The 144,179-nt window shown below is 29.4% G+C and overlaps 1 protein-coding gene across 3 annotated transcripts; it reads left to right on the forward strand.

Moving 5' to 3' along the window:
• The first annotated feature begins 1,488 nt into the window (after window positions 1-1,488).
• Window positions 1,489-92,954, forward strand: Vrp1 (Verprolin 1). Of its 3 annotated transcripts, none has more exons than XM_075381363.1 (10): window positions 1,489-1,657; window positions 55,915-56,109; window positions 70,437-70,625; window positions 74,274-74,344; window positions 75,569-75,667; window positions 79,431-79,788; window positions 83,349-83,662; window positions 84,932-85,007; window positions 87,954-88,055; window positions 90,850-92,953. In XM_075381363.1, exons 2-10 carry the CDS (start codon window positions 55,923-55,925, stop codon window positions 90,942-90,944), a joined length of 1,491 nt encoding a protein of 496 aa, XP_075237478.1. In that variant the 5' UTR covers window positions 1,489-1,657; window positions 55,915-55,922; the 3' UTR covers window positions 90,945-92,953. The 3 variants fall into 3 exon arrangements, with proteins under 3 accessions (XP_075237478.1, XP_075237479.1, XP_075237480.1); XM_075381364.1 differs by lacking the exon at window positions 1,489-1,657 and adding an exon at window positions 1,681-1,845 and having other exon boundaries at window positions 90,850-92,954; XM_075381365.1 differs by lacking the exon at window positions 1,489-1,657 and adding an exon at window positions 45,024-45,053 and having other exon boundaries at window positions 90,850-92,954.
• The last annotated feature ends 51,225 nt before the right edge of the window (window positions 92,955-144,179 follow it).

The raw sequence follows: 144,179 nt of genomic DNA on the forward strand, positions 1-144,179 counted from the left end.
AGTATAAATGGAATTAAATGTTGATTCCTATTAACCCATTGACAAAACTGCAGCCGGCTGGTGTAATCACCAGGCTGGAGATGTTGCACTTTCTGAATATGAAAAGGATGCAATCCATTATTATTTAATGTCCTCCATTCTCTGCTTTGTGAAATATTAATATACAGTTCTGGGACCTATTTTTTTTTATTTCCCAGCTCAAAAATCATAAGAAACAATTGAATTTCCCACTTTATTGACCCTCCCAGAATTTCAGAAAGCCTTAATTTACCGGGAGGAACTGAAACTTGGACAAAATCTTTCACTCTGTATAACTCGCTAATGAAGCGTTTTCAGACCTATGTTTATGTGAACCTTTTTTCTTATGTTTAGCCTCTAGAATGAGTTGTCAAAGAATTGCCATATCCTCCTGAATCACTCTGTATATGTACAATCCTGCTATAAAGTATGTAGAATATTTAACAGTCAGGTTAGTTATGCTAAGAATGAATCTTGGTAGTATGAAAGTTATTTTCAGAAATTTGTAAAAATCTATCTCTCCCTAAAAATATTTTTGTTTCTTTTATAATATAAATAAGTGATTGGTCATCATTCATATTTTCAAATTTTGTTGAAAAATATATTTAAACAAATAATTGATGGTGAGATATTACTAGATGAAAATCCATAGTAATAAAAAAAAATTCAATAAAATTTATGCCGTTTGAAAAACTAAGAAAAATCAATAGTTTTTATTGAATTCTTTTATTTGTTTATAATTTTCTTTGTTTCATAATGATATCAATGTTTTTTAACCTTGACTGTATTAACTGATAACTTATATCACAAAATTACATTTATTTCGAAATGAGATATTCAGGCAATTAAGACCCTCCTTTAAATGATGTCATGTTTTCTTTACATAAGTTTGTATCATGCTGTGTTCTGGTTTGGGTCTGTTAAGATCAAATACCCAAACTCAAACCGAAACGCAGAGGTTTAATATTTTCGCAGTAATTAGAATCTTATTTTATAGAGGAGCAATGTTACTTCGAACACAATAATAAAGGCAATTAAAAACATTTGAATGATAGTACTAACATGTTTGTATGCGCAAAATAACAGCTGATTTCTACAAAAGTAGTATAGTATTTAAAAATTCGTTTGATTTCATTTATAAAATTATTTTACATAGTTTTTCAAAATACGTAAATCATCGCTGGCAATTAAGCCCATAAGTAATTTGTGTGATATTATTTTTTCGATTGATAATCACGTAAATGTTTTTATAAATTGCAGCTTGTTACCTTACAGTTGTTTTATTTTAAAGTAAATTAATGTAAACTTCTGGATAATTACAAAGTTTTATAGTTTTTTGTTCTTAAAACAAAAAAGAAAAGCTACATTAGTCATCCTGATGATGTAATTTTTATGTATCATGCTTGATTACAAAATTTCCCTAAATGTTGGTAACTCGTTTTTATTTATTTCATATTTTCTAACCTGTTCTTGTTAAGAGCCATATTTAGAAAGTCGTATGTTGGTGAATATTGTATCGGGGTTGTTTGTGCGTAAATGTCTTTTATATTTAAACGTTTGTAATTTTAGTGTTTAAAAATATAAACAAAGCTGGAGAACAAAATGATAAAATACCACCTTGAAGAACCCACCCACTAAGGTAAGTCTAGTGTCGAACGGTGGCCATATTGGTAGATCTCCCAAGGTGGAGCTGCTATAGAAAGCGGAAATATTACTTAAGTGACTTTTTCTAATAACAATAATGTATTTAATTTTATTTGTTAATTTTTTTATTAGATAGTATTTATTTTACCAAATGTTAACCTCTTATGCTTCGTATTTATAGTTGTAAGTATTTATTCTGTAATAAATTTAATAAAACGTAGCCACATAAGTCTTTTTCTTTTTAGGAACAGGTACAAATTTATTCCTTGTTGGTTAGAAATAGTTCAAAGAACTTTATTGTTCGAATTTGATATATCAATTGTTATATCGTTGAGCATTTTGAAACTTGATTTGTAAACGTGTGTAACAGATCTGTAAATTGTCATTCAGCTTCTTCGTATTTTATAACCTATTAGTGCAATTTTGACAGTTAAATGTATCGTTAAAACGCATAAAAGTGCATCGAAACATATCGTTAATTTACTGCAAAGAAAGTGTGAACAAAATGTTGAATTATGTATTGCAATTTATTTCTGTTTGTTAAAATTTAATTTCTGGTCTACGTGTTGAAAAAAAATTTTGATTTAGTAATTTAGTCACGTAAAGTAGTCAGATGCCCGTTTTTAGTTCTTGTATTCAGGTATATATTTGCAAGAAGATTTATAATCTGTATTAAACAATAAAGATAAAAACAAAGTTAATCTAATCAAAGAAAAAATATATATATTTTTAAAAACATGAATTTGATTGATAAATATCTTTAAATTTTAAGTGGTATCGAATAAAGAGGGTGACTCGTTCATTAAAATAAAAAAATTAAACATTTATAAAAGTTGTTTTAACGTTAATTTTATTCAACCTAATTTTTCTATAACATATGAACTTCTTTTTTTGAAAAAATAAATTCATAAAGTAATACATAGGAAAATAAATTTGTTTTTTTAAAAACTGTAAACAAAAGAAAACGTTTATGGATCTAAAAAAACGTTTTTTGAAGTTGCATCTTTTTTTTATACGTTTTTTAGCACCTGTGTCATTGTTATTATGAGATTTAAATACATTTTTAAATGAGGTTTATCATATCTTATTTATTTTCATTGAATAAATATGAGAATTAACAATTCCAAAAAAATATGTACGCACATTGGTATATTTAAAAAAAAATTGGTTAAGAAACATAATGTGGTTTTTTTTGTTAAAGTTTGGTTACTTGAGGATATATTTAATAATATTCAACCTAAATATGCTATGTATGTTGGAGTTATGTTTCTTTTTGGTTTTTTTTTGTTCATGATAGTTGATGATTAGAGATTTTTTTAAAGATCTATTCAATGTTAGGATTTGTGAAAATTTGGGAATTAATAAAGTTGATTCAGTTTATATTAAAAGAGAAAAAAAAATAGTGTGATAACATGTTTGGTTGAAAACTTTATAGTTTTACAAATGTACCTCATCATTCATGGTTGTTCGATTGATTACTTATACATAGATATAAATAGTCATGTTTTAACAATTTTATTTGGAATACAATAGACAAATTTGTTTTTTTGTCTTTATTAGAAGACATGTAATAATTTGACGCAGTGTAGATATCTGAAAAATGGTTTAGAATACTATTAATGTAGCATTATGAATATTTTACTTTCCTAATAGTATCTTATCCTTAACTTAAATTTGCAACATTTAACAATTAAAATTTTATTGCATATATTTTTAACATTGCTCAGCTTAAGAGTAATGCAGTTGAAACAAAATAATCAGCCGCAGCATTTCTATGACCATGTTAATCTTACAGAATTTTTTAAAAGAGTAATTGTTTTTAATTAAATTCACTATATTTTCGTTTATGTAAAATAAATATTCATCATAACTGTTTAGTTTATAGGCATGTACACTAGTTTTTTTTATATTATTGTTTATTCTTTTGAATATTAATTAATATATTGATTAAATATAACAAGATATATTACGTAAAATATATTTTTTACGTGATTGTTCTTAAATTTGATATCTTTTTGTGGTCAACCTAATAGCGCGGTTTTTTATTTTGAAAGATGTTATGTATTTTTAGAATGCCAAAAGTTTTTTAATTTGCAATTTTGTGTATCATGATGCCCTAAAAACAGATTTTAATTGTGATCAGTAAAGTGAAGTTGTTTTATATCATCTGATTTTGTTATCTTATTAAAGACGTGTAATAAGTACTTAATAGAATCATTATGTTTTACGGTTATGTTTTTACTTGAAACAAAAAAGAATGAATTGGATAACAGTATTCATTTTTTTTTCTAATGAAAAATAATGTAATTCATTTATAGATGATGCAAATTGTAAAAACAAGAAAACATTCAAAAACAATTTACAAAAAATTTATATAAAATTTAAAATTAATTGGCCATTTTTATTGTTAAAAATGGTATTTATGTGAAATAAATAAGTTTAGTATCAGTAATTGGTATAGTAAACAAGAAAAAATTATTTTATTACTATTGATAATATAATAGGCCAAACTTTGCAGGTTTCAGTAGTTCAGATGTTAGCTAAATTTACAGTTTCTATTGGCTGGGATTGTCTGAAATGACAACAGTTGTTTTTTCTTTTTTTAATCCTTTTTGTAAAAACATTGTTAAAATACTTACTTTATAGAATTTTGTAAATATGTTTATTTGTTAATTAATATTTTTTATTACTCTTTTTTCATCTGTTTAATTAATATATATTTGTATAAGCATAAATACTCTATTGCTTTGATTGTTTAATGGTCAAAATAGCCTTTATTTTTAGCTGTGAAGTAAAATTAAAATCATGTTTACACATTTATTTCAACATCTTGTTAGCAGAGATGTTTACTTTTATATTTGAAGCAACCAATGATTTGTTCTTTTATTTTTGATAACGTTTAACAGTTATTGAAAAATGAAAAACAATTTGATGACCAGCTTGATCATTGTTTTCACACCATAATTTTCTGTAGTAGATTTAAATGCATCACATCAGTTCCATATTGTTTCTAATTAGCTATTGGGTGAAATTTCTATATTTTTATCCTTGTACATTTAATAAGATATAGTTAAAGGTGCGCTAAATCTGGTGCAGGGTGGATGCGGAGAAATTTTGTAGCATAATTCAAACAATTTTGCTGTCATGTGTGTTAAAAAGTAAGCTAATGTATTGTCTTTCAATAGGCATAAATTTTTAAGGTTTATGTTTTCTTAGTGGTAATTTTTTCCTTATTTTCTCAATTAGATGGTCCAACAAAGTTAGATAATATTGCTCAGTTATTGTTTTTCTAGAAAGTCAATGAAGATTACCATGAACATCCCAAAAGACAGTAATCATTACATTCTTGCTGATGGAACAGTTTTCACTTTCTTTGGAACAAGTTATCTGATCACAACCATTTTTAGTTTGAAATTTCATCAGTTTTTCTCAATTACGTTGAAACGTTCCCTTAACTGTATAAAAAAAGGTTTAATCAATTGTGCTTTTCGTAGATTGTTATCAAATATTCCACCACCTACTTCGGCAGACAGTTTTCGCGTGTGTAAATGTTGATGTAAAATGTAATGTATCTGTTCATTTCAATTATCATTTATCATCGTATAATTTCAATCTTCCACCCTCTATTATCGAACAAATTTTTTCATTATTCTCTGCAGTTGTAATATCAACAGGCTGTCAAGAATGTTCAATCTTTGTGCTCACATGATCATTGAAAATTATCAAATGCTTGTAAGCTGTTTTAACTGATCAAGTTAATTCACTGTATTTATGAATGTGTGTGAAGCTTTTATTATGAATGCGTCTGACTGAAAGTTGAATATGCCGCTAGCAGAGATATGCGAAACAAAAATGATTTTAACAGTTTTCTATAAGCGCCATTTCTTAACTTTGCACAGACTTATCAAATACTGTGGTTGGTGGTTAACACACACACACACACACACACACACATTACATGTATGTACATTTGCATATGTGTGTTAGTGGTTGGTGTACTAAATTAGAATTTGTGCTTTGATAATGGTAATAAATGAAAACAGTTTGGTAAGTTAATAAATATGTCTCAAATAAAAAATAATAATTAAAATTATGAAAAATGTGGCAAAACGTTTTTACAGATTGCTTAAAATTGCGTATAAATAATTTTTTACTTGGAATAAAGAAAGAGTGATGCGTTAATAAAGATTAAAAACTATTTTAAGTAATATTTTTATTTGTCTATTACTTCCTTCGAAGATTCTACATGGGAATATGGAAATGGGAATTTTTTAGCATATGAAAAACTGTTGTTGGGATTCGAACTTGGAACCCCCTGGATAAAAGTCCTAGACAACATCACTTCGCATTGAAATCATTTTTCTCGTCATGCAGAAGCATCCCAGTCGTCTGTTTGGCTTGGTATTTTTCTTACGGTGTAAAATTTCTTATAAAAAAAAAAAATAAATGTACGCAAATTGTAATTTGACATCATCTTGTAATTGGAAGTATCGATAAAATTGAATATAAATAATGCAGAAATGTTTTGAATAAATGAATTTTTTTCCATACGGGTTAATTTGTTTTGTATAGTTCAATCTGTTAATAATATTTTATTAATATTGTTGCAGTATTATTTATTTATGAAAGTAAATGAGTATGATAAGAAATTTATTGTTTTGAAACTTACTTTTTATGACGTATAAAAAGTTATTTGTTACTTTCTATTAAGTTATTTATTTTATTTTATTTATGTTATCTTAAATTATGATACAAAACTTACTATTATTTATTTGTGATCTTTTATTTTACATTTATTATTTTGGAAATTGATTTTAGTAAATACATTATTACGTGTAATATTAGTATCTTTTAGTTAGTGATTTATTGTGTGTATGTTTGTTTGTTTGTGTGTGTGTGTGTGTGTGTGTGTGTGTGTGTGTGTGTGTGTGTGTGTTTGTGTTTGGTAATGATTGTGTTGGCTACAGTATGAGAGATGTGATAGCGGGAGGGAAATTCTGTACGATGGGAGAATAGAGGAATTTTATTATCTTCATTATTATTTTTTTTTTTTTATGTACTTTGTTTTACTTGTAATCGTTTTGTATATGATCGTTTATATGCAGCTGTTTAATTACCCATATTTCTTGTTTTATGTTCTTAGTGGTCCATATCGCACATTTTTGAGTTATTTTGAATTTTTCCATTTCCAGGTTTATAGATATGTATAATTTATTATACAGAGTTATAATAAAATAATGCGGTTTTGATTTTGAGTTTTTTATTTTTCAAATTTGTCGTCTCAAACATTTTTTTACATAATTAATAAATTTCAATATGTGTGCCCTTAGTCGCTCGACAAATGTCCAAACTATACTTAACTTCTCTCCAAACATGATTAACATTTCTTCGTTGATGGTTGTCATCGCTTCATTAATCCTGTTTTTTAAGCGGTTTAGGTCGCAAATTTTTTGTGTATAAACAACGCTTTTGATGAAAACAAGAAAAAATCGCAAGGTGTCAGGTCTGGACTCCTTGGAGGCCAAAGTACGGGTCCTTGTCGGCCTATCCATCGATCTCCAAATTCTTCGTTGCAAGCGTCCGTGACCAATGCATTGAAGTGCGGGGGAACACCATCTTGTTGGAAATGAAGTCGATGAATGTTTTCGAGTTCATCCGGCTGAGGAAAGCAATAATCGGTTAACATGTCAAGATACACAACTCCATTAATTGTTTTTTCAGCAAAGAAGAAAGGCCCTATTACACGATTTTTCATCGCACCACAGCAAACAATAACTTTAGGCGAATCGCGTTGTTTCTCAATAATTGCGTGTGGGTTTTCAGAGCCCCATATTCGTGAATTGTATCAACACATTCGTTCACATGGAATGTAGCTTCGTCTGTAAAAATTATATCATCTAAAAAGGATTCGTTTTCACTTATTCTGTCCGACATTTCAACAGCGAAATTGTAACGTTTTACACCATCATCGGGTCTCAATTCCTGCAGTATCTGGATTTTATAAACGTGTAATTTTAGTTTTTACGTAAAACTTTGTGAACCGTTGATTTTGGAATACCTAATTCGACGCTTAGACGGGGGATGGACTTCCCAGGACTTCTAATTGCCGATTGTCTAATTAGTTCAACCGTCTGGTACATTTGGTCTGCCGGTTGATTTCTGTTTCTTAAACGATCCGGTTTCTTCGAATCGTTTGAACCGACGTGTTATGTTATTTTTGTGCGGTGGATCTCTTCCGAATTCACGTCGAACTAAAATTACGGATTTTAATTTGGCCATCAATAAAATACACTTTGCTTTATCTTTATCCGAGAACATAGTAACTCGCTAAACTCACAGCAACAACAATACAAGAACTGACGTTGTGGTACAACTGCTGATAAAACAAACTTTTGGGTTGGAGTCTTTCAGGGATACCAATATAACATCTAGAAATTTCCCTACAATCTTACTATGAATTACTGAAACCGCACCATTCTTTTATGATAACCCTGTACAGTACATTACACATACGCTAAGATCAGATTTCCCACATCTGGGTTTTTCCAGATGTGAATGTTTCATTATCACCCTCCATTTCAGCCAAAAAATACAATTTAACTGTGAAAAGCTCGGATAGAAAGATTGAGAATGGAGACGCAGAGTGATATCTATATAAAATTAAACTAATATCTACCGGTCTGAAATGTGCCGAAGGCAACTGCCACATTTTCGGCTAGAGCTTGCATCGGCCACATCATTACTAGACATTATCTCTGTCGATTCCACTTTAGGGATTCCTTGACCTGCAGGGGCTGCGACGAGAATGAATCAGTAGAGCACATTCTGGTCAGGTGCTCTGCAGCAAATTACACAAGAACCTCTCGGAGATGAGATTACCGAGTAGGAGATATCATCCTTAACATCTGAAAAATAAACAATGAGCACTTGCTGCTGTGGCATTCCATGGACATTGAGCAATCAGCGTTACGTGATACTGGATGCTTGCTCAAAGCAGTAAAACCTTCGAAAACGTTTGGAAGGTTGTGCGTAAAAATATGTATGTACATAGACCTGTTTATGGATTGATATTCTCCACATTGGATGGATAATTTAGATAAAGTTTGGCGATATGGTTTCTACACATACAGGATTTATATGGGTCTTTTTGAAAATGTTGAAATTTTACTTGGGGGGTAGTTTTTTCTTCGATAAATAATTTTTTTCATATAATTTAATGCTCATCAGATACAGATTTCTGGTAGTCTCTAATCTATTTCACACTTTCATAAAGGGGTGGAATGAAAAAACCTCTATTTATATTTTGTTTTTTCTATACTCAGTCAAATTCTTGAATGAGTGTTTCCATTACATTATGTTACTTTAATTGTACAGGGTGATTCAAAGAAACGGGAAATTTAAAAAATTAAATGTTAATGAAACATTTTTTTTAGAAAATGAATTTTATTTCATGTAATTGTACAAATGTTGCCATTTTAGGATATATACATTTTAGTTTATTTTTTAAAGATGACATCTTGCAGGTGACCTCCTCTTATACGTAAACACTCACGAAGTCTCTTCGTTAAATTGTTCACGGTTTGACGTAACATCTCGACTGGAATTTCCGCAATTGCTTGTCGGATCTTTGCCTTCAGTTCTTCCGTTGTAGCAGTTCTACTGCGGAACACTTTGCTTTTAAGGTGACCCCTACAAAAAGTAATCGCAAGGTGAGAGATCAGGCGATCTGGGAGGCCATCTAATGTCACCGTTTCGTGAAATGACACGTTGTCCAAACGATCGGCGTACAGCTGCCATCGATATTCGTACAGTATGTGACGTTGCTCCGTCTTGTTGAAACCAGGCTGTGTTAAGAATCGGTGGAAATCTTTTGTTGTTCCACAACACAGATTTCAAGCACGGCTACGTAACGAGCCGACGTCACTGTAATCGCAAGACCGTTGTCATCCTCAAAAAAATAAGGGCCAATAACACCGTAAGATGACGTAGCACACTACACGGTCACTTTCTGGCTGTGCAACGGACGCCGGTGTAGCCGCGTAGGATTTTCTTGTGCCCGGTATCTGAAATTTGGCTCGTTAACAAATCCACTGAGGTGGAAATGCCCTTCGTCTGACATCCACAGTTCGTGAACAAACTCTTCGTTATCGTTTATCTTCTGAAGCATTACGTTACAGAATTGTGCTCACACAACTGCATCGTTCGGTTTCAGTTCCTGGACGATCTGCAACTTGTACGGATGGAATTGCAAGTCCTTCACTAACTTTCATAGAATACTTGAACTATGCAGATGTAAAGATGCTGAGAGACGACGGATTAATCGATGTGGACTTCGTGTGATAGCATCTTGTAAAGCTTTGATATTCTGTGGTGTACGGACGGTTCGCTCACGGCCGGGAGGTTTCTTTTTCATTGCCGAACCGGTTTTCTCAAAATTAGATATCCACGTTTTAATTGCACGTGCTGATGGAACACGGTCGTGCCGTTACAGATTAAAACGACGGCGAAATTCTGTACGCGCTCCCTCCACACTGTCATTGTTTTTGTAAAACGCTTTGATAGCAAATGCACGTCGCGCACTACTCCAAGGATCCACGACAACTAAATGGCAGGTTAGGTTAGAGAGGCTGGCGCCACTTATCAAGTGGTACCAATCGCCCACGGCTACCAACACAACTTTCAAAATTTCCCGTTTCTTTGAATCATTCTGTATATGTAGGTATTTTCATTTAGAGGTGGAAGATATAACCTAATTACTTTTTTCTTTGTTTTGTCTGTTATCATTTTGCTTCATGTCTTCAAATTGGATTAAATGATTTTTATGAAATTTTGTATGATGATTTCTGAGTACTGGTCTTTGATGCCATTTAATTCTGGTTACAATTTGTCAATGGGTTGGGGAGGTACGGGTCATTTTCGAATTTTGGGGAAATATTAGTGTTTTGGTCATAAAATTAATTTTTTCAATCGAAAATTTGTATTTTCTTTTATATCTGGGAAACATTGGATTTAAGTTTGTATTTTGTGATTTTTAAAAACTTTTTCTTTCTTTGTTAGTCAATACTGTGAACATTATGCTACAACGCAAATATTTCATGATGATAGATTGGCCGATGTTCCAAAAAGTCGTCGAATACGTTGATGATGTGTTTACGTCGTCATCATCAGATGAGGAATTGCTGATAATCCTTCATGTTTTCGGTCTGAAGATGTATTGGTAATCGTAGTATACCTTGTTGTTCTTTTTATTATAATAATTCTGACACGTCTAGTTTTAATTTACGTGCATATATCCTCGCCTGATTCAAAACTACATTAAAAAAATCCAGACTGCCTCAGTTCGTCGGTATATACCAAAGTGTCATGGATAACGATGAGTGGAAAGTCATGTACATGAAAAACGTTTCTGCCGACGAAAAGACCTTTTTTATGGACTAGCAAATATTATGTTTTCACGGAACAGATTGTAGCGACATTTTCTACGCCCAGCATTATTTTACAAGGCCATTGCGTGTTTTATCAATTCCAAAAACCAATAAATCTGTTTTGAAGAAGCAATATGTTATTGCCGTATCTTTTTTTTATAGATTATTTATGAATTTTTTGTTATTTAATATTGTATTATTTTTTTCTCATTTGTCTGAAAATGTATTCAAAAAACTTCTGTCAATGTATTTTGAAGCTTAGTATGCATGCTAATTTAATTATCTAGTTAATTGTTCGGATGAGAATAAACAAGAACAAAACAAAAGTAATGAAATTTAGTAGAAATAACAAAGATGGATCACTGAATGTGAAAATAGGAGGAGAAAAGATTATGGAGGTAGAAGAATTTTGTTATTTGGGAAGTAGAATTACTAAAGATGGACGAAGCAGGAGCGATATAAAATACCGAATAGCACAGGCGAAACGAGCCTTCAGTAGAAATATAATTTGTTTGCATCACAAATTAATTTAAACGTCAGGAAAAGATTTTTGAAATTATATGTTTGGAGTGTCGCTTTATATGGAAGTGAAACTTGGACAATCGGAGTATCTGAGAAGAAAAGATTAGAAGCTTTTCAAAAATCGGTGCTATAGGAGAATGTTAAAAATCAGATGGGTGGATAAAGTGACAAATGAAGAGGTATTGCGGCAAATAGATGAAGAAAGAAGCTTTTGGAAAATATAGATAAAAGAAGAGACAGACTTATATTATAGGCCACATACTAAGGCATCCTGGAATAGTCGCTTTAATATTGGAGGAACAGATAGAAGGAAAAAATTGTGTAGGCAGGCCACATTTGGAATATGTAAAACAAATTATTAGGATGTAAGGGGTATACCGAAATGAACAGAAGACAAAAAAAAGAAGATAAAAAAGTTAATTGTTTTATTGATTTTTTTTTTTTTTAGGTAGATTTTTTAGAAAGCTACCTATTATAATGGGTTCCATGATTTGACTTCGGCAAAATTTCGACATATCTTCGCGTTTCACCTCCCCCAGATCCTAAAACTACCGTCAGTGAAAAGATTGTATATAATATACATTTATATATACACAGTCCATCCCACAAGAAATGTGACTTGATTTTATATTCGCGTAACTATTAATGCGATCTGTGAACGGATGCATGAATTAACTAGCGTGGTATTCCGACTACCTTCAGTTTTAAATTTAACAGCGCTGGCTCGTGAAAGGTGCAATGGAGCGACGTGTAAACATTAAGTTTTGTTTTAAATTGGGTAAAAGTTTTAAAATTATACAAATCGTTTACGGTAGGGAAGAAGTGAATCGTAAAAACGTTTTTAAGTGGTATTCAAGTTTTCGTGATGGTAGAGAGAGCATTAAAGATGATTCACGTCCAGGAGCATCATCGAGTAGAAGAAAATGTTCTAAAAGCGGCTGAAATTCTTGGAAATGATCGTAGTGCATCTACCAGGTTAATTGAGGAAGAAATCACTGGAATTCCTAAAACAACTTGCATCGCATTCTAATCGAAAATTTGGGCAAAAAGAAGATCTGTTCTGCCACTCGCTCACTGACGATCAAAAAGATTGCAGAGACATGAAAAGGTCGGCGCTAGGGACCCAGACTTTCTGTCTTGTATTGTAACAGGTGATGAAACACAGTATTTTCAGTATTTCGAGTGTTTTCATTGCTTAGACACGATTTCAGATATCCAGAGGGCTACGATCATGGTACTGCAGGCAATTTCAAAGGTTGAATATCAGAATTGTTTCTGAAGCAATTTTTCCAACGCTTCCAGTTGTGTATTGACTCACATTGAGCCTATTTTGAACAAGTCATATAAAATAAAAATGAACAATGTCTTTATTTAATTTAACATGAGTCACCTTTCGTGTGGGACGGATTTATATATATACGAGGTGTGATCAAAAAATACGGTGAATGAATTTTTATAGCGGCAACTGCCGACGCTACATCCATATGCTGTAATTTGTCCAATAGCGTGATACACTGAGACAGGCAGGGACAAGTTGTTACACGTTCGAGCTTGCCAGTCAGCTGCCAGAGCCCCTAGAGTGAGGTTGTGTTTATCGTGTCTGTCGCGCAACATGGATTTTGAAAATCATGTGTCAATTTGCATGGAGTTGAAGGATCGTCTTCATGCAGATCCGGACTTCATGGCCAAAATTGTAACTGGAGATTAAAGTTGGGTCTATGGCTATGACCCTGAGACCAAAATGCAGAGTTCCCAATGGAAAACTCCTCAACCTAAAAATGCACGTCAGTCAAAATCCAACATCAAGGTCATGCTCGTTGTTTTTTCGATAGCGAGGGCATAGTGCGATCAGAATTCGTTCCAAGGGGAACAACTGTAAACTCTGAATTTTATAAGGGTGTACTGCAACGTTTGCGAAACGACGTACGAAGAAAGCGACCAGAAAAATGGACCGATGGCTTCATTCTTCACCACGACAACGCGCCGTGTCACACCTCGCTTCTCATTCGCGAGTTTTTGGCCGAAAAAAGTGTTCCTATCTGTTCACATCCGCCATACTCACCGGATTTAGCACCGTGCGACTTTTGGCTCTTCCCAAAAATTAAAACTGTGCTTAAAGGAAAACGTTTTGACACCATTGCTGACATTGAGAGGGCCACGACCGAGCAGCTGAAAGCCCTTCCGAAAGACGCCTTCCAGAAATGCCTCCAGTCATGGAATCAATGTTGGGATGTGCATTGCTAGCCAAGGACAGTACTTTGAAGGAGATTAAATCGAATTTTATGTAACCTTATTAGTTTTTTTAATAAAGAATTATTCACTGTATTTTTTGATCACACCTGTGTATATATATATATATATTTCACTTTCTTGTAGAAACGATAACTGCCGCAATTTTGCGCCAATCACTTTCAAATTGATACATAAAATATAATGAATTAAAATTTCGGTTGAGTTCGCTATTGGGCAGAGTTGGACCGTAGGGGTGGAAGTGGGGAGGGGCTTTTTTGAAAAAATAAAATATCTATAACATTATTTTCGTGTAAAGTTGGTACTGTTCTTTGGATAAGGGCGTAAAACTTATCTAAGTACAGTTTTTTGATATCACCAACTATTGGCCCAGGGGATGAAAAAAATGCGGTTTCGAAGACAAAAAAAAAACATACCTTCCTTAATAGGCACAGTATCAAATCTGTTTGTAGTGGTTGTTAGTCCTTTAAACGTTACCTAAAACTTTTGTTTGAAACAATTTTTGATATGACCAACTCTTACGGCAAGGGATGACCAAAATGTTGCTGGAATTGCAAGGGGCTTGTCGTATACTAAACATTTGAAACGTTTTTCACATGCAACCATTGTCGTATTGAGTAAATTTGAAGTTTTCTTAACTTTTAAGCTGGACATTTTTTTTTATTCCCTACTTAGCACCGGTGAAATCTATCTCCACCTTCCGGCGTGCTGAAAGGGATATATTTTTTTATTTAACTGAAATATTTATTTAAATTTACAAAAAATATTGTAATGCCATACTTATTAATATTTCCTTAAAAAAAAGTGCTCTTTTTTTAATCGATTTCTCTGTGTCAGAATTGTGATGAACATCTTTTAAAAAACTTATTTATGTTTTTTTGACTGATAAAGATTTCTTGTACTCTTTATTCGAATTAGTATCTTTATTCGTATCAATATCTTTTCAACCCTCTTCCTGTTTCTTGCAATCTCACTACCCAAATATGAGAATTTTACCAGTTGCAGAATGTTGTTCTTTTCATTTTGAGGTGGATTACAATTGAATTGCAACCTTAGAATTTTTATATTTCTTTTTTTTTGGTTTAAGGATGTTTGAGGTAGTGTAGATCATTAAATATAATAAATGTAGATAGTGTGTGATCCAAATCCATTTTATAAACAAATTAGTGTATGTTTCAATGACAATTGTGAGTTTTTTTTATATATGTATGTCTGTTAAGTGACATAACAATACAAGATATATTGGTTTTAAAAATTGCAAAGCTATTAAGAATAACAGACATTCCAGACCAGGATTGCTAGCAAGAATGAGGTGTGAAGTGGTTTTCTGTTGTATTCTCCACTGAAATGAATGTACTATTATACATTAGATTAACTGATTCCTATGGTTAAATTATAATAATACTAAAGTATGTAATTTATTTATTTTATTTGAAATAAAAAATTTAAGGAATTTTCTCTTTGTAAGTAAGTAAAAAGATTTTACGGTAGATCGAATGCTATATGCTACGTTTTGTTCATAATGCAGTAACAGTGATAAATTGGTAGTTTGCGTGTAGAGTGTGACCACATACGTTGCTAAATTGCTAAAGCAGTTTTAACCTATTTGTAAGATACTTATACATATATACGGATAAAATAGTTCTCTTGGATAGATTACTAGTATCAGTAGTCATTAGAGAAGGAGATAGTGGAAATCCTTTTTTTAACATGCAATTATTGTTTAACAAACCGATGTTTTCAAGTGGTGTTATTATAATCTATTAAACTTTACTTATATAACTATTTTAAAGCCAATATCTAGTTGGTTAAAAGCACATTAATATAGTATATATAAATGCATGGATGTTTTCTTATTTTTTATTTATTTATTGAGCCCAAAAAATATATTTTTGTGTAATAGGTTACAAAAGGAAAAAATATACGTAGGTATGTACACAAAACAATAGAAACTACTGACTGTTTATTAAACTATAAATTTTCTAAAGTAGTTTTTTTGAAATAACAATATTTGGTGATTTAAAGCTTTCAGGGATTTAGCATTTAATTTATTAAATATCAGTCTGTTTGATTTACTTTTATGGGTACCAAACAGTGTTGTGATTCCCAATATATGATTTATGTTGGATGGGAAAATTACATAGGCATAATATTTTATTGAAATATAAAATATTATTTTTTAAAATATAATATTCTGAAGCATCTTTACGAAGATGCTTTGGAATCTATTGGGAAAGGATGAATGTATGTGTCGCGTAGTTAATTTTAATCGTATTGACTCTTTAAAAAAGTCTAGTTGATTCATGCCAATGGTCCATTAAATTATGAAAATTATTTTGTTGTTAGTTTTATTGCGTCATCGTATTTGTTTCTGTTCTGTAAAATTATTAATTTTTTCTCTATCGTGTATTGTATTACTATCTATTTTAGTTGTTATTAATTGTTTGTTTTGTTATTTGATATTTTATTTACTGTTTATCAAACATTCAATAATTTTATGCTTTTCTATGCCGATTTAAATATCGTAGGTTAAATTAATACTCAAATAAAGTTATTATTGCTGAGGTAATATAATGATGTAATAAATAAAATTATCTGCTGATATTCAAGTTTCGCGTTGTTTAACTATAATTATAAATAAAACCAGAATATAATGCATACATAGCAATCATCAAATTGTGTAAACTGGTTGGAGTATTATGATTTTAATGATCAGCTGTTTATTGAAATCTTACATGTTATTGAATTGTATTGTTTTTCGACATAGAGTTGTAATTTTACTTAAGTGGAGTAATTTATATTAATGATTAATATTTAAAAAATTTTTTGTTACCTCCTCATATCAGTTGGTCTTCCTGATTTGTTCTAACCTTCGGAGGTCTTTGTATGATTTTGAGTAGAAAACAAACTGGACTTTTTTCTAGTAGCCTGTTAATTTTAGCTGATATACATCTTTAGTGTTATCTAGGCTTTATATAATAGTTTTTAATGTTATTTAAAAAAGTTATATCACCTCATATATTTATGATATATGAGAGGTGATAAGAGTTAATTTTTAATACACTTCTATAAGGATTTACTTCTGTATTAATATTGTCTCCTTCAAAGTAATCATCCAGGTATATGACACACTTATGTTCGAATTTTGTTTTTATCCTCAAAACATTTGTGGAAATTGTTTTTTGGTATAACTGTATTTTCAGTTAGTGAATTTTTCTTTATTTCATCTATCGTTGCTAATTGTAGTCTTTTTTAACGTTCTCTTAATTTGAAAGAATAATATAAAGTCGCAGGTTTCCATGTCTGGAGAATACAAAAACTATGGTATCAGTGTATTGTTGCTTTTTGGCTAAATAATAACGAATTAATATGAAGTATGAGCTAGGTTTATCGTGGTACAAAATAAAGTAATTGTTTGCTCACATTTGTGGTTGTTTTTTCAGTTTGCTTCGTGTAAACTGCATATAATTTCTACTTAATGTCTTGTGATAAGAATTCATAATGGGTGACTGCATTGTATTAAAAAAAAGTAAGGAGAACCTTATGAATAGATTAAACTTGATTTTTTTTTCAGCCGTAGTTCTTCAGTAAGCTTCCATTGGGATGATTGGATCCTTGTTTCAATATCATAACAATGCACCTACCACGTTTTGTCGCCTCTTATGACACATACGAAATATTCTGAGTTACCAGTGATGTCAGCTAACAATTTTTCTTTGATATGCTTTTTTGAAAATTCAACAATTTTGGAATAAATTTGCTATTTGTTTCATACATAAAATGTCAAAGTTGTTTCACATGAACCGTAACCGATTCCTACCTCTTCGCAACTTCTCACATAGTGATTCAATAATTATTGAATACAATATCCTTTATTTTTGAGGTGTTGTATGCTGATATGTTTTATTATATATTATGTTGATTTGTTTGGATGTTCAGTTCTTTGGTCCTGTTTATGGCCTTCTTGAAACCAATCGTACCATTCATAAATCCTTAATGTTTACATAAAAACCTTACCAAAAACCTTTTCGTATATCTTCACCAGTTTACTTCATTTAATTAAAAATTTAATGCAAATCCTTTGGTCCATCATTTTCAAATAAAACAAATTGACACCTGTAATAAGATATATCTGTATTACTCTACTCCCATATTTGATGTCTAATATTGCTAAAAAATATTGATATACATTATAGAGAATGCTACTGCTTGAGAAAAAATGATCTCAGTTGAAAAGATGTAGCATGTAAAATTGAAAATTCCCATAATTATTTTTTTTATCACATTTTGTAAATGCATGTTTTCTCCTTGCAAAAACTGTATTCAAGCTGTGTGAGTAGAAACTGGTCTCGTGTTTTAATTTGACCCATTTTTGATTTTTTTTTGTCTTCAGTCATTTGACTGGTTTGATGCGGCTCTCCAAGATTCCCTATCTAGTGCTAGTCTTTTCATTTCAGTATACCCCCTACATCCCCAACAATTTGTTTTAAATATTCCAAACGTTGCTTGCATGCACAATTTTTTCTTTCTACCTGTCCCTCCAATATTAAAGCTACTATTCCAGGATGCCTTAGTATGTGGTCTATAAGTCTGTCTCTTCTTTAACTATATTTCCCCAAATGCCTCTTTCTTCATCTATTTGCTGCAACACCTCTTCATTTCTCACTTTATCCACCCGTCTGATTATTAACATTCTCCTATAGCACCGCGTTTCAAAAGCTTCTAATCTTTTCTTTTCAGGTACTCCGATTGTCCAAATTTCATTTCCATATAAAGCGACGCTCCAAACATATACTTTCAAAAATCTTTTCCTGAAAATTAAATTTATTTTTGATGTAAACAAATTATATTTCTGACTGAAGGCTCGTTTCTCCTGTGCTATTCGGCATTTTATATTCGCCCCTGCTTTGTCATCCTCTTTAGTAATTCTAATTCCCAAATAACAAAATTCTTCTACCTCCATAATCTTTTCTCCTCCTATTTTCACATTCAGTGGTCCATCTTTGTTATTTCTACTACATTTCATTACTTTCATTTTGTTCTTATTCATTTTCATGCGGTAGTTCTTGCATAGGACTTCATCCATGCCATTCATTGTTTCTTCTAAATATTGTTTACTCTCGGCTAGAATTACTGTTATCAGCAAATTGTAGCATCATTATCTTTTCACCCTGTACTGTTACTCCAGATCTAAATTGTTCTTTAACATCATTAAATGGTAGTTCTATGTAAAGATTAAAAAGTAACGGGGATAGGGAACATCCTTGTCAGACTCCCTTTCTTATTACTGCTTCTTTCTTATGTTCTTCAGTTATTACTGTTGCTGTTTGGTTCCTGTAAATGTTAGAAATTGTTCTTCTAGTCTGCATTTGAACCCTAGTTTTTTTAAAATGCTGAACATTTTATTCCAGTCTACATTATCGAATGCCTTTTCTAGGTCTATTAATGCCAACTATGTTGGTTTGTTTTTCTTTAATTTTCCTTCTATTAATCTGAGTGATAAAATTGCATTTTTGCAAAATTACCATTAATTCAATTAGAATAACACAATTTAATGGGTTGGAGGCCAAACCATATTCTTATACCTGTGAAAGTTTGCCTGATTATTATATTTTATTTACTTTGTGAATGGGAATTCAAGGAATTTTTTATTGAAGTTATTCATTGTGACATCTAAAGTCTTCATTATTTAGAGCAGTTGTCTTGATTTTAAGCCCATAGGAAGCTTGAACCAGTACCTTATTGCATCTATGGATTGCCCAACCAGGATACTGTTAATTAGATTGTTCTGCCTTTCTCTATAAAATGCTTAAATTTTACTTGGGTTTTTATAAACTTTTTTTATTATTTTTCTTTCAAACACATTATAAAAAAAAAAAATTGTTATAGAATTCATGATATTCATCAGCCAGTGTTATATTTGGTATCCCTGGAAATACTCCTTTCAATACTGTGGATATGGTAAGTTTATTTTAATTCCAGTTTACCTTCCACAGAATTAATGATTGACGGTTTTTTTTGTCATTTCATTCGATTTATTCCGATTTTTATTTAGAGCGCAATTTGTTGTATTCAACATAAAATGAGGAAGGTCTGTTGACAAATCTACTAGTAAATAAACAATATTAAATCCTTTATTTTCTTCACGTATAAATAAAATTATAAAACCTTGAATATTAACTACAAATGTAATCTAAATATTACAGTTGTATCAACAAGAAAAAATTTTCTTCGTGCAAAAGTTTATTGTAAATTCAAAATCCACTTACAGGAGGTTCAACCTTCTATAATTCAATTCAATTTAAAGAAAAAATTGTAGAAATTAGTTTAAAAAAAGACAAATTACTTTTAAAATGCATAAGATATACCATAAAAACCCAAGAAAAAGAAATTATGATCCAAAAAATATATTTTATATACATCAGTGTTAGAATTATGTAATTGGTTCTGGGGACTGTTAGTAAGTTGGGTGATCATAAATTAAGCCCCCCTAGGATTGTATATTCATTGTTACATTGTTATAGAATCATTAGCAAAAAAGTGTGTGTGCATGTGTAAAAGCTGGCAATGTATTACATGACATTCCCAGCTATTAAAAATATAAGAGTTAAATAAAATAACAGAATATGCATTTTTTTAGAGGTGGAGAATAAATTTTAAGAAAAATTTTCTTAAATTATTCTTATATAGGTTAAACTTAAACAAATTTGCTTAGGTAAAGTTTCTCTAAATCTTACAACTTGATGAATAAAGGTTTAAAATAAGAAAAAACAATTTTTTTTACCTTTTCTGTATTTTAGGTTTGGGTAATCTAAAAAAAATTATAGACCTTTCTTGATAGTTTCTATATATGAAATAGAAACTTAAAAAAAATTGTTTTTAATATTTAAATTGAAGTGAGATAGAGCAAAGATCAAAACATATTTTAATTTTAATTGGTGGGGATTGATTTTTTGAAAAATTCTTTTTTTTCGATTTTTTTGTAAAGTATGCATTTTAGATTACAGATTTGCTTTAAAAAAGTTTTCTCTAAAACATCTCTGAAGAAAATCAATATTTTTTTGGGGAATTCCCCTGAACGAATTTTGTAAAAAAAAATTAATACAATCATTGCCTCTTATATAGAAATATTTGAACCAAATTTGAAGAGAATTTGTTAGATCATCTTTAGATATAAGACTAAAAGCGGTGCAATGATACATATGTACTTACTACATACAGTTGCTGCCATGCAATGTCGAGCTTGTAGTGGCAACAATTTAAAACTCAACGTAAGTTTGTATCATGTTTATGCTACTAAGAGTTTTATGCTACATATGTTTTATGTTTATGCTACATATGTTTTTTTTGGTCTAGATAAACTAGTTGTCCCTGAAATATAAAAATTCAAAAAAAATTGATATCTCATTTTTGACATGATCATCATTCTTTCCCCTTTAATATTATAGTTACATTCTTGTGTATATATATATATACAAATTTGTGATATATATATATATGTATATATATACACACCTCTATATATATATATATATATATATATATATATATATATATATAGAGAGAGAGAGAGAGAGAGAGAGAGAGATGTATCACAAATTTCTTCTATTCTACTCCTGAAAATAATGGAAAAAGTTCATATAAACATATGCCTAAAATGCTTCGTTTGCATTATGGTCAGTGAAAGATTTTGCTTGGATTTCAGCCACCCCGGTGAAATGAGTTTATATTGAAATGTTTACAACATTAATTAAGGGACAGAATTTGTAATTTCTTATGGTTTTTTACCTGAAAAATCAAATAATATATAAGTCCTGTTACCATATGTCTAGTAGTTTTTGGGAGGCCTACAGTAAAAACCAATAAATAGGGATAAAAAACCTGTTTTTTATGTTTGATGTACAATAATCTTGATAAATGGTTAATAAATGTAAAATTTTTTGAGAAATTAATTTGGAAGTGTGTATAAGTTGTTCTGTTTAAAATCGTATAGGTTTTCCAATTCAGTTTGTGTGTTTTGTTTCTAATTAAATTTGAACTTCTGAAATACGTGTTTATACACGTTATTTACATCAGTTTATTCAGAATTAAATTCTATACAAAAATAATCAGAAATTTTTATTTTTTTATTGGTAAATTTTATTCCAAACCCAAAATAGTGTATTTTTGGACCTAAATATTTTATCCAGTTTTTAAAACCTAATTGTGATAAAGGTCTATGACCACTTTTATTAAATTTTTTAGATAAAAGACCATAAGGAAACACTAAATTTACCACTCGATTTGTACACCAAGAATTTTAATATGATTTCACATAGGGCGCAGAAAACAGGTCTAAATGTTTTACAAGCCGAAACTTGTTAACGAACCATTTTCTGACCTATGTTTGTATGAAATTTTTTTCTTACTTGTGGGCATAGAATCATCTCCCAAGAGATTGCCGTGTAATTTGGAATCATTCTGTATATAAACCCATGATTTTAAATTTAGTTTCACCAAAAAAAGTTCATGGAAGAAGGATATTCCTGCTATTGATTCTATAAAAATCACTATAACATGGGTATTTCTGCAGTATCATATATATCTGTTAGAGGCTTTGCGTCATTGATACTTGAGTGTCGATTGAACCTAATATTTTGTCTTCCTTTATTACTTTAACGGTTTACAATTGTCATAAGTGCTGAAATGTGGAACTTGAAACAGCTTTACATAACATTATAATTTTGTATAATTTGATTTTTTTTTAATAGACTACAATCTTTTGTTGACACAGAGTATTTTGCTTAAGTTTCAGCTCATTGTATTAAAGTCAGAAATACTTATCACTTATCAGATAAATTTGTCTGATTAAAAGGTGTATGAGCGAATTGTGTGTGGTGGTTATTGATAATTCAGAGTAAAGATTGTAGATGGTACTGCTATATATTCTAGTTTTCGTTGATGAATCGGTTAAATATTACTTTGTTTGCTTGTTCTTGTGTTTTTATAATAGTATTTCTTATTTTTAATTGTGAAAATTGACATTTTGTTGCCATTTTCATTAAATTTCATATTTATTCTCTGTTTCAAAGCAGTGTTTATTTTTTCTCCTGAAAGTCAGTTTAATAACTTTAATGTTAATTTTTTTTTTCTGTTATTATTCCACTTAAATCTTTGCTTATAAAGGTACATAAATCATCCTAATTCATCATATCTTTACTTCCCTTTAATCCAAATTTCCTTGGGTTGGACGTTATACAAAATTTCTCCACCTGCCTTGATCCATGATCCATCTCTCTTCATTACTCTCATTGCCTTCCCTCTCTTGTGCACTTCCTTCATCACTGTATTCATCTGTTTCACTCTTGGTCATAATACCTTGGTATTTTACCTTTTTTCTTCATATGCAGCATTCTAATTATGCTGTTAATTTATTCTATAAACATTAATATAGCAGTTTCAAAATAATCTGTACTAATTAAAACTTGGAGATTTTCAGTAATAATTATTGAGAAATTCAGATTATCAGGAAGCTATATCCTATAATCCTAAAATCGTAAGTTCACTGCAAATATTTAAATTTTTCTTGTTATACTAAAAATCAATATGCTTATTCAGACAAGTTTTTGTAAATGTTTATTTTTATTTTTTATTCTCAACATAAGGTGTTGAAAAAGACATATTATTTATAGTAAAATTAGAAAATGTTTTTTTTCCAAAAATATAATTTATTTATTTTTATTTGTGTATGAATTACAATAAAACAGTTACGATGAATAATGTATATTATATTTATTTATTTATTTTTTTTTTTTTGTGAAATTTGTTAAATATTTGGTCTTGTTTATTTTTCAAAGACAAGATGTTTTCATTTGTTTCAATCTATTGTCATTTTTGAAACCAAAAAATTTTTAAATTTCTTTAAAAATACTGATTGCTGATCTCTGTGACAGAGTGGTCAGCCTTTCATCTAGAAGTCCCGGATTCAAACCCTAGTCAGGAATTTTTCATACGCTACAGTTTTCATTTTTACTCTTCAGTTTCCATTTTCATATTCCCTTATACAAGTTTCTTTGTAAGCTTCCATGGTGAATTTATTCATCTATCAAAAAAAAACAAAGAAAAAAGTTGATAATATAATCATTAAAATTTAGTATTTCCATGGATTAAAATTCTTTCATTCTCAGTTCAGATTACCCAGGAGTCACCTGTAATAATTAGGAATAGAAAGTAGATAAAAATGTAAATTTATAATCATAAAAAGGAATTTGATTAAAGTATTAAATATTAATATTTTGACATTCATTAAGCATCTTAGGAAGTACAAATAAACTGATATTTTAAAATCATAAATTCACATTATAAAATATAATCATATTTAAAAAAAGATGACAACACAGGTGTAGGACTTTCCCGTCACACGGCTATTCAGTGATTCCAACTGAAATGCGCGCGTAAACCGTATTTATTTTGCACAGATGTGGCGGAACTAGCGGTGATGGTCAGCACTAATTAAACTGATGTATTCACTACTTACATTATTTCTTGTACAATTGACAGTCTGGTGTATTGGTAAGGCTTAGCGCACCAAGTACCGGGTCAACCGGGCAATTGAGGTTCGAGACCCAACCAGACCTAAGTACTTTTGTACACTTTAAATAATATTCATTCATTTAATTCTACCGCTCACCTGTGATGTCACAACGTAGCAGTAGAGAGCATTTTTTGGGTTAGGGTGCAGTTATATACAAAACATTTTTTTTCTTCAAATATTGTTATCTTCTAATCATTAACAAATGTGTCTAAGAAAAGTAGTATGACCTTAATTAGGTGAAATCTTGAGATACTGAGGGTGATCTTGCTTTACAGCTCATCCCCTTGACCTTTTAAGTTGAAAATTTAATGGCGTCAGTCCCCCATATATAGTAGTAATCTGAACAAGTTTGGTCGGAATCGGTTCTGTATTTCTGGAGATATAAGGTGATTTAGAAGTCAACACCTAATACATATACAAACATTAACATCTGGAAAATTTCCATCTGTTTTTTTGGGTTCCTTAGGTGTCACAACATCAAGATCTGGTGAAAACTGCATATGCCCAAATGGGACTGATTACAATAATTTCCCTTCTACAGCTATAGCTTTGCTGTAGTGCTATCTTGATGGTAAAGTAAAATACTTCTGTCATACAAAAAATGTAATGAAAGAAAAACTGTTTGGATTATATATAAAAAACTTTCAGTCAGAAGGAAAGTGTTAGTTTAAAGCCAATGGATGTAATATAAATACTGTATTGTACTACAGTTGCAAAGACAATGCAAATATATAGCCATTAACATCACTTTTCTATGCGATACGTATCGAAAATAATCTTTTGTGTTAAGAAGTTGGTTTTGTAAGTTAGTTGTAAATTATGGGATCTACTGTATAAATTGTTTAGTAAAGAAATTCAATCAAACATAACAGTCTTAACATAAAACAGTAGTATCATTGTTTGAAATAAATTGTACAAAATAAAATTATGTACTCATTTGAGGTAGTATCTAAATACCTTTTGCATTTAAATATTTGCATCTAAAGCTTTTTTTTCGTAATCTAATTTTTATTTTTTTAGACCAAAATATTAATAAAAGAAATCTATTGTTATAAATAGTAATCACAGTAAAAAAAAATTATTAAAATTTGAAGTAGGTAAGTCTTATGTTGATGTTATTGTCTTTCAAATTAATTACCGTTGAATTCTATATGTCTTTACATGACTATTCTACCTCCGCTCTTTACGTACCTTGACAATATTCTTCATTGGATCAGATGTTATTTTAATTATCCATTATCCTGCAGATTCTTAGTTTAAATACAGATGTTATTATTACATTTATTAATTAAGTTACTTAATTGAGTTTTAATAAAAGAAATCCTGTTTGAGAAATGATCATATGAACTGCCTATACTATGTTATCCAGTATATAGAAATATCATCCAGTCTTTGAGATTTGTCATTTTAATTAAATATTATTTTTTTTATTTATAGATAATTTATAATTATAAGCCTGTCGTAATATGTTTTATTTTGTAGTAAAGTACTGAAAGATTTTTAGTAATTAATTGATTAAAAGAGTATTATTATATTATTATGTGGTACTTAAATATTTGTGATTAGATAATGTGGTGGTGATGATGATAAAAATAATGATTTTTTTTTATCTTTATGTACATATTTGGTGGTATATGAAGTTGTTTTTTTAATTCGTTCAATCATATTTCATTTTTATAAAGTATTTAAAGTTGATTTATTATGTTCAATTCTGTGCGCATGCTTATTTACTTCATGATAAACTTATTTACGGTTTATTTGATACATATGATGTTAAAAAAAATTGATAAATTCTGTAGTTTATTTATTTATTATATACATATTTAATTTGTTTAATCATTTAATGTCATATTTTACATGTTAGATTAACTTATTCGTTTTAAAATAAGCTGCATACAACATTAAAAAATAAACATTAACTGGGTCACTTTGTATATGTGAACCGCATCATTATTATAATAATGTGTTGTTTTTAAGGTCCCTGACACTGGTGATGTCACTGTATTGTATTTAGATGGTTATTGTTTATTTATGTTGTGTTTGATTATTTAATAGAAGAACTAAATAAAGACCATAAAAATGTAAAAGATTTTGTCGAATCTTTCCTTAATAGTAAAACTCGGTTGAAAAAGCCAGCAAAGGGTTATGCTGTCCGGCTATGAAGAGGCTTGTTCTTGGCAGACTACTAATTAGAAAAAGATTATTAATTAGTTCATGGATTTGCACTTTATATACTTTTGAACAATTGTATTATATGTATTCTTGTTTATGGAATGCCAATACTTGCCAGTTCTCTTAAGAAGAAAATTTATCCATGTCTGTGACTTTCCATAGCAGTTTTTTTAATGAGATCATAAATTTTCTACAGGTTTGTGATCCAGGATTTGTATTTGCCATTGTAAAATATTAAATTCCTTATCATCGGGTCAGTTCATAACAGATTTTGCTGTAAAATTTGTGTCTCAATCTTGTTGCAAAATTATATAAAGTGTGATATGTTTTATTGTTAACTGCATATAACAAGTTTGATTGTAAAATATGTATTATGATTCATAATCCCTTCGATAAAGTGCTTAGGTATATTCTTACAGGTCTATTGAATGACTTAATGACTCTTATCGTATGTGAGCAAATGTTCATTTTATTTCAAATGATTATTTACACTTTTGTCCAGATTTCGTTTTTGAATTCCTTTATATTATATATTTTTTTAATTCTTTGAATTTCAGTTTTTCCATTTAATTGTTTTTAAGGCTTTAGTAAGCCTTTAAGGCCTAGTAAGTTTTTTCACCTTATAATGTTAGGCTGTGTATATGCAGTTAAATTCATAACCTAAGTGGAATGTAAATGTAATTGAATCATCTAATGTGTCTGGAATGGAATCATCTATTGAAACAAGAATGTGTCTTTGAGAGAGAAATAATAGTAAAGAAAAATAGCTTTTACCCCATCCCTTTATCAGGTTTGAATAAAACAAAATCAGAAACCATCATAAATAGCTAAGTGGTATTAAGTTATGTGAAAAAATTTATCTACTCTGTGATAGATATCATGATATTTTGAGGACAGGACTCATAAGGCCTGTATATGCCTGCCCTTTAGCACATTGTAATTAAGATTAATTTATACCAATTCCCTATATATGATATCACTGTGCCTAGTTTTATCCCAATCGGTCCATTTAGTATGGAAATATCAAGCAAAAAATAGAAAATCCTTTTAGAATTGTCCCACTCTAAAATTGCTTTTTGATTAGGGAGTTATGAAACATAAAGATCCACAACAATTTCCGACGTAAAATTTTGACTGATTAGAATGCTTAACATTGTATAGTAAACTATAATTATATAATCTTTGTATAATTATGGTAAAGTAAAAAAAAAAGAAAAAGTTTCTTATATTGGGATTTTGTACCATATTAAAACTATTATCTTATTACAACACTATGAAAAAAGCAAAAATATTTTACATAGTCTTATCTTTCATTACAAATGATTTTGTTAAATGCTTTTGCCAGTCGTAAATAAATAAAGTTTCATATATTTAGTGTACTAACAACAACAAAAAGCTTCAAAATCCTAAACATTTTTAGCTGTTTCTTGAGTTGTGATTTTTTAACAAAGCTCTAACCCCAGTGTTTTCCTTTTTTATTCCCCCTTTTTTTTTTTAAACACCCCCGGCCTCCGCCGTTAGGCTATGCGCAGGAATGTCAGAGTGTCGTGGCAGTCGACTGCCCCCCTGTCTTGTCTTTTCTTTGGCGTCCCATCGGGGTCCTCTCAGTTTCATCAAGATGCAGTAGCCCTCCCTTCTGGAAGACCACTACATCCCTCCACTGAGAGGCTACCTTTCCCGTCCCTACACTAGGTTGCCGGCTACGCCTTGCGCAAAGCCGGCAAACCGCTGTGTCCCCCCTCTCACACCTGAGGGTCCCAAATGCATCATTGGAAGACCCCAACTGACTTTCATTCTTGCATATGAAGGAGCCAAAGCGTCCTCTGCACCCAGGCTGCCTCCCTGGCCCTGCACGGCGACCACGATTCGCCCCCTGTATCCTTTTTTATTCCCAAAACACATATAATTTTAGGTAAATTATTTGTATCAAGAAGTGTAAATCGTTGAACGAATAAATCATTTGTGCACTGCGTACAGCTGCCCAGTGCACCATCATTGATTCACTCTGTGCTAATAGTAGCTAAAATAAAAGTGAGAGCACATATAACAAAAAAAACCCATGCACCTTATCTTTTTATGGGAAAGATAAGTAATCTTTAAGTTTGTGAATCGACTATAAATTGTGTATTATACAATTTTTTTTACTTTTTATAATAGTTCGGCATTTTTGAAACTTATTTATTTTTTATAGGTATTCAAATTTTGTTTTATTTGAAATGATGGACATCATGTGCGTATACATATGCTTCCATTCTTAGAAAATTGTTCAAAAAGTTTCAATATATATATATATATATATATATGGAGAACTGATGGTGTTAAATTTTGTATAAAATTAAATAAAGGAATATGTGACTTCATTTTTTACCTTTTTATGGTCGTAAAAATTGAAATTGATGAAAGTACTTATTAAAGTTTTGTAAATTCGAAAGTTTTAAGTCAATCAGATTTAAGGATGGGTGGTATGTTTAACAGTTTTTGTCTTACAACTCGAAAAGTTTTTAATCCAAAAAATTTTAATTTGGCACAAATATTTTTCATATGTGTATATATATATATATATATATATATATATAATGGGTGTTTTTTTTTAGATTGATAGAACTTTGAATTGAAATAAAACACATAAAAATGTAAGTTTGAAGCCAATTTTGTTTTTATCTGTAAGATAACTTCCTGACATTTAATTTTTGAAAATGATTCCTGGCATATGTCCACCATGACTAGTTTTGATTAACCGGATTCGATCAGACCAATTTTGAACCACTTTTTCACGTAATTGGAATCTTATTTTGTTAATAACACGAGTTATGTTTGCTTCCAAAGTGTGAATTGTTGCTAGTTTATCAGCATAAACCAGACGCTACATATCTAAAGAAAATAATCCACTGGTGTTCGGTCACATGATCTTGGAGGCCAATTCACTGGACCATTTCGTGAAATAATTTTTTCATTAAATTGTTATTTCAATAAATCGATTGTTTCGGTAGCAGTATGAAGTGTGGCACCATCCTGTTGAAACCAGAACTGTTGCAGGTCGATGTCATGCAAATTTTTAAACAAATAATCACTGATCATTGATCTGTAACGATCACCATTGACAGTAACATGCGCTCCGGCCTCATTTTTAAAGAAATAAGGACTGACAATGCCTCCATGTAACTCACACCATACAGTGCATTTTTCAGGATGCAATATACTTGAAAATTTCCTGAGGTTACATAACCATTTAACCAGAAATGAGCTTCGTCTCTAAACATAATTTTTCAATAAAAAAGTAGATAAGTTTCCACTTGATTTAGGCACCATTCACCAAACAAACAATGCTTATTATGGTCTTGCGGCTTCAGTTCTTTCACCATTTGCATCTTGTATGGGTGTAGACCAAGATCTTTACATAAAATTTTCCATGTAGTGGATGGACAAAGTCAAAGTTGTTGAGAATGGTGACAAATAAACACATTTGGATCGTCTTCAACACTATCATTGACAGCACTGATATTTTCATCTGTACTTACAAATCTTTGTCTTTTTGTTGGTTTTTCAATGAGTAGAGTAAATGTTATTTTGAAATTTATCAATAGTTTGACAAATAAGTTTATCTGATGGGACGATTATGTGCATCAAAAAATTATGAAGTGCTCTATACATTTGGTGAACAGAACATTGGTTTTGGAAATATATTTCCACAATTTGTAAATGTTGTTGCGACGTCAGTTTTTCCATGATCATTTGCCAATGCACACTGATGTGAAATGACAAAAAAAAAAATGATATCAAAGCAAACAAATGTTCCCTATCCCCGTTACTTTTTAATCTTTACATGGAACTAGCAGTGAATGATGTTAAAGAACAAATTAGATTCGGAGTAACAGTACAAAGTGAAAAGATAAAGATGATATGATTTGCTGATGATATAGTAATTCTAGCCGACAGTATAAAGGATTTAGAAGAAACAATGAACGGCATGGATGAAGTTCTACGCAAGAACTAATGCATGAAAATAAACAAGAACAACACAAAAGTAATGAAATGTAGTAGAAATAACAAAGATGGACCACTGAATGTGAAAATAGGAGGAGAAAAGATTATGGAAGTAGAAGAATTTTGTTATTTGGGAATTAGAATTACTAAAGAGGACGACAAAGCAGGAGCGAATATAAAATGCCGAATAGCACAGGAGAAACGAGCCTTCAGTCAGAAATATAATTTGTTTACATCAAAACTTACTTTAAACGTCAGGAAAAGATTTTTGAAAGTATATGTTTGGAGTATCGGTTTATATGGAAGTGAAACTTGGACGATCGGAGTATCTGAGAAGAAAAGATTAGAAGCTTTTGAAATGCGGTGCTATAGGAGAATGTTAAAAATCAGATGGGTGGATAAAGTGACAAATGAAGAGGTGTTGCAGCAAATAGATGAAGAAAGAGGCATTTGGAAAAATATAGTTAAAGAAGAGACAGACTTATAGGCCACATACTAAGGCATCCTGGAATAGTCGCTTTAATATTGGAAGGACAGGTAGAAGTAAAAAATTGTGTAGGCAGGCCACGTTTGGAATATGTAAAACAAATTGTTAGGGATGTAGGATATAGGGGGTATACCGAAATGAACGACTAGCACTAGATAGGGAATCTTGGAGAGCTGCATCAAACCAGTCAAATGATTGAAGACAAAAAAAAAATTACAGTATTTATACTCTATTGAGTATAATTTTGATGATAAAAATGTCATTTGATCAAAAAGATCAAACGAGACTAAAATCTTTTTTCTAAGTCTCATAAAAACGCAGAATTTGTCACCTTCATGGCTAAAAGGTTGATAAAATGAGAGGTACGGAAGGGTAGCCCATCTGGGGCGGGGCTGCACAGCATCCAGAAGCAGAGGTCGTGCGGTTCCAATGAGCCAGCTGGGACCCCTATGGGACAGTCCAATGGGTGGACAATGCTGACAGGCAGTGGTTAGACATCACCATGACACATCAGGCTGACCAAGGCAGTGTCATTTAGGTGGCTACCGGTTGCCCTGATGTGATTAAAAAAGAGTTGTAAAAAAAAAGAAGAAAGAAAATTATGAATTACAGAATTCATGAATGTGTAACGTTTAAATAAATGTAACTGTTTACAATTATTCATCTAATTTATCAAATTTTGTATGATACAATAGTTGTCAGTAGTTCACATCATCAAAAGGTATTTGGAATTTGATAAATTTTTTTTTGTTGCTCTAATGATTAACATGTGAGTGTTGTTCTTTGTTAGAAGGTCGTTGGCTGTGTTGAAACAGTATATTATTCATCATTACTACTTTTGTGTGTGTGTCATTGTGTGTTCATTGACATTAAACTGGAAATTCATTTATTGTAATAATCTCATTAAAATTCAATCTTCATGATTATGACAAAATCATAAATGATTTCAATATATGTGACCAATTTAGTATTACAGGTTCATAAATATGTTAAAATGTAGTAGATGAATCATTGTTTTGTGTGTAAGATTACTTATAATAATTATTTCTGATTCACCATGTGTTATGCAATATTATTATTATTATTATTATTATTATTATTATTGTAACTGCTGTGATTGTTCCGTTTTTATTGCTTTTTTATTTATTATTATGTATAACTTATGGGTTACTATACACATGTTATTATATTATAAAAATAAATAAAAAATCATTGAGTGTTCTTCATTAAAAAACACAGATGGCTTACATATGAATCCGTCCATATAACTTAACACTCCAAAATTATTATTATTACTGTTGTGTGGGTTTTTGTATATGTATAAAAAAAGAAATTATAACTGAAAAGTTCAAGAAGATAATGTAATATCTGTAACTATTGTATTATCATTAAATTTAACCGTGTATTATAATGTTCCTCTAAATATTACATGTATTTCATAATTAAAATAATCTAAGATTGGTGATGAATAAATTTACTAAGTGAAAAAAATTGCTGCATTGTAGAAAAAAAATTATTTAATGAAATTATATGGGTTTTGATGAGGAGTAAATGTACTATATTGGGAAATTGATGAAGCATTGTTGAAGTTCATCAAATAGTACAAGAGATAAATAAAAAAAAAACCTGCACAGTTCTATACAGGAAGACCGACTTTTCATTATTTTACTTTGTTTGCCTATTACTTCAGATGTACTGTACAGCATATCTAAATTTGAATGAAATTGATCTAGTATTTCAGAGATTTTCAAGCTACAGTATTTTATATATAGGCCTATAAATAAATATATTATCTTTGTACTCATACCTCAAAACATGAAGAAAATTTCTTTTTACTTCTCCACTTCCTTCAAAAAGTCAATAAAAAATAAAGAGTTAATAAATTTATTAGTACTATATTATAAAAAAAAATTTCGAGCTTGACTATGGAAATAAAAGAATCTTTACAAAGCGAAAGAAAAAAAACTATTATTTGTTTTAATAATCGGAACAGTATTTGTAAATTTTCTTAGCTAATGAATGGAGATGATCCCTGACATCAAACTTTAATACCATCGCTGTTGAATTAATAGAAGTATTAACAATGCCTTATTTGAAGATAAGATTTTTGATTCTGCCAATCCAGAATTATAAAGCCAAATAAATGGAAATATATATGTCATTTAAATATGAACAAGCAGTAGCTGTAGCATTTACCCCTACTTTGTTTTTCATTTCTCATTGAGTGAGGAAAATCAAAAAAAATATATCTATATAAAAATGAGGAAGGTGATTTTTTTGCCTTATATTTTATTTATACTATTACTGCCCTCAAAGTAAAAGAATGCTGACAAAAGGATTTTATTAAATTTATATTGTTGTTTATATTTGTTATGCTAGTCATATATTTTTTTATTTTTTACATGTTTGCTAAGCGTTTATAGTTTGTAAAATTTTTTACATTATACATTTTTATTTATTCTTTAGTTGGAGGGGAGGGAATCACATAATTACTCATTTCTATATTAAGTTAAAAGTAGTTACATGATATTTTATTTTATTCAGTAATTAGCCTTGCATTATTAACTTTTTTCCTTTTTTTAACTCTTATGTTACATTATGAGTGAGTTCTATTGTAAAGAGATTCAAATTAGCCTGATGTAGGTTGTAATAAATATCTAACAATATAATTAATTAATACATTGGATTTACTGACTGATAAGTGCTAATCAATAATTTATGGTGATAAAAAATAAATCTTTATTGTTACAACCATTTTGTTTAATTTTTTGTATAGATTGCTAAATACAACATATTTAATGCAACATTTTAAAATGTTAGCGTGCTAAAATTTAATATAAGATGTATCCATTAAATAGAGAGATTGATACAGTAATTCTTCTTCATTTATTTGTATTATAATTCTGATGTTTGCCCTTTTCTGTACAATTCCCATTTGCACTTACACATCAATGTGAGCTTTGTTTTCCAGCCTTTCTTTTTTCCATTCTCTTAGTATCCATGTATCATATCCAAACAGTTATACACTTCAAACATAACATTTTAGATGAAGGTTCTTGTAACTCCCATCTTTCTATGAAATCACATCTTTCTGTTAAGTGCTTCTGTAGCTAGCTGTTTTTTTTGTTGTCTTCAGTCATTTGACTAGTTTGATGCAGCTCTCCAAGATTCCCTATCTAGTGCTAGTCGTTTCATTTCGGTATACCCCCTATCTCCTACATCCCTAACAATTTGTTTTACGTATTCCAAACGTGGCCTGCCTACTACGTGACCTGTTATTCCAATATTAAAGCAACTATTCCAGGATGCCTTAATATGTGGCCTATAAGTTTGTCTCTTCTTTTACCTATATTTTTCCAAATGCTTCTTTCTTCATCTATTTGTCGCAACACCTCTGTCACTTTATCCACCCATCTGATTTTTAACATTCTCCTATAGCACATTCTCCTATGGCAAAAGCTTAAAATTTTTTCTTCTCGGATACTCCGATCGTCCAAGTTTCACTTCCATATAAAGCAACACTCCAAACATATACTTTCATAATTTTTGATGTAAACAAATTATATTTCTGACTGAAGGCTCGTTTCACCTGTGCTGTTCGGCATTTTATATCGCTCCTGCTTCGTCCATCTTTAGTAATTCTACTACCCAAATAACAAAATTCTTCTACCTCCATAATCTTTTCTCTTCCTATTTTCACATTCAGTTATTTGTTATTTCTACTACATTTCATTACTTTCGTTTTGTTCTTATTAATTTTCATGCGATAGTTCTTGCGTAGGACTTCATCCGTGCCATTCATTGTTTCTTCTAAATCCTTTTTACTCTCAGCTAGAATTACTATATCATCAGCAAATGTAGCATCTTTATCCTTTCACCTTGTACTGTTACTCCAAATCTAAATTTTTCTTTAACATCATTAACTGCTAGTTCTATGTAAAGATTAAAAAGTAACGGGGATAGCGAACTTCCTTGTCTGACTCCCTTTATTATTATGGCTTCTTTCTTGTGTTCTTCAATTATTACTATTGCTGTTTGGTTCCTGTAAATGTTACCAAATTGTTCTTCTATCTCTGTATTTGAACCCTAATTTTTTTAAAATGCTGAACATTTTATTCCAGTGTACGTTATCGAATGCCTTTTCTAGGTCTATAAATGCCAAGTATGTCGGCTTGTTTTTCTTTAATCTTCCTTCTACTATTAATCTGAGGCGTAAAATTGCTTCCCTTGTCCCTATACTTTTCCTGAAACTGAATTGGTCGTCTCCTAACACTTCTTCCTCTTCTCAATTCTTCTGTATAGAATTCTAGTTAAGATGTTTGATTCATGAATAGTTAAACTAATTGTTCTGTATTCTTCACATTTATATTCCCCTGCTTTCTTTGGTATCATCACTATAACACTTTTTTTGAAGTCTTATGGAACTTCCCCTTTGTCATAAATATTACACGCCACTTTGTATAATCTATCAATCGCTTCCTCACCTCCACTGCGCAGTAATTCTACAGGTATTCCGTCTATTCCAGGAGCCTTTCTGTTTTGTTTATAATTTTTATTTTATTTTCTTTTTAACAATTGTTTTATCTACATTCCTGTTTGTGTTACTTCATTGTTTCTTAACGGTCATTTTTATCTCTTATTTTGTTATATCTTCTATTTTTAAAATTATTTGTTGACTACTCTGCGGTTCCTCTTCTAAAAGCATGATCATTTCATCTGTAAAATTTATACGGTTATTTTCGATCCTTCCAACACTGATCCCTTTATCATTTTGTTGGTAACATCAACGTCCATGTTAAACAAGGTTAGGAATAAGGATTTGTCTATTGTAGTTTCTACAGATTCATCCAGATTGTAGATAATACAAGTGAAAATATCATTCATTTAATTACAATAGACTCTGCTTGATAAAAAGATGGCTTAATATAATCATGGTTTTCATGATATAATAGGTATATATTTATATTTTTTATGTTGTGATTACTTGTTGAAAGGAATTGCTTTTTATTCTTCTCTCTCTTAGATATAAAATATGATCGCATATACAAGCATTTATTACAGTTTATTTGTCAGGAATACAGCATATGTCGGGATAAAAGTTAGCACTATGTTAATATATATCTGTGATATTCATTGAAGGTATTTTTATAGTTAATTGTTTTGAAACCATTCATTTATACAGACGTGATATTCAGTTAACAATAAAATATTTTTACATTTATCTTTATTATTATTTTTTTTATATATGTAATAATGTATATATAATTCATTGAAATAAAATTTAAAAAAAATCTGTTATAAAAAAAGAGATAAAAAATTTATAAATAAAGAGGAATTTGGATGAAGAATAAAAAAATAAAATAAGGTAACTGGTTTAACCTTGAGGACATTGAACATTTCCTCTCTTTATTAAAATTTAGCTCTCTTCATCTGTCTTCTTTCCCCTCCTTTCTGTTTTACCTCCCCTCTCTTTTAATCAAGGCCAATTTTAAACGTGTGTGTTTACGTATATGCATATAAATTTAGTGTACAGTTCATAAACATGTATTTATGTATATATTAGATATTTTGTAAGCGTTAATTTTTGAATGCATTATTTTTTTGTTAGATGTTAGGGTACATTAAATTGTTATTACACATGTGCAGTTGTGCATACATGCACACATGTATAGAGTATGGTTTAATATATTTTGTTTTAAAATTACATTTTTCCGCAAAGATCATTATCTCATTAAAGTACAAACATTGTATAATAATACAAATATGTTAATGAGAAATTAATGTTTGGTTATATAAATATTATTGACTAATTAAACCCGCTGTTGTTTATATACATCTAATTAGAATAAACGATTAGTTAATTGTAATTAATAAATATTATTATTAATGAATTAGTTGTTATATTTATTATAAAAATATTTTCTATTTGGCATATGAAAACCAAGAAAGTAAAATATCTGTTAATGTAAATAAAAAAGCTGTCAAATTGTTGTGTCTTTTACAGCTACTTCAGTCAAGTCATATAACCAAAATAAGATTTGAACATCAAAATTCCTAAATTTTGAATAAAAAAAATTTGATTGTAAGTGCTTCTGTATTTTGTGGGGAAAATTTAGGAAAAATTTATTTATAAAAAATATAAATTCTTATTATCTCATAGAAGTGAACCCCAACAAATTGTTTAAAAAATAATGTATAACTTTTATGAAAGTAATGTTGCTTCTTACTTTGGGTGATGAATATAATATAGTGCCAAAGGTACCTTAATTTTAGTAATCCTTTACTTGATGAAAAAAAAACAAAAATGTTTTTTAATAATAAAAATTAAAAAGAGTTGTTAGATCCAATAAAACAATATATATTTTTATAGGTGGGGAATAAATCTTAAAAAAGATTTAAAAAAAAAGTATTAGTATAAAGATTAAGCGTAACAAATTTGCTTAACCAAAGTTTTCTCTAAATCTAACACCCCTTCAATAGAGGCTAAAATAAGAAAAAGAAAATTAAAAAAAAAACATTTTTCTGCATTTTAGGTTTGAGGTCTATAATTTTTGAAAAATAAGTTGAAGGGAGATAGAATGAAAGGAAAAAAAAAATTTTTAATTTTAAGAGATGCGAGTTGATTTTTTTGAATTATTTATGTATATTTGTTGTGTAGGTATAACACATTTGCTTTAATAAAGTTTTCTCTAAAATGCCTCTGAAGAAAATTGAAATTGGGTTTTTTTGTGGTATCTCCCACTCTGTTAACGAATTTTGAAAAAAATTAATATGATCAATGTGCCCCAGATTGAAGAAAAATATTTTTTCTTCAGTGTCAAATTGAAGAAAATTAGTTTGATCAATCCTGAAAAGCAGTGTGATACACATATGTATATTCATACATACACAAGGGAACAGCAAGGTTAATAGCATGTAATTCCGATTACTGCCAAGTCTCGGAAATTGTAGGCCATAGAAGAACAAAGAGGTCATCTGAAGAAGAAAAAGAAGAAAGAAGACCCACTACGCGATCCGCCGTCACCGACTGGAGTCCGGTAAAAGAGCCCAGCGAAGAAGCAACGTGAAGGGTAGCCACTGAAGAAGTAGATGAAGATCTTTTCCTTCATCCACACTTTAAAAAATTTTAGTACTTACAATTAATTAAATTAAACCAACAATTGTGACTCCCTCCGGAGAAGGGGGCTCCCTCCAAACAATTAGGGCCCCGTTGTGGCGTATTCCAGCTAGCCTATGAAGCGTTAGCACCAAAAGGACTTCAGTGGATGATCTGAAGGGGAATTACATCGGGAGCACAGGTTTTAAAAGCCTAGTCTCCCGTGGTCGGACCCAGAAATGGGTTTGAGAACGCCGGTCCGAATGGATATAGAACGCTATTCACAAATCCGTCCATAAAATATAATCAAAACTTGAAACTTAGACCCGACATTAAAATAAACCCTTGAAACACACCCGATTAACAGAATCATACAGCAGCAAGGGACACTGTCCAGGCTCTGCGATTCGAAGGGAAGAATTTGTGAAACTTCTGCCACTTTTGCGTTCCATTCTGGATATACACGCATGTACATACATATGCTATTTTGGTTTAGATAAACTAGATGGGACTCTAAAGTGTTAAGATTTGCAAAAAATCTGATATGTGATTTTTGACGTGATCACTATAGTTTCTCCTTTAATATATTTACAGAGAAAGTAAAATTGATTTTGTATTTAATGGAAATAGATTGAAATGTGAAGGAAAAATTATTTTTATATTTACTAAATTGATTAATCCTGTAATCTCTTGTGAATAGATTTAAGCAACAGTCTTAAACTTCACAGCCAATTTGAATTAAATAATAGTTTAAGATACTGAAAGCTGTTGTGTTTAGCCATATTATCTGCAATCTAGTGGATATATATTTATATGTTAGTGGGTGGAAATTTGGTTCTCGGTTTATTACATATAACATTTCTGTTTACATTTTATTAAGGTGTCGTTCAGAATTTTGAGGAATAAATGAATATTTTTTTAAATATTGAATATGAGATTGATGAAATGGATGATTGGTGTGTGTATTTCAAATTAATGAATGTAGGAAAAAATATTGATATTTAAAGTTTATGAAACAGATTCTAGTTGGCTGTTGTGACAAATTTGTATGGAAATTAGATAATTCTGTAAAATTTTCCATTTGATGATTTAACACTATTATAAAATTTTAATGTTCATAAAAGAAATGGACACAGTTTCATTTATACAAGGGTGCTTCAATAATTAAGACAAGTTGCTCTGGAGCTAAAATAGTCTGTTTAATCAATGTGATTTTTTTTTTCACTTTTAAATATAATGTCCAGCGTGATTAATATACTTAATATTCTTTATTCCACTTCTATTAATATGCTTATCTTATTAATATACTTGTTCCACCTCTGAATCAGATTATTTATGCCAAAGAAATCTTCGTCTTGATGTCAGAGTCAGTTTAGCACATTTTCTTTGCCATTAAACTTCTTACCGTGCAATGCCTTCTTGATTGGACCAAACCAGCAGAAATCCGGACGAGTCAAAGTGTACCTTAATTAAATGACACATATCATAGAATCTGTTGTGTTATCTAAAACACAATAATTACAACATATTTTACTCAAAATTAGTAATATAAAGTTTAATTTTAATGGTTAAGTTTTGTTCTAGCTCACCGGGCTGGTCTAGTGGTAAACTGATTGTCGCAAATCTTGTTTAATTTTTCAAAATCGAAGGTTCTCAGGTTCAGATCCTAATAAAAGTTTTGGTTGCTTTTATACGGATTTGAATACTAAACTGTGCATGCTGGTGTTCTTTGGTGGTTTGGGGTTTAATTAACTACACATCTCAGGAATGGTGAGCCTGAGTATGTAGAAGATTACACCTCATTTACATGTCTTACAGATCGTCCACATCCATTGAGCCGTGGACGATTACTTATTGTGCACTAGTTGAACAGATTATAATGTGCATATTAGGAATAATAATAATAATAATAATAATAATAAATTTAATTATTTATTTTAATTAAAAAAAAAAAAACAAAAAAAAAACTGAGAGTAGCATAGCATGTATTTTTAATTAATTTTTTCATATTTTGAAATTTTTCATTGATGAATTGTTTTTGATCCATCTTGGATCCTAGATGAGATTCTTTGATTCTGAAGAAAACAACAAATAAATGAATTGGAACAGCCTGTTAAATTACATTTTTACTATAAATAAACATCAGTGATTTTATTGGTATTCACAGTGGTGGCTTGCAGAAAAAATTGTGGGGGTGCTGCCCGAGAAAATTTTTTCTGAGCCTTTTCAAGCCATGTTTTCTCTAAAATAAAAGATTTGAAAAAAAATTTATCAACTAGAATATCTGGAAGCAGGATAAAAATCTAATTCTATACTTATTCACATTCAAGAATATGATATACAGTTTTTAAGCACATTGTACCTAAAAACTGTATTCGGTTTAACCGAATAAATAATAAAATGTCCGCTTAAAACACTGTAGTTCAACAGTGCTTAATTTAAATTTCTATGTACACAGAAACAAATACATAATTAGTTTTTACTAATTACCTTCTCTATCGCTCTTCCAGTGTGTTTTTAGATGATCAAAGAGGCCTTGCTTTCTGCCATCTTCAGGTCATTACTAAAAAAAACAACTAAACTGCTTTCATATTTCTTCCACCGACTAAACTAGAAAAGGGAATGAACAAGGAACGTTCCCTTGTTCATTCCGTACACACGCAGAGTAAAAAAAAAACTACCTTCCACCAGCATACCAGGGTCAGCACTGCAGGAGCAACAGTGCTCTCTCTCCCGTGCAGCCTCTTATGTGCGTATGCACACAACAGCCAAACACTACACCGCTAGAACTGTGAAGCGCACAGTTCCGTACAAAGATTTCTGTATCTTTTTTATAAATTGTGGGATGGCTACCGACATTAAGCTTAAAGATGATATATTGTACAAGTATAAACAAAGAAAGAAAAAATGACTCATTATATTAAATGTTATCATTAATATTAAGTGGAAATAAGGGATGCTGCAGTTCCACAGTGCTTGTATGCCCCTGGGTATCTAGACCATTCTGTTACCATAAAGACTTATTTTGTGATTTTTTAACAAGTTTATGAAGTATAAACCCAAAGGCTTATTTTGAAAAAATATTACCAGCTTTGTTGTACAATATATATAATATGGCATTGTTTCTTATCATCAGTTATAATTTCCTCGATTGGTTAAAAGTTGTGAGCTGCTTTAAAAATAGGCTTGTTTGAATATCAGTCATGTAGAGTCATTGATTTTCATTTTTTTTTCCGAAAGACTTTTAGGTGGTATTTATTTGTTAGTGACATTTATGTCAATAAACCTGTTTACTGTTCAATTATTTTACAACTGTTGATTTCTGTTTTGATGGTTTGGAAAAGTAGATAAGTAACATTAAATATTTTTTAAAAATATATATATATAGAAAAATAAAGAAAGTTTTGTTGTAAATAAATCTTTTTTTTTATCTATTACATATTTTATTTTATCATAGCAAAAAAAAAAAAATATGAAAAGTTCTTTGAAGATTATTCTTATACAAATAACACAGAATAGATTAGTTCATGCATAACCCACTGGTTTAGTCTAGTGGTGAACGCAAATCAGCTGATTTTGAAGTCGAGAGTTCCAACGTTCAAATCATAGTAAAGGCAGTTAGTTACTTTTATACGGATTTGAATACTAGATCGTTGATACCGGTTGGTCTTTGGTGGTTGGCTCTCAGTCAACCATACGTCTCAGGAATGATCAACGTGAGACTGTACAAGACTACACTTCATTTACACTCATACATATCATCCTCATTCATCATCTGAAGTAATACCTGATGGTGATTCCTTGAGGCTAAACAGGAAAAAAAAGAATATGTTCATACATGAAAGAAAAAACTCGTTACAAAATAAAAAATTCTATATTTCATTGCATTTTAAATTTTATTTAATAGAATTGCTCAAGTAATGCTTTAGAACTATAAATCATAATAAACTATTTCATATTTATGTGTTTAGCAAATCTTAATTAAGTTGATTTTTATTATATATGTATAAATAATAAAAATCATTTTTATTTATATAATAAAAAATGTTTTTTTAATTTTTGATAACTAAACACATTTGAAATAGTATGAGTCGTATATAAAACTTATATTTAGTTGTAATTTAGATTTTAACTGGAATACAACTGCTTGGTAAGAATAAAAATATACTATTAATAATATATATGTTGGTAAAAGAACTCTTAGTGCTGTAATAAAAAAAAGTTTAATATTATTTTTACAAATATTGTTATATAAAACAACCCAAAGGTGAATTTAAATTTTATTTGCGTATTTTTTTAAGAAAAAAAAATCTATTTCGCCAAATTTAAAAAAATTATATTTTTTAATAATTTGATAAAATTAACATGTCTTCAATATTAAATATTGTTTATTACATATAATAAACAATGTGTTAAACTTTATAATATTGTGCTTTGTTATGGGCTTCCTTTAAAATTGTTTTTATATATTACCTTAAAGGGGGGTAAATCGTAAGATTTACTATTTTTATGATTGTAAATGTTTGAAGATCCTTGAAGATCCTTTTAAAATGTTTCCATTTTGGATTTTTACCTAAGTTTAGTTGTAAATGTCAAGATTTACTGCTGTTTTGTAAAAACTGCTCTCGGAGGTTTTCATCGATTTGACAATCTGTTCAAATATGTTTATTAGTTATATCCAAGTTATAGACCAGGCAAAGATAGATCCAAAATCAGTAATAGTTGTCATAGTGAATATTGAAAATGATGAATCTTATTAACTTGGTACCACAATCGGTAAACTTACATCTTCATACACAAGAAACCAGTTCACTCTATGTACGGACAATTTTATCAGCTTTTCAGAAGTAGGAAATGAAAACATTATTACTGTTCAAGAAGTGATTAAATAAATTGTCTTTAGTTATAGGGCAAGAATTCAATAAATGTAATTTTATTAAAATGTTTTTTACGATTACTGTAAGAATGTTTTACATTACAAAGAAGTGTTTTTCCTGTTTGTTGTGCAATTCTATATGTTGTAGGCATTCTTGCTGTAACGTCAATTGGTTTACAATGTCAAACATGATATCAGTTAATTATTGGACTAAAAAACCAGTAAAAAAGACTCATATTTGTTTTCATCAGTAAGATTTAAATTTTCACAAAATAAAAAGTTTTTAATTTTTTTTTTACAAAATGAATAAACATTTTTTAAAAATAACCTTCATAAATTTTATCAGTTTTTCTATTTTTTTTTCACGTGTTTTTATGGAATTATTTAAAAAAAATTACTAATTATAAATTTTGTTAAAATTGAATTATTTTACCACAATGCAGCGGTAAATCTTGAAATTTACTATTAAATGTTAGTAAAAGTGTGAAATGGAAAAACATTTTTAGGTTCTTCAAATATTTACAATCATAAAATGGTAAATCTTAGAATTTACTTTAATTCAATCCTTACTCTTAACACACTTATATATCCACCTCTTACAAATAAGAGAATGCAAAATTTTATAATGAATCGTTTTATGAGAATGGTTGTATTATACTTTTATTATCATTTTTAAATAATTAGTAATAGTTTTAAACAATTTTCCAAAAAAAGTGATATTTATTATACTTTGTCAATGAATTTGTTTTTAGTAGTACTTAATGAATTTCCAAATATTTTATTTTATACTGATATCATTTATTTATCTTTAATATATTTGAGGAAATAAAAGTCGTGTATTGTTTTAACCTTTTGCAGGCGGCAATAACCTTTTAACCTTTTGTGTGGGCGGAAGTATTTTCAAAAAAAAAAGTTTGTGCAAAAAGTAAAACATGTTCATAAAACAAACATTCAACAGTAAAAACATCATATAACTTATGTTTTTTTCTGAATTCTGCCATTAATCTCATTAAGGAAATCTGTTTAATTATCTCGCAAGACAAAGTTTACGTGAAAACAGCACAAGTCTCGCTGAGCGCACTAGAATTTGCAAACTATAGGTGATGATTTTGGTTATGTTTTACACTGAGTTCTTTTCATGTAAAATACACTGAATAATAATAATAACAATAGCAATTTTGAAGAAGCTAATACACCTAGGCAGGGTGTATTATATAATATGGTTTTATTATAATATAAATATTTTTATTCATTTCTTTCTGAATATTTGTCTTAAAGAATATACAAAGATTTAGTCATTGTCAGATTAAAGAAATAGTAGTAGTTAAGTTAATTTGGTACTGACTTCAAAAAGAGTTAAATTTTAAAGAATAATCGAAAAGTTGTTACTACTTTTTTTTATATTAAAAAAATATTTATCTATATAAACTTGAAATAAAGGAAGTTACACTTAAGCCTTGAAGAAGATAAACATTTTATTGAAGATGGAGGTTGTTGTAAATTTTTTATTTATTTATAATTAAAACATCTTACTTTTGTGGTTTTATTAAGTATTTTGTGCGTAATACTGATAACATTAAGTTAAAAAATATGTTTTATTTTAAATGAGATAACATCTGTGGGTAAATTTGTGTAGTAAAAGAGTCATGAGTAAGATTTTTAAGTGTGTATGTGTGAGAGAGGGAGACAGATGGAGAGCAAGTGAGAGGAGTGAATGAGTACGTTAGAGAAACTCATTGAGGTTTAGTGACTTACAAAAGGAAGTTCAGGTACGTCATCTGTGGTTTTCTTTCTAGGAAAAAAATACAAAAAATAATAGCCATTAAACCACTGTTTCTCTCTCTCTTTCACCCTCTCTCTCTGTCTTTCTTTCTTTCTCTCACTCTCACCCTCTCTCTCTGTATATATATATATATATATATATGTAATAATTTGTTTGGATTTTTTCTTTATTAGTTACTGTACACTTAGTGGTTTGTAATGTGTTAATTGCAGATTGATGTAAAGTTAGTATATTTTCCTATTTATTTCATTGTTTTAATTCCTTTTTTCTGCTTGGTAAGTTATTTTTTTAACAGGTAATTTAGAAGGAAAAGTCTTTTTATTAGGTTGTTTATCCATTCTTATTTAAAAAGATAAATGATTAAATGGTAGTTTAATTGATTTGGTATTTTGTTATTTATTTTTTATTATTATTTTAATAACTGAAGTATTTTTTTTTTTTTGTTATCATTATTGTGTAAACGTAGGGAATTGTATAGCATAATTTCATTCATACTCCAACCAGATTACACTTAGAGAAAAAAAAATTGTTACCTGGACTTTTATAAGTGGAAATGGTAAAGGGGGTTATAATAAACTTAAAAAAAATAAACTCATGAGTGGTGTTGGTGGAGGGGTGATTTGGGGTGGTTGAGGGGTTGAAAAAAAAGCATTTCCAATACAAAAGTTTTAGATCATGCAAAAATTTACAACTTTTGTAGATGTCAATTTTTAACATAACCTCAAAATTCGTGAGAAAAAACTTGTTTTTTTTCATTTTTTATTTTTCATTTCTGAAAAATTAATTTAATTTTGACATAACTTGGTGAAAGTATTCCTTTCTGTGTCTTAAATAACCACAAATCCTTTTGACCTCAACTTTTGCCAGAAATCGCAATACCATTTTTCACCCCTTTTAAACCCTCTCCCCCCAAATCAATCCACCACCCTCACTCGCACATTTATTTTTTTTTTTTTACGTTTATTATAAGTCCATTTACCATTTCCAATTATAAAAGTCCAGGTAACTATTTTTCCCCCCTCTAAAAGAGTTATTTCGATCAGTGTATCAAAGTATTTTCATTTAAAAATTGAAGAGAGTTAGGATATTTGTCGGTTAGTTTGTCATGCTATTTGTTGTGTATTGTGGATTTAAGATTAAGTTTTTAGGTCACATATATGTTATAATTGCAGTTTTAACAATAAAGGGTGAAAAATAGGTGGTGTCCAGATAACTGACAAGTATCAAAATTAGTGTAAGTACTTAAGATATAATAATATTGTGAAGTACTATGACTCAAAAGTGTTTTTTTTGTTTTTGTTTTTAATTTAAATTGTTCATGAGATATTTAAAAAAATTGTTGTATCTTTTTTCCTAATTTTTTATTTAGAGAGTAAGAATAGCTGACAGTTGTTTCTGATGCACGGCTTACACACACACACGCGCGCGCGCGCACACTCACTCACTCAATATAATATTTTTTTGTTTATTTAATTTAATGATTCTAACTAAAACCTGCATGCATACCATATTTAATTTGCACGGGTGTGGCGGTACTAGCAGCAACAGTCGGCACTACTTCTTTCTTTTTGTTTAGCTTCCGGAACCACCGTAAGGTATTACTTCAGAAGATGAATGAGGATAATATATGTATGAAGTGTAGTCTTGTACAGTCTCAGGTCGACCATTTCTGAGATGTGTGGTTAATTGAAACCAAACTACCAAAGAAAACCGGTATCCACAAACTATACTCAAATTCATAAAAAAGTAACAGCCTTTACTAGAATTTGAACCTTAGAACTCTCGACTTCGAAATCAGCTAATTTGCGATGACGAGTTCACCACTAGACCAAACCGGTGGGTCACGGTAGGCACTAATTAAACTAATGTAATTTCACAACTTACATAGAACAAATTTTGATCATACGGTTAGGAAACTGGTATAGCCGCAAGGCTTAATGCACTAGTTACCGACCAAGTAGCCTGAGTGATCGAGCTGGAAAACCAGCTAGACCGCGTTACTTTTATGCTTATCTGTTAAGTCACAACATAGCAGTAGTTGAGATCATTTTTTGGGATGGGGATGCGATTTTGCAAACTTTATTTTTCTGAAATTTTTAACAGATGTGCCGAAGAAAAATATGACTTTAATTAAGCGAAATTTCAAGATACTGTGAGTGACCTTGCTGTACAGCCTCACCTCTTTAATTTTTTAAGTTGAAAATTTAATGGCATCAATGCCCCATATGTAGTTTTATTCTGATCAAATTTAGTCAAAATTGGTGCTGTAGTTCTGGAAATATAAGGTTAATTAGAGGCCAACACTAAACACACGTACATATGAACATTAACATCCAGAAAATTTCAATCTTGTTTTTTGGGTTCCTTAGGTGTCAAAACGTCAGGATCCAGTGAAAACCACATATGTCCATATTTATTTAATATTTATAAAAAAATAACATTTTTTTGCACATTTATTTATTTGCAGAGTTTTCGTTAATTTTTTTTTTTTAATTTAGAGTAACAGTCAAAGAATTTTTTCAATATTTTTTGTAAAATGCTAGTGGAATTAATTGCAAGGAATACAAACAAAATAATTGGGGGAAGGATAATTGAGGACAACCAGATTGTGTTTAAAAAGAAACTACTAAAATTAAAAAGTAATTTTTTCTTTTTTTGAAGTTGTAAAATTATGAATTGAAATGTTGTTTGTTTTTGTAATTTGGTGCTGAAAATCAAAAGTAAACATTTAAATAATTGAAGTAGTATTGGAATTTTGTTTTCTAGCTTGATTTTATTTTATACTTGTTTTTGTTTAATTTTTTTTACACCGGTCACTGTAGTACCACATAAAATAGTTAATCTCCAATACTTCTTCACTCTTTCACTGTGCCGCTTACTCCTTTCTTCTGACCACTTTAGGTTACCATATTCTTCCTTTGGATACTTTTAAATTCTAAGATTTTTTCCTAAGCATCCTTCTATCTTTTAAATCTGTCACATTTATGTTTGCTACCCTTAAAGTCCTTTTTAACTTGTTGAACCATTTAATGTTCATTTTGTCACAATTAACACTTGTCAAAAATTCTCTTCTTCAGATTGTTTGAATCCATTCTTGTCAGATATTCGTAGAATGGCAGTCTTTGCTTATGTATTGCTTCTATGATTCTGTCTAATTCTTGATAAAGTTCCTCATTCTTCCTTAATTTCCAGTTGTCATTAGCTTTTCTGGGCCCTAGGACTTTCTTTAGTTCTTTCAGCAAGTTCCAGTTTATCTATTAATTCTTAGTTCAGAGCTTTAATTAATCCTTTATTACTTTATATTTTATTTTTAATTTGATTATTAATTTATTTATAAATGAATGCATGATTATTCTTTTTTTTTTAATAAAAACATAACACCATTAAAAGGTAATATGTTAACACCATTATACAATTTTGTTTATCTATGTATAACATACATATACACATAATTATGTTATTACGAGGGACATTCAATAATTAACTTGACAAATTGATGTTGAGAAAAAACTATTTATTCAATGACAGTGAAACTTTCAGTTCTTTTCAGCATAGTCTCCAGCAACATTTAGACACTTGTCCCACCATTTCATGAGCTTTCTGATTCCCGCAACATAGAAGTCTTTACCTTGCTGTTTAAACCATTTATGTACTGTTTTTTTTTACCGCTTTGTTGTCAAACTTTTGAGCGGACTGAACAAATAAAAATGGAACAGGGTAAGATTTGGGCTGTAAGGAGGATGTGGCAACACCTCCCGACCCAACTTCTGCAGCGTTTCTCCAGGCGTCTTTATGGGCTTGAGTCAGATGTCTTGGAACCGATCGAACACATTTTATGATAATTCAACCCCATGAATGATTGAATGCACGGTTCCAACACTATATTACGTAAACTAGCAATTTTGGTTAATTTTGGCTTGTCTGTTTTCGTGAATAAGATCATTTAATGCGATTTTGCCGTAGTCGAAACTTCAACCAGAGTAATGGAGATCAATCACACTTGTTCTGCCAGAATTAAACTACTTGTACACATTACTGCGGTTTAAACACTTTTCACCATACTGTTGCAACATTCTTGACTAAATGTCCACTGGTTTTCACACCTTATAGCAAAGATCTTATCATTGAACGTTACTCTTCCAGCATATGTGTTTAAAACAGAGCTGATGTTCTGAAATCAACAAAAGAGGTTATGTTGAGATTAATTATGATCAAGCAGTTGATTAAATGTGTTTCCAACATTGCCATCTTGACCCTTAAAAAGTTTCATTGTGATTCAATGAACCTTTTCTTCTCGACATCAATTTGTCTCATTAATTACTGAATGTCTCTCGTATAAACAGTACGTGTTAATCTTTTTTTTAAATATTTCAATGAATTATCTATAGATATTAAAATCAATTTGTTTTTGTTATGATTTTATTTTTAGTTGGTTTAATTTTTTTTTATTTACATAATTCGATATGATTCAGTTTTTTTTTTAATTGTGTAAATAACTTTTCTAAATTATAATTACATTATACTTTCGATTTATATTTTAAATAAATTTAAAATTGTATATTGATCTGTAAAATAAATGAAATGCAATTTAACAAGAAAAAATACATCCTGTTTATCCAGATGTCCGAATAATCTAGGATTAGTTTGTTGTCAAAATATTTTTAAAACATACTGCATTACTTGTGACATAAAACAACCTATGTTGATTATAAATAAGTGATGTATGTTATACAAAAACAGATGTTAGTTAAGGGCAAGGTTGAGAGGTTTATAAAAAAAAAAAAAATGAAAGTATGTTACTATTAAGAGAACTCTAGGAAATAAAGTGAAGAAAAAAATAATGAAATTATATAAATCCATAGTAGTTTCTACAAATAATATTATGGCTTAGGTTTTGATAGCTACTGTTTAAAAATCATCTTCAGGAAATAGAGATAATTTTTTCAATCTGATATCAGTATGATATAACGAAGTGCACTTGTGGCTGTATCATTTAATTTAAATGGAAACATTACTCAGTATAAAAATAATTGGGAACACAAAAAGATTATGATTCATAGAATTACTATGATTACAACCTTTAAGTTAAGTTTTTTTTTTTTTTACAAAAATTCAGTATCCAGTTTATTATCTTGGTCTGATTTTTTACTTACATGTTAACAGTATTATGTTGTACAGCTGAATGAATTTAATTAATTTTTTTCAAATCGGAATGTTTATATTTTTCTTAATTTCTCATCAGAAAATTACAAATCGTACATTATTGACCTGTAAGTACAATGTTTGTGTATTTGTATATAAGCAAATGCTGTTGCAGCTACAACAGCATTCTGAATCTAAGAAATTTAAGGAATATAATGATACTGTAATGTAGGTTTTTTTTTAATGTAAGTTTTGTTGGCCAAAGTTAAAGGACTGATTCAAGAAATCAAAATAAAAAAAAATTGACTAGACACATGTCATATCTCGCTTCATTTTCCTTCTGTTTGCCATCTTGTGTTGTTTTTTTATTAAATAAAATTTTTTCGTAAGAATGGATTGAGGTATGTAGATTAAATTGGGTATGCATTTACCCAACAATATCTTCTACAAAATAAGTTTGAATATTTTGCCTTTTTTTTTATTGACATTTAAATTTTGTAATTATTACTTGCTCTATGTATATTAGTTTTGTCTAACGGTTTAAGATCTATCTAAAGGTTTATGTTTTATTAGATTATATGTTAAGCCTTTTTATTGTAAACAAAATGATATCTCATTTGCTCAAACTAAGAAAGTTCTAAGTTCAAATCCTAGTAAAGGCATTTACTTTTATATGGATTTAAATACTAAATCGTGGATACCAGTGTTCTTTAGTGGTTGGGTTTCAATTAACCGCACATCTCAAGAATGGTTGAGATGAGATTGTACAAAACTTACAATTACATTCATACGTCTATCATCCTTATTCATCCTCTGAAGTGATACCTTACGGCAGGAGAGCAGAAAATGTTCAGACACTTGAAATTTCTCCCAAAAACAGTTTTTTTGGTCAGAAATATGCCCAAAACTAAGGCAAGAGTTTATTATGTTTTACCAAACAATTTATTGTATGTAATGAGCTATAAAAAGAGAAGTAAAAAAAATACATGGGTTGCAGATAATTAATTTGTTCAAAAATATCTTATGAACAAGAAATACATAAAATAATCAACAAAAACTCAAAACACAATAGTCTAATATTGACTGTATTGACGGCTTCAATGGAAGATGATCATTGAATAGGGTACTGAAGTAAAATGAATGGATTAGGCTTAATCTAAGAGACATGTTAAAAAAGACTACTTACTAAGCCAATTATTAGATTTCAAATCAACTGTTTACCTGAGAGGTAAACAGTTGTAAATCCAATGGAGATCCGATACATCTTATCAGTAATTTGCCTCTTGCTTGTCACGATTTGAATCTATAAGTTGTCACTCACCAAGAATGACATTGCTACCTTTGTTTTCTCAGTTTGCCTAATACTCAATACAATGAATGTTTCTTTTCAAAACTTGTTAAAAGATCAGTTATTCTAGATAATAATTGTAAAAATGATGTTAATACAACCTCAGTTGATACTTACGTGTCGTGATTTCTATTTTTCATGATTGGTAAAAATTTCCTTGAAATTTCCCCTGAACCATGTTCGCAGGTTCGAACATATTCTGCTCCCCAGCCTTACAGTGGTTCCGGAGGCTAAACAGAAAAAGAAAGAGTCAAAATTTGACTGAAATTGTTAGAATTGAGTGTAAAAATTATCCCTTTTTTTGACAATTTTTTGCCTGTTTTTACTTCCTTCATGAATTAATAAAGCAGGGGCTAAAATTTTCCAACTGCATAATTTTGGTGTTCCCCTTTTAACAATTACAACCATATCTCAGTTTTTTATCAAAACCGATTTATACACAATAAAAGGTTAACATTTTATTGAATAAAACATAATTTGATAAAACAAATATTTATAGTACTGTTACTGATTAAAGAATTTAAATGCCTACCATTTTCATTGTTTTCAAACTTATTTTGTAAAAACTGTTGTTGGGTATATGTGCACCACTTTAAAATAAAATTTATATCTCAATCTGTTCTTTAGATATAGATTTTTGTTGAAAAACAGAATTGTGAACTTAGAAAAAATGAAATGGGTAAGGGCATTTGGTTACTTGAAAACTGCGTTGTTTATTTTAAGTCCAGAATTAGTTATTAAATTTTATTAACATCTCGTGGATTACTCTGTACACATTAATTTTATGTGTGGTGGTTTTTATTGTTAAAAAACCGCTTTATTGTATTAAATTATTTTTTTTTAAATAGAACTTATAAAAAATTGAAAAAATGTAAAATTTTCAAATTTTTCCTACGTTTTTCTTTTCCTTTTTTATAGTAATTTTTGTTATGTAATTTTACAGAGATCGCTTTCAGTACAGATTTTAAAAAAAATTTGTTTAATTGTAGAAGATTTATTTGTATTTAAAACTTTGCTGATCTCCATGGCAGATCAAAAGGTCCTGTGTTTGGATGCCGGTCAGGCTTGACATTTTTTCATATGCTACATACGAGGTCTGTAAATAATAAAGTAATGAGACTGGTTCAAAAACTTTTTATTTACAATCCAATTATACATGGACTCTTATCACCTTTGAAGTAGTTCCCTTGGGAAGCCATGCAAAGCTTCAAATGGTTTTCCCACTCCTCATAGCAATGTTGGAACTCAGAAACCGTAATATCCTTCAGGTGGTTGGTTACATTTTTTTTAAATGTTTTCTACTGTTCCAAATTGGTGTCTTTTGAGGTGTTATTTTAAAGTCACAACTGGAACAACGTGAACAGGAAAAAGTCTTACGGACTAAAGTCAGGTGAATAAGATGCTTGGGGAACTACAGGAATGCTTTTCTTTGACAAAAATTAATTGAGAGTGCAATGTGACAAGGTGCATTGTTATGATGCAGCATTCAGTTGTCTTTGATGGCTGGTCTCACACGAGCGACTTTTCCAGTCTTTAAGAATTTCTCGGTAAAACATATTTATTTACAGTCTGTCCTGTTCACAAAAACGGCAAAAGACTCTGATTCGCTCAACATTGTCGTCACTTTTTAACGTTAACTGTCTTCCAGAGTGTGGATCGTCTGCAACTGATTCCTGACCGTCTGAAAATGTTTTAAACCATCTAAAAACTTGTGCTCGTGGCAGAGCATCATTTCCATGTGCTCTTTTCAATTTTGATAAAGTTTCAGTATTATTCTCACAAAGTTCAACACAAAACTTGATTGCATATCATTGCTCATAATTAGTATCATTCATTTTTGTAACGCACAACAAAAAGTAATTTCATGAAAAGTTTGTTTACGTCTCATATGGCAACAGTAGACTAAAAATATTAATATCTAATATAAATCAGGTGTTCACATAACCATATCTTTACTAGTAACTTTACAGTGTTGCCAATTTGACTGCCAAAAAAAAAAAAATAGTCTACTTTATTTACAGACCTCGTATTTTTATATTCATTTCGAAAAGCTTCTTTGTAAGCATCTCTAATGAATTAATTTTTCAAAAGACTTCAAATAAAAGAGATAGATGTTTGCTAGCTAGTTTATTTGAATACAATTAATGTTTTTGTAATAATGTTTTGGTGAACAATGTAACTATTATTTTTTTGTACCATATTTAATTAATTATGTTTTTAATGTAAATTTTGAATCTTTAAATGATTTCAATAAAGTTTTTTATTGTTTTGTATTAGTTGTTCTGTTTAAATTTTACTTGCATGGCATCTTGTTACAACAAAATTCTTTTAAGTATGAAAATATTTTTAGCAGAAATGTTGTGATTTTTGTTTAAATTTTTTACCATTTTTTAATGGCAATCCATATCTCATATCCTCAAAATGACTATTAATACTATTACAAAATGATATTGAATCTTAGATTCTATTTTCTGACATTTGTTTTTATTAGAAAAGTCGTATGTAAATTTGTAGTATTAACACAATAATAAAAATAATTATGATTACATGCATGATTTTTCTACACTTATATGTGGTTAATAAATCTTTTTAAAATGCTTATTAATAGTCTTAAGATAAGTAATTGTCAATTAGTTTGATCAAAGAAACTAATTTATTATTATTATTATTACATAACTATTTCTTATGTGATATAAACATTTACTCTATTTTTTAAAGTATTATTTTCAAACTGTTTTTACAGACAGATAGATAAATATTTATGTAACAGTCTGTTTCATTAAAATAATTGCTATTGATAACAGTAAAATTTCCTGGAAATAAATCTTCCTGCTCACAATTCTTTTTTTTTATATATTAGTTATAATGATTAATTTTTAGTATGATATATGTTGGTATTTTCCTCTACTTTATGATGGACTGGTACTTTTAATTACCTTGAGCTTTCGTATTCTGAAGAATGATAGTTAAAAAGTTAACCATATTTATATTTTAGTGTTATTTGGTACTTGGCACTATCCTCACCCATCTCTTTGCTGTTCCATTTTAATTAACAAGAAGAAATATTAGCCTGGTCTATATATAACCAGTTACCTCTACATCCATAACATGAAGCTGTCCATGTACCATGAATTAAGAAATATGCAATTATTGTCACGTTGGCTGCAATATTTTTTTAATGCATGTAATTTTCGTGTTACAAATCCCCCCATTGTCCGGTATTCGCATTTTCACTAGTGAGTTACAGGACACCTGTACCTTATAAGCTTTCGCCTTTTCTAACACTATCTGTGAGTTGTTGATAGAAAGAACTGTTTATTGATTTTATGTTCAAATAGAGCAGTATCAGTCACCTAGGTTTGGTATGAATTTAATCCTTCTAACGTCTGAATGTAATGTTTAAAATTACTAATGACAAAAATAAACGAGGAAGATGGACAAAAATATGATTGCTGCACAGAAGAGAAATTTAGATGAAAATAGGACAATAAATGCCCGTACAGAATGAACATAACTGGTACCACAGCGAACGTCTTAATGTTTGGAAGTGTCAGGAATATGATAAAAATCAGTCAATGAAGTCCCTTTTGGTTCTTGAACCAAATGAAGATAGCAGATTATTTCTTGTTGCTTTCATCAGTTTGCTTATAGTTTTTTTTTTGTGACTTGTGAAGCATTCAAAGTAAAACTGGTATTAGTTTACCGGTTTTCTCTGAAAATAGTGTTGTTATCATGCAGGTAGTACATGATAATACCACTATTAATTTTACCACTATAATTTTCGAAACAAATGGTAATCAGAAGGAGCTATGTCCAACTGTATGGTGGATTATTGTAAATTTCCCATCCAAATGTTCTCAGTAAATCACGAGTTGGACCCGCAACATGTGGACATGGTATTATCATGCAGCAGGACAACACACCACCCATGTCACCAATTTTGAATGGTGCACCGTAACTTAGGTAGAGTTTTGCAGTACACTTTCTGCATTTACAGTTGTTACATGTAATGTGAAATCAACCAGCAGTATGCCAAACTGATCCCAAAAGACTTTCGCCATCAGTTTTTCGGTCTGGTTAGTGATTGAAGATGACGCTATTTACTTGATTGTCGTTTCTCTCTGACATGTAATATGAAATTTGTTTTTCACTGCTGGTAACAATCAAATTAAAGATGAACAGAGTAATGAGAAGTATTATTTATCGAGCTGAATATCATTTGTGTCAGACATCGATAGGAAAGCAGGGAATTATTTTATTCTTAGGAATTGTAATGTAATTTTTGCCGTGGTCTACAATACCATGTATGTTATTGCAACAGAGTAAACTGCAATCTCATTTCTTTTTCACCTTAACTTTGCTAAATTTCTACTGTTAATTTGTGAAAAAGATTTATTTGTAATTGTCATTTTTACTATTTTGGTTATTAAATTGATTAAATTATTTTTATCTTTGTTCCACATAAGTATTTATTGCTGTAATTGTTAAGTTTTTATAATTTGCTAAGAATATATTCTTATATCATTGTTTTATTCAAAGACGGTTTTTTTTTGTATGTAATACAAATTGGATTTTTTTTCCTTTTTTTGGCTAGGTTAAGCGATGCCATTTCCGCCTCCGCCACCACCTCCAGGGCCACCTCTGCCTCCTCCTAGTTTTCCCTCTGGTTCACCGACCGGAAGCGTGGGAAGTGTGGATCCAAATGGAAGGAATCTATTACTTCAGTCAATCAGAAAAGGAACGGCACTTAAAAAGACTGTTACAAATGATAGGAGTGCTCCAGCGGTTGGTAAGTTTTCGAATTATAATACACTTTTGATAATATTACATGGCAGTAAAATGTGAATGTGGATAATAATTATTTTTCAAATGGCTTTTTATGAAAATTTTATTGTTTTTTGTAAGTAATAGTGGCAGTTGGATCAGTATTTTTTTACACTGTAATTTTGTGTCTATTCGTCAGATTTTCTTTCAGGTGGGATTGTTTGTTTTTTCTTTCTTTATCTATTTTTTTATATGTTCTGCGGTTGAAGTTTTGATCCTGTTTGGTCCTCCGTCATTTAAAGGAATTCAGGACTTAGAGAGCCAGTTTATCGTTGATGTTTTCTGGCAGGGTGAACTACCTGTGGACTAATTTGAGAAATCTATTACCTGACAATGGCTGGACAGTGAGGCTGTTGGCTTACTGCCACCACTCGACAAAGCATCACATTTGAATCATGTTTGGTTTATATACAAATTACTCCATACATTTAAAGCAAAACTCTTCCATCCTCTGCCTGGATCCAGTTGTTTCATGACGTGCAATGGACCTGGCCAATCTCAAATTAACTATGATGTGATAAAATTTGTGTTGTACTGTTATTTTTATGTATTTTTGTTGGCTTTCTATGTATAAACTAATTTCATACAAATTTTACTCAAAAGTAAAGAAAGTTTCATTGTAAAAATTTTATTCTGAAAACTATAAATATTTTTTTATTTCTCTTAAACTGCATATCTTATACTACTTCTCTATATAATCTCCGCATGAATTAAGGCATTTATCATAGCAATAAGCCAGCTTCAATATACCCTCGTCGTATTCTTCTGCAGCCAGTCCAATTAGCTACAAATTAACAGCATTTTTAAGTTCATCGTCACCCGCCAATTGCTTACCAAATTCTTTCAATTTTCCAAACAAATGGTAATCAGAAGGAACTAAGTTCAACTATATGGTGGATTATCGTAAATTTCCAATCCAAATGTTCTCAAAATCACGAGTTGGACCCGCAACATGTGGATGTGTATTATCATGCTGCTGGACAACGCCGCCCGTGTCACCAATTTTGAATGGTGCGCCATAACTTAGGTAGAGTTTTGCAGTACACTTCTACATTTACAGTTGTTCCACGTAACGTGAAATCAACCAGCAGTATGCCAAATTGATCCCAAAAGACTGTGGCCATCAGTTTGCGTCCAAATGGCTGTGGCTTCATCTTGTCGGTCTGGTTAGTGATTGAGGATGACGCTATTTACTTGACTGTCATTTTCTCTCCAGACATGTAATATGAAATCGTGTTTCACTGCTGGTAACAATCAAATTAAGGAACGCATCACCTTTTTTTTGTATAGCGCATCAAAAATTACAAAGCAGATCAGATCCCATTCAGATTTTTTTGTGATGTTTCATTAAGTCGTGTGGCACCCTACAAGCACAAACCTTTCTGAAGCCTAGATGGTCATGAAGAGTGTGACCAGTTACAGCTCTTGAAACATCTGGAAAAAGAAGGGCCAGGTTGGAAATCGGTGAGCGATGATCTTTTCTGATTTCATCATTGACGCTTTGTGATTATTGAGCGCCTCTCTGAGCATTCTTCATTGTGCACATTAATTGTGTTATTTCTAAACCTTTCACACCATTTTCAGACGTTTCTTTTGTTCATTACATTATCACAGTACACAGCAACCGACTACCTATGAATTTCTGGTGGCTTAATGTTTTAATGGTTTAAAAAGTGTATGCCCCATATATTTCACAGTCGTGGTAAAATCGTTTTTCGTATTCATTTTATAATGTAATAACTTGACATGAAATCAATGATACTACAATGCGACAACTTAACAGACAACAATGCAGTATGTAGATTACTAGAATGGCCATGAATGACATAGGTTCGCCAACCTTAAGGAGAGAAATTTCCCAGCGGTTTTTACTTTAGAGACACTAGTCATAAAAGTTATTAAAAATATAAATTTAAAAAAACTTTAATTCTTAAAAAAAATTAAATTCTTGTATGCAAGGTCTAATTTCTTCCACCAGTTCAATAAAAAATTTCATTGTTAATCTGTAAAAAGATTAAAATTTTTGCTAATGAAAGAATCAATCCAATGTTTTTTTCATTTTTTAACTCTTCTTTTGTCTTCACCAATATGCAACTGCAACCATGTTATTCGACATGCAGTGCAAACTGAAATAGTTGAATAACAGTACAATTGCATTGATGGACGAGAACAGGACTGGAATCTGTTCATGACAGTTATATGAGATTTTGGTAATAAACGTTTTGTATTGTGTTGTTGCAGTGGATGAAAAGCCTAAGTTTTATGAATTGTCTTATCACATAAAACTGGATTTCTAATACTTCTCTAGTACAAAATACAATATGATGTTACTACATTCTTATTTGTTAAATGGTAGAAAAACTAAGGGAAATTCTGTATGGTACTTATACTTTACTTCTAGCAAGTAGCAATTAATAATACAGAAGAATACTTTGAAGTTGGTAATCTAAAATGATATGTAAGATTCAGAATATATCAAATAAGCTTTTTTGTTAACAAATAATATTAATGGAAAAAGATGGATAAGCAGTTGGTATATAATTAGCCGAATGATTTAACCTTATTATAATAACTATAATAACGCTGTCATTTATTTGTTTTATAGTTTTGCTTAATAAGTCTTTCTTATCTATAATTTTTCTAATTATATATATATATGTAAAAATGTGAACAATTTTTTTTCATTTGTGCAATAAATGATGTCATGATATACTATATATGCTGGCGTCAAGGTTTATAATTTATAACCTATTTTATCATTATAATTATTCAATACTTAACATAGAAATAACAGTTAAAATGTGTGGAAAAAATTTTATAAACAAGTTAGTTCTTAGTTATTTACTCAGTTCTGTTTAAGATAGACTTATCCTAATTAAATTTCTTAATGCAAAAGTAAAACTTGTAAAAATGAAATCTAAGATATTCTGAATATTATCCTGCAAATTGTGATAAAATTTTTTCTTTTAAATCGTGCATATTTTTTAAAGTTTATTTACATGTCACATTCCATTCCTTATGTAGATTCTTATTTGTGATATGTATGTGTGCACACATGCACACACACACACACACACACACAAGGTGATATAAAAACATTTCTGGATAAGGTATATTTAAGAAAAATGACTTTATTTATCTAAACTTAAGCATCATCTTTAAAGTAGTCACCCGGTGTAATAATAAATAAATAAATAGTGCACTGGTCGCAGCATTCTGGTAACTTCTAGAATGCGGTCTGTTAAAAATGGGATGTAACTTCTGAAATGTAATTGGAGAATAAAAACATTTTGATAAAATGTTTTATTCCAGTGTACATTAAATTTCAAATTTTCATATGTTACAAATGCTTAATTGCCCTTTTATCTTGTTTCGATAATGTGTGGTGACTAGACGTAGGGGTTTACTGTTATTTCTCCCAAATGAAAACAAATTGTTTGTTGAAAAAAAAAACTGTTTGGAAAAAACAGTGTTAATTATTAATTTGTTAAGGTACATACATGACCCATTTTTCAATTTTGCTAAACTGCTTGTTTTTTGTATTTAAAAACAACAGTTTTATTTTAATATTTTTCTCAACGCATTGGCTGCAGGATGTTTCAGTTGACACCATTGAATACCAAGATTTGACAGTTTTTTTCTGTATTTAAATATTACCGTATTTTCATGAATAAGAGTTATTTGGTTTTTGAAAGTGTTCAGTCTTAGCAATTAGCTTACAGCCTATTTAATATCGATAAAACAACAGTTTGCTGGGCAAATGACCTGTTATCAGTAAACAGTTTATTCACTTGGTTTTCGTTAGTGAGCTAACTGGACTAGCTAACTAGACAGCTCTGTTTGGTAATTCAGCATATCTTATGCAGTATTATGATCGGGTGGAAAAAACTGTTTGTATCGAAGTGAAAAAAAACAACTTTTCTTCTGAAAAACAACTTAGACTGTTTGATATTTTCTGATATATCACTATTGCTGATTATATAATTGAGCAACATGGTTCAACACATCATGAATTTCTTCGACCATAGTGGAATATTACTTCAATTTAGTATTTAACTAGTTTTTAAAGCAACGTCTTGACTTTGTGGTTATGATGGGAATTCAATTCTAAGGACAAATTAATCAAATTTCTCAAGTTGAAAGGGATTATACGTAATTATAATTTGTGTAAAAATGGACATGAAATGACATAACATCTGTTGATAAACGTGATGATTGTTAAATTTCATCTAAGGGGCTGTAGGTTCGAGGTCAGTTTAAGAAGAGGTCATAACCTCAAAATAAACTTTTAATCAGATGCATTGGACAAATTATGCTCTTTGTATTTTGTTTATATTATTCAATTCTAAAAAATAAGTATTCCAGTTTCACTAAGTACTTGTTATTAATAATTTATTATTAATAAATGAATTTATTTACGTTAAGTTGTGCAAAACTGCTGGCCAGATATCATTAAAAATTTTAAATAAATATTATATAGTTTGTATGCTAATTTCAGTAGAGTTCTTCAATAAATATAAAAAATTATACCTTATATCCTTGTTCTTTTTGGTTTTTTTTTATACATATCCTATGTATAAAAAAGTTGTTCCAGAAATTTATTTAAATTTAAAAAAAAATTAAGTAATACAATACTGTATGGAGAGTGTACATATTAGAATCTTGAGAATGTAATTTACAGTTTCAAAATTTGTTATGTGTTTTACATTTTTCAAATCCCCCTAAAAAAATTCCTCAAAGCTTGGTACTCCAGAAACCATAGCCTTCTATGAACAGAATTAAAATAGTTGGTATAAATTGAATAATTAAAAAGCAATTTTTAAATATTTTTTGTCATTTGTCACATAATAGATTTGAGCAATTTATGCTATTTGTGGCTAAAGTGGCGCTCACGGAAAGTTCTACAACTGTGGGTTGTTTCTGATGCGCAGCTTACACACACAATTAAAAATATTTTATCATTTTATTAAATATAATATTTTTTTGTTTATTTAATTCAATGATTCTATCTAAAGTGCACATGCATACCGTATTTAATTTGCGCTGGTGTGGCATTACTAACGATGATTGTCAGCACTAACTAAAGTAATGCGGTTTCTCAAGTTACATAGAACAAATTTCTCTTGTATAATTGGCAGATTGGTGTAGCCGTGAGGTTTAATGCACCAACTACCATCAACTGGTCAATTGAGTTTGAGACCCAGCCAGACAGAGTTAGTTTTTTACACTTTAAATATTATTTGCTTATTTAATTCTACTACTTACCTGTGACATCAGAACATAGTGGTAGTTTGGTGTAGCCGTGAGGTTTAATGCACCAACTTACCATCAACTGGTCAGTCGAGTTCAAGACCCAGCCAGACGGAGTTAGATTTTTACACCTTAAATAGAGGTAGTTTAGAGCATTTTTTTGAGGTGGGGGTGCAGTTTTGTAAAAGGTTTTTTCAAATATTGTTATTTCTTAATTGCTAACAAATATGCCTCACTCCTTGACCTTTTTAAGTTAAAACTTTAATGGCATCAGTTGCCTCACATATAAAAGTAATCTGATGCAAGTTTGATTAAAATCGGTCCAGTAGTTTTAAGGAGATTTAGAGTTCAACATCAAACACACACGTACATAGGAACATTAACATCCAGAAATTTTCCTTTTAGTTTTTGGGTTTCTTAGGTGTCAAATCGTCAAGATCCAGTGAAAAATGCAAATTTCCAAATTGGATCAATTACAGTACTTTCCCTTGTAGAATTATAGCCCTACTATATAGCTCTATCTAGACAGGAACGTTAATGCAGATTGCTTTTTTTTCTTTGTCTGGAATATATCAGTTGAGTTTTGCTACAGGTTAGTATGCATGGTTGAAAGTCACCAATAGTAGAAAATTGTTAGAGATTTCTGCGAGTATAAAAAACTGTTTGTAAACATATATACAGGTGATTCATGAAGAATGTAACAAACTTTCAGGATATATTCTACAGGTAAAAATAAAGAAGAAAGTTTGTATAAACTAAGTTCAGAAATGCTTCGTTAGAGAATATTGGCTGGTGAAAAATTTCACCCTGATTTCCACAACTTCAGTAAAATAAAGCCAGACTATAATTCTTGTGACCCAAATTAAGGAGTAACATTTTTTTTCTAGTGGTTTCATATGAAAGGATATTTTTAGAAATATGTGGTAAAAGACAAAAAGTTTGGGTTAAAAATATGCTGATTCTTGCTTGCCATAAAATAACTTTGTTAAATGGGTGATGAACACATAAAACAAAACTTATAGAGAAGCTGATTCTGACTAAAATGGTATGAATGAGTCACTAAATACAAACATAAGAGTTTCAAAGTTTATTAAAAATAAAACTAAAAATTTGTTAGATCTTCCTAAAGATGCAGAAATGTTTGGACTATTTATTTTTCTAAAATATTTAATTCTTTTGTCTTGTAGTAATGAATATATTGTATTGTTTAATACTTAATTAAATTTTACCACATTTTGATTTGTTTTATTTTTAACAAACTTCTGTGAATTTTATTCATATCGTTTTTTTCAGAATCAAATTCTCTACAGTTTTATTAGAAACTTTTATGTGTTTATTTTGCCTTTTTATTAAAGTTATTTTTGCCAAACATAAAAAGTGAATTTTTTGACTCTCATCTTTTGTTTTTTCCCCAGATTTCTTGAAAACTACTAAAAATAAAGTTTTTTTTCCACTTTTTCTAATCTGATTTCATATGAAACTACTAAATTTATCCCTTAATTTATGTTTCAAGAATTACAGTCGCTTGATTTTAACAGAGGGCAGGAATCTGGGCGAAATCTTTCACCAACCGACACTCCGTTAATAAAGCATTTCCGAATCTGTGTTTATATGAAGTTTCTTCTTTATTATTTTCACTAGTAGAACATGTCCTGAAAGTTTGTTTTATTCTTTGTGAATCACTCTGTACGAAATTAAATGTAAATAAACTATGGTAATCAATGAAAATTCATTTACTTGATGAGTGACCCTTCTTCGTACCAGCAGTTACTTTTAGTTTATACATATATATATATACACACACACACATACACAGGGGTTGTCTGAAAGGTTTTGAGCCTAACATACTGTCAAATATAGTTTTATTTTTCAACAAAGTCTCTTTTCAGGTTGATACACCTTTTCCAGCGATGCTCTAACCTCTTTAACCCTTCAAATAGTAGCTGGAATCTTTCTCCACAAAATAGGAGTTTACATATGCGATAACCTCCTCGTCTGATGAAAAATTCCTTTCCTCCAAGCCAAACTTTAAGGTTAGGAAAAGTCACTTGTGGCCAGATCTGATGAAAATGGTCAATGGTTAATCAATTCAAAGTGCAATTCATGAATTTTAGCTATGGTGACCATCTGCTTTTAGCCGTGGTGAGCAGGCACATTGTCCTGATGGAAAAGCACTTTTTTTCTTCTTTAAATGTGGTTGTTTTTTTGCAATTTCTGTCTTGTCAAGTAATGATGCATAATACTGCCCTGTTATTGTTTTATCTTTTTCAGATAATCGATAAATAAAATTCTGTTACTATCCCAAAAAACAGTTGATCACCTTCTTGGCTGATGGAACCCTCTTCGCCTTTTTTTGGAGCAGGTTCAATCTTTGCAGCCCATTGTTGTGACTGTTGTTTCATCTCTGGAGTGTAGTGGTGGATCCATGTTTCATCTACAGTTATGAGTTGACGCAAAAGATCTGGGTTTGTTTTGTTTAAACTGCTCCAGCAGGACCTTGGAAATATTCATTCGAATGTGTTTATGATCCAAAGTGAGCAAACACGGCACCCAATGCACAGATAGCTTACATGTATTCAATTCTTCAGTTAATATATGATAAACGTGTTCTTTCGATATGCTCATAGCCTGTGCTATTTCTCTAACCAAAATTTGTTGGTCGTCCAGTACTGTTTGGTGAACTTTTTCGATGATATCGGTGGTGGTTGCAGTTTTTGGTCGTCCTGAACACTCATCATCGATCAAGCTGGTACGACTATGTTTAAATTCAGTTACTCATCTTTTCATGGTGGCAGATGTTGGCACAAAGTCCCTGTAAACAGCATCCAACACGGTTTTAATATTTGAAAGGTGTACTGCCTGCCTTTCAAATTCAAGTATTTAATCGCAACAAGATATTTGATTTTTTCCATTTTCACAAAAACACTCACAGCGACTTACCCAAACGATTATCAAACAACAACTTAGGCAAAAATGGCTGAAATTTTTGTGAGTACCTTTTAACGCATGCGTGAATACATTCCCTAACTTTTGTTGACAAGTGCTGCCATCTTCATGTTGAGGCACAAAATGTTTTCAGACATCCCTCATATAAATTAAAATTTTTCCAAACTTTTAGTTTTTCCAAAAACTACTGATCCTTTCCTGTTACTTTACAAAATTAAGTTGTATGTTAATTATGTAATGATTTTTTTTCGTTGAAGTTTTAATGTCTTCTTTGGACCACAATGAATCTTGGCTTGATGAATTTCATCTTTCTTGCTTCACAGATTTTCTTCATTCACTCGCGCTACTAGCCTTCTTCTGTTCATCAGTCCACTTTAAATCTACCCTGCATATCTGTTTTTGTTCTTTAAATTGCTTCCAGTTATATATCTTTTTCCTGAAAACATCCCTGTCAGCTGTGCAATGATATGGACATTCTTTTAACTTTTTTTTTGTATTGCTTATTGATATGATTGATTATTTACCTTTAATTTTTATTTTATATCAGTTGGATGGGTTTTTTTTTTGTTGTAAATTTATGATTTCTTGATCAGTAGGAAGTGGTTTCATACATGAGGATGTAGTTGTAAAAACATTTCCTTTATATTTTATGATAAAAAAAATGTACTTCTACATGTTTGTGTGTTTCCTGCCTTCCTCTTTTTTGTTTACTGTTCCTAAAATACATTATCTTTTGTATTGTCTCTTTTCCGCCACCCTTCATTGATATTTTTAAAAATCAGTTGTAATAATTTTAATTTATATTTATTATTATTTTCTTAAATAAAAATCACACAATTACTCTTTAATGAACTATTTTTTAAAGATGTTATGTAGTAGTTGGGGTTCTAGATATTTAAATAACATATGTATTGTTTTGGAAGCTGTTGATACGTATTATTTTGTATGTGCTTAATAAGCTTAGTTTCCCATGGTCAGGCCCTTTTTCTAAGCCACCAGATGTAAATCGCTATCACTGAATAGATTTATCAGCATAGGCCTTCCTACATCATATCAGATAAATATTAAGGGTGTCTTTAAAGTTCTTATATTCTTAACAACTATTAACGGGCATCTAGCCCAAAACCCATGGAAAACTGCAAGGAAATATTAAGGATATGATAAACAATAATAAGATAAACAACCTCTACTTGAAGGAGTGACTCTCCCCCTATAAACAAGGTTCCCTATAAACAATATATTAATTTTTAACACAATTTGATCAAGGAAGTAAAATAAGACCAAAACTTTTTTTGTAGATTGTACTCTAAATATTGTTTAAGTCATTAATATTTCAAAACCTTGTGGTGTATTTGAAATGAAAATCTGTCAAAGGCAAATTCAGGAAAATATTCTTTCCTTGTTTTTTTTTTCCTTTCCTGGGCATATTCATCCCTTCTAAAAATGTAGAATATGGGAATCATTTCATTCGCAGGGGAGCAGATAATTATTTATCATTGGTTTTTTTATTTTGATATACTGCAGTTAATTACTTTTTCTCTTTATACGAAATAAAACAACTGCATCAAGAAGGCCTCTGGTAAATTTCACCTTCCCAAAAAGTTCCTGCCAGAATCTCTCTGGAGGAGATTGTAACTTAAAATGTAACTTAACTATAGATGTTACTTTTTCATTTTCTTAATTTTAAAAGATCAGTATTTTTTTTTATCTAATAAAATAAAAAATACATTTCTTTCTATTTGATTAAGAAATCAATAAATCAATTAATTAATATAGTGGACTTTTACAAACTATTTACTATTAATTTGACACAAACTTCAAAAAAATTAAAATTTTTTAATTTTTATTTTTTTGTAGTTTTTTAATTTTTTTTTTTTTTTGTCTTCAGTCATTTGACTGGTTTGATGCAGCTGTCCAAGATTCCCTATCTAGTGCTAGTCGTTTCATTTCAGTATACCCTCTACATCCTACATTCCTAACAATTTGTTTTACATATTCCAAAGCCTACACAATTTTTCCTTCTATCTGTCCTTCCAATATTAAAGCGACTATTCCAGGATGCCTTAGTATGTTGGCTATAAGTCTGTCTCTTCTTTTAACTATATTTTTCCAAATGCTTCTTTCTTCATCTATTTGCCACAATACCTCTTCATTTCTCACTTTATCCACCAGTCTCATTTTTAACATTCTCCTATAGCACCAATTTCAAAAGCTTCTAATCTTTTCTTCTCAGATACTCCGATTGTCCAAGCTTCACTTCCATATAAAGCGACACTCCAAACATATACTTTCAAAAATTTTTTCCTGACAGTTAAAATAATTTTTGATGTAAACAAATTATATTTCTTACTGAAGGCTCGTTTCGCTTGTGCTATTCGGCATTTTATATCGCTCCTGCTTCGTCCATCTTTAGTAATTTTACTTCCCAAATAACAAAATTCTTCTACCTCCATAATCTTTTCTCCTCCTATTTTTACATTCAGTGGTCCATGTTTGTTATTTCTCCTACATTTCATTACTTTTGTTTTGTTCTTGTTTATTTTCATGCGATAGTTCTTGTGTAGGACTTCATCTATGCCATTCATTGTTTCTTCTAAATCATTTTTACTCTCAGCTAGAATTACTATACCATCAGCAAATCGTAGCATCTTTATCTTTTCACCTTGTACTGTTACTCCGAATCTAAATTGTTCTTTAACATCATTAACTGCTAGTTCGATGTAAAGATTAAAAAGTAACGGGGATAGGGAACATCCTTGTCGGACTCCCTTTTTTATTACGGCTTCTTTCTTATGTTTTTCGATTATTACTGTTGCTGTTTGGTTCCTGTACATGTTAGCAATTGTTCTTCTATCTCTGTATTTGAACCCTAATTTTTTTAAAATGCTGAACATTTTATTCCAGTCTACGTTATCGAATGCCTTTTCTAGGTCTATAAACGCCAAGTATGTCGGTTTGTTTTTCTTTAATCTTCCTTCTACTATTAATCTGAGGTCTAAAATTGCTTCCCTTGTCCCTATACTTTTCCTGAAAAAAAAATTGTCTTCTCCTAACACTTCCTCCACTCTCCTCTCAATTCTTCTGTATAGAATTCTAGTTAAGATTTTTGATGCATGACTAGTTAAACTAATTGTTCTGTATTCTTCACATTTATCTGCCCCTGCTTTCTTTGGTAACATGACTATAATATTCTTTTTGAAGTCTGATGGAACTTCCCCTTTTTCATAAATATTATACACCAGTTTGTATAATCTATCAATCGCTTCCTCACCTGCACTGCACAGTAATTCTACAGGTATTCTGTCTATTCCAGGAGCCTTTCTGCCATTCAAATATTTTAATGCCCTCTTAAATTCAGATCTCAGTATTGTTTCTCCCATTTCATCCTCCTCAACTTAAAATTTTTTTTTAGTTTTATTTGCAAAATACAAAATAGGCTGTTTACAGTAAATACAAAAGCGCAAAACCTTTGTTTTGATAAAAATAAGATGACTGCAGAGAAATGGTGTAGGCAGTCTATTACTAAGTGGTAAATTAAGCCTCTTTGTAATGTATTTTATTTTTAGTTAATTGAGTTAATATTTTTTTGAACTTTCAAAGAAAATATTAGAACATTAGCCGATATATCATCCCTTATAATCCATTACTAATTGCGAATGATAAAAATAAATTTTTAAAATGTTTGTTTAAATAATTTAATTGATTGTTTAGTTAATCTTCCATTTTTGTTATATGAAAAAACAATACAGGACCACTTGAGAAAATTTCTTTGTAAAATAAAAAAAAATCTGGGAAAGGTTACTTTCCTGGCTTTGCCATTGTAAGATTTTTCATTTCAAATACACCACGGGTTGGTTATAAACTTATAAAAAAATTCATTAAAAAACGTTCAGGCTGATTTTTACCTACTTGATAAAAATTATATAGCATTAAAAATATAATTGAGAAAAAAATCAAAGTTTTTAGTAAAAACATTTGGGTACCAGTTTTTGACCCCTTCTTGACCAGATGGTGTTGTCATCACAATTATACGATAGTTAAAGTAATTGCTAAAAAATCAAAGGTTTTAGTAAATGATTTATTTTCATTAGAGGCTTATTCAATTTGTGAATCTGTTTTTTTATTTTTAAGAAAATCAATAGGACTTGAGTAAATTAAATTGTTTAATGTTTTGTTGGTATGTGGATAGTATTTTTGGAATTTAAAGGCCTTAAAATTTGAAATTAGATATGGAATTCCACCCACGAATCTGTTAATTTGATAGTTGAAGGTAGTAAGTTACGGTAGTTGATCGTGGTTGGAAGAGGCCATATGAAAATGGTACTAGGTTGTGTATAAGAACATTGATGGATGCCGAGACATTTGCATCGGGCATCCTGATAGAAGCCAAACTGAGGGTTGTGTTGTGTTATCAAATTTAGAACGTCTAAAAGACGAGCTCCAGTAAAACCCATCATAGGTTATGAATGGAGGGGTGGTGTGACAGCCAGGATTGTCTTAAAGGGGGTGTCTTCCCGTACGTGGTCAGAACAGTGTTATTCAACAAGCTAAAAAATTATAGTTTACTAATATAAAAAACTACAGATACTCTAATGTCGCCTTGTTTAGTTGGATCGAATGTATATCTAAAGCTGGACTGTATTCATATATTGTTGAGAATCCCCCACACCTAAATTTGATTGACTTAAAACTACGGTATATTAAATAACTTAAGTTCTTTCATTGTACTAAAGAACAAATTTCTACGATTACTTTAAAAGCAAAAAATATGAAATGATGACTAGTGCTCCTCCGACTTTATGAAAATTTGTTTAAAATATTTGATGCCATTTTTAATGAATTTATGTTGAGCCAACCCAGTGATATTAATCAAAATACAGGTCCGCGCACAGATTGCATAAATACATCTTTCGGAAATTTCCATAACATTTCATTTGCGCTAAGGGGAGTCAGATAACGTCGTCGGACACATGCTCCAGAGTGAGAATGGATGGAGGGAGGTAGAGAGAGTGGCTCGTCTCGTACTAACAGCGAAGAGGCAGGAGGAATCCCCTTGACGTGCACACGGCCCTCGATGTCAAAAGAGGCATCGAAATGTGTTTACTTAGTTGTTGTTGGATTATGCTGCCGGATATACCGATGGACATGGAGTGGGGGATATTGTGTGCGATGCTCTACCGCTGACTGCGAAGGAGGCATGGCACAACAAGTAATGAGGGGTCATGGGAATGCGTGGGGGATCGAGGACAGGTACAAGTCCATCTTGATGCGTGTAGGGGCCAGGGAGGCAGCCTCTATGCCTAGGGTGTTCGGGCCTACTCACGCGCATGAGTGGGTGGGTCGGAGCTCCCCGATGATAGCATGGAGGACCCTCGAGGTGTGCATGGGGGGACGCGTAACTGTGAAGGGCAAACGAAATTTGTGTCTTGATCAGGTACAATAGGGACTGGAAGGGTGCTCTCCTGCGGAGAAAAATTCTGATCACCAGAAGAGGTGATTAGTATGTTTTTGAGGAGGCACGAGAACCCCCGATGGGATGTCCGAGTTCAGACGAGCTAGGGAGGGCAGACTGCGCTGCCATGAAACCCTGAGGCGACTGTGTTAAGCTTTTTAGCGTGGGCTGGTCGTCTTGGGGGAGTCTGATATTTGTAAAAACTTTGGTTCCCAAAATTTTGGTTGTCAATCTATTTTCCCTTTTTACTGCTACAGGAGAGTAAAAAAAAATTATCAGAATTGGGCCTCTGTAGAGGTTATACTAGGTATCATTAAACAGTTAAGCATCATAGTATGTGTAGTTTTTAACAATATCCTATGTAAAATATAATATTATTAGCTTTACATGCATACAGCTTCTTCTGCAGCTGTTTGTATGCATATAGCTAATAATATTAAGTCATATTTATGATACTGTGTTAGAAGTTTTTAATGACAAAATGTGTTTATTAGATAAACAGTATTGGAAAGTTTTTTTTATTTTTATTAATAGTTTGTATATCCCTGTACAATAAACGTCACAGAACACCTCAAGTGTATATTTTTATTCAAAATGTAACGATATTGATGAAATTTTTTTAATTTTTTTTCAATCTTTTTCAGGAGCCGATGGAGGTGGCAGTAGTAATAATAGTATTAATAGTAGTAGTAGTAGTAGCAACCCGAAAAGCCCTAGTGGTGCAAATGTTAGAAATATAAATAGCGGTTCTGCAACCCTTGGTCGAAATAATGGGTTAGCTGGATTATTTGCGGGCGGTATGCCAAAATTAAAACCAACAGGACTTGATATCGGTTTGTATTTTTTATTTTAAATATTTTTAATACTAATGATTAGCATATTTTTATTTTTCTATGCAAGGATTTTTTAAAAATCTTTATAAAACATCACGTAATATTAAATAGAATTGCATTATTTAATATTTTAAGAAAAGTCGCAAAGTAATAAAGAGGAAGAAGTAATAAATCTTTACAAGAATTAAATAATTACAAATTGTATTTTTAAGGTAAGGTTAATTTTAAATTTGTTCATCTACACAAGGTATGTTTATAAAGTAATGAGACTGGTTCAGAAAAACGTTTTATTTACCGTCCAATTATAGACGGACTCTTAACGCCTTCGAAATAGTTCCATAGGGAAGCCACGCAGCGCTTCAGTTCTCCACTCTTCATAGCAGTGTCTGGAACTCAAAAATTGGAATATCAGGTGGTTGGTTATATTTTTTATATTTTCTGCTGTTTGAAAATGGTATCCTTTCAGGTTGTTTTTTAAAATTGTGAACAGGAAAAAGTTGCAAAATCTCAATCAGGTGAATAAGGTGGTTGAAGAAATACAGGAATGCTTTTCTTTGCCAAAAATGTGACAAGGTGCATTGTCATGATAAAGCATCCAGTTGTCTTTGATGGGCTGGTTTCACAAAGGGCAACTTTTTTCCGCAGTCTTTCAAGAATTTCTCGGTAGACGTATTGATTTACAGTCTGTCCTGTAGGCTAAAACTCCTTATTGACAATGCCATTACTATTGAAAAAACATTCCCTGCAACTTTTTCCTGTTTGTGATTTGGAAAAGTAGAAAACATTAAAAAAAAATTTAACTGACCATCTGAAGGGTATTCCGGTTTCTGAGTTTTTACTTTATTTTCAGACTTTGTATATGTAATGTAAACAGATGGCATTTGCATAGCTCAGTTATGTTAATCAATAGTCAACTGTTAGGAACAGTAGTTCAGTCATTTTGTGGTTAGCTGTTGATATTCAAACATTTAAACAAGAGCTACAATTTTTGATTCCGCATAATGCGAGATACAAGGAATAATTTATATTTTGATGGAAAACAACAATTCTGCTGTTGAAATTCACAGGCAAATTTGTGATGTTTGTAGGCTGAAGTGATATTGTGATTGATTATAAAGTAGGACGGTGATCATGATGAAGAACATAATCGCCAGATGCGATTAATAAGTGTGATTTGATTGAAAAAGTTGAAAAAATTCATTAGCCTTTTTTCTAACCACGAGGAAAAATTCCTCGTGATCAGATAGTAAGCAACGTTCCATGTGGAAGTTTTATGGCATTTTGTGGGATGTGCTGCATGTAGAAAGAGACTATTGGAAATCATAGTTGATGTTACTTGATGATAACTTACACAGGCTACTTATTCACTTAATTGTTTTTTTATTATCAATAAAAAAAATGAGAACGTTTTGGCTCACCCGCACTACTTTCTAAACTTGGCTTGCAGATTTTTTCCTGATTCTCTTAATTGAGTGTAGTTTTCAAGCCATATAAAATGAGATGGAGGAAAATACAATATAAAAATTGCATGCTGTCCCCAAAAATGCATTTCAGGTAATACTCGTATAGTTCGAGCAGAAATATTTAGTTACTGTGAATTGGTATTTTTGTTTCTGTATGTTGGGAACATCATCTTTTGTCATATTCTATGATAGTCTTTTTCTTGGACACTTAAGTTTGATCATAATGTAATGAATATATTAAAAACTCAAATACAGTTTTTTGAACTGTTCAATCGATGGGATGGCTTCATTGTTTACTCATTCACAAATCTCCAGTTTAACCAACCTTTTTGGTCTAGTGGTAAAGTCGTCATCATCGTAAATCAGCTGATTTTAAAGTCCCAAGTTCTCAGATTCAAATCCCAATAAAGGTAGTTGCTTATGTTCAGATTTGATTACTGGTGTTCTTTGGTGGGTAGATTTCAATTAACCACATGTCTCAGGAATGTTTGTCCTGAGTTTATTCGTATAACTCAAAAACAATTAGCTGTAGGATTTTGAAGTTTTTGGATTTAGAACTGCTGTAACATCGAGTTGTGCACCTCCCCTTTTGATTGCAATCGGCTAGACCAAAAGTGTCCAAAAAAAGCTCAAAATCCAAAAGATTTGAATTTTTTACTTTTTCTTAACTGCAGAAATAAGCCCTCATTGAGAGCTTTTCAATGATATATCATTAGTGGTGTTTATTTTCATTGGTTTTAGAGTTATAGCCAAATAAAATTTTTATTAATGAAATATTTTTTTCTTATAAGGCACATCGGTTCGAATCAGACTTCATCTCCTTTTTTTTTACTTCGAATATATAGATTTATTAATAATTATTAACCTCTGATTGTAAAAAAACAGTTACAATAAATAATAATTCAATAATAAGAGTAAAAAAAATGAAAAAATATAAAAAATGATTAATGAAGTAAAATTTTATGTACTTATAAACATGTGTATATGTAATTTAATAGGCATACAAGGAAGTCATGTGGTGTCCACATCAGATTTTTGTTTCTATTTTTATTGGAAAAATGTTAAAATCACTGAAAACATCTACTATACTAATTGAATAGTACATAATAAAAAAATATGTAAAACTTCCAGTAGATTATTCTATAGCAGGTAATGTTGAGCTTTAGAAATCTATTTAACAGTGTTTAAGTGTGAATAACAAATTTTTTATAGTTGCTTATTAATTTTCAACATAATAATAATTTTATTTAATCTACCTTATTGAATAAAATGTTGCTCCTACATGTGGAATTGCGTTTACTCAAAAAAATCTTTTCTTTAATAAATCTCGAATACACCAGTGTGGAATGAATTCTTTAAAAATATGTAGATGTCCCGGGAAGTGTTAACTAAACTTACAGGACTGTTCAGGAAATCAAAATAAATATTAAAAGTTTACATTCACAAATGTCCAGTTTAACCCACCTTGTTGGTCTAGTGGTAAAGTCGTAAATCACCTGATTTCAAAGTTGAAGTTCTCAGGTTCAAATTCCAATAAAGGTAGTTGCTTGCTTATGTTCGGATTTGATTACCGATGTTCTTCGGTTGTTGGGTTTTAATTAACCACATTTCTCAGGAATAGTTGGCCTGAGTTTATTCAAGACTACACATTTACTGGTACAGTTACATTACATTTATAAGTTACAATGACTTAATTGTTGATGTGACTGTAAATGTATAAAAAAAAATCCAGTTTCAAGTCATTTTCCCTTTTAAATCTTTTTCTGTCAAAATTTATATTTAAGGACAGATTAAGATATTTTAACTAAATTTGGTGTACATTTTGTTTGTTTTGATATCTGGAATCAGTTCTTTGAGTCCGGCTAATACCTTTGATAACACTCTGTATATTATAATGTGAGCGAGAGAGAAATAGATAGAGATGTGTCATATATTTACGTTTTTAATTATTCCTTTAATTAATTCTATGGCATGGATAAATTTGTTGAGCCTTGTTATGTTTAAATATGTATAATTAATAGCTTTATTTTTCATTATTTTTATTACGTGGTTCAGTTTTATTTTAAACAAGTTGTGTTTTACTGGTAGGTTTCTATTTATTATTATTATTATTATTTTAGTAACAATAATTTATTATAATTTTAAAAAAATAGTACTGTTTTATATTTATTTTTTTCTTTTATAGGTCAATCGTCGAATACATCACAGTCTTTGAATTCGTTACCATTAGTGGCTAACAACTCCACGTTATATACGGTTAGTTTTTTTTGTTGTTGTTACCATTTTGTATTCTTGAATCTTTTTTGTTTATATTTATTATAAATTGTAAATATTATTCTTTCATAAATTAAGTACAAAATATTTTTTTTTATACATGCCCTTTTAATATTCATACATATATATTTTTTTTCTTCAGCCTCCGCAAAGTACAGAATTAGATAACACTCTTCTTTTTCTTTTATGTTCAAAACGTTTTCGGACCTAAGACTGTCTTCAGTGATATTTTTTAAAGAATTCATCTGTTTACATTTACACATTAAATTTTATCTTTTTACTTTTGTTTCATAAAAATTTTTATTAATAAAATTTAAAAACATTTTAAAAATTAAGAACAAATATTTGTTCATTTAAGAGAATGAAAAAGTATTGCAATAACTGATTATTGAAGAAAGAGAAAAAATGGACTATAAATAAATTAATCTAAATTAGCGTGCGTGTGTGTGTTTTTCTAAAGTCAATATCCATATCCCTCTGTACTAATATAAAAATTATAAATGAAATTGATCCACTAAAGTACAGAAATATGCATTAAATAAGATGATACTTAACCTTATTTCTTTTTTTCAAAAATGTTTTCACTTCAGTTGTATTTATTATACTTAATATAAAATGAATACATAAATTTAATTTAATAAATTTATCAAAAATATGTTTTTTTATTTTTAAATATAAATAGAAGTTAAAGACTTCTATATTAAAAACTAAATTCATAAAATATGGTATCAAATTTATTAAAAATTAAATAAATGAATAAAGGACATTGTGGCAGCAGTTTTTCAAATAATGATAATGTACAGTTAAATTTAATTTAATTCAAATCCGCACTATACTATAACATTGACTGGCCAAGTTACATGTTGCTTTTAATTCTAGATATTCATTTACTCATTTATTTAATTTTTAATAAGTTTGATATCATATTTTATATTTGTAGTTTACGAGTTAAGTTTTTTAAACTGTTTATATAATAAATAAATTTATTTAACATTGAAAATTTAACATCATGGTTGAACATTATAGAGATAGCATGTTTGAAAACGTAGCAAGTTTAAAAGTGAAAGAATAAAAATCATAAATTTTTAATTTTATTTAAATATTTAGTGTGATAATGAAAAATAATCAAAATAGTATATAATGGTTCACTTAAATTATATTATTATTTGTTATAAATTTGTTTTAGCAAATAATTTCTTGTTACAGAAACAGGATGGAGTTCGAAAGCAGTTTTCAGTAGATATTAAAAATAGGGGACCTCCTCCTCAGCCCCCTCCAGCCAATCAAAAACCAGCTATGCCACAGGTATTTTATATATATATATATATATATATATATATATATATATATTCATATATTGATTAATATAATGATAATTTATTTATACGATATTGTTATATAACAAAAATAGTGAAACAATTTAATGGATTTAATAACAAAAAAACCCTGCAAAAGAAATATTTGTTCGATTACCTTATCTTTATTTGTATCTTATATATATATATACAATTGTTAAAAAATAATTTTTTGAGATGTTTGATATGTCCATCCAAAATTGAAGCATATACTATTTTTGGGGAAAAATCTGTTTTGTTTCTCAGCATGATCTCTTTTCAAGGCTACTTAGTTATATATACTTAGTTCAATGGCGCTTACATTTTTTAATTCCATCCTTTTTGTATGGTTTATCCAAATTTTCAAAATAAGCAGATATTTCGTTAATAAAGTCATCATTTGAATAAATTTCTTTTCAGCAAGTCACTTCATACTTGGAAATAGATAATATTCTTACGGCAGGCAAACAGAGGGATGCGAAAGAATATTGTAGCATAATTTTAATAATTTTGCTGTTGCAGTCACAGAAGAGTGAACTGTTGGATTAACTTCGTTATAAAGAATGTTATTTTTTATCAATTCTAGTAATTTTTTTGTATTACATTTAGATTTTAGCATTTTATTACATTTTGCATAGTATTGTGCCTGGTTATTGTTTTTTTTTTCTCCAGAAAGTTTATGAACATTTTGTTATGAGTATTAGTAGTAATCATCTTTCCTGCTTCTAGAACAATTTTTGCTTTCTTTTGAGCAATTTCTCTGACTGCAAACCTATTTTAGGCTGTATCTCAGTTTCTGGTCAGTAGTGATGTATCTAAGTTTCATCTGTTGATGCGAAACTGTGCAAAAATTGCTCTTGATTACTTTGAATCAGCTTCAGGAAACTTGCTTAGAAATGTTTGCCGTTTCTATTTGTTAAACTAAATATTTTGATCAAAGTGAAAAATGTTTCGCTTCTTTTTCTGGACAATATTGTGTGATTTTCTCAGGTTTCTTCTGAAGCCAACTTTATACCATTAAGAGAGGTTCTATAGAGACCAAAATAAATGGAATTATGGTGGTTTAAGGTCAAAACTACAGTGGACGCATCAAAACTTTCTCTCAATTTTCAACCAATTACCTAAGATTTATGAGGTTTTGGTTGCCTCAACTATTATTTTATTTATCAGAATTTTCTTGCTTTCAAACTATTCAATTCTAAAAATTCCTTTCTAGTGATTCTCCTTTTTACCGTTACTTAACTTTTCTTTTTCTCTCTCTCTCTCTCCTCTCTCTCGTATGGTTGGTTTTTTGTATTCAGTGAAAGTACCAAAATACATTCTTTGGAATATAATTTCAAAATTACACTAATATTTAAAAAAGAACAATACATTTTGCTACAAAACTTATTACATTCATAAATAAATCGCCTTAAAAATGTATTCGCATAGTTGTTTTTTGTTTTTTAAATTTGGCCTTTTATAAACAAATATGTTATCCTATATTATGTTATTCGTAAATGAAACAAATTCTTTTAAATTTACCAAAAGTTATTTCTTTAAGTATCATTTATCGATGAAGTTTTGATTTGTTATATCATCTATCGTTTTGGTTTTTCATTTGTTTATTGCCCACACATGTTGAAACCGTGCTGCTGGCTACCTCTTTATCTTTCGGTATAGGCAGTATTTAGAGCATTACTGTTTATTGCATTTGCTCTTTATTTTTGATCTGATTGGAAATGTGTCCATAGAATTTTCTGCTCTACTTTTTTGACAAGAATGATCTTTTCTGTAAAATCAATATTTAACGACCTACAGCCAAAATAGTAAAAAAAAGCATGTTCTTAAATTTTATTTTGTTAGTAAAGAAATGTCAGAATGGTGGTGAGGCTCTCGAATTGTAGTATGTTAACACTGCAATGGTCGCACAGTTCAGCAATACTCAGTCATGTGGAGTATTGTAATCCAGTATTATTGTAATCCATGATGATTTTTTTTAGTATTAGTTTTTTTTTTAATGAGCTTTATTGAACTTGGGCTTGTTTAAAACGATGTAAAACACAAATATTAATATAACTTTCAACTATTTATATTGAAAATTACAATTAAACAAAATAACAAAACTTAGGGTGTTTAGAAAACAATTGTACTTGTGAACTCCAAAATCGATTAAATATTTAGAACACAAAATAATAATACACATTATGTATTTAGAATATAAAATAAATTACAAAAACTATTACATATTTACAATTTAAAAAAAACTGGTCTCTGACCAAAAACACTTTGCTGTCATAATTTTTATGCAAGTTTAAAAAAAGTTGAAAATTTAATGTTCTAAAAAATAAAATTTATGGTAATTTACAAAAACAAATTTACTTGAAAACTCCAAAATAGATTACATATTTAGAACGCAAAATAATAATGCATATTACATATTTAGACCAAAAAGCGACAAACAGCTCAAAAACATATTTAGAATAAAAATAAAAATCACTGATGAAAAATACTTTGCTGTCAAAATTTATATAAATTTTTAAAACATTTATGTTGAAAATATTATAATTATTAGTAAAAACCAAAAGCGGGTATAATATTGAAACGTGGTGTTGACAATGTAGGTGGCACCTGGGGTTCTGGGGTTCTAAATATCAGTGTTGGTTCTGACTTTTTTTGCCTACCAATATACAATTTACATTTATCAAGATGAGATTGAGGATTGCTCTTCTACAGGAGTACAGGAGTTCTTATATTTCTATATTTTTAAATATCTCATAAGTATTCTCAGTGTCATCCACCTGTTTTTTCAACAAAATCTTCCTCAACTTAATCTGGGTCTTCGACACCAATTACACTTTTTCACTGTCGCTTTCAGCCTCTTCTAACCACTGTCACATCTGTTTCTGATCAGGTTCTGACATTTTCAATACAAGTACAACACTATTTATACAAAGATAATGAAAAATTTAATAAAATGACTGATTTCTAAAACCGAGATTTGGTTAATACATAATCAGTCACATGGAGTACAATGGTAATCCAAGGGCAAACAAAAACACTCAGCGCATACACTGTCAGCAAAAACGCTAAAATTGCACTGACACATCTGGTGGGTAGTGACAGAATGGTAGGTGACTGCTCAAGGTCATACATACTGCCAACTGCTCACGGCGACTAAAACAAAATGCTTGGATTACAATAGTAATCCGCTCGACCAACCAAGTGTTAATTGAGGCATGTTTAGTTAGAAGCATTTTCCACCTGGTCTGATTGACAGGAAAAATTTTGCCCATGTATTTATGTTTTATTCTAATGTTGTTATCTATAATTTTATAATTACAAAGTGGATAATTATTGTATGTTTCAGTTAATAAAATAAATTTTTACGCATAAAATAAACATTATTTTATAATGGGATTTAAACTGTTTAAATCAAATTAGCATAAATAAATATGTTATTGGTTTTTTTACTTACAAAATGTATCATATGAAGGATTACAATTTTTTTTTTCAATATCAATAAAACAGTTGAGAAAATATTTTCAGTTAATTTTTTTTAAGTCAAAATTTATTATATTTGTTTGTGTTAGATTTTCCGTAAACAAGTTATAAGAATCCCACATTAATTGCATAAATAGGTTATTGTTATTTTATATGTAAATTTAAGATATCTGAATGAAATGTTATATATATATATATATATATATATATATATATGTAAAGTGATTTATTTATTTTTTTTTTTTTTGCAGAGTGCATCCGATTCAGTATTAACAGGTCCAATGCATAGTAGATCAAATAGTACGACCAGTTTAAATAGTTCGACATCATTAGCTCAAAATAACGGTTGGACTAATAACAATCTGAATAGCAATATTAATAACAATAATAATAACGGTAATAATAATCATTGTGGTTTAAATCGTACAGTTAGTAAAGCGCCGCCTGGTGGTTACGGGAAACCGAACGTAGCGCCTAAACCGCCCGGTATTAATACGTCGAAACCTTCGCTACCACCGAAGAAAGTTACGATGAATGGTCGGCCTACTGTTACTAGAGCTCAGAGTATGAGAGCACCAAAGAGTCCACCTATTGCAACTCCAACAGCTGGTATGTTAATTAAGATCTATGTCCTTTTTTTTGTGTTAATTTTTAAGATGTTTGACTTGTCAGCATGTATGTGTGTGTGAACCACCAAGTGGAGCAATTATCTAGAGTTAATATCTATTTAGTGTGCCTTTTGATTCCTAGATAATCTTCATTGTTGATTTTTGTTATTAAATTATAATTTTCTTTTCGATCTTGGACTAAGAATGTAAAATATTTTTACTAAATTGGAAAATGTTCAGTGTAGCCAATATAGTGAACAGGTCAGATTGTTTAACCAAAAATACACTGATTCAACTTCTGTTAACTCATTCAGGTAGTATAGCAATTTAATTATTTCTTTTCTAGTATTTATAACAGCAATAATATTGAACAATTTCAAACAAAGCCATTCATCTTTGAAAGTTTTTGTTGGTGAATCAATATTTTTATTTCCTGTTGGTGTATAAGAAGTTAAAATTTGTATTTTAAATATAAAGTAAATATTCCATAGATATTTTAGATGGTATTGTTATCCGTCTTAAACAAATTTAATTAGTGAATCTTTCAGCAACAGAATATTCCCTTCAGCACTAAATTTACAAAATTATAAGTGAAATTTGTTGTTGTTGTTATCTGTATTTTGTAAAGATTTTTCAAGAATTATGAAAAACCTTTTCCTTTTTTTGAAAAGCATATAACTTATTAACTTTGAGCATTGTTTTAGGAAAACATTGTCTATCAGTTTTTGGAAAATGTTTTAAACGCTGTAGTTAAAATGGATTCCATCTTTAATTTTTGGTGATCTCATTAAAGCATTCGTTTTAGTTCTACACTTTTTTTTTTTACTGATGAAAAACGCTAGTGCTATCAGAGGAGCTGCTTAATTAGTCCTGCTGTAAATAAGTAGTTGAAATGTCATCTTTTGATTAGAATAGACTTGTAAAATTTTTAGGTCCTCAATTCAAGATGTGAACATGAAATGCCTTGGAAGTGATCGCGTCCCTTTGCTTATTAAGTTGTTAATTAATGACCTGTCTTAAAATTTTGAGGCATTTATTGTAACCTTTGTTGTAGATGATACAAATTTATCTATATCTGAAGATAATTTTTTAAAAGAAATTAAAAACTTTGCAATGGGTGTTCAAAAAATTCACTGAATGCATTGTAACCATCTAACTGATTTATGTGGATAAAACAGTTTCAGTGTGTTTCTCAGGTAGACGAAACATTGCTATTAATGGTTCGTCTAGAATTTCCATTAATGATAATAGTATTTCTGTTGCCCATAAAGCAAAATTTCTGGATGTTTTATTGTAAGTTCTTATGGGACTATCAAATTGATTTTGTTTGTAAAAAATCAAGCAGTACCGAGTTGCATTGAAGCGCCTAATAAAATTCTGAGCTTATCATTTTTAAACATTTATTACGCCTGCATACGTTCTCGTATAAAGTATAATGTCATCTCTTGGGGCTCACTAAAAAAGTTATAATGAGTTTTTAGGATATAAAAACGGGCTGTCGGATCATTATCTGGCTCCCAAAGTAATCGTGTAGATCTTTATTTAAAAAAATAAATATGTTATCATATCCTTGGTTTTACATTTCTGAATGTGCAAGCAATCTTTGCTAAAAAGAACGGTCACTTATTCTTAAAAAATAACTATCAGACTTTACTAATCCAGACAATGAAACTGTTTTCAAATAACTCTCTATACTTCATCCTACATGACCATTGTAATTTTAATAAATTGCCGAACTATTTGAAAAATCTTCCCACCAATTTATTTAAAATATAGTTAAAAGGTTTTCTTTTTTGAAAACAATATTCTGTTGATGGATTTTTAAATTATACTAATTAAAAGAAACTAAAAATCTCACTTTCCTGTTCAACATGTATGTAAATATGTGCTCAAAATAATTTTCAATAGCAGCTTCTGAATTGTGAATTATTTTGTTACAATTTTTTAAATGTTATATATTTACTGTAACATTATTTTCTGTATCTGTGTTTAAATATGTAATATGAACTTTAAGCATTAATTTTTTTGTGATGTATTTTTATATTCTGATCAGAGTAACAGTTTATTTTAATAAAATTAATTATTTTATTTAAATATCTATTAAGATTATACAAACTTAAAAAAAAAAGTAGTTGCTAGTTCATTGTTTATACTTGAATGTAAATGAGTAAATATAATATTTTTTAACTGTAGAAATGTAATATTTCATTAAGGTTATGAATTTTTTTTTACATTTTGGACAAATTAGATGTTAGATTCCCTTTTTTGAATGCTTCAGTATATTAAAAGGAACATTTTTAAATGATAAAATCTTTTTATAAGTTGCATTTGATTTTATTTTTAATTATGCGGAATATTTCAATTAAGGTTACACCTTCAAAAATTTGATGAGTATATTGAAATATTTTGTTGCTTTACATGAGACTTAATAATAAATTTCACAATCAATATTTATTAAAAAATAAATTACTTATACAGTAGCAGGAGATCTCAACTCAAAACACAATTTTTATGTATTTGTAATGATTGTGTATGTTATACGTGAGGATTTTTATTGCCATATCCATATGAAACCAAAACTTGTTGCAAATAAACACAGTTCTCAACTCATGTTTGACAGATTTAAATTGGAAACAGTATTGTCAGTGTTTTTAATTTTGTTCTTCAAATTCTTGAATAAAGGGACATTTGACCTTTTTCTACATTTAAGCAGTAGTTGACAGCTGTGAGGGTTAACTTTCTGAGAAATTTCTGTGTGATCAATTCAACTGCCTTTTCACATCATGAAGAACTTTCACAGTACCAGTAATAGTATGTTACCTGTTATCTCTTTTCATTCTGTTTGTCTCCCGGTTTCATTTATGTATTAAATGAGTTGTTTTTAATTTATTGAGAATTGCTTAGTAGAAGATTTTGCATGAAAACTCATCTTTTATAAATGTAAAAAATAAAGATTACAATTCGAATTTGCGTAATAAAAACATTTGTGATGAGTGTTTTTACTAGTGTTATTGTTAGGTAAATGACAACTGACTCATCGTAAAGGAATGGGTGTCAAAGTGATACTTTAACAAGGTTATCTCAGTTGCAATTTGAAGTTTACCTTAATCATCTTGATAAATAGGATAGTGGAACGTTTATCTGCACATGTATATTCACCTCATTTTAAGGTTTAAATTTCTGAAACCAATTTTTTATTTTATTTTTATACACATACTTTACACATATACATGTTTTATATTTATTTTACACTTTATACACATTTTATTCTTTCATTTCATACACAAGTTATTAATATTATTATTTGCAAAATACTATTGTTTTTTCTTGCTGTCATTTTTTAATTATTTTCATAAATTTGACTTTCATAATTATATATCAATTAGTATTAGTTTCTAATTGTTTATTGTTAAATAATCGTATGTTTGTGTCTTGTACTAATAACTCTTGCATCTCTTTCTGATCTGAGGAGAGGACGCTAATGAAGTAATAAGCTTGCATTTTGCCAAATAATTTAGTATACGCATTTAGTTTGTTAAAAAAATTAATTTTTATTTTTAGCGATGGTATTTCCACCAGTCGGTCAACAAATGGAATTAGGTAGAATAGGTACACCATCATTTCATCAATCGCAAGACTCATTATTACATACGCCGCCTCCACCACGAGCTGGAACACTACCGATGCCGAGAAGCGGGGCAGCATCTCCAAATAGACCAAGGTTAAGGCCGCCGCTGACGAGGCCTCCTCCACCTCCGCCTTCACGTGTCGCTATGAGTTCGCCACCGTGTCCTCCACCCCCTCCTCCTAATGTGGCTCCGCCTCCTCTCCCGCATCGTGTTGCTCCGCCAATAAATAGGTTTCAAAATATGATGGTAATTTTATTATTATTTTTTAATAAAATGTATTTATTTTTTTATAATTGCATTCATTATTTTTCCAGTCAAGCCGGGAAGGTTATGCTGCTCTGCCAAGTTTTTTTTTAATAATTAAACAATATATACATTCTGAATGTAATTTTTGATAAGTATACAAAATCTCATCTTTCTAGATTACATACAGCTAATTATCTGAATTGATTTTTTCAAATTCGGATAATTAGAAAATTAAAGAAGATTTATCATTTGTATTGGAGGTATCATTTTAATGTCTAATGGATATCACACTTAATGAAAGATAAAAATATTAAAAAAATAAATGTATTTCTGAAAGAAATAAAAATTTTCTATTCTATTGTTTTATGAAAACAGTAATTTAAAAAAACATTTAAGAAAAACCCACAGAAAGAAATTTAAGGGAAATTCAGTTATTACATGTTTTTCTTAAAAATTACAAAAAATTATAAAATTACAATATTTTTATTAGAATAAAACGTGATAGTAACACGATAGAAAATAACCAAAACATACCTTTAAAAACATGCTTTAATGTTGATCTTTTTCTATGAGCTACAGGATCTTGTAATCATTTTAAACAAAGATATTCTGTGTAGAATCACATTCTTTACAAAAATTTTTTTTCACTTCAACCGTTCTATAGCGATAGACAAACATTCATGTGCTTTTTTGTATGATGGCTGTAGAAGCAAATCATTACATCGTAGTTTATGCTTGACTAATTAATCTGTTTCATCAAATCTTTTTAGAAGTTAATTTTATATAATTAATTTAACACCTAAATTTACTGATGTTTTGTGCTGTATAAATTGTAAAAAATTTAAAACTGTAAAAACAAACGTTGATAAAAATCTTTGTTGAAGCAAAACCTTTATTTGAATAGTATTTTGGATTTTTTAAATAGTTTATTATTTTTTTATTTAATTGCCTGGGCAGTCTAGATAATTTAACATCTGAAAAATCGGTGTTATAAATACAGTTTTCAATTTATAGGATGTGTGAAATGTAAGAAACATTATGATGTACTTAAGCAAAATTCGTAATAAAAATATTTTTCTTTATAGTTAATTTTTATTTGATTTGTGCTTCATCTTCCTGTTTTTTTTTTTAATGTTATATTTTTACATTTTATGTAAAAAATGATTGTGTAAAATTTTATAGAAAAAATGTTATTTTTTAGTAAATACATTATAAATTGCCTGTTGGTAAATCTTTAATTTATCAATTATTTTTGTATTTTTTTTTCAGTCAAATAATATTGCTGTACCTCCACCACCACCAATAAGGCATTCATCTACAAGAAATGGAATGAATTTATTTGGAGGTAAATATTTTCATTATATGTAAAATTTATATTAATACTTATATTTAAATTAGTACTTTGTTATTTTATTACTTAATACTTATTAAATAATAAATTAATTACATATTGATTTATTTTATATATACATGGTGTCCCATATAAAACGCAACCCAACCTTATATTGCTAGGTATTGAAATAATAAAAATGCATGTGTAAATGTAAATGTCATTTTTATTATTACCATCCATTACCTTACGTTTAGAGTAAATGTTGGAAGTGGCCGCCATCTTCTTGAATACAAGCTTCAATTCTTTTTTCAGCGTTTCTTGCAACTTTTTTCAAAGTTTGTGGCTAGATATTTAATACAGCTTGTTCAATATTGACTTTCAATTGTTCAAGTGTTCGTGGTTTGTTGCTGTAGGCTTTTTCTTTGAGGTAACTCCATAGAAAAAAATCCGCCACAGTCAAATCTGGAGATCTTGGTGGCCACAAGCCTCGACCGATAACAAGATTACCAAAGAATTCCTCAACGAAATCAGAAGTCGAACCGTCATGTTGTAGCCAGCAGTGTCTGTCTTCCTCTTCCAAGAGTGCAATGAACTGAAATAAAATATCCTGATATCGTTCTGCATTAATGGTGTACTCGAAAAAAGTAGGACCGATTATTTTCTTCCGCGATATCGCGCACCACACGCCCAACTTCTGCGGGTGTAATTGTTTTTCGTGATAAACGTGGGGATTTTCAGCACTCCAAATTCTACTGTTTTGGCTGTTTGCGTAGCCATCCGAATGAAACCGTGCTTCATCTGTGAAAAATAACGAATCCATAACATTAATTCCCTCGCGCAGAAATCGACCGTTGACAATATTGTAGCCGTTTTTCTTTGTCGGGCTCAAGAAGTCGATGAACCGTTTGAATGCGATAAGGTCGTAATTGTTTGGTCGCCCGACAGTTGATTTAGACAAATTAATTTCAACAGACAAACATCTGATCAATTTATTTGGCAAGGATAGTAATCGGTCTTTGATTTCAGTGACTGTATCTATCTGTATTCAACACTGACGCAGATCTTTTGTGTTCCTTGTTACTAACAGAACCAGTCTCTAAATTTTGCAACTAACCTTAATACTGTTGTTTTGTTAGGAGCTGGTTTATCTGGGTACTTATGGCGAAACAAATCTTGCACTGCAACCGCTGATTTCGTACTAAAGTACGACTCGACAATGAAAACATGTTCATCTAGCGAAAACACCATCTTGTCTCTAGCAATACACTGAACGTTATGATTGCATTGTTGTTACTATCGGTAGTGTTCTACTGTGTTGCCGCTATGTTCTGATGTTGGACGAGTCCATTTCAGTAACGAGTAGGGGAGTTAGGGGAGTTAGCTTGACTTTTGAAATTTCATGGATGAGTGATTGATGGGTTACGTTTTATATTGGACACCCTGTATATATTTAATGTCAAATAACAGGTATAAAATGAGAGAAAAACATCTGTTCTTTTTTAAATTTTGTTATTTTGAAGTCTGCATCCCAAGTAATAAAATAGCAGAGTGCTAATACTAAAATTTTTTGCAATTTTTGAATTGTCTGAATTTAATAATATTTTTTAAAGTTAATTTTGTTTTTATTTAAAATATGATTTAAAACAAAGAAAAGAAACCACCTGAACCTCTAGTAAAATAAACACCAACACCTTAAAGACTCATTGAAGTCAAGAAAAGAAGATTTCAACAAATTGCAAAAAACAACTCCAAAAATATGAACCTCCCAATCCTTCTAACGAAGGATGAAAACCATAATATTGCCCATTACAATAAAGTCAACGCAGAAATTCTAGCTAAATATTTCAACATAATTGTGAAGAACTGACACCGAAATCTTATACTGACACCAGCACTCCAATAACAACACCACAGGAAAACATCAACCCTCCCCCAATAAAAGAAGTCTACCAAGCAGTGGATGAGATGAAGAATTACAAGTGTTGGGAGCAGATCAGACCTTTGTAGAGATCTGGATCAAAGAACTACCAGAACACTGAATGACAGCACTTATCCATCCACTACACAAAAAAGTGGGTAAAATAGACACTAACAACTACAGGGGAATTTCACTCCTAGACGCAATATACAAACTTTTTTCAAGAATCTTCCCGATAGAATCAGTTTACAACTTGTACCTAAACAAGAACAAACAAATAGCTAAAGCAGAAAAATTAGTTTCGTACACCTACAGAAAAAATTTCTAACCATAAATGCAAAAATAAGACACTAAACTCTATTATAAAACCAGAAGCCACTTATGCAACAGAAACCTGACCTGAATGAACAATCAAACACTGACAGACTCCACAAAATCAAAAGATGAACCGGAAAAAATTACATCAACAAAAAGTACCAGAAAGATGGGCAGTAGTGGATTGTGCCCAAGTCATTTATAAAGAGTTAAAATCCATCACAGATACCATGTGTAAGAGGAGACTAGGATTCTTTGAACACATCATGAGGGTAAAAGATTGAAGTCTTCTGAAACAGCTAGTACAGTACAATCTCAGCTCGAAAACACAAAGACAGGATGCAGATGGATCAGAGAAATAAGAGAGGATCTGAACAAAATTTTCAAAGGAGATTATGTCAAGTCCCTGAAAGATTTTTTCTTCTTAACTTTTGTGTGGAATTATCAAATTCTTCTCACAAATAAGTACTCTTTTATGATAAGCATAAACTTTCCTATTGTACTTTTTGTATTTAGCGCAAGAGTCTGTATTAATTTTTATGTTAACCTATATAGAAGATTTTTTGTGCTATTGTCCATAATGAAGTTTGTCTTGTACTTTGGTTCTCCTTTTAGGAATGAGGGTTTTTTAATAACTTATTGATCAATAAATTATTTATTATCAAAAATTTATATTTTTTATTGTTTTATTTTCTTTTAAAGTGTAGTCATTTTTTTTATTACAGGTGATTTAGATTTAAAATTTTCTGATGTCTTTCGTTCTGTTAAAGAGTTTCCTCCGCCACAGCCATTTTTAGCAAAATGTAAAGTATATAACAGCAAAACAGGTAACTTCATTTTTATAAATTCTATAGATTTATTCTAGTCACCTTATAATTAGAACAGCTAATGCCTATAATCTAATTCTACATTGCCTAAATATTTTGCAAGATATTTGTGTGTATATTGCGTGTTTTACTAATGTAGCAATGTTCGATAAACAATTGTCGTAGTGTCAGCTGTACTGGAAGAACGCAATTTATATGGCTGTCGTATAGACTAAACGTATTGTTACCTACGAGTATAAACTTGTTGTTTTTGTGTTAGGCTATATGTTATGTATCTAAACATTAATCTTATTAAACATAATTTTCTATTGTTATTATTGCATGAATCATATTCACCTGTGTTTTATACTAAACAACATAAAATTCTTCTTGTCAATGTTATAAAGCTGTAATGCAGTTGTTATAATGTAAAAGAATATATATTTTCATTAAGCTATTTAGACTGGGCTGTTCTAGTGGTTAATTCGTTGTTGCTGATCAGTTGTCGAAAAGTTGATTCTCAAAGTGAAGGTTCTGAGGTTCAAATCCTGGTAAAAGTTAGTTGATTTTTACAGATTTGAATACTTGACAGTGGATACTGACGTACTTGGTGGTTGAGATTCAATTAGCCACATGTCTAAGGAATGGTTGGCTCAAATCAGTACAAGTCTACACCTCATTTACATGCTCATCTCAATGGGCTGAGTGGGTGGGGGGTTGCTTATTGTTCACAAATTAAACAGATTACAACTTCCACATTAGGACAAAAATTAGTTGTGTATACTGCTCATATATTATAGAAAAGCAATAAAAATCAAGTATTTTTAGAAAATACTGCTCTTATATTCATTTAAACAACAGTTTAAGTACATGAAGAAGATATATTTAGATTTTTATGTTATAATTGATTTTTACATGTCAATCTAAAATTTGTGAAGTTACATTTTTAAAAGTTGTATTTTTTAAGTATGGAAAGGAAACTTGCAGTTATTTATTAAAACTAATTTAACTTATTGCTATTTTTCGTGTATAGCAATTGTATTAGATGTAATATATACGATCGGGGATATTCTGAAAATTGATTTTCAATTAGCTGTGAGAATAAGTTACCATAACTGCAATCTGGGTTACAATATCTGTCACCTTTTTTTTTTTAGTGGTAAACCGTCATTTGTTGTGGTATGTGCAGTTTACTGGCACATGAGCAGTCACATAGAAAAAAGAAAAATTTTGCCGAATTAGATTTTTTTTCTATGTCTATAGGGTGCTTAATCTTACATTTCATGCAAATCAACTCCTTTTTTTATATATTTATAGAAGATATGAATATACATAATAGGATAACCAGATCATTAAGATTATATCTTTTGTATGAAAACATTAGCCCTTGCTTGTACTGCTAGCAAATACACTGTTTGAATTTTTTAAATTGGTCATATCATTCCAGAGATATAAGTAAATTCAGAAAAATAACAAATAACCGAATGAATCAGCATACATCTTTTTTAATGCAAATGTTAGCATTCAATGTAGTAAAACCTAAGCAGTATGAATTTTTAAAATAGGTCTTCTTGTAGATAAAATTGAATTTTGGAATAAGAGACTGACTGGACAACGGATAATCAAGTATTAAAAACAAACATAACAACCACCCTTTCAATCCACAGAAACTTTTTGCCAAATTTGATTTTTTTTGTATATGTAGATTGACTGTCATTTAGTCATACTCAGTAAGATCCAGGTTTCATCACAAATGATGATTTTTTTTTAAAAAAAGATTGTGCTTGGCATCAAGTTTCTGCAGTATGTAAGTGAAAATTTTATTGCGTTGTTTTTACTCCATTGTTAGAACCCTTGAGATCATATCGGCGTTGAGATACTCTCATATAATTTTCCATGCGGGCCCTTTGCCAATTTTTTATTATTATCTGGCTAATTCATTCTAATTTTCTTCAGTTCTTGAAGTGGAAAGTCATCTAGGTTATTCAATTGTCTTTTAAATTTTGACATCCTTCACTGAATTTTTTTTACGACTCAAACATACAATAAATATTCATTCTGTCTTCTTTATAGGTCTCGACAAGCATTTGAAAACATTCTTTTGTTCATTTTTCTACTGAAAATTTCAAATTGACACAGCCCAACTTTTAAAGTAAGCATTTACACCAGCTGTCATGAGAAAACACAACAGCATTAAATTTTGATTCGCAGTCGACTAAATAGTAGAGAGTGCTCATGTTTGTTATCCAGGTTTAGATACACCCCAGGTATCTCTCAATGAGCTCACAGTCAATTCTCACTGCTTTTTCTAAACAGTAGAAACATTGTGTTGTTATATTTAATGAACATACTTCATACATAAAACATTGTATTTTTTACTAACTAACAGAAGTTATAGTTTTGGATTAATCTTCAGTAATGTTTTACAGAATTAGACTATATTCAACTTAAAATCTGGAGAATTAAAGAGATACCAGTGTTACATTTTTTAGATGATAATTTAATATTCGTTTATTTATATCATTTTGAATTGGAAACTGATAGTTTATTTTATGGAATCCATCTTACATATATAATTATTTTTACATTATGAAATATTGATAATCAGTAGCAGCTTAATTTGTGACAATTGTTCACGCAAAGATCGTAAGAAAATTTCTGTTTGAAAAGAGGTAGGTATTTTTTAAACAATAAGGTATTTAAACAATTTTTTCCTTTAGAAACAAAAATAATTGCTCAACTAAATTATAACTGAGGATTTATCATTGTTGAGTATTCATAATTTATTGATTTTATTTATTTCTTTTTTGTGCAGCGAAACAACATGCACCACCGCCACCACCACCGACGGCGACACATATTCAATTAGGTAACAAAATGTGGTCACGTGACAATACATCAACCTGCTAACATATGGCCTGTTGTTATAATTATTATAATTTTATAAAAAAATTATGTTATTATGCAGCATGTTGTACTAATAAATATAAATAAATAAATAAATAACATGCTGTAATTTTTTTGTATTTTTTTTTTAGTAATGTATAAAAAATATCTTTTTAAAACACTAATAAATAATATTATTATAAACAGTGCCCCACACACACACACACACATACACACACACACACACACACTTGTTAATTTGATTTATAAAAAATAAAACTAATCAATTTTTTTATTATAATTATTATTACTATTAATTATGTAGTATTACAAATCGTTACAAATCGATATATGTTGTGTTATATGAATAATGATATTGATGTGACGGCGATTATGCTGGTTTAGTTGTAATATCGTATTAACTCTTCCTTAAGTGTCAGTTTTGAGTTTTATTTATTTATTTATCATTTATTTTATTTATTGTAAGTTGTTTATCTGTATTTTTTTCTGTTATTGTCTATCATTATATCTTGTAATTTTATCGCTGTCATCATATCCTTGTTGAAGTTTAAATTTCCTCGTCTCACGATTTCATTTTCATCTCCTTCCAATTCGATGATGGATTCATGTTCGTTAATCAACAAGTTTTTCATTATCAGTTTATTTATTTATATTTTTAATGTGTATATAAATATAATAATAATAATAAATATATAAATTAATTAATTCAAAATATTATATTCTAAATGTATTTATTGTATTTAAATTGTATATATACGTATATGTATATTTTATATATATATGTATAAATATATTGTATAATTTTATTAATTAATTAATAATGGTGGAATATATTATGTAGATTTAATGTTGAATATACATTGTATTAAAAAAGTTAAATTATTATTAATAATTAAAGCGCACATATTAATTAATATTAATTGAATTTAAATGGGTTATTATTATTACCATTTTAAAATATAGCATACTTTAATATTACTTTTAATGGTTGTTTGATGTAAAAATTGAATTTTTTGTTATATTTATGATTTTTATTGTTTAAATAAGAAAAGTTAATAGGTTGTGTTTTAAAAAAAAGATGCTTGGTGGAATTTTTAATAGAAGAAATAATGTACAGTAAATGGAAGTATTATATTTAAAAAATCTATTATTATTTACCCATCGAAACATCAACAGCAATGTTGTATGCTTTTTTATCTAAAATAATTTCTATTTTTAGTTTTTCAACCCTTGTATTTTTTTTTTTCAAGTAAGTTCCATGTCGTTAAAGATTTTTGTGATGAATTCTATACAAAGTTCAAAATATGAACTGTTTGTATAATTTTTTTATCAAAAGTAGATTAATAGATTCTTTCTAGAAAAGTTAATTCCAACAAAAAATAATTAACACTTTTTGGAAACGTAGATAAGTGAAAAATAAGAATGTATTTACAGGGGTGTTGGAAGAGGGCTCAATGCAATCACTAAATATATAACAGTTCATCAATAATTTGTGGGTTTTTTTATTTATTTATAGGAAATGGAATAATTTTTATTTCTCATCTTGTTCTTGTATACATGTTAATGACAGGGTTTTTTTTTACTGCATTGCTGTAGTTTGTTTAGATGGGTGTAAAGAAAAGATATTGAATTTTTTTAAATTTATTTATATAAAGTATGCTGAATTTTATAAAAACTGGTGTTATTGTAATTGTTATTTTGATAGAAATTTTTCTTTTTTAAACCTTCTGTTTTATTTTTTTCTTTTATATATATTTTTTTTAAATATATATTTATATATCGTATTAATTTTTAAATTTATTTAATATAAACTAACCTGTTGATTAATTATTCAGAAATGATCTGTTTTTTCCTTTTTTTTGTATAATTATTTTATTAATTGTTATTCTTCTGATTTTAAATTAATTATATAACATGTTTAAAAAATGTAACATTAGTTTTTATTACTGGTTTAGTCCTGATATTCAACCTAAAAATAAAACAACTGATTGAGTTTTTTTTTAAACTAATGAGTTTATATTTATTACAAGTATTAATTAATCCACTTCGGTTGTCGTCATGTTTCATTCATCATAATGACGAGATATTACTGTTGACTTTATTATTGAATAAAAAGTAAATAAAATAAAAATGTTTTATGATAAAAATTACAATATACTATACCATAAAATCTAGAAAATTTTATTCCATTGAAAAAACTCTTAGTAAAATATTTTTATATAATTATGCTTTTTTTTTTTTACACGAGTTGACTTCAGTTGATGACAAACCTTACACAAGTAGTTTTTAGAAATATTTGCTAGGCAGTTCTTGTTAGAAAAAAAAAACAATATTTACCTACTGGTCTTATGATGCATGTTAGATTTTTTTGTCATGTAACCATGTTAGTGCACTGTTTAATTCACCTTTTCGAATCAGTTGATATGAAAAAATTATAAATAAATTGTTTACTTCTATGTAATTCACTTGGAAAATATAATCCCGCACCGATAAACCAAATTATTGGTTATTCTGAAATACTGATAGTGTTTAAAGTCAAATAAATATTTAAGAAAACTTTAACTTATACAATTTTATTTTTTTTTGTTTCAAATAATTTTTGATAAATTATTCTTTGTTAGTTTAATGAATATTCAGTAGTGTAGTTGGGTTCTAATCAGAGTCAGGCACATGTAATGAAAAGTTAAAAGTCAGTTTAATTACAAAATAAAATTTTTTTTAGATTATGTATGTTTATAGTTTTTATGAGTATGAATTTAATTATTTATATATATATATATATATATATGCTGTTAATTTTATTTTTCTGATGATTTTCTTATTTTTGACTGTTATATTGTACACAATATGTTACTGTTAAATGCAATGTAGTAATGTTTAAAGAAGTTCTACACATACTACATCAGTCAATCATCAATTTTAATTGATTTTTTTTTTAACCCTGAAAATTTCATTTTAAATTTATTATCATTAAATTATGGATTATTTTTATAGTTTTGTATTACAGTAATATTTTTATTATTTAATAAGCAGATGTAAGATAAGTTTTCAGGAATGGAATAACAGTAGAAATTATTTTCATTAATTTTTATGTTTGAATAAAGCTTCCTATACGACGTTTCTTCAGATATAGTTTGTTACTATGTAACTTGTTTTAGTATATTCAGCTCTTTGTAAATACACAATAAACTATATTTATTATAATATTTTGAATCCTAGATGTTTATTATAAGCATCATTGTAGTATCCTAGCATTTTGTGAGGTGTTACAAAAAAAATGTTTGAATTTAGTTTATTTTAATTTTGTCGTTCACGTGTCTGTGCACCACACAGAACAAACCTTATTTTAGGTTTTATTCTTCTTCTCGATCTTATATCCATTCTAATTTTTACTGCTTCTATTATCTCCTCTAAATACCCCACTCTTCTGTTATTATCCTGAAATCTATTTTTTTTTACTATTCTTTAGTATCTTCCCCTATCTTCATTGTCTCTTCAGTATCCTTAATAATTCTTTACATCCATTCATTTTTATCTATTTTATTATTATTTTCTGATATGTTTATTATAAAATCTATTTAATTTTTTATATTAAAAACGATGTCTTTTAAAATGAGTCGAGTTCTGTAAATGACCAGTTGACGTCCTTGTTCAATTCGGTTTTATTTTTTTATTTAATAATAGTTACAATAGGCTTGTAACTATTATTACTAGTTACTAGCCTAGGATTATTTTTTTCTGTATATTATCATTATCAAGTTTTTTTTGTAGCAGAGACTTTGACTCCTATGATCATTAGCACTTGTCTTAAACTAAAACTTTCCCACTCGATCAAAAATACATGATGATAAGGTTATATAGAAACCACTTGGAAACTTGCCACTTGAAAACATAAAATCTATTTTTAAAGAAATGTCGAAACAAGGGTTTACAGTTATTAAAAATACATCCTTAAAATAGATTCGTCAGTAGCTTAGAAAACTTACTTCATAAGATTTTCGTCTAGTTTTCTGTTAGATCAGCCTTTTATTTATTATTTTTTCTTCATCCACCTAATTACCTCCACCTCTCAAGCTTTCAGAGATGGGATCTCCATCCACCTTTGATACTCCCAATGGTGGTTGAGAGGATGTTTTGTGGGCAGTATCGAATGATACTGGCCTAGGTGGAGCCAGGAGTATTATATTAAAGTCTAGGTTGGATATATTCCCTGCTGAAATTTTCACGGCGGCTAAAAGGCTCATCTTTTTTTTTCCTCTATGCTTTTGAAGGCTTGCATAGCTACTTGTTTAACAGCCTCTTTGTCTACAATCATAATTTCAACATATTTCTTATTTTACTGATTGGGGATTTTCTCTACCTGAACTTTGTTTCTTCTGCATTATATTAGGTTCAGACTTCTTTTGTATTTTTCCTTGCACCTTATGATTACTCGAAGGCTCATTCCTGGGTTGAAAATAACTTTATTGTTTAAATCTGCATTTATTCTGTTCTGGTTTTGGGCTGATTCGCTGGTTGGTAGACATATCAATTTCTCATTATTAATGCGAGAAACCCTCATTAATATCATTATAAAAAATTGATAAGTTCAGTTTTTCACAGCATAGTTTTACTTTTGAAATATTTTATTCTTAAAAAAAAAGATATACTTACAAGTCAGAATCTTCACAGGAATTGTGTTAATGTGACATGAATTGGTTTTATTTATAAATATCTCCCATTTTAAATTAAAATATATATATATAAAACTGTGAAAATTCAAATAATTCATCAATGTGCTGATGACTAACCTATTTGAGGTAACCTCAAATAAGAAAAAACTAATACTAAAGTCGACTTTTATGGGATCCTGCATGATCAGTTGGTTCAGAATTCTAAAATTAATCAAACAAAAATAAAAATTAAATCATTAACCCTAATAACCACAAAACTTCAGAATAACTCAATGCCAAACTACTAACTAATTATAGTTATTTCGTACCTAATGTAGCTAATAATGGCTGTTATTTATTGAACTATGCTAAACTAATGCCATAACTCAATGCCATTTGTTTTCTAAATTTGTATTTTTTGGTTTTGTTTAAAATGTAATTTTAGAATTTTGTACCGACTGATGATGCAGAATCCTGCTAAAGTCAACTTTTATTAATTTTTTTAGGTTATTAATTTATATTTTTTAGGTATTAATTTTTTAGGTTTTGTTACTGTATTTGGTGGTTATTTTGTTATTTGATATATGTTTTCTATTTATTTAGTCATAAATTTTATATTTATTTATAAAGAAAATATAACTAAAAATAGCATCATTAGCTCAATTACTAATTATTTACACTACATAAATGATATTAATCTTAAAATGATTTTTTTTTTACGTGAAAAGATACCTTTCAAAAATAGGAAATAATCCAAATGTTAATTCTCCATAGAAGAAAGAGAAAACATATTGTTTCTTTTCTTTTCAACATTTTTATCCATAGTTGGTGGTGATTAAATAAATTAAAAATATTTAAACCGTTATAAGACAAGTGAATGAAATTGTACATGAGAAAATGTTTTTAAAAAATCATCATTTTTGTAACAATCTTCGGTGAAAATATCATAAAAAATGTCATGAAACAAATTGAAAAAAAAACATTTACTATGCAATTCGATTCAGTTTGTCATTATAAAATTTTGAATTATTTAAATCCTCATTAATTCTTTTGCTTTGTATTATTTGTCCTTCCTTGGCATAATATCTGATATTTTTATTATCAATAATAAATTGGACAAACAACACATAAAAATGAATCTGTCAACATACTTCCAACAGTATGAAATTTACCACATATGATTGAACAAAAAATATATTCCCACATGCAAAATATTAATATATCTCATTTTAATGAACAAATATAACACATATCAAATACATTTATCACATATTTAAGGGACATTAAATATTAAAAAAAGATTGATGCTGTTGGTGGCTGCGTTAATTGATAATCTATTGAAGAAGGTGCCAATATTTAGCCCTACGAATCATTTTGAAATTTTTTATAGACTATTTTCAAATCAAATACTTTTTTCTTTCTTTTCCAAAATTTGGTTTGCTTTTGAAAATTTATTCTATACCTTAAAATGTATTTCTAGTCTACATTTAAATGGATGGCACTACACTTTTTATGTGCTTGGACCATTTTGCCAGTCTCTATAACCTTTCTATTGTTTGTGTATGTACACCTGTAGACAGGTAAACAAAATTCGATTTCATTCATTTGGTAACCCCGACAGGAATCTGATTATGTCGTAGTATCGTCTTGTATGTGGTCTTTTATAGCCTTCAGTAGAAACCGGTTCACTTATAAACATTTTTAAAAAATGTATAAGTGTGTGCACACTTATACATGAAGACATTCGTTAGTTTTGTGGCAGACACCATCGAATAACCACTGTTACAAAAAAATATGACATTTGATTTTTATGCCTGGAAAAAAAAAATTTTGTCCAGTTCTACAATTCGGCTGATTTCACCAATTTTACAGTTTCCCCGCACTTCAACAAAAGCTGCACACACTTGTTACGATTATTCCAATCTACAATAGTTCCTTTAGCCAAGTCAAACGTATTTGTACCAGTTTGAACTGTTCAGTTCGTGTGCCAATAAATAAACAAAATTAATGACTGTAACAAACGGGAGCCTAGAATTGTATAACCAATTGCATACTACTTTTTTACAGCATGTAATAAACTGACAACGCTATACAGCCCCTTTATTTATATATTAATGCATATCACGCTTGTTTTGGCATTTTGTTTTGTGTAGAATTATAATTTTAATTTATAAAATTGTTACCAACAATTATCAGTAGTAATACATGTTCTAGGACTTTCAAAATATTATTTCCATCTTCAGAAACGTACAGTAGTTGTGTATGTAATAATATTTACTTCACATATTTAAGTTATATAAAGTAACACTTGTATAAATATAATTATTAATCATCAAATAGCACAAATGAAGTAAATATTATTACATAAATAACTATCATCATACGTTCCTTAAGATGGAAATAATTTTCTGAAAGTGCTAAAATGTGTATTACTGCTGATAATTGTTGGTAAGCGGTTTTATAAATTATAATTATAATTCTACATATTATTCATATCAACAGGCCATGTTATTTCTTTTGTTCAGAATACTATTTTGCTATAAGATCACAACTCGATGCATGGTAAATCCCAAAATTTCATATTGAATTTCACATACAGTTGTCATAAAGTCTTTGTACTATTCAAACAAGATGTAGTAAATAGAAAAACAAGTGGTGCACAACATTGCTGAGTCATGAATACTATAACCAATTAAATAAATAAATCTTTTCTTCAGTATCATTATCTTTTTCATTTAAATTTACAAGTCAGTTTTATATAATTAATAATTTAAATTATTGTAGATATTGGTAAATATGGAAAATTCACAGTTGCACCCGCATAATAAGAAAGCACCGAATTTTTAATAAAACCTTTCTGAATGAAATAGAGGCACAGTAAATTAGAAAAATTAAAGACAGTTTAGTATAAATAAATACATAATTAATTGTAAAATATAACCAAAATTTAGATAAGACAATTAAAGATTAATAGCTGCTGTATTTTACAAAGTGGTCTCACCACAGATCACTGCGTCAATGAATAAGTTGATTCTGTGATTTTAAACGATTTCCTCTTTTCTCTACTCTAAATCCCCATTCATCCAAATTAAATATTTATATAAACAATTGTCAGGATAAACAAAATATTATATAATCAATTGAGCTGTTCTATGTATATTAAAATTTAGGTGCTAATAATCATCTCAACAGTAATTGTGTTATAGTCAATACCAATTTTTACAACGTTATCAAAGTAAATGTCCTATAACGATCATTTAATTGTATGATAATCACAACATATACAAACATAAACAGTAATATTTATCATATTACAGACTCAAAATGTTTCTGTAGCATAAATTCAATATTTTTTAGTTTTTCTATAAATTCTATTCTAAAATGGGAGTTAAGGACACAAGGAATTAGATAATTAATGACGATGTAGAATGTAAAATATGTTGAAGAATGAAAGAGTTAAGACAAAATAAAGAAATGAGATATAGTGTCAGTCACTCAATGAAAATAATGTTAAATTATTTTCTGTTAAGACTAATTAATTAAAGAAAATGATGTTCTTTATGCAGTTAGTCGTCGCTGTGTTGAAAAAAAAACAAATGTTTACTTTTATTTCCAAAGATATTACTTCTGTGTCCCCCTTCATATATTAATATACAATATAGTATATTCATTCGGCTTAGTGAAGATGGATTTCAGAAAATTTCTAATATAAGCCTTTTATAGGGAATTTTTTTCTTTGACAATGACTGTTATTTTTGAAAATAATTTTGTATGTTTTGTAAAACCTTCAGATTATGGTGCATAGGTTATTAATCAGTTGGATATCAGAAACTTTACTATAATTTAAATTAATTGATTTGTAAAATAATAATTGTTGAATTATTTTAATATTATTATCTTTTCCATAAAATTTTATAATATTAAATCATAGTGATATTATTTCTAGAAAATTTGATTATATTTTATTCTAGTTTGACAATGATATTACTTCTGTATTATAAATCTTTGATTAGTAAACTTTAGTTAAATAAAAAAATCAAAGTTACTTGCAAAAATAAAACAAAAAATTTAATATTTAATAGTTATAGACAGTTAAATTTTGACAGAGTTTCATCCGATTATAAATTAAAAGAAATTGCTGGTTTTAGTACATATTGCTAGTCTTTAATAGTTAAAAACAAAAATTTAATTACATTTATAAAACGTATTCTTAAGACTATGCAGCAAACAGAAGATAACTTAATTCTTCACAGTGTATGTAGTAGATGGAAAAGCCAAATAGCAAACTGGCCGTTTGATGAACTAAATGTGTTTATATATCTTGTGAAAATAATATAGTATCGTATAAAAAGCAGACCACTATGCAATTATTTCTATAATGTTCCCGTTCAATATTATTATGTTGTTTTCATTAATATTATATTTCTTTTTTAACTTTTATTTATAATTAACACCATTATTGTAATTACTAAAAAAATATCAGCTTGTTAAATTTTAATTAAAATAAAAAAATAACGTGATAAAGATTCTATTTGGTATAAAATATTGGGTAATTTTTAAGAAGACACACACCTGCAGCCAATCTGTAGTTACTAAGCTATTATAATTATTCAGTTAGTTCTTAGATGGCACCACTGAAGAGAGAAAATAAAATTATCAAACTTTATATAATAAATAAATGTTATAAATATAATCTAACCAAACTTAAACTATGCTCACTTCGCTTGCTAACCTTGACTGGCAAGTAAAGCAAGCATAGATTAATTTTGGTTCGACTATATTTATACTTATAATTTATTTATTTCGCTATTTATTTATATAAATTTATTTTACAGTGCACCTTCATTTAATGCAGGGGTTATGTTCCACAAAATTTCTTTATATATATATATATATATATATATATATATATATATATATATAAATTTATTTTATAGTGCACCTTCAATTTATGCGGAGGTTACGTTCCAGAAAATTTCTGTGTATAATGAAATCGTGTAAATTAAGACTCACATTTAATACAGAAATACAGGTTAGGTTCTTGTTAACCTGTTAAATGCCGTTAACCCAATAACAGGGATTTGAAAGTCTATTCCTTTGCCGCCTGTAAAATATGAACCGATCATTCTATTCATAAGCTGTTATTATCGTTGGAAAGAACAGATTTCAATCTTTAACGTTATGTAGTTTGTATCTGTACATTATAAAGGGAAATTTTGTTATAGAAATTTGAAGTTGCATCACTGTGGCCAGTGGAGGAAGCCGGTCGTGTGAATATGCTATGAAAAACATCTCCCACTGCAACCTCGTATGTTAGCTTTGTATTCAGTTTGAATCGTTCATTTTCGTAGAGCGTAGCGACATCGGGATCATTCGGTTAGTGTTATTTCTAACTGAGTTGGTCGAGTTACAAGTGGGAGGGGGATTTTTTGTCAACATTTACGCAAACTCTTGTGTAGGCTTAGCCTTTTGTCCAAGAAGCTTGTACCGTTACTCATTGTATAGAACAAAGATAGGAGAATGAGTATAAATTGTCACTTTATATCACTCCAGCAGGGTGGGGCTGAATTCCATCATTTTCGCATTGTTGTCAAGCGACCCCACGCGTCCCGGTCTCGCCATTCACGTTAGTTTTCATTTTATCTTACTCAAATTTGGCCCGATTTGGACCAAATTTATGTTTTTTGAATCTCCGAAATGTGCTTTATAAAACTGTGTATAAAAAACTTTTACTCTGGAAAGGGTTAAACGAAGAAAGTCACGTATTGTTTACGAATTTTTTTATGCTTGTCGGATTTTCAGCTGTAACATACGTAAAAACATCGCACAGAGATACGGTTCAGTTTTTTCAAATCTATGAATCTTTTTCTATAACCTGTATTTTTTTCTATTTTTTCCGACTATAAATGAATGAGTAGTGAAAAATTAAAATTTTTCGCGCACGTAATTAGTAACTCATGAGAGAAGACTCGCGACCCATGCGGATTTAGAAAGGTTAAGTTATACATTAAATGATATATATAAATTACTGTACTTTATTTTATTATTACAGCATCATTGTATTATTTCAATGATGTATGTATTTAAAAATAAAAAATGAAAATATGTATTATTTATTTATTTTCTCCTTTAAGTGGTGCCATCTAACTAACTACAATGATAACTAATTACATATTGGCTGCAGGCACCTTCTTGAAAAGCACCAAAAATTGGTAAATGTGTAAATTAATTATTATATATATAGTAAAAGTGAATACATCAGCCTTCATAAAATTTTTCCTTGTACAATGTAATTAGCAGTAGCGGATTGTTTCATGGTAGAATGATAGCATCTCCACTTTAATTTGAAAGATTCTGGATTCAAATCCTTGTTAGACTTTATGTTTCGATAGTAAATAAAAAAACCGATAAAGTGTTTATTTATTTGGAAAATGGTACATTTTATTGTTAATTATAACGTGAAATGTTAAGTAATTTAATTTTTACTAATAAAAAGAATTTCACTCCTTGCTGCTACAGCCTGGCATGAACCTTCACATCCCAACAGTTAACCTTCACTTTTTTCTTTCCCTTGTGTTCTTTTCCCATTCTCATGTTCATTGCTTTCAAATCCATTAACACATCATTCATCCCATCTCAGTCTATCCTTTTGTTTGTATTACGTATTTATTTTTGCACTCTATATCTTTTTGGGCACTAATCCTTCTTACATGTCCCATCTATTGAGCCTTCACAAACCGTATAATATTTTACCTTCAATTATCACCTCATTATGGATTCTCCATATTCCATTCTCCAACATAGGACCATAAATTTGCCTTAACATTTTTTCCTTAAAAACTTAATAAATTTAGTATCGCTTATTTTCTACATCCAGGTCTCAGATCCATAAGTAGATACTAGTTTTGTTGGAGTTTTGTATATTTGCAGCCCTGTCTTTCTGCTTATTAACTTGATTTTGAACGTTCATAAATAGGTAAAGTTTGTTTTATTTACTGCTCAAGTTAGTTTCAATATCAACTACACTCCCCAAGTATTTGAAGCTATTAATTTCGTCAAAAATGTTTTCTCCAGTGATTAAAAGGTTCCTTTTAGCTTTTGTAATTGACATTACACATTTATTTTGTCTTGCTCCCATTTACTTTAATATCAGTTTAACTTATTTCTCTCAAGCACCTTTATACATTTTTCTTAATCTTTCCTTTGACCTGATCTCAAATGATGTCAGTTTGTAGATAACACCCTTTGTGGATATCATTTGCAAATGTGCAAATATTAACTAGTCTTATAGAAAATAAGCTTTTCTGATCCAGCTGCCTTACAGTATAGTGTAGGATCAGTATGACATGATGCTGACAATCTAACTACTTTTACACCTCTGTTAAAATCAAATCTTTTATTAAGATTTCTTCAAATTTTGCTTTTGTTATGTTGATTTTCATTTTAATCAGTCTCTGATGATCAGCTTCTTTGGAATTTTTATGACTTCATAGTCTCTTACTATTTAAACTCAAAAGCTTGTTGAAAATCCATGAAAAATATATATGCAGGTCCAGCGTATGTTGATGTCGCTTCGTCTTTTTAATAACAAATAACTGATCCACTGTACCGCTATTTGGCCGAAATGTGGACTGATATTCACCAATAATCATCTCTGTAATTCCCATGAGTTTTCATTAATGTATCTAGACAATACTACCAAGTAATATTTATGCTAAAATTTCACTTACACTAATAGAAAAATCACCTAATTTTTTAATTATATGATGCAGAGCGGTAGAGTGAAATATAATGATTATACAATTTTATTTAACACAGACGTCCATTTATATTTGCTGCATCGTCTATGAATTAAAAGTACAATAGAATTTATAATAGTTATAATTTTTCAACACCAAGAGGTTTAGCAATATTTACACATACACAAACACACACATACTTATATATATTTAACAAAATAAGTGTAAGTATTAAATAAAATGATACGTATTTTTAAGTGTAAAAAGTTAAATAAATAGTTTATGTAATTTTTCTTGTATAAAATATTTTCATAATTGTAATTTCGCTGAACATATCAATTTAATGTAATTACTTTTAATAATAATAAAAAATTTAATGTTGTTAATTAATATGAAAAGTTGTGTACTCTTCTCATTTCACTTTTCTTTTATAAAGCGCAACCAGAAAATTAAGCCACTTTTTATAAAAAAAAAGATGAAATTATAAATAAACGTATACAGGTGAGCCAAAATTTAAAAATGAGGTTTGAAAGTAAATCTTTTTTTTATTAATGAATCAATTTAGTAGATGTTTATGTAAAAAAAAATTTAATTTATGTAGATTTTCTTGATTAGGTATGGAAAATGATACCTTTTAGATAAATGCGATTAGTTGCCTCATAAATTCTGGTTCTTTAGTAAATAAATAAATTCTTGGAGGCTGTAGTACTTTAATTTCAGCAAGATTTTTGAATTTACCAATTATATGAAGTTTATTTAGGAACATTTTCTCTTTCAGATATCCCCATAAGATATCTGGAACTGCAGTCATGTGATTTAAGTGTGTGAATTTCTGGAAATTATCTATTTGCAAAACAGTTGTCTCAGGAGGTTCATTGTGGCTACGGCTGTATGGAGAGTAAACCCATCTTGTTAGATGCACATTTGAGGATGATGTTTGACTACAGAACATAATAAATTATCATTCATATCTTAATGTACTACATCAATGATTGTCAAAGCACTATCGATATCCATTTCAAAGAAATTTGTTTCAGTAACTTCATATAAGGTTGCTATTCGTATTGATGCATTATCCATTGATTCTGCACAAATAATAGTTTTGTTTTCTGAAAAAAACATTTAAATAAAAATAAGCTGATGAATAAAATCTCTTGACTAATTCCTGGATACAGATTGCAAAATTTAGGGTTTCAGTTCCATATATAATTGTATTTATAATAAACATCTGTAAATCTTTAGTTAAATTTTTTAAAGATATACATGATAACTCTTAATTTCCTGCTACATCCTTTTTAATGTTCATATGTTTTCTTCAATACTGGTTCAATGTTTTCTTCATTATCAACCAAATGTCTGCCAGTATGTGGAAAGTTCATCCACAGAATCTTCTTCCTTTAAACACTTTATTAGTTTCTGGATCATAGCCTGTGACTATCTGATTTTATAGATTTGAGTGAGGTGGTAAGCTCTTTGCATTAAAATAATTTATATTCTATTTTGAAATAAAACTACACCATTTTTAAACATTTTTGCGTAGTGAAAATAAGTATAATGAATCTCCCAAGATTTTGTTATACTGAACAGAAATGAACTACTGAAAAAAAGATTTTTTTCTTTCCAAATGCTACTTTAAATTTTGATGTATCCTGAACAACTTTTTAACATTGTTAAATGTTAAAAATATTTGTTTTATTTTGGAATGTATCCATTTTCTAAAAAATTCAGCTGTTTATTTAATTCTACCAACCCTTAACCTCGTTATTCATTTGTGATTTAGTGTAATAAAAACCTTTTTAATGTAATAAAGTAATGGAAAAATAAAATTGTCTTAATATTTATGAATATTATTAAAAAAATTAATTTTTGTATAACAAGATGAACTTAGTATTGTTTAATTTTCACATTTTCTTTATTTTTTTATTTTATCTTTTAGAAATTGTAAAGGTTTTGTTTTTACTTGATAGGCTTCTTACTTACTAGCATTTTGTATAATTCTGCATATGGAAACAGGTCTCTTACCTGAGATATTAACCAAAGATGTAGTCATTATCCCACTGATTCCTGTTATTTATGTTTTCTATTATTCAGATTACATACAGCATTCAATAGAGATAACATTAATCATTTTAGTTAGTTCAGTACTTTTACAGATCATATAATTCCACAAATTTATAACAAGATTGATCCTTCAAAAATCCTTTAATTTGTACAAACAATATCCTTTGTACTTGTTCACTGGTGGTTATTTAATTTCTGGAGAAATGGCATATATATTTAAGCTAGTCAGTATAAAAATATTTGATTATGTGCTGCCTGTTCCACAAAATTATGGTCAGATTGAGTAAATGTTGCTGGATAGCAATTTGATCTATTGTTTAAATATAATTATTAATTCTGTAGATCTTTAAAGGACAGAGCATCATTTTCCACCACCTTGATCTCGTTTTTTGTTTTATGGATTTTGTAGATCTGAGCCTGTAAGGTCCTTGTGGAGTCCTATAGATCCTTGGTTGGTTGAGAATTTCTGTTTATAACCTGGGGAATCTTACTTCCTGTTCAGTAATGAGGTGTGTTCCAAAAAGTAATGAAAATTTTTGTTTTTTCGAAAGAATTTTATTTATTCGTCTACATTAATGTTACCCCTTCAAAATAGTCATCCCCATTAGATATACACTTATTCCAGCGCTTTTTCCAATCCCTGAAACACTTCTCGAACTTGGTCTTTGGAGTAGTGTATAGCTATTCACTTTTAATCTCATCTATGCTTATAAAACAACGGCCCTTTAAGGTTCTCTTTATTTTTGGGAATAGAAAAAAGTCACACAGGGCTATAACTGGCAAATATGGAGTATCATTACAGTGTTGTTTTTGGCTAAAAATTGATGAAAAGCAATGAATTGTGAGCAGGTGAATTATCGTTGTGCAAAAGCCATGAATTGTTTTGCCACAAATCCGGGTGTTTTTTCGGATTGCTTTATGCAAACTACGTTGAACTTGTAGGTAATACTTTTTATTGATCGTGTGACCTCGTAGCAAGAACTCATGATGCACTACGCCGTTAAAATCGAAGAACATGGTAAGCATAAACTTCACATTCGAACATACTTGTTGAGCTTTTTTCGGTCTTTGAGATCCAGGATGCCTCCATGGGACGATTGAGCCTTAGTTTCATCATCATATACGTAAGCCCATGTTTCATCACATGTTATGACACGTTTCAGTAGTTCTGCATCGTTGTTGACTTCATTTAGCGACTCCTGAGCAACTTCCATTTGCTGTTGTTTTTGTTTGAAATTCAACAAATTTTGCTGGCACACGTTTCATACCCAAAACATCTGAAAAAATTTCATACCATTAGCCAATTGATATCGCATCATCATCATCAGCAATTTCTCTGATTGTGATTTGACGATCATTCATAATCATTTCACTTTTACCACGTTTTCATCCGTTGTTGATGTGCTGGGGCGTTCATCATCTTCATGATCTTCTTGAAACACTTGTACCACTCGTAAGCCCTTGCTGGACTCACCAAAAGCAATGTTTAACGATTTTTAAACATTGCTACGCTGTATTCCATTATAGCAAAATTTAATACAGATTCTCCGATCCATTATTTATACAAATAAAAAATCGCCGATCGTACCAAAACACGTGTTATCCTTTTTTACAGCTGACAGCAGACTAAACATCTAATATGGATAAAATGTACAGATGCTTTTCAGACATGTTTACCAATGCAACAACAAAAAAATCCTGAGAATTGGACTAATACAACTCGTGAAATTTCAAAATTCTTGTTACTTTTTGAACTCGCGTTGTATATATCATATTAAGCTTGACAGTTAAAATTCTTTATGGTAATTCCAGACTAAATATAAAAATGAGCCACATGTGGTTCCTAGACATGACACATCTCACGGAATCAATATATAGAAAAATAAAGAATAAGGAAAGTGATAATTCAACTTACAAAAAGATTTGTTGAATTTTCTTTGTATTACATCTTTTTCATTCATTCAATATATCTTTTAACAAATTTTATTTGACTTTTTATATAGAAAATGATATCAAATAACTAACTAACCACATGTTATGTGGCCTTCAGGTTGTTTTTATTTACTTAAAACAAATATTAATTGAAGTATCACTGTTATATAATTATGTAAAAGTAGATTAATTTTATATACAAGACTAACTCAACACAAACTGGATTGAATCTAAATATATAAATAGTGCTTATTTTTTGGTTGCTCTTTGTAACCTTAAGTATATCTACCATAAGTCTGTTTTATTACTAGTTAAATTTATTTCATTTTATAACATATTAACATCTCATACATTTTCAATAATTCATTCATTTTACATATTTATATACTTATTTTTATATTTTAAATAGAAAATGAAATAATTATTAACAGTTTTTTTAAATATATTTCCTCCTTTTTTATTAAATATTTGAGTCAAAAACGTTTTACAAAAATAAAAAAAAAACATGTAAAATCTAAGATTATATCAATTCTTAAAAACAATTATCATCGATATACACTAAGGAAAAATCTTGGAAAATAAATGAAAAAAGAGGAAATTGTATTACTTTTTGAATAAACCATATTTACAAACTATTTGTTAATTTATCTATTTATTCATATTTTCTTTTCTATACTTTTTCCTTCGATGTGTACTGATGATGATTGTTTAAAAACTGAAATGGACATTAATTTTGGATTTTAAGTAATTGTTTGTAAATTGTTTTTGATTAGTGTAAGATCTTTGTTCAGTTATTAAAGTATAATCAGTATGATTATATTATATATGGTTATTTAACAAAAAAAAAAAAAAATTGTTTTTGTTTACTTATAACAGTATTTATGTAAATAACTGTAAATAGTTCTTATTCTTGAGAAAGAAAATTTTTATCACTGTTTTAAATTGTACTATAAAAACTTTTTTCTGGAAAAGCTGTCTATCTTAGATTTAATTAGTTTATTAAGGTACATACGTTATAAATACATTAAGGTATTAATTTCTCTAAATTGTTTTTTATATTCTCTCTTTTAACAAATTGTTAATTTTATATATTAAACCAATTAAGCTACCACAAGACTTTGCTAACCCCCACAATAAGTTTTTATTCGAATTGAACTAGTATGCTTTTTGTCATTTCTAAATGTTTTGGAAAACAATCATGTTTAAATGTAGTGATTAGAGTTTATTCAATGTAAAAAATTGACCAAACTTTTGTATTTTGGTTTAGCCGATAAAAAACTTAAATTTTAATATGTCATACACCTTATGATCCAATAGAACACTTATACAGAGTGATATTTAAGTATGGAAACAGCTTTATACTGCATAACTGAGAAAGGTATTTGGAAGCAAAAAGGAATGGGATTCATCATAGTTAAAAAAAATCTGCATTATGTTTGGTTTTTAATTTTTGTTCGTCATCTTGGATCCGCTATACCCCCTACATCCTATATCCCTAACAATTTGTTTTACGTATTCCAAATGTTGCCAGCCTGCATAATTTTCTCCTTCTACCTGTCCCTCCAATATTAAAGCGACTACTCCAGGATGCCTTAATATGTGTCTGTTTCTTAATATAAGTCTATCTCTTCTTTGAACTATATTTTTCCAAATGCTTCTTTCTTCATCAATCTGCCGCAACACCTCTTCATTTGTCACTTTATCTACCCATCTGATTTTTAACATTCTCCTGCAGCATCACATTACTAAAGTTTCTAATCTTTTCTTCTCAGGTACTCCGATCGTCCAAGTTTCACTTCCATATAAAGCTACGCTCCAAACATATACTTTCAAAAATATTTTCCCGACGTTTAAATTAATTTTTGATGTAAACAAATTATATTTGTTTACACCTGTGCTATTCTGCATTTTATTTCGATGTTCCTGCTTTGTCCATCTTTAGTAATTCTACTTCCCAAATAACAAAATTCTTCTACCTCCGTAATCTTTTCTCCTCCTATTTTCACATTCAGTGGTCCATCTTTGTTATTTCTAATACATTTCATTACTTTTGTTTTGTGCTTGTTTATTTTCATGCGATAGTTCTTGCGTAGGACTTCATCCATTCCATTCATTGTTTCTTCGAAATCTTTTTTACTTTCAGCTAGAATTACTACATCATCAGCAAATCGTAGCATCTTTATCTTTTCGCCTTTTTGTATTATAATATCATAGTATTCAATTCTGTTAATAATTATTAGATATTGTTTATTATTATCATCAGTATTACAGCATTGTTTAAAGTTTGTTATTTTATGCACCTCATCAATATGTAAAGTGCAATAAAATTGTTGTTCATGCAGTGCGTTTACCTCATTTTATTATTAACATGATTTTTTCGTCATTGCAACTTTGAATGCTTGTAACTCAATAATGAAGCCATTAACAGAAAAATAGGTTTCACCATTGTTTCTCTTGTAAAATTTTAAATTGAAATCATGTGTCCAGATAACTATTTAAAAAAATTAAGTTTTGTTTCATTACGGCAGACAAAAATTATAAAAACCCATCATAATACAGATTTTTATTTTTAACTATGTAGAACCCCATTTCAGATGACTCTCAGATATGCAGTATAAAGCTGTTTCCATACTTAAATAAGTATATTATTATTACTTTAAAAGTAGTTCATAATTTTTAAAATAATTATTGATTGGTTCATGAGAAAAATAATGTTAAATATTTATGGCTTCACGATTAGATAAACCTTTTTTAATAGTTTGGGACAATATTTGTTACAAACTATATTATTGTAACTTAAATTACAACAATTAAGATTAATTTAAATAATAATTATTACCTTTGAATAATATTGAAAATAAAGCATACTGTATACTTGTAGAAACTTAATGGTGGGAGGGTATTAATACATTGATAAGTATGATAAAGAGAAATGAATTGTATAGCCGTTATAATTAAGAGCTATTAACATTTTTGTTTTGCATGTTTCGTTTTACACACTCGATAAGATTTTTTAGTATCCTATGGAAATAGTATGATGTATATAGATTACTGTGAGAAGGAGATAAGAAAAAAAAGGTAAGTAAAGCAGGTTTTCTGTAAATACAGGGAAGGTCAAAGGTCACTTCATGTTTTAAGTAATGATTTTAAATTAATATAACTTTTTGGTTTTTTCTCATTGAATATTCCTGCAGAGAATAATGCAAATATCATTTCAATTACATTGTGTTTTTCTTTCTTCTGACCAGCACAGGCGCTATCTTTTCTTTTTTGCATTCACAGGAACTTCCTGTTGTTTGGATGTATTTTCTTAAATTTTTTTCTATTGTGACAATTTTTTATTTCTATATTTGTATTATTAACGTCTTCCTTTACTTCTTGTATGTATAGAGGAGGACTTTTATATTTCCAAAATCTAACAAAATTTTTTTTTTTGTTTAAGCTATCAGAATCCATTAGAATCATGTCCCATAAAATTTAATTTTTGTTTTTGGATTGTGGTTTCAAAATATTCAAAAAAAAATTTTTCTTTAATTTTGTAGATTTCTTTATTGGAATTCATTTTGTATTTGTTTTTCTTGGGCCATAGATTGTTCGTAAAATTTTCCTTTCAGTTTTATGGATAAATTTTAGTTGTCATATTTTTAGTTAAACATTTCAGTCTCACAAAAATTATTTTTCTGTTTTCAAACATCTTACTGTTTGAACCATTTGCAATTATTATTTTTGGTTTTTAATGTAATAAATTTATTTATTTGTATAGTATTCTACACTTTGTGAAATTTCTTTTAATCTAGATATGAAATCTAACTTCTCTTAAATAACTAACATTTTACTGTTGGCAAGTACAAGCTCTTTCAATTAAATTGTACATAACACCTTGCAATATCTCTGGCTATATCCCTTGAATTGCTTGATGAGTATTATTGTTCTTAAGCTCTGTAAAGGTTCAAGGGTTATCGGCAAATACTTATTCCTTTAAATGTCACCATAGAAAAAAAATTTACCGTCGTAAGATCACAGGAATGTGGCAGCCGAGAACAATTAAAACCTCCCTAGTAACAATTGTTTCTCCAAAAATTGTCCTCAGCATTTGCACTGATTGCTTTCTGAATCATTTTAAGTGTATTCTTTATAGCTGGGAACACAATACTTCATGTTAACTATTATAGAGTTTAAGCCTATTCGTTGAGGTGTTACCCCACACCAAATTATGATTATTAAATGGATGTACCTCTTGTTGATTGACAAATCTGGAATTTTCCGTAATCCAATCTAGTATTTTGTCTGTTTATAAAACCATTTAAATGAAAACGTGCCTCATCTCCTGCAGTTGAATAAATTTTTCATATCTTCTTCAGTCATCTCTTCAACACAGGCAGTCAACTGAGCTGTTGACTATCCCCCAATTTTAGTTGCTAAATTATATGGAAATATTTCAAAATGTGTCCCAAAGTTGTATAACTGATCCTAACTTCTTGAGAGCGATGCCGAGTCGATATTATATTTCAGCATTATTTTCTATAACATGTTGAGTATTTACCAGGCTGTGATCTAATCAGAATCTTCCATTTCAGATTCTTGTGCCTGGAAATGTTGAACCAAGACTGTATCATTTACACCTTGAAGGAATTCTTAAATAAAATAATACATGTAAGCTCTTTGCATGAAAATAATTTGTTAATGTTCATAGTAGAATTAAATAATTTTTTGCTCATTGTTTGATTGTAAATTTCTGCATTACATATTAATTTCATAACCGTTTTTCTTTCATTCTGAAAAGAAAATTTAATGGTAAATAGTTTGAGAAAAAGAGTTATTCAATTTTTAAATTTTAAAGTGACTTTTCACCCACCTATATATATAAAAAACTATCGATTTTTTAGTAAAAATTGTTATAGAATCTTTTTTAAAGCTGATAATATAACCTGCAATTTGATCTTGTATGTTACTCTATACAGTATAAAATATTTAAAAAAAAAAAAAAATTATTTTATTTATCTCAGCAGCATTAAGAATAATTTATTATTTTTTTTTTTTACAATTAACCCCAAAAATGAGGATTTAATAAAATCAAAATTCTTGAAACAAACATATTAAAGAAATTATCTGTATATTATTTTTTTTTATGCAAGCTTTGGACAAAATATTTAAGAAATCATAAATTTGTTAAAGTTATTTTTTGAGATAAAATTTTATTAAATTTTCATAAACTAAAACTTATAATAATTATTAATTTACAAAATAATATTATTTTTTATTTAATTTGTTAACATTTTTATAACAATGGAATTTTATTAATAATATATCTATTGTATAAAAATACCAATTTCTTTGATGGTATTTTACTGTAGCTCTGGTATTCAAGGTATTTTTTATTTTTTGTGGTCTACCGTAAACTTTTCCCCGTTATTATTACTTCTATAAAAAATATTTTATATTTAATGTTTAAGTATATTAGTGTGTAACACTTTAACAAGTTTTTTTTTCTTTAATAAATTTAAAATATTTGAAAAATTGTATGCAATCTTTATGTTCTTGAAAAAACGTCTTCCATTATCCAATTCTGTTAAGTTATGTTTGTTTATGGTGTTTTTATTGTTATCTTTAATTTTCCTGTGTTTTTTTCTATTATTCTTTTCATTTAATATGTGTTGTTATTGTTATTTTATTACAACGTTTGATTTATGTTAGAATATAATTTTTTTTTAATAATATATTGTATTCAATATTTTTATAAAGATGTTATTTTTTGTGACTGCTTAAATTCGTATTTTTATTTAATTTATTGTTATATGAATGACCATTAACTGGTGATGTGCATTTCTTTTTTTTGTGCCAAGGCCCCTGGTTGATTTCAGAAAATTAAAAATAATTTTATTCATGGAATTTGTGTAATTATTTAGTTACTTATTCAATAATAGGCTGAATCTCTTCAAGAGCTGATAGTGAATTTTTATAGCATGTGAAAAAATTCCATGCCTGACCTGAATTCAAACCTGAAAACACTAGATTCAAGAAGAGATGCTACCACTCTACCACAGAAATATAAAATTTATAATATTTTTATTAGAATCATTTTTGTCTATATATATATATATATATATTTTATATAAAACTTGGTTTATGCTTTATGATAATACAAAATTTATGTAAATAGTCAAAAGCTAAGTTTTCTAGGAGATCAGAAATTCATATTTTACCATTTAAATTCATATTTTCTTCTACAAACAGTAAAATACATGATGTAATTAAGGGAAAATATAGTCACACAATATACATGTAATACAAACTATATTTATTTAATAACAAGAGGAATTTAATATGTAATACAGGAAACTGAGCTATAAGTCTTCTGAAAAAAGTTAAAAAGTCAGTTTCTCTAAGTTGTTCCACTGTTCCAGTTCAACACAGCCATTACCTGAGATTTTTTGTAACATTTTGAAAAACTCAAAAATTAAAACCCATCTCAAAAGATTTTCCTCACTGTCATTCTTGGAAAACATAAAAGTGATCGATAAAATGTTATTATGTAACACTACATTTATAATCTGCTGTATTTTCTGGTCACAAAATCTAGATGCCAAATTAAAAATAGTGATTTATTTGGTACCGTACTGTTGGGAAAATTATCATAAAAATGTTCTAGCATTCAAAATAAGATCGAGTAATTAAATAATATTTTACAATAAATGTATGCTTGTTTTGTAAAAACAGCTTGCTTGTTGTACTGCTGCAAAGTGATACAGTTGGAGGGAGGAAGAGTCGCATGATCGTTAAGCATTTTGATATTGTCTAGTAGAAAAATTATTAAAATATATGCTTTGCCAGGAACTTTTAAATAACAAACTTACAAATATAGGATTAGCATACTTTTAATTTGCAAGTCCTGATTTTTTGCTAATTTGAAAACTTTATTACCAAAAGGCTTCTTTTTTTTATAATCGTTTTTTAACCACACTAGGGCAACCGGTAACTGCCTGTAAGACGTTGCATCGGTTGACCTAATGTGACGTGGCGATGACTAACCATCCCCCAGCAGCAGTATCCGCCCATCGGATAATCACCCATCTGGATCATCAAGACATTACGACCTCCGCTTCTGGATACCATAACGCCCCTCCCCAGAAGGGCTGCCCTCCCCGTCCCTTCCTCTAGTCGGGGTCCGAGTATGCTGTCACGCATACCCCCCCGACCCTCGCACGTCCGCCCCTCACACCTTATGGGTCTTTCATGCTTCATCAAAGTACTCCGACCTGGCCACTCTTGAGTGTGTCCAGGCCAGGGCACCCTCTGCAAGAAAGCTGCCTCCCTGGCCCTGCACGGTTCCGCGCTTAGTCCCTTTTGCTTCATTATTTTTTAAGCCAGCTCCCTGTTTTTTTGTTTTTTTTTTCTCCCCCTCCGTCCCGGTTGCAAGCACCCCTAATATTAACAAACACAGCATAATTAATCTAAGTCATCCGTTGGTCGTGGAGTACCCATCATTAATCAAAGCCGATGCAAGTTAATCCCTCTTGCTGCAGGCCTCGACACTCCTCAAGCAGGGTTTCCACGACCATCATTAATTTTCCTTAACCTAACAAGTACACGTATGAAATCAATAGAACAAAACACAGTTGAAATTTGTAGTAAAACATCTAATACGTCCTCAACACCTTCACCGTTGTGTAGCTGTATTTTATTACGATTCAAGTTACAATACAGTTTTTACAGGGGAACACACTTTTATGGTTACCATTAGTCATGACGATCTACTCTCCTCAAGTGTGATTTCCCATTACCACCGGTAATTCCTTAATCTAACACATTAGCACGCGTATAAAGCATAGGAACTAAAACACTAGAAACTCTTATGATAAAGTCTCTTAGTCGCCTTATCTTGGTCGTCTAGTAACAGCAATTTATCGCTATTCCATTCTACAATACATTTTAAACAAGGAATTACTACAATACAATAATACAATGATACAGGAATACAAAAATACCAAAATACAAGATACAAAAATACAAAAAAGAAATACATTGGTATGTCAACCATCAATCCTGAGGATCAACTCCCTCCTCCAGCAGTGATTTCCTACCCTGGAAACTTCTTTTTAATTATTTGTATAAATGATTATTTATGGAAATGAGGCATATCATAAAATTACAATAATATCAGTAATAATAATAATTACAATAACAAGAGCTCCTGGTACGGCAATATAACAACCACAATTTAATTACATCGTATTTTATTTCATATTTCCTAATTCTAATAGTGCTTGCAACCAGTTTCTGCGAGTTTTTTAGTTCCTTGCGTGGGGTATGTACATTAATAAATATATTTCATAAATAAACTGACTTCCTTCCATCAATGACGAAACCCATCGGGTGATGCTCTCATTCCCACATGGTTAGTCGGCCCCCCATTGATCTGCCTCCTGTTCCTTTGTCTGAAGTATTCTTCTGGCCAACGACTCCACCTGGGACCAAAAGGCTTACCAAGTATTAATATGATTCCTCTATCCGAACTTGAGTTATAAATTATTATATAATAATAACAAAATGGCGGACAGTGGGAGAACGAAGGAACAAAATTGTCATTTTACCGAAGGATATTTTTTGTTTAGTTTTACAAGTAGAATCCGAAAAAGTATAGCCAGCATACCAGTTTAGAAACATTCTGTATAATAAGGTATACAAATTAAAATATATTAATTATAGATAAAGGTTTTGTATTTTGTCATCAGTTAAATCCATTTTCAAATTAAAGAAGTAGTTGTATACAGTCCAGGGAATTGCATATCACTGGTTAAAGGTTAATAAAAAGTAAAAACTGTTGTACATAGACTTATGATTTGACTGTTAATTTTAGTATTACTAACTAAATTAATTTAACAATAAGAGTTATTATAATTCTCTTGTCAGAGTGAAATGAAAAACATTAAAATTATTGTTAAATAATGACTGTAATTAGTATGTGCTGAGTTTAATTACTGCTTACATTTGTTATAGTTGTAAATTATTCTCTTTGCTTCCATATCGTACTGTTAATTTAATTTTAATTTAAGTTTATTTTAATATCAACAAAAAAGTTAAAAAATACTGTACTTTTTTTATTAACTTTTTGAAAATATAGGTATTTTTTTAGCAATTTTTTTTTGACTGAATATTTACGAAAAAATGTTGAGGATTGCTGTTAAAATTACGGTATTTGCATCATATCTTCATAATATTTTTCCCCTACTTTATATTGAGGTTGTACATTCATTTTCACTTGCTATTCATTGCTCTTACTTGAACTATAATTTTTATTTTTAAATACTGCAATTTTATTATAAATAGAGGCATCATTGACAAAAACATTCATAGTCATTAAAAATATCATCAGATTCATTAATTATATCATTCTGTATAATGATCTAAAATTTTATTGCACTAAGATTCATTCTACACATGACAAAAATATTGTTATTTTTCTGCTCAGAAATAGATCTAGACAAGCAGTTTCATGGTCGCATTTGGTTGGTGTTGTGATTAATTGAGGCAATAACAGTTCTCTGTAGGTAAACGTTGTTGCATGACATTAGATTGGAACGTGATTTATATCACGTTGAGCAGATCAACAAAATATCTTTGAAAGTTTGAATTTTTTATTTATTCTAGTACCTGATCTAAATGCAGATTCTTAATATTTTGCTTTTTCATAAAAATGTAGATAATTTTTATTTTATTTAATAGTTATAATCTTTTTATTTTTTTTATATTTTCTGATGTTTTTATTGTATCGTAGGTTTCTTTCGAATTCATTATTAAACTTGATACAGAATATTTTGTATGCCGTGTTTTACGTTATAGTAATTACTTTTAGAACATTTTTTCCCTACAATTAACTATTGTATTATTTGTTTTAATTGTTGATAACTTAATCTTGAATAAAAGGTATTAAGCATAAATAAAAATAAATTGTATTTGATCTCTGCTAGCAAAGCCAAACAGTATCTAAGAGGTGTGGCTATTAAATAACGAGAGTAATGCTGTAAAATATTTTATTTTAAATTTATACATATTTAGTTATCATCTCCTTCAATATACACCCCTTCTCTATCCCTACAATGTTCAATGTGAATTTTCCATTGTTCGAAACAGTGCTAGAAGACTTCTTCTGTGAGCTCTTTCTTGACGCGTGGCACTTTTTCTTTTACAGCTTCAATGGTCTGAAATCTTGTTCCTTTTAATGTACATTTACCTTGGAGAACAGATAAAGATCACATGACGCCAGGTCAGGCGAATAAGGTGGATGGTCTAACATTGGGATGATGTACTTGGCTAGAGATGTGTTGATAGATAATGCAGTGCGAGTTGGTGCGTTGTCTTGATGAAGAACCCATGACTTGTTCTTCCACAATTCAGGTTGTTTCTTTTTTATTTTTTCACAGAGTTGAGCGAGGATTTTGAATGAAGACAAGAATGGTTAACTGACGATCAGATCGGATCAGATTACCAATCTTTTCAATATTTTTATCAGTTTTTTACATGGAAGGGCAACCCGGATGAATATCATCTTCAACATTGTCTCGACCATCCTGGAAATGCTTAACCACTCAAAAACCTGCGCATGTGATAAACATTCATTGCCATAATTTTTTTTTTTAATAAAACATAAGTTTCAGTAGCGGTTTTTCCAAGTTTCGTATGAAATTTCACGACATTCTTTGCTCTAATAAAACGCTTAAAACTTTTTCAACAAAACAAAAAAACAGGTGTTATCCAAATAAAGACAATGCCCAGACTAATATGTCTACAGAAACTGGAATGGCAACAATCAAAAGAGATGACTTCACACTACACAGATGTCGGTCGTACAAATTTGGCGCATCCGCAGTTCTTCTGTAGCAGCATTAGTCTTGTTATTTAATAGCCACACCTTGTATCTCTATATAACATAACTTAATGCAAAATTAAATACTTGAAGTACAGTTTTAATTAATCATTCAGGTTGTTATTTCTTTATAAGTTGCTGTATTTGTATGACTTCTGTTACTCAAAATTGGTCACTTGTTACATACTATCCTTAAAATTTATTTTTAAAAATTTTAATGCGCATACTTAAATAAAAGTTTATGGAATTAAAAAAAAAAGTTACCACAGTAGGTGCATTAGAACGGATTTCCTTCAAAACGTATCCTCTAACTCCGGTTCCTATGAACAAATTCGCTTGAAAATCAATAGGGTGTACTAGGTATACATCATTCTACCAAGTTTCATCAAAATCAATTAAAAATCATGCCCAGTAGAACGAAAAAAGCTGAAAATAACCCTAACCCCATTTGTTGGCTCTAACTTTGGTTTTGCTGAACTGACTCATTTGCAAATCAATAGGGCTGTATTCTAATAGGTTTATATCACTCCACTAAGTTTCATCAAAATTGATTAAGATTTGTGTCCGGTAGAGCAGACAAAAAAACCTTATACATATGAATGTATATCATCATTTGTTATATACAAATTCAATATTAAATAATTAAATAAAACTCAAACATAATGCAAAAAAAGTCAAATAACATAAACAAATGTTTTAAAATTAATTGAAAAACAATAACGAAAAATGTTTATTACACTATGAATATTTCAGTATACATATGACCGATCTCAAACAATTGTATATTTTCAAAACAATTAGCTATATTAAAACTTGACAAAATTGAAAAGTAATTTTTTTATGCAGTATTATTTTAGTTTTTGTAAGTAATAATAGATGGCAGCTATGACAGCAAATCATAAAATATATTTTATTATATACAACTCTTTATGTGATATGTAAATACACAGTTTGCAGGACTAAGCAGGGAATTTATACACAAAATGTTTACAATATACTTTTGAAAATGAGGTAACTAATTAGCAACAATGACAAAAAAATCAGTAAACTGAAGCATGGAAAAAAGTAAAATATAACTGCAATTAAAACGTATTTTGTCAAATCCTTTTCAAGATATTATTAATACAAGAGGGCCGTCCACAAAATGAGTATGTTTTGGTGATTAAAAATCAACAGCTGTTGGATAAAGATCATCCTTAAACAAATTTTCTATATAATCAAAAAATGATATCTGTGGATGAGTTTTCAGCTGCCTGGTTTTCTCACACACTTGTGACACCTTTCTGAAACTCTTTATCATCATTAAAGCACATAGTTGTCACCAAATGAAGAACACAGATCTGGATACTACATGGATGATCGAAAAGTCAAAGCAGATGTCACAACAGGGTAGGGCAATTCCCTTTTTTCCCACGTTATTTTATGGTAAACTTAAAATAGGTATTTTATCTCTAAAACTTATCATAATCTAAACTTTTTATCAGAACCTTACGTAAAAAGCCCTTATATGAAATTTTCAGAAATTGAAATGAAAAGCATACAATGGTAAAGCGACAGCACGAATCTTTTCATAAACGTTTCTACCAGTTCATGAGATAGAACACTAGGTTAGCCACATCATTTTTCATCATGAACATTTGAACAGTCATTTTTAAACATGATAAACCAGTATACTTTCACTTATTATATCTTTCTCATAAACATCACATATTTTTTGACAAATCTCAATGGGTTTGTAGTTCTTCTCAAAATAAATTAATAAGTCATCTATTTCATACGTGGCAGGATTTTCTGTAGCGTCACACATCTTAAACATTTGTAAAAAATTCAACAGTCTTTCACGTAGCACACTTAGTCAGGCTAACAGTGAATACAAAGATGGTGTGACTTCCCCCACTTCTTCACAAACAGTGAAATGTAAATTACTTTCTGGACAGTCCTTGTACATAACAGGCTGCAAAATAAATGTATAGTATTCGTAAGAGATATAATTCCCATGACATTCTAACTTAAATGTAGTAATATAAAATCAAGTTTATATAATTGTCAATAGATGGTGCTAATTTTATTACTTGTCTACTAAAGTCTCAGTCATACAAAGAAAAAAATTAATCTTTGAAAAATAACTTATTATTATTATACTAAGTTTATGTTTCAGTTTTGTTTGAGGACACATATAATCCTTTTTATTTTATTTTACTCTTGTTAAGCGAATTTACATTTAGTTTATGTAATTTTTAATATATTGATTCTTTTTGTTTTTAATACATATTTATTAATAATAATAATAACATTTATATCATGTTAATTTTTGTAGTTTTATTTTCTCCTTTTTTCTTATTGGTTTACTCAGATACTGTTTACATTTTAAAATAAAAAAAATATTCGATAATTTATTTATTATTTTTAATCATTTATGTCATTTGATTTTTTTTTTTAATTTACCTTTGTTAAATTATGTTTAATTGCATATTATCTTGGAAATGATTAATTCAGAGTATATTAAAATCAGAAAAGGAGTGTAATAGAATAATTGAATGTGGAAAGAAATAAATTAATGAATTTTTATTTATAAAAAAAAACTTGTTTTTTTTCTTACTTTAAAAATAGTATATTTTAAACAGTGAAAAAATGTACCAGACATTTAGAACTACCATGACATTCATCACTATCATTATGTACCATGTACATCAAAGGATTTAGCATAATTAACGATTATCTAAATATGCCATCTCCCAGCTTTATTGCCTCCTCTATTTTCAATAATTATTATAAATTATTCTGTATTATTAAGAAACATTTCAATATTTATTACTTTTTTTTTTGTGAACATTTTACATATTTATTAACATTATTTATTTTTAACATAACACATACTGTTTTTATTATAAATAATATATATGTTTACATATATAATCTCAAAAAAATGTGTACAGTTTGAACAGTTGTAGTATTTTATTAAAGAAAACAATTAATATATATGTTACTTGTGTTGTTTTTTGAACTTATACATGTGACATGTTAACTTTACTGTAGCTAAAGTTATTCTTATAACTGGATTTTCGATTTGCTGTCTCAGCCACTGCAATTTCCCTAGTTTTGTAGCATACAGAATTTCTTTTTTTAAAAACCCTAAAGGTTGAAGTCCAGAGATCAAACCGGGAACATTGAAGCACATCCTATACATTGCTCCGGAAAGGTGTCTAGAAATTTCATTACATTCCAATGATAACAAGGTGGAGATTCATAAAGTATTGCAATTCTTCGTCAATAAAAAGGTTATGTAAAGCAGGAATATTGTAACATTTGTAAGGTTGCAGTCTTCTCAAAGAAGAATGATCTAACAAACCATTTTTTTTTTGTCTTCAGTCATTTGACTGGTTTGATGCAGCTGTCCAAGATTCCCTATCTAGTGCTAGTCTTTTCATTTCGGTATACCCCCTACATCCTACATCCTACATCCTTAACAATTTGTTTTACATATTCCAAATGTGGCCTGCCTACCCAATTTTTTCCTTCTACCTGTCCTCACAATATTAAAGCGACTATTCCAAGATGCCTTAATATGTGGCCTATATGTCTCTTCGTTTAACTATATTTTTCCAAATGCCTCTTTCTTCATTTATTTGCTGCAACATCTCTTCATTTGTCACTTTATCCACCCATCTGATTTTTAACATTCTCCTATAGCACTGCATTTCAAAAGTTAATATGTGGCCTATATGTCTCTTCGTTTAACTATATTTTTCCAAATGCCTCTTTCTTCATTTATTTGCTGCAACATCTCTTCATTTGTCACTTTATCCACCCATCTGATTTTTAACATTCTCCTATAGCACTGCATTTCAAAAGTTTCTAATCTTTTCTTCTCCGATACTCCCATCGTCCAAGTTTCACTTCCATATAAAGCGACACGCCAAACATATACTTTCAAAAATCTTTTCCTGACATGTAAATTAATTTTTGATGTAAACAAATTATATTTCTGACTGAAGGCTCGTTTCACCTGTGCTATTTGGCATTTTTTATCGATCCTGCTTCGTCCATCTTTAATAATTCTACTTCCCAAATAACAAAATTCTTCTACCTCCATAATCTTTTCCCCTCGTGTTTTCACATTCAATGGGTCCATCTTCGTTATTTCAACTACATTTCATTACTTTCGTTTTGTTTTTATTTATTTTCATGCGATAGTTCTTGCATAGGACTTCATCCATGCCGTTCATTGTTTCTTCTAAATCCTTTTTACTCTCTGCTAGAATTACTATATCATCAGCAAATCATAGCATCTTTATCTTTTCACCTTGTACTGTTACTCCTAATCTAAATTGTTGTTTAACATCATTAACTGCTAGTTCCATATAAAGATAAAAAAGTAACGGGGATAGGGAAAATCCTTGTCGGACTCCCTTTCTTATTACAGCTTCTTTCTTCAATTATTACTGTTGCTGTTTGGTTCCTGTAAATGTTAGCAATTGTTCTTCTAGCTCTGTATTTGAACCCTAATTTTTTTAAAATGCTGAACATTTTATTCCAGTCTACGTTATCGAATGCCTTTTCTAGATCTATAAATGCCAAGTATGTCGGTTTGTTTTTCTTTAATCTTCCGTCTACTATTAATCTGAGGCCCAAAATTGCTTCCCTTATCCCTATACTTTTCCTGAAACCAAATTGGTCTTCTCCTAACACTTCTTCCACTCTCCTCTCAATTCTTCTGTATAGAATTCTAGTTAAGATTTTTGATGCATGAATAGTTAAACTAATTGTTCTGTATTCTTCACATTTATCTGTCGCTGCTTTTTTTGGTATCATGACTATAACAGTTTTTTTTAAGTCTGACGGAACTTCCCATTTTCCATAAATATTAACAAACCATCTAGAAAATAAACTACCCCATATTAGGCGTGGTAAATAAATTTGTTTCTATTAAATTATATGTGGATTTTCATTACGTAAATAATCTGTATAATGCTGAATAATTTTTCCATTAAGCTTAAAAGTGGTTTCATCTAACAAACAATTATATCTTTTAAAGCAGCATTTTCATTACCTTTAAAGTTTTTTTTTTACCCAGACATGCCTTTTGGTTATATTTCCCACTATTCCACTTGTTATGAATTTTTGCAATTATTATCCTCATTAATGTGATGGTTTTCCAAATTCTACTGCCTAATATCTTTGAACCTCTTTAATTTTCTCAGTTTTTTAATAACACCAAAAGTCAATTAGGTTGATAAAAAGACCACTGAATTATGTTTATTATGGAATAAATAACATAGATCTTGCAATGAGTGACAACAATGAAAAACAGATACTTTGAACTATCAACTTATATGGTTTGCCATTGTTATCCCTGTTCATTTTCTAGCTAAAACCATTCTGAATCCCTGTCGTGCATGCCATTTTCATACACTATAAAATATTGCAATTTCATCTCGTCCTTGGAAGCAATACCTAACATGGAGGTTAAAAAGAGAAATATATATATATAAAACCATTCAAAGAGTGTATACATTTACTTGAGACTTGTATATGTTATATTCATATATGTAAAAAAAACACTAGAATCGTTATTATTGTGGTAAAACAAGTAAGGGTATTAGATATTATTTAAAATGTAATTGTGTAATTTGTATTTACGAAAAGATTTTCATTAACACATTTTCTGAAGATAATTTCATCCAAGAAATGTTATTACATTACTCTAAGTTTAGTTTTTTATTTATAATTTCTTATCAAACTATGTAAAATATATAATTCTTTTATTAATCTTCTTTGTAAATTGACAAAGAAAGATAAAATTAAGAATGTTTTATATTAATTTTAGTCTTTTGTTAAAGTAAATAAATTAAAAAACCCAATCCCCATTTTTAACATGATCACCAAACTTTCCCCTTTAATATAGATAGCTATTCCATATTTGCCAGGAAAGTAAAATGATGAACTTAAAAAAAATCTTTTTGTTTAGATATTATTTTTAAGGTTTATATTTGTTTTCTTTTGTTTTGACCACTACGGGAGCACGTTTACATAGTTTTGACTTCTCTTTCTTTTCTCAAAAGGTTTTAATTCTTTTACTCTGTTGTTGTTTCCTTTCTTTCATCTATCTATTCAGGTTTATACCCTTCTTTTTCTTTCTTTTGGGAACTTAGATTCCCGAATCGCTTTTCTAAATTTTCTTTCTCTTTATACAGCTCCTTAGAAATGTTTAATAGTTTTAGTTCTGTTTCTTTAAACCGGTTGGTCTCTGTGGTTCTGTTTTTATAGAAGTTAAATATTTGTTTTATCAGTCTTTGGTTTTTCATTCTGCATAAATGTCCTTAAAACTGTAATCTTCTTTTCGATTAAGTCATCTAACTTTTTCTGTATATATAAATTTCTTTTTCTCTTCGTATTTTGGTCCATAAATCTTTCTTAAAATCCTTTTTTTCTATTTTTGCTTTTTCTTTTTTTGAAAAACTGTAGAAATTCTGCCTCATACAGTGCGTGCTTCTGGTACGACTAGTTTTATAATGCCTCAATTTGTAGTTATATGACACGGATTTTTTGTTGTAAATGTTCTTCATGAGATGATAGACGGTTTCCATATTTTGTACTCTATTATTCATCTCTCTTCTTTTTTTTTTTTAGTTATATTCAGTATTATGATTTCTCCCAAATATTTAAATGTTTGAACTCTACTTATTTCTTTGTTGTCAAAAATTTTAAGGGTTTGAATTTTGTTCTGTTTGTCGTTAGAAAACCAGTTAGTTTCTTCATAAGAAATTTAAAGACCAATTTTGCTTGCACATTCATTTCGTTTTTGATTCTAGTCTCGTATATCTCTTGCAAAAACTGCAAGATTGTGTAATGGCCACAATGTTTGTATTTATGAATTTAGTTTTAGCGCCCTTTTTTATGTTTTCATCTACGTTTAACTTTTTAAGTTCTTTCTCTCATTCTCTTATAATTTTTTCAAGGGCACAATTAAAGAAAATTGGAAACATTCCATATCCTTGCCTTGCTCCAGTTTTAATTTAGAATGATTCTGAAAGTTCCTGTAAGAACTTAAGAATTTCATTTTTGAATCTGTTTGTTAATGTTTCTTTTATTTATTATTTTATATATATATATTAATTTTTATTCAATAGATTATCTCTAAGTACAGAATAAATGAAATAGGATGACTTACCTTATTTTATTACACAAACAGAAGCACTTTCGTGATCTTGATTCACATTATCAGCTGCATACATTTATATATATATATATATATATATATATATATATATATATATTACTGAAGAAACATCGTAAACTTCCAATCCATGATAACATACCACTTATTCACTTATAATTTTATGTTAAAAGTATTTTTAAACCAATTAAATTAAAATTAAAATGTAAAAATATAATTAAAACAAAGACAAAAATTAAATAACTAAAAATTTAAATTTTTTAAATAAAAATAAATACTTAAGCAAAGCAAAATCATTTGCCACTGAATTTACTGTAGTAATCATATTGAAAGATCAATTACTCACCACTATCATCAAAACAGATAGTGGTATTATCTACTGCCGCCTTTAAAATATCATCATCCTCATTTACTGTCTGAAGGTTGATTACATTAAATTTATTCTTATGTTTATATATATACGAGGTGTGATCAAAAAATACGGTGAATAATTTTTTTGTTAAAAAAAGTAATAAGGTTACATAGAATTCGATTTAATCTCCTTCAAAGTACTGTCCTTGGCTAGCAATGCACTTACCCCAACATTGACTCCATGACTGGAGGCATTTCTGGAAGGCATCTTTCGGAAGGGCTTTCAGCTGCTCGGTCGTGGCCCTCTCAATGTCAGCAATGGTGTCAAAACGTTTTCCTTTAAGCACAGTTTTAATTTTTGGGAAGAGCCAAAAGTCGCTTGGTGCTAAATCCAGTGAGTATGGCGGATGTGGACTGATAGGAACACTTTTTTCGGCCAAAAACTCGTGAATGAGAAGCGAGGTGTGACACGGCGCGTTGTCGTGGTGAAGAAGGAAGCCATTGGTCCATTTTTCTGGTCGCTTTCTTTGTACGTCGTTTCGCTTTGAACGGATTCATACAAGAGTTAAGGTCTTCTGATAGCTCTTGAATAGTCATACGCCTGTGTGAATGAACCATAGTTTCCACTTTTTTCACATTTTCAACTGTTTTTGAGGTTACTGGACGTCCCGCACGATGCTCGTCTTCAACAGACTCATTTCCGTTTTTAAATCAGTCATACCACTTGTACACAGTCTTCAAAGTTACCACATTATAGCCGTACACCAATTCTACCATTTCGTGAGCTTCTTTGGCACTCTTTTGCAACTTAAAACAAAACTTAATGTTAATGCATTGTTCAAAATAAAATCCATGTTGCGCGACAGACACGATAAACACAACCTCACTCTAGCGGCTCTGGCAGCTGACTGGCAAGTTCGAACGTGTTACAACTTGTCCCTGCCTGTCTCAGTTGATCACGCTCTTGGACAAATTACAGCATATGGATGTAGCGTCGGCAGTTGCCGCTATAAAAATTCATTCACCGTATTTTTTGATCACATCTCGTATAATACCTTTCTAAAATGTTAAAACCCATATTATTCCTATACATATTGCATTTTTTTAATTTCTAATATGTTTAAGTTTGTCTGAATATCTGATATTGTGTGTTTATTTTTATTCACATGACCTGATACATTCAAAAAACCCAGTTTACCTTTTTTATAACTTCCATGAATCTAGTTTTAAAAGATCTAGTGGTCACCAATATAAATATGGTCATAATCGTTACATATGATTATATAAATACCACTCAAATTATATACATCGAAGTATTATTATGTATGTTACTTATTAAATGTTTTATTATTTGGTTATTCATCTGGTGTGCATATATATATATATATATATATATATATATATATATATATATACAATATGTTTCTCTTAATTTTGTTTAAAAATATTTGAATAAATAAAAAAAAGATGCTTATTTTGTTGTTTTTTCTAAAATAATATATTTAAATTCTAGAATTTTTTTAATAAATTTATTTTTTAATTAATAAAAATTTTTTTTACTATATTGGGTTTTTACCAGAAATATTTATTTCCCCATAGAATTTTTTTTCGTAAAAAAAAATATATATAACATTATATAAATTTCTTTCAGTTGTTATTTGTAGATGAAATCTTAAATATTTTTCTACCATTACATAATGCCATTAAGAAAAAAAATTGTTATTTGAAAACCATTAGTAGGAAAACATTTTATAGTAGTCATGCAAGGCATGCATGAATGCATGCATAAAGCAATACCATATAAAAAAATATATATAATGCACACACATGACTTTCTTCTACATAAAACTAAATTAATCTGCGTATATAAAATTTGCATGTTCTCCCTACAAACAACTTTATCATATGGCAGCTTGTTCCTTGGCTGTCTCCATTCATCTTCATCTGTGTAGTTTCCAATCTTCATCTCTTGTATTAACCTTCTTCATTTCCTTTCTCCCTCTACTGATACTACTGATGCAGTTTTCAAAAATTTCACTTCCTCTAACCCGTTTTCTTTTGTATACGTCCAGCATAAGTGCTCTTTCTTCTTTAATCTTGTTCAGTACTTTTTCATTTCTCACTTTATCTGTCTACCTTACTTTCTCCATATCAACATCTCAAAATCCTTGATCCAGTCTCTCTCCTTATTCTTCATTATCTACACTTCACTTTCATAAATAAGATAATCCATATATAGCATTTGCCTAATCTGTTGATTAACTCTTTAAGATTTTTACTACATAATAATTTTCTCTTCTTACTGAAGGCTTTCTTTGCTATTCTTTTATTTCTGTTATGTTCTTTCAAATCTCTTGTTAATGTAGTCCCCATAAATAGCTGTAATTTTTTTCAATTTCATTACCTTATTTGTAATCTCTATTCTTTATTCACTTGTCTGTACCATTAAATCTTCTTTGTTGTTTGTTTCGATGTACATTTTTCTAGAAGTCTTTAGATTTATACATTGACCTACCAAATTTCTTTCTTCCCTGCTTAAAATTTGCTATAACCCGAGCAAAAATGGATAATGGTCCGATGTCACTAAATTTCACCATCGAAGAAAATATACAGAGGTTAACCACATTCTTCTTAATGTAAAAAATACAAGAAGGAAAGTGTGATAGCACACATCCAACTTTACCGATGTAGTATAAATAGCAGTCTCAGGGCTATTTTCTTGGAAGAAATGGACAAACTGAAGACTGGACTGCTCCAATTGGAATTTTTTTAAATTGTAGTATATACTATACTGTGACCTTCCTTTACCCGTTGAGAAAATCAGTGTAGAACATTCCCTGTGAATTAAGAAAGGAAATTAACATTTTTCTACATTAAAATATAATTATTGCTGTCTTTGGTAGAATAATCTTGAATGTTAAATGCTTGTGAAATACAATTAATGCATTCTTCACAAGTTTATACACTTGTGTATAAATGATTCCATTAGTAAAATATCCAATCAGAGCTTATTATGTTATTTAAAGAATTTGTGATGAAAGCAATGTATATGATTCTTAAAATTTTGTTATAAAAGATGTGAACCCAATAAAAGTAGTAACTATGATAAATTTTAGGCAATTTTTTATTATTATCTCCCAATATTGTATTTTTAATAGATTTTTCTAATAGTTAATTTTCTCAAATTAGTTCTTCAGTTTCAGTGTTTTCCCTCAATGAGTGTAAATCATATAAATTCTTTAACGATTCATCGTGAATAACTTCCATACTTTGTACATTTCTGGTAGTTTTAATTTTTATATAAAAACTAGCTCCCAGTTGCAGCTTCGCTTGCACTATATGGTTAACTTGCGTTTCCCATGGTGGACAATCTTTTTATTTATATTTATTAGTCAAGTAATCCAAGGCAGGTGCAGTCAGTCACACATACAGTAACGGTGGCATATTGCATTTCCCATTGCTCAGTTGTTTCAGTCGAGCGGGATTAATCTGTACGTATTCGGTCGCTTCCTAAACATATCTTCCATTGCTCAGTTGTTTCAGTCGAACGGGATTGGGCTGTGTGTATTCGGTCGCTTTCCAATCTTGACTGTCTTTCGTCTTTAGTCTCTGCCGCACGAACGGTTTTCATCATACGTGACAAACAACAAAAGCGGCTATTTATTTATGTTTTTAAACAGCTGAAAAAAATTGTAAATGAATGAATCGTTAAAAATTACATATGCATGTGCGCTAAATCGATTGAAACTTAGGAATAACTGTACGTTAAAACCTCAGCCCTTTTCAAAATTAATCGATTCAAAAAAATGTTAGCTAAAAATTAAATTTTTCTTGAAAATTAAATAAGCTTCAAGGAAGAAATAAAGTGTTTTAAATTTTGTTATGTCGGAGGTCCAAAAAAATTAGCGTATGTTCACCGCAGGGCTTCAAAGTGTAGGTGTGCAAAATTTTAGACAAATCTGTCTGGTAGATCTCGAGTTAAGTTGGAACAGACAGACAAACAAACATTGATTTTTATATATATAGATGATTTAGATTTCCCCTTCATTTGTCAAAAGTATAGTGATAATCTGTTTGACAAAATGGTAATGTCTCGGCCCTTCATCCAAGGGTTCTGGATTCAGATATTTTTCACATTCTACAAAATTCATTGTGTAATTTTTTTAATTGGGCTTCAGCCTATTGTTAGTAGACAAATAAATAATTTATTCCATATGTCATACCTCTTTATGTTAATTACAACCTATAGTAAGAACTGGTCTTCATGACGCGAGTGGTGGCATCTCGCCTTTCATACGGAGATCCTGGGTTTGAATCTGTCAGGCGTGGTACTTTCAGATGTTACAAAAATTACCTTTTCATCTTGTCCTATGAAGCAATACTTAACGATAGTCCTCAAAGAAAAAAAAAACAAAACAGCTGTTAATGACAAGTTCAGATTTAATCAATGTTTACCTTGCATATTTTACATAATGAAAATTTCTGTTTAAATTTGAATCATCCTCATATTTCTCTTACAATATGAGGAAAATTCAAATGTAAATGAAAAAATTTTATGTAATATATTCATAAAATTAAGATATTTGAAAAATTTTGATTTCTTAATTTGTTTGATTTGAAGAATATAGAAATATTAAATTTAAATGCTATGTCATTGGTGATAGTAATATTTTTAATTTTTTTTTTGGGGGGGATAAAAGAAATTTTTTTTTTAAAAAAAGAATATTTTAAAATAATATTGTTACTCATTAAATGCATTCTTGCTAGAATGTTGCAAAACATGTTACTAGGTGACTCTTTCTTAAATGATTTTCTTGAATTTATCTAGTGGTGGGTTTATTTATTGTCATGTTGTTGCTAAGGGTATATACCCTTTTTATAAGGGTATATATGCATGATTACTTGGTGCAGTTAATTTTTTCTCTAAAATTTTAGAATTTAAATGAATTTCACTATATTTATTAAAAAGACTAGCTTATATACCTGGTGTTGCTTGGGATAATAATTTCTTCGTAGACCTGTCTCGTTTATTTTTTTTTTAAATTGTCACTAACTTTACAAAACAAACAAATCTTTGCATGGTTACTTGTTAAATTTAACTATTCAAATCTAGCCTTTTACAATCTTGAGAAATGTATTAGATTTTTTTTACTCTTATCAGAACACTTTTAGTGTCTCTCCAAGATTCCCTACCTAGTGCTAGTCGTTTCATTTCGGTATACCCCCTACATCTTACATCCCTAACAATTTGTTTTACATATTCCAAACGTTGTCTGCCTGCACAATTTTTCCCTTCTACCTGCCCCTCCAATATTAAAGCAACTATTCCAGGATGCTTTAATATGTGGCGTATAAATCTATCTCTTCTTTTAACTATATTTTTCCATATGCTTCTTTCTTCATCTATTTGCCGCAATACCTCTTCATTTGTCATTTTATCCACCCATCTGATTTTTAACATTCTCCTATAAACAGCACCTCTGTGGTGGATTGGTAGCATCTATGTCATTCATCAGGAAAGTTCTTGGTTCAAATCTCAGTTGAGCAACACCTTTTTTCATGTGCTAAAAAAAAAAAGAAAAGAAATTCAGTAACTTTAATAATAATTGGGCGTATGTTGTTACCGTAGAGAAAGAAAATGAAAAAATTCTACAGCAAAAAGTGTTAATGAATTAACAGATTTCGATTTGGTGTGCTATCAGTATTTTGTTTTATTGATTTTTATGTTAAGAAATAAATTGTGTAACTTGATAATATCTAAATACATTTTTTCCGTTTTGTAAATACTTATGTATATAATAGGATTGTTAATTATTAAATTTATTAATTATTATTTTGTATATATATGTGTTATTATTTTAACCTAGTCATTTATTTAAAAATAAAATAAGAAAAAAATAAAAAAGAAAACTAATATTTAATATTATTTGTCATAATTAATATTATTATTTTACTCATTAAAATATGATTTGATTTATTTTTAATAACTGTATTTAAATTTTATTTAATTACTTCTTTTATTAGAATTAAATACATGTATATAGCTTTATATAATATGTATATCCTCCATAAGATAATAGAATTGTGTAATTATTTGTAAATGTGTACAAATTTATTATTATTTTTCATATACAAAATGATTGAAAAGTCAGGTTATTTGAACTTCAGTGTTTTTAGTAATAAAAATTTTGATTTAAATATATATATATATATTTTTTTTTTGTTGAGATTTTTGGATAAGTAATAATCCCTCCAATAACAAATAATGGTGCATTGGTTTGCTGTATGTGCTCACATTTTTATTTTAAATGAAGTTCATGAACGATTTGTCTTGATACGAATGATATATCTATCATTATATTTGTGTTTCAGGGATAAAAAAGGAAAACACTGGGGTTACAGCTATGTTAAAAAATCACAACTCGATAAACAGCTAAAAATGTTTAGGATTTTGAAGCTTTTTTCCTACTTACAATTTTTTATAACCTTATAAATTTTTTCCAAAAGTTATAAAAGTTTTTTTTGTTGTTAGTACGTTAAATTCATAAGCGTTACTTATTTACATTTGAAAAAAAACATTTTCATGGCGGGCCTGTGTCTTTTTCTAGTGCTTAAAAATACTAATTTCTGATTAGTAGTTAGTAAAATTGATATTTAGTTTTCTTGCAACCTCATTTATCTTTATTTTTGATAAATAATTAAAAATAAAATTTTTCATGAACATTAAAAATTGATAGCTTTTTTTTGTTTCAAAATGATGAACTTTTTCAATGGTGAATGGTTAACTTTTTCAAATATATTTATTACTAAATCTATTTAAATAATTGTATTAATATAATATTTTCTATTTTTTTTTAAAGGAATTTAGTCCATAATATTAATAAAGAAAAAGGATTAAATACAGTTGATTTCCAATTTGCATGAAACTGCTTTAACAAATTTAATTTACTAAGTTGATTCATTAACCAAGAAAAATTTTATCCAGACAAAAATTTTACTAAATTTACATTTAAAAAGATGTGATATGATTAAAAATAATGATTGTTAGGGCTTTTAAAAATATTGTACATATCTAATTTTCTTTCAAAAAAATACAATGTTTTTAAAAAAAATTGTTTTTTAGTTGTCTTGCAGGGTTTTCGTGTTGAATAGTTTAGTTAGTTGGTTAATTGTTAATGTTTTTCTTTATTTTTAAATCAGTATAAAACTATTGAAATTCTATGATAAAAGTAAGACTAAAGATAAAGAACATTTTTCTGGATATATATACTAGCTCCCAGTCGCAGCTTCACTCACGCTATATGGTTACTTGCGTTTCCTGTGGTGGTCAGTCTTTTTATTTTACATTTATTAGTTAAGTAACCGGAGGCAGGTATAGTCAGTCACACATACAGTAATGGTGGCATATCGCATTTCACATTCATCAGTTGTTTCAGTCGAACGGGATCGGGCTGTGTGTATTCGGTCGCTTTCCATTCTTGACTGTCTTTCATCTTCAGTATCTGCCGCACGAACGGTTTTCATCATAAATGCTTTTTTTGTATTTCTCCCTATTGAAGAATGTCTTTTAGGCACTGTATGCTGTTTTGAAAAAAGATCGCAGTTAAATACTTTACACGCTTTAAATTAGTAACACACACATGATAAACAAAAGCAACTATTTATTTATGTTTTTAAACAGCTGTAAAAAATTGTAAATGAATGAATCGTAAAAATTACATATGCATATGCGGTAAATCAATTGAAACTTAGGAATAACTGTTTGTTAAAACCTCAGCCCTTTTCAAAATTAATCGATTCAAAAAAATGTTAACTAAAAATTAAATTTTTCTTGAAAATCAAAGTCATTTTGAAAATTAAATAAGCTTTAAGGAACAAATGAAGTGTTTTAAATTTTGTTTTGTCAGAGGTCCAAAAAATTAGCCTATGTTCACCGCAGGGCTTCAAAGTGTAGGTGTGCAAAATTTTAGATAAATTTGTTCGGTAGATCTTGAATTAAGTTGGAACAGACAGACAAACAAACATTGATTTTTATATATATATGCCATACTGCTCTTAACTAAATATCTTGATACTGAATGAAACGATTTTGTTTTAACTTGGTCAATGTAATGGGGCATGTGTATCGATTTAAAAATTTGTACAAATTTTCCAAATAGATGGGAAAAATTTGCAAATTTTTTATTTTTACTTGTAGAAAAAAATTGTAGTCCTTAAGAAGTATAAAAAAATTATTATTGTTTAAGTAATAGTTTAATTGAAAACAGCTGTAATGAAATAATTAGAAAAACTATTTTTCAAAATATAGCTTCAGTTTTGCTTAGTATCGAGAAAGCATAGCACCAATTATACATATTGCTGTAATTATTTTATTAAGTCATTAAAATAATAACGCTGTTTGATTATTATAAAGATTTTAAAAAAATGCAGTTGTGGAATCAAATGAAGAAATGCCGAGACTACAGTAGTGGTTCGGTTAAACATTCTGATTTGATTGTAAAAAGGAATTTTTTTTTAATTACTTAAATTAGTATTATATCTCTAAACAATTTCCATATTGTCTTATTTTTATTTAATTATCACAATTTATATTCTGGTAAAATAAAATACTGTTTTTATTAATTAGAAATTCAGGTTAAATGATTTTTCAGTCATTGTATATATGTTATAATTGATTATATCTATTAATTAATAATTGTATTAATATTGTAACTGATGTAAATTATGTAAACATATATTATAGTTAATTATAATTATTATAATAATATTATTATTTAAAGGGAATAAATTATAGGTAATGGAATAATTAAATAATAAATAACCATGTTAATTTTATTTTTCTGTATTTTTTCTTTTATTTTCCTAGCTCATATATAGTTATATATTCGTAGTTTGCTAATCGGGTCAGATTTTGTACTTCAAGCTTTTTGAAAAGCTTCATGTTTCATGAATCCTTCTTAAACCAAAAAACACAATTTTAGTATCAAAAAATTCTGTAAAGATGTATATTTGTTGATTGGTAACTCTACTAGAGAACCAATTTGGATGGAATCTGGTACAATGATTTTGGTATATGAGATATTGATGATTTTGGTCACAGTTGGTCAAGAGATGCACACCTTACAGGTCCTGTATCTTAAAATTTTACTCAAAAGGTAGGTTAATTCTTTCATATTATTTACAACAGTCCTAAATTCAAAATTTCAACATCCTACAACTAATCTAATTAATTTACAACTAATTATTAATTATTCCTACAACTAATTTTTGAGTTATGCGAGATACATACAAATTTCACATCGAAACTAGTCAAAATGGATATTTCTGTTGAAATCTAGTTACCATAGTTAAAAAATAAATAAATAAATAAAAATAATTACTTCAGAGGATGAGATAAATGACAATTTTTGTAGCGTGTGATACCTGACTGGGATTCGAACCCAGGATTTCCGGATGAAAGGCTGATATGGTACCTCTTGCACCTTGGAGGCCAGCAGAATAGTAGTAACTATGGTAGTTACTACCTATTTCTGATTGTGTGTGGTGGTCTCATTCAAACCCCCATAAAGATAGTTAGGGGGAGGGAACTGTTTTCTTCTACGAGGGTTATTCAGCGTAGAAACATGGCTGAAAACACAGGCAGCTCCGTTCTATGACGAGGGTATTGGAAAAATGGTACCACACTACGGGCAAATGTCTAAATCGGACTGGCTACTACACGTAGAGAAATAGCGTAACTATGTAAGTACTTGTTACAAATAAAAAAGTTTTTATTTTCATGTGGTTTTAATTTTGTGACCGATCGGACCTTGAAAAAAAAATAACCCTCATAGTTTGTGAGCTCAAGTCATTCAATTACTGATTAGACAATTCCATTAAATTAATAATGACACCTTAACCCCACCGGGTTGGTCTAGTGGTAACTCATCATTGCAAATCATATGATTTCGAAGTCAAGAGTTCTAAGGTTCAAATCCTAGTAAAGGCAGTTTACTAGTTTTCAATACTAGATCATGGATATTGGTGTTCTTTGGTGGTAGGGTTTCAATTAAACACTTCTCAGAAATGGTCGATCTGAGACTGTACAAAACTACACTTCATTTACATTTATACATATCCTCTGAAGTAACACCTTACAGTAGTTCCAAGGCTAAACTGAAAGAGAGACGTTAAGTTATAAAAAATTTTATGAAAGGATAATTTTTTATTTTTCCCAAGAAGCAGACTGGAATGGGGGTTCTGGCACTAGTTCAGGGATGTGCTGGTGAAAGAACGCCATTGACTGGTGGTATATTTTAGTGTTAAAATACAACTGATTCAACCAGGCCTGGAACTAGCAATTTTCCATATTCGAAGCTGTTTAACCATACATTCTACTGGCACAGTAATTCTCAAGAAAAACAAATATGTTATAACAGACTTACAAAAAAATAGATTATATAATACTACTATAAATTACATGCCTGGTGAAAAATCATACAAGCTTCCTGAAATATTATATTCAGTTCTATAATTAATTCTGTATTAATCATAAAAATAAAAATTATCTTTGCTGTCATGATGAATTTTTACTGACTAACAGCAAAAAAATAAAATAATAAAAAGAACAAAAATTTAAAAAATACCAATACATAAAATTACAGCATGAAGGTACTCTTGACAGTTTTTTTTTAATTTCAAAGTATGGTTCATCATGATTATGTTCCTCAAGGACAAACTATCAATAAAAACAGTACTACCATATCTTTATCAGGTATGAGATGCTGTTTGATGCAAGAAACCACAACTCTGAGAAAATGGTGATCAGAAAATTTATCATGACAACACTCCCCTAGAATGCATCACAACTTATCCAGAAAATCTTGACAGAACACAAGATTGAATACTTTATTAGGCTACTTTGCTCATCAGATATGGCTCCCAGTGATTTTTGGTTATTTCCTAAGCTTAAAAGGAAAAAGATTTGAAGACAGAAAAGAGATCAAAAGAAATGCAATAAGAGTACTTATGGTGTTCAATAAAAATGACTGAAAAATACTTTCAACGTACACATTGCTGGGGTACATCAGAAGGGCCTAATTTGAAGGGAATAAATAATTAAACTAAATAGATTATGACCCAATATCAGATACTTTTTGATTTCACCTCGTTTGTTGAAAAGTATTGGGAAAATGACATCCTCGTTTTATTTCTTTCAATGTCGATTTTTTTTTATTTCATAATTTCTTACCGTAATTATGATCCCCTTTTTTTATACACTCTTTTTTCATGCACTGTAAAAACTTTCCATATTTACTATTTTTTTTTTTTTTTAAATTAATGATTTTATTTTGAAGCCAATCCAATTAAGGGAGGAAGACATAATCTCAATATTTCCATTTCTAATGTGACATGCATCTGGTTATCTAGGTTGTAAAGGAGTTTAAGCTAAATACCATTAAGTCTTAGCTCTTGAAACAGAATAATTCTTTGAAAAGAATCTAAATTTTTTTTAACTGTGGGAGGGGTAGGTAAATGGATTACCTGGTTAGTGAAAAGAGCCTGAACTTTTGATACAGTTAAGTTTTTTGTTTGTTCCAGATAGTACAATGAATTTTGAAACAGGATGATTTGAATATCACAAAATTTAAATTATTATTAATTTAAGGTATTAGAATACAAACGGATTCAGAATTTACAATATTTTCTTATGTTTAAGTAGAAATTTTTTTTAAAAAGAACTATGAATTTTGTTATAATTCAATATTTGATAATTAACGGTGGCTAGATGAGAACACTGGAATTTATTCAATATCATTATGTTTACCTAGTTTATAAAATATGTTAAACGAAAAACATTTCAAACATCGAATTGTGTAACTTTGAATTGTTGATGAACAGCAAGAAGTGATGTTTAATTTTTACCAAACTTATGACAACATTTATTTTCATAACTGTCATTACCATGTGAAGTGGAAAATTAAATTAGGATCGGTAAGGGATACGAAATTTTTATTTAGGTGTGACATTAGGTAAGACGTAATGTTTAAAATAGTAAAATATTTCTTGGGATCAGTTTAATAGTAATAAGGTTAGATAGGAAAAACAAAGAAAAATGAATTTTGGCCTTAAAGCGCAGAAAAAGTACATAGATTTCGGTATTAATAGATTTTACAGTACAGTACTTCGATTTCGACTTGTTATATGGTATCTGATCATTTTTTTTTTGTCTTCAGTCATTTAACTGGTTTGATGCAGCTCTCCAAGATTCCCTATATAGTGCAAGTCGTTTCATTTAAAATTATAAATATGTAATGGGTATGTTTATTATCTGATAATGATCATTATCATTATCTGATCATTAACGTATTTATTAACCAGTACGTGCATGGGGTTCCACGTTACTTGTTGACGATGAGGTATGACGTCACTGCTGTCGCTTCTTTCGTGTAGTACGGTAAGATGCAATGTCATAGATTTAGTTAGTAGCGTCTCAAGCGTCATCCCTATGAAATCGATCAATTAATTAGTGATCTATTTTTTAAAAAGTGCTTTAATATCTGATTTCTATTAATTAATTAAAGGTAAATATTTTATTTATTATATCATTATTATTTAAGAGTAGGTAAATACATTTTAATTGTCACAAGTTACTTTACACGGAATATTACGTTTATTTATGCACAAATCGAATAAACATGTGAACGTTTTCTAAAATAAACGTAAAACAGTAACAAATCTTAAACTGAATTTTTCTGATATCTTTTGTATTAATGTTGCACAAATAACTCTGCATAAAATTGTTGGAGTGTTTATTAATTAGATGACCTGTTGCTTTTATTGATTTTTGTTATCGGTGTTTTCCGATTAATCGATACGATTTGATTTGATTAAATGAACTTGTTTCACTTCTAAGTTGCTGTTTAAAGATTTTCATTTCGTGTTAAATTTGAGTACATTAACGATCAGAGGTATTATGAAATATTGAATCTCATTGCATGCTTTTTTATTATTAATTTATTAATTGACGGAATTTGTTTGGTCAAAATGTTTTAGCTAATCATATATTTCACCAATATTATAACCTTTTCTTTTTTTCATGTAGGTAAAATTCATATATTGTGCTTCTCGGGTAGATTTAGCATTGCTAATTGCATTGATAGAATTACCATTAATGATAAATTACTATTTCTATTGTCCATAAATCGAAATTTTTGAGTGTTTTATTAGACAAGTTATCTAAGAATAATTGATTTTGCAACAAAGTTAAACCACACCGTTTTGATTTGAACTCCCTAATAAAACTAAGCTTTTCATTATTTAAGTATTATACCCATGTATATTACCGATTAAAATGTAATGTTATCTCTTGAAGCTCTCTCAAAAAGTCTGAACTTTTTTAGGTATAAAATGGGCTGCGAGATACTTTTTTGTTGCCTGTAAGTATAAATTGTGTAGACCAATATTTAGAAAATAATATGTTAACTTACCCTTGTGTTTAATATTTATTAATGTGCAATTTTAGCCAAAAAGAATTGTCACTTATTCTTAAAATATAACAATATCTATGACTATCAATCCAGATTTTTTCTTTTTTGCTCCTTAACTCATTAACTTTTAATTATGAAAAAGGGCCGTATTATACTTCCATTGTCATGTTTATTAAATTGTTAAACCGGTTTAAAAAATCTTTCTACCAATATATTTAAAATACAATTAAACAGTTATTTTTTTATACAGAAAATTAAATAATATTTTTTGATGAATTTTTGAATAATATTAGTTAAAAAAATTATCAGATTTCTGCATCCCAACATGTATATAAATAATTTTTATTAAGATCTTCTGAACAGTGAATTATTTTTCTTGTTTAATATCTTCATTTATTTACCTTAAAATTAATTCATGCGTTTATATTTTTAAATTATTAATTTGAACCTTAATCTTATCTATTTTTTATTTTACAACTAATTGTGTATTATATGATGCTGTTCTTATTGCAATCTGTTCAACTAATGAATAATAAAAAACCTCCCACATGGCCCTATGAGATTAGGATAATATGTATGAGATGTTTTGAACAAACTCAGGCCAACTACTACTGATTTTTTTTTTGTCTTCAGTCATTTGACTGGTTTGATGCAGCTCTCCAAGATTCCCTATCTAGTGCTAGTCATTTCATTTCGGTATACCCCCTACATCCTACAACCCTAACTATTTGTTTTACATATTCCAAACGTTGCCTGCCTACACAATTTTTTCTTCTACCAGTCCCTCCAATATTAAAACAACTATTCCAGGATGCCTTAATATGTGGCCTATAAGTCTGTCCCTTCTTTTAGCTATATCTTTCCAATTACTTCTTTCTTCTTCTATTTGCTGCAACACCTCTTCATTTGTCACTTTATCCACCTGTCTGATTTTTAACATCCTCCTATAGCACTGCATTTCAAAAGTTTCTAATCTTTTTTTTTCAGATACTCCGATCATTCAAGTTTCACTTCCATATAACACGACACTCCAAACATAAACTTTCAAAAATGTTTTCCTGACGTTTAAATTAATTTTTGATGTAAACAAATTATATTTCTGACTGAAGGCTTGTTTTGCCTGTGCTATTCGGCATTTTATATCGCTCCTGCTTCATCCATCTTTAGTAATTCTACTTCCCAGATAACAAAATTCTTCTACCTCCATAATCTTTTCTCCTGTAAAAGATTACACATCAGTGTAATCTTACACTGATGTAAGATTCAGTGTAAGAATCTTACATATTGTAAGATTCTTACACTGATGTGTCAATCTTCAGTAGTCAATCTTTGTTATTTCTACTACATTTCATTACTTTCGTTTTGTTCTTGTTTATTTTCATGTGGTAGTTCTTGCGTAGGACTTCATGCCATTAATTGTTTCTTCTAAATCCTTTTTATTCTCAGCTAGAATTACTATATCATCAGCAAACTGTAGCATCTTACCTATTCACCTTGTACTGTAGAGGAAGGTCACCCTAATTATCTCCAGATTTCACCAGATTAAGGTTATAATTTTCTTAGGCATATTTGTTATCAATTAAAAATAATATTTAAAAAAAGTTTTGCAAAATCACATCCTCGCTCCCAAAAATGCTCTAAACTTTGAAGCTTTGTTGTGATCGCTATGATGGTTGGTTGTTTTTCATTGTAGTTTCTTCTGTTGTCAAATTTTTCATATCAGAAATCTTTATTAAACTGGGAACCTCAAAACCCACCAAGCGGCTAGATTTGACCAAACGTCATGCATTTTTTAAACATTTTTCTTCTTTCTCTTTTTTATTGCAATCAAGACAGCTTTAAAGAAAGATTTTTTATAAGATTGAAATTTAACTCCCACTTTGGGGTTCGCACAAAAAGTAACAAACATGGTTGTGTGAGGTATCAGTTTATACATTTTCAAGGGTGCTGAAAACGATTATAATATTTAAAGTTTTTGAATTAGAAGGTTTTTTTTAGTAATACCAGATTTTAACCTCAAGCCAATATTAGTTTATTAATATTTAGTTTTAACCTTAAGCCAATATTATTATCTTGTGATTATAATGTGGGATTCATTCAATGTATGAGAAAGTCCTAAAACTGTGTTGTCAGCTTTCTTTTTTATCTAAATGAAATAAAAAGACTTTTTGTATTATCAAAACTGTGTAAAATATTTTATATAATTTTTTAATTAAATGTAAATTGCATTGAAGATTGTTTTGTTTAAAAAACATGTTGAAAAAAATTTAATGTTTGCATATTAAAATTTACAACTATATGTTTAATTTAAAATGCTAAACATGTTATTTCTATAATTGAAATTAAGTTTTCTGTGATTTCTTAAAAAAAAATCCTTAAAATGAAATAACTATGGTATTTTAAGCTGTCATAATTTTGGAACAATGCATGACAAAGACGTGAAATATTAGTAAAAAATGAAGAAAAATTCTTGAAGTTTTTCAATACATAAGTAAGTTCTAGTAACAGTGTACAATGCTGGTTAGTAGCTGTATGATGCTCATTACTGTGTTTTATGGCTTGCTAAGTTAAAATCGATTATGCATGCTAGATGTAAATGTGTTCAATGAAGAACCACATAGAAAAATAAAATTTGTCAGTGGGTTAACATGGAGCCATGGGCAGCCTACTGAAGTATTTTCATCCAACATGATCATCAGTGTCTATTGGTGAACCTGTTGGAGCTGTGTGGATTATTTGCATAGCCTGAAAAAAAAAATATAAATATTTTTGTGGAGTTAGGTGTTTAAAAAACTACTATTCACAACATTTTATCACTTACAAATTTTGGTGTACATAAAATTTATCAGAAAAAATTGAACAGTTTGAATTCATTACAGGGTTTCTGGATATGTTAGATAATTAAAGGGAATTTTTGAAAGAGTTTATTTTTAGTGATGTAGCTCAGTTTCATGTTTTAAGATGAGTACATTGACATAATGTTGAACCTCCATAAGTCATTATGGATCATCAGTGTTACAGCCTAAAAGTTAATATCTGGTGTACCGTTGGGTGAGATAGAATTAATAGTGCCTTCTTATTTGTTGGAAAAATAACACTAATGAGAAACAACCTTCTCTTTCCAGCCAGTTAGATGAAGCTCCTGCGGCCAATTATTCAATTTTTATTTTCTTGTATGATGTAAAGGAAGTATTGTAATCGCGAAAAATTTCGGTTTTCAGATTTCAACAGAAATATCCATTTTGACTATCCCTGAATCCATTTGACTAGTTTTGGCATGACATTTTGCCATGCCTGACTAGGATTCAATTTTGGGAGATCGGTGGATATATTATGTTATTAAATTTAAATCATCCTTGTTCATGTTATATTGTTTTTCTTCTGACGGTTTATTATCTATATGATCTAATTATTGATTTAAATAATTATTAATTAAATTAATTAGGTAATTGAACAGAGCCGCCTGTGTTTTCAGCCATGTTTCTCGATGTCTGTACCAAAAAAAGTTGTCCTCCTAGCTAACGTTTCACAAACACTGGCTAGGAGACAACTTTGTGAAAAAGCCACAATTCAGAATAAGCAGAGAGGAATGTTATCATCAGGCATTGTCTTTCTCCATGATAATACTCGGCTGCACACTGCAGCTGTAATAAAGAAGCTTCTGCAGTGTTTTTGTTGGGAAGTGTTTGATCACCCATCATGCCCGGCTCCATCTGATTTTCACCTCTTTGCTCACATGAAACGCTGACTAGGAGGACAACATCTTAGCACAGACATCGAGTTGCAGACCGGCATAGAAACACGGCTGAAAACACAGGCGGCTTCGTTCTATGACGAGGGTATTGGAAGGTTGGTACCACGCTACAACAAATGTCTAAATCGAAATGGCGACTGTGTAGAGAAATAGCATAACTATGTAAGTACTTCTTACAAATAAAAAATTTCTTATTTTCACTGTGGTTTTAATTTCTTGACCGATCGGACCTTGAAAAAAACATAACCCTCGTATATTGGTATAAAATTATCTGTATATTGAGGTAATAATTTCTTTTCTGTCATATATTGAAAAGTGGTTGTTATTTTTTATCATCGTGTGGTTCATTTACACTATAAGAAAATTATTCTTTTACATAGGTAGTATTATTCTCTATGAATTTCCCCCGACAGGGAGTCTTATTCTTTAAGACTTTTCTTTCTTTTTCCTGTTTAGCCTCTGGTAACTACCGTTTAGATAATACTTCAGAGGATGAATGAGGATGATATGTATGAGTGTGAATGAAGGGTAGTCTTGTACATTCTCAGTTCGACCATACCTGAGATGTGTGGTTAATTGAAACCCAACCACCAAAGAACACCGGTATCCACGATCTAGTATTCAAGACCGTGTAAAAATAGCTGGCTTTACTAGGACTTGAATGCTGGAACTCTCGACTTCCAAATCAGCTGATTTGGGAAGACGCGTTCACCACTAGACCAACCCGGTGGGTTTTACTCTTTAAGACTGGGAGATGGTATCCCCACGGTCAGAGGTGATAGGTTTGTATTAATCAGGGAGCGTTTTAAGCCATAGATAAAGCCCTTGGGGGAGAAGTTGTGAATTAAAGATATTCATTAAAGAAAAAAAAAACTTTTTACTACTCTATTTTATTTCTGTCACCATGGCAACAGAAATAAGTTATGAATTTTTTGTTTCAGAGGTGTGTACTTTAGTTACCATAATTATTACCATTTTGTCTTTTGCAATTTAGTTTCTTTTTCAGGTTATGATAAAACCTGAATATTTTATTATCATTTATCAGTATTATTCTTACAACTATGAGGGTAATGTACAATGCAGATAGTCCACGGGGCAGAGCTCCTGGCTAGATGGGAATGTTGAGTTCTGCTGGCGTACAGGGGGTGGACCCCTGACTAGTTAGTTTTTAAATAAAGTGCTAGCAGTACTTAAAAAAACCAGTATTTATGAAAAACACAAAGACAATATACAACTATC

The sequence above is a fragment of the Lycorma delicatula genome, chromosome 13 (genome assembly GCF_047948215.1).
Source record: "Lycorma delicatula isolate Av1 chromosome 13, ASM4794821v1, whole genome shotgun sequence".
NCBI lineage: Eukaryota > Metazoa > Arthropoda > Insecta > Hemiptera > Fulgoridae > Lycorma > Lycorma delicatula.

Bases quoted from the DNA above. Each gene is read 5' to 3' on its own strand.
- Vrp1 (XM_075381363.1), top strand. From the start codon at position 55,923: ATGCCATTTCCGCCTCCGCCACCACCTCCAGGGCCACCTCTGCCTCCT. The intron at 70,626-74,273 runs GTTTGTATTTTT...TTTCTTTTATAG, and splicing joins ACCAACAGGACTTGATATCG to GTCAATCGTCGAATACATCA. The intron at 88,056-90,849 runs GTAACTTCATTT...TTTTTTGTGCAG, and splicing joins AGTATATAACAGCAAAACAG to CGAAACAACATGCACCACCG.